Source organism: Oncorhynchus mykiss, chromosome 21, assembly GCF_057628025.1.
Source record: "Oncorhynchus mykiss isolate SJ-2025 chromosome 21, ASM5762802v1, whole genome shotgun sequence".
Classification (NCBI taxonomy): domain Eukaryota; kingdom Metazoa; phylum Chordata; class Actinopteri; order Salmoniformes; family Salmonidae; genus Oncorhynchus; species Oncorhynchus mykiss.
In genome coordinates this window covers 2,767,501-2,890,000 of record NC_143042.1, presented here as the reverse complement: position 1 = coordinate 2,890,000, position 122,500 = coordinate 2,767,501, and the positions used below count along the sequence as shown (strand labels likewise).

At 45.0% G+C, this 122,500-nt stretch overlaps 1 protein-coding gene across 1 annotated transcript; it reads right to left on the bottom strand.

The window, feature by feature from the left end:
* Window positions 1-3,056: 3,056 nt before the first annotated feature.
* Window positions 3,057-88,385, bottom strand: LOC110515322 (PDZ domain-containing RING finger protein 4-like). The gene is made up of 8 exons (XM_090215007.1): window positions 87,807-88,385; window positions 24,759-25,009; window positions 23,358-23,460; window positions 19,017-19,115; window positions 9,068-9,130; window positions 6,832-7,038; window positions 5,470-6,305; window positions 3,057-5,321 (listed from the first exon to the last, which is right to left on the bottom strand). Exons 1-8 carry the CDS (start codon window positions 87,873-87,875, stop codon window positions 4,478-4,480), a joined length of 2,472 nt encoding a protein of 823 aa, XP_090071133.1. The 5' UTR covers window positions 87,876-88,385; the 3' UTR covers window positions 3,057-4,477.
* Window positions 88,386-122,500: the final 34,115 nt, after the last annotated feature.

Below are 122,500 nucleotides of genomic sequence, written 5' to 3'. Positions count from 1 at the left end.
TGCATGCTGTTACTCTCCGTAGCGCAGCCATTAGTAAGTCAGTCTGATTCAGTGACAGTCAGTGGCAGTGGAAATGTGGAATTGTGGCACACAGTATTATTCATGATTCATCCCCAATGTGCTACCAAAGATAATTGAATACATTTGGTCTGTGGATCAGGATCTGTCACAGTCCAGAAGCAACGCCTAGCCAACCATTTACACAGACCAGAAGCAACGCCTAGCCAACCATTTACACAGACCAGAAGCAACGCCTAGCCAACCATTTACACAGACCAGAAGCAACGCCTAGCCAACCATTTACACAGACCAGAAGCAACGCCTAGCCAACCATTTACACAGACCAGAAGCAACGCCTAGCCAACCATTTACACAGACCAGAAGCAACGCCAAATGGTTGGACTGTGGCTACACAGTCCAGTAGCAACACCTAGCCAACCATTTACACAGACCAGAAGCAACGCCAAATGGTTGGACTGTGGCTACACAGTCCAGCAGCAACACCTAGCCAACCATTTACACAGACCAGTAGCAACACCTAGCCAACCATTTACACAGACTAGTAATATGACTGCTTCATTCAAATCCTTCTGCTGTCAGTAGATAGGGCCAAATGAATCAGGTGGAGAATTTCCAAATCCAATCTCCTTCAAATCTAAATTTGAAATAGAGAAATATATGAAATAAATACAAATTCATCCAAATGCAACAACAACAACAAAAACATTAAGCGCTTAAAATGTCAACGATAATGTGGTGAGAATACTTTGTGACATTTCTAAATGGAAGCAATCTGAGAACAAGAGGTTAAGAGCGTTGGGCTCAGTCGTTCTTTCTCCCAATCCTCAACCTCTCATAGAAAGACAGTTTCTATCTAATCTAACCAACATCCACTCCAAGGTGACTGACGGAATGACTCCTCTGTTGCTGACGTTCTCCCCTTCTGGCTCCAATATCTCTGTCAGAATCAGCTGAAGGATGCTGTGACCTGTAGAATCTCTTTAAAGGAGACCAACCACATCAGAAAACCAATGACCTTGTGTTGGACAGCCTGTGTACTCACAGTACGATGCGTCACAAGACAGAGTTCAGACTCTGAGCACTGACGTGAATAAGCATGCCGTTCAGAGCTGGGCGGCGAGTGGCTGTAGCACTACAGAGAAAGAGCGTTGCTCTATTTCAACCGTCAGTGTTCTGTCAACAGAGGATTCAATGAACCTCTTAGAAGCCTTTTACTTGATGCTCTTTCTGTCACGAATTGACTGTGACTTCTGAGTAGTCATTCATCTATAATTCTGTAGATTGTGCCAGAAAGTCTTGGTGTTTACTCTCTAAATGTGTATTTATATCCATGTGCAGTATGTATCATATACAGAATAACTCACTTCTAACAAATAATTGACTTGAATTGATTTGTATCTACGTGAATACAAGAAGCATACACAATGAGGTCACTTCCTGGCATCCTGATCATGAAAGCCATAATATTTTCCTCATGTTTTACTGAAAACCAAACACACACCACCAGAACTGATTCTGAATGCCTTCTATTCTTCCACATGATGTAGGTGTGTTTATCCTTCAGGTGATGTGAGACGCAGCTGCTGCGTTTCAACTGCATAATGAAACAGCTTCCTGGTGCAACAGGGACACTGAGCAGAGATGATAGGGTCATGATATTACTCTGACACTTCCTGGTGCAACAGGGACATTGAGCAGAGATGATAGGGTCATGATATTACTCGGACACTTCCTGGTGCAACAGGGACACTGAGCAGAGATGATAGGGTCATGATATTACTCTGACACGCATGTCAACCTCCATGTTTCAAACGTGACGAGAACGGGATACATGCCAGTGCTTTTGAGCCAGAGGCGTTTGCAGGGCTTGATGACTAGAGCTGGTGGAGTTTGTCCCAAAATGGCTGACTGACCTCTCATAGCAACGTTATGGATGAAGTAGGTGCTGAATGAGATGTGGGACGATGCTGATTGACCTCTCATAGCAACGTTATGGATGAAGTAGATGCTGAATGAGATGTGGGAGGATGCTGATTGACCTCTCATAGCAACGTTATGGATGAAGTAGATGCTGAATGAGATATGGGACGATGCTGATTGGAATATTATGACGTGTAACCAGGAAATGCATCCAACCAACCACAATACAATAATTTGTTTCATAAAGATAAACAATAATTTATTCACATTTCCTTTGCAAAAATCACAATTAGCACACATTGACCTGCCTATGAAGTTACCAACTACCGATTACTGGAAAGAAGACGATAAACACTGAGCAAAGATAGACGAGCCGTGTACAATGAAAAGCACCCGTTTGAAGCCCCACCAAATGCCAGAAAGGACTGTTAGGTGAAATATAATGCGTTAGAGACAATAACTTGTGTTATTTTTGACATACAAAGAGATCTTCAGACAGGTCCGAAAATATGCAGAATATACTAATAAATGTACACTAATTGAAAATAAGCAATACAAAATAATAAATATGTTTTGTATTTATAAATTACATTTAATGTATTCGGGGAACAATCAAATCACTTGAATTAATTATTTAATCAGTAAGAAATGCACTTTTTTCATTAGTGATACTGATTTACCATTGATGAGAAACATTGAGATCACTTTTGCAATGAGATGTTGGGGAAAAACTGTTGACTAGTGAACCCCTCCTTCAAGACTGTTTTAAACTGAGAAACTGTTGACTAGTGAACCCCTCCTTCAAGACTGTTTTAAACTGAGAAACTGTTGACTAGTGAACCCTTCCTTCAAGACTGTTTTAAACTGAGAAACTGTTGACTAGTGAACCCTTCCTTCAAGACTGTTTAAAACTGAGAAACTGTTGACTAGTGAACCTTCCCTTCAAGACTGTTTTAAACTGAGAAACTGTTGACTAGTGAACCCCTCCTTCAAGACTGTTTTAAATTGAGAAACTGTTGACTAGTGAACCCTTCCTTCAAGACTGTTTTAAACTGAGAAACTGTTGACTAGTGCAACTTCCCTTCAAGACTGTTTTAAACTGAGAAACTGTTGACTAGTGAACCCTCCTTCAAGACTGTTTTAAACTGAGAAACTGTTGACTAGTGAACCCTTCCTTCAAGACTGTTTTAAACTGAGAAACTGTTGACTAGTGAACCCTTCCTTCAATACTGTTTTAAACTGAGAAACTGTTGACTAGTGAACCCTTCCTTCAAGACTGTTTTAAACTGAGAAACCGTTGACTGGTGAACCCTTCCTTCAAGACTGTTTTAAACTGAGAAACTGTTGACTAGTGAACCCTTCCTTCAAGAAAGACTGTTATAAACTGAGAAACTGTTGACTAGTGAACCCTCCTTCAAGACTGTTTTAAACTGAGAAACTGTTGACTAGTGAACCCCTCCTTCAAGACTGTTTTAAACTGAGAAACTGTTGACTAGTGAACCCTTCCTTCAAGACTGTTTTAAACTGAGAAACTGTTGACTAGTGCAACTTCCCTTCAAGAAAGACTGTTATAAACTGAGAAACTGTTGACTAGTGAACCCTCCTTCAAGACTGTTTTAAACTGAGAAACTGTTGACTAGTGAACCCTCCTTCAAGACTGTTTTAAACTGAGAAACTGTTGACTAGTGAACCCTCCTTCAAGACTGTTTTAAATTGAGAAACTGTTGACTAGTGAACCCTTCCTTCAAGAAAGACTGTTATAAACTGAGAAACTGTTGACTAGTGAACCTTTCCTTCAAGACTGTTTTAAACTGGGAAACTGAAAGCCTCTGAGACACCACTGAATTATTGACATTCTCAGGACTTCAGAATTTTCCAAGAGAACTCTGAGTTGACATTTTCAGAAATGATGAAAGCTCCTTCAGAGATTTAGTGGTGTTTTGACTCGCAAGGCCAGCTTGGCATATTGAATGGGTCTTAGAGGGTTGTGCAGTTATATGGTCGATCCTCAGTAAAAGACAAGGAAGATTCTGCACAAAAGTCCAGTGTCTGTTCTCAGGTGTATGGTGCATTTCTGACCACTACAGTTAATCACTGCCTTGCTGGATAAACAATGCAAACATGATAACGTACCACGATGTCTTTGACTTGATGATGATGATGTGGTTTACAGAGAATTCTGGTTATGATAGAAACATGTTTCATGACATCATAAATGAGCAACTGCAGAAAACATTTCACAGTGCATCGACAACCAGTGTAAAAAAAAACATTTTACAAAATGTTACTGAGTTTACAAAGTGTGAAAAATATAGGATTTTCCCCATTATAAAAAATGCCACATTGAACGAGGCAAGTAAGGTCATACCGCATGGACGCGATGAGAGAGAGAGAGAGAGATGGGGCAAGGTTGTCCCTAGACACTGCTCTGAGGTCAGTTTTTCATTATCGTCCAAATGGTTAATGCCCGACCCGGGTAGTTTTAAATGATCCTAGATCTGTGTGTACAGGGAAACTTCTACCCGGAGCTGTGGTCCTATACTGTAGTAACAGACAGGAAGGCATTGTGTACTTGTTTAGTCCCCTGGTCCTCAGGTGCTCTGGCCCCGTGACTCATTAGTTCCTGGATGGTCATCCAGTTATCCAGGATCTTCTTGTTGCGTTTCTTCATCATCTTCTTGTGGCTGAGTTCCAGGATGTTGACCTCTTTACGGCCCTCGGCCCCGCTCCCAGGGCCCTCTCTGAGACACTCCAGCCGGCTCCTCTGCATGTACTCCCTCCTCCTCCTCTGCTCCCTGGCTCTGGCCAGCTGCTGCTTTCTCTCCTCTTTACTCCAGTACCGCCCCATCTTCATCTCGGACATAGTGTCGTCGTCCGTGGTCATCCCTCCACTACGCTCCTCCCTGATCCTCAGCGCCCGTTCTCGTAGAATCCGGTCCCTCGCCGGTCGCCGGGCTACATACTTCGTCCCGTCGGCTCGAACTTTGACCTTCCATTCGAGGCGTGGTTCCCCCGGGCGGGTGGAGCGGTCCCGGCAGACGCTGAGGAGGCTGAGCTGGGACTGGGAGTAGGTCTCCAGACTGGAGGTCTGCTGGAGGAGCTGCTGCATGTAGCTCTGAAGGTGTCTGGCGTGGGCTGGAGAGGCGCCCTGCTGGGGGGCTGTGTGGTAAGGGGACGGGTAGGGAGGGACCCTGCGTGGCCCCCGGTGGCTCCTGGTGCGGTCGCAGCGCTCGTCGTCTGCAGGCAGGGCCGGGTCTGACTCGGAAGGGGAAGGGTTGGACTGGTCGGGGCTGCTGGAGATGACCGTGGTTCCAGGGCTGGAGTTGGGATCCTGTCGGGTGTGTGTGGCGGGCCCGGTCGAGATCTCACTCTGGAGCTCTCTGAAAAGAAGATTAGAATAATACATTACTATCCATTTTCTAAAATAGAAACGTCAGACCCAGAATTGGAACCGGCAACCGGGCCACCTTTCTAAACTCAAGGCTAAAAAGGGCTTAATAAAACACATTTGATTGATTGTCTACATACCTGTCTGGGATGGGGATGGAGATGGACTGGCCGGAGGCTGCCATGGTGCTCCGGAGGTTCTTCTGGTTGGTGAGGCTGATGCGTCTCTGTAGAGAGTGGTCCGGGGATCTCTCCATGCCTAGAGGAGTGGACCTGGCACTCTCAGCCGTGTTATAGGCACTGGAGCTGTCCTTGTCCCCCCTTAGCTTGTCGCTGTCCCACTGCCTCTCCCCTGGATGCTCGTTGATATCGGCCAGCTTGGCATGCTGCTCACGCCCATGTTTGGGGCTTCGTCCTGGGGAGCACATAGGGGTGCAGGGGGGATCCCTTTGGTTCTTACGGAGCTGGTGGGCCTGCATGATGCTCTGACACTCCAGCTCGATACTCCTCAGCTCATCGTTCAACATCCTCAGCTCCTGTTCCATCCCTCCACCACCACTGACCCCCACCCCGCTCTGCTCCGTCAGGCTGCACTCGATGGTGCTTCTCCTGCTATAGTACACACCACACTCCCCGCTGTTACGGATCTGGCACTTGAGCTCCAGGAGCTGCTTGAAGCGGCTGTCACACTCCAGTCCTAACCCCACTCCACCCTCACCCTCCTGGGCTTGGATCAGACCCCTGGGTCCCTGGGTGTCCGAGGGTACCACCACCCTCCTGCCCAGCCCCTGGCCATGCTTGGCCCTCCATCGGTCTCTGAGGCCCTGGGCAGGCCTCCGGTGGACACGGGCTAGGAGGACTTCCTGTTCGGAGCTCTCCTCGTTGCGCCCCGTCCCCAAGCCGCTGTCTTTGTCCTGAGTATTGGATGAACACGTGGCCGTGTCTGTCATGACGTCATCCTCCTCCAGCTGCTTGGCCTGGAAAGAGAACAAAGAGTTGTGGTAGAGAAGATGGAAGATATTCTACAACACTAGAGCCTATCAACATGCATCAGCCCACATCATAGTACCAGCTCTTAAGCATTTAGAATAGCAATACCTGGACATGTGTACTGTCTAGAATTGCAATATCTGGACATGTGTATTGTCTAGAATAGCAATATCTGGACATCTGTACTGTTAGAATATCAATATCTGGACATGTGTATTGTCTAGAATAGCAATATCTGGACATCTGTACTGTTAGAATATCAATATCTGGACATCTGTACTGTTAGAATATCAATATCTGGACATGTGTATTGTCTAGAATAGCAATATCTGGACATGTGTATTGTCTAGAATAGCAATATCTGGACATCTATACTCTCAACATTGAAATATGATCTATTTGGGAGGGGTGCAACGCAATATTAGGAAAGTGTTCCTAATGTTTTGAACTCTTAAGTATATAATGGACAAATAATATGTCCATCTCATATTATATTCCCCAGGCTGTTCTCACCTGCTCCTCTCCTCCTCCTGTCTTCTGCACCTCCTCGTTCCTCCTCTCCTCAAGGATCTCCATCTTCAGCTCCTCTAGGAGTTCATTGTGCTCCTCATCCAGCCACGCCTCCTCTGGTCTGGTCACCAGGAGAACGATACTCCTGGACTCCTCATTGGACAGGAGAGTGAAAGCTTCCTGCCTGTCCTGTACGTCACAGCCATTGATCTGGTAACACGCACGTAAAGAGATGAGAAAATATATAGTCCACACATACTGATTAAGAAAGAGATCCTGTTACTGTCTGTTGCACTCACTGACAACTAAACTCCATCACGGAAGAAGAATTAATGAAGAAATTATGTAAAACATACATAAAGAGATTAGAAAGTACTGTATCTAGTACACAAAGATATTAGACATTACTGTATCTAGTACACAAAGAGATTAGAAAGTTCTGTATCTAGTACACAAAGAGATTAGAAAGTACTGTATCCAGTACACACTCACTCACATATTGTACATACAGCGATTAAATGACTCCCTTCCGCCTCTATACAGTGCACATCACAGTCATTCACTTAACTCCTCCATCACAGAAGATGGAGTGTTTGAGGAAACCATCCCCCTTTTAATCTCTCCCTCCACCTCTCCGTCTCTCTGAGAAAAGCACCTCCAGTCAATTATGAATTCACACTTTCACAGGCAGGCAGAGGATGTCTGGTCTGCTCTGTGTCCTGTCTCTTCTCTGCATTGATTAAAGATGGAGGGCAGTGGGGGCCAGCCACGGCCATGGGAGAGAGAGCGAGAGAGAGCGAGAGAGAGAGAGAGAGAGCTGCACGGTGTTCATGAAAGGCTGGTCTCAGCGGAGCACTGCGCCCATCCAGACATACAATTAACTGTACTGTGACAGGTGGCGTTCATCTTTCCCCTGCAGAGTAATGGGCTTGTCACAGAGAGATAATGGGACCCAGAGAACACCAGGGCTCAGCCCTCCAATCAGAATACAACCGGGGCTTAGCCCTCCAATCAGAAGAGACTGTGCAGTGTTTGGGTCCACCAGTCACCTAACATCATTACTGCTACTACTGGGAGAGTGTAGAAATCACTGACTACTACTTCTAATCTCTGTTCACACCTAACACAGCTAACACACATCGCACACACACACACACACACGTTTAATTTACTATCCAAGTGGGTACCAAACAATTGATTCCTATTCAAAATTATATTTTCCCTAAACCCTTTACCTAACCCTAAATGTAACCCTAACACTGACTCAAAGTCTAACCCTAATCTTAATTGTAACCCTAACCCTAAACCTAACCCCTAAAACCTAAAATAGCCGTTTTCCTTGTGGGGATCAACGAAATGTCCCTACTTGTCCACATGTTCCTTGATTTACTATCTTTGTGAGGACTTCTGGTCCCCACAAGGATAGTAAAACTAGAAACACACACACACACACACTCTCACACTCTCACACTCAAACCCACTTCCACACTCCTTTCTCTCCCTCTGATGTGACCCGCCAGGTGGCTCTACAGTTCTCAGAGAGAGAGAGAGACCCGCCAGCTGGCTCTACAGTTCTCAGAGAGAGAGAGAGACCCACCAGGTGGCTCTACAGTTCTAAGGGAGAGAGAGAGAGACCCGCCAGGTGGCTCTACCATTCTCAGAGAGAGAGAGAGACCCGCCAGGTGGCTCTACAGTTCTCAGAGAGAGAGAGAGAGACCCACCAGGTGGCACTACAGTTCTCAGAGAGAGAGTGAGAACTGACAGGTGGCTCTACCGTTCTCAGAGAGAGAGAGAGAGACCCGCCAGGTGGCTCTACAGTTCTCAGAGAGAGAGAGAGAGACCCACCAGGTGTCTCTACAGTTCTCAGAGAGAGAGAGAGAGAGAGACCCGCCAGGTGGCTCTACAGTTCTCAGAGAGAGAGAGACCCGCCAGGTGGCTCTACAGTTCTCAGAGAGAGAGAGACCCGCCAGGGAGGATGTGGTGCTGCTGTGTGAAAACAACACTAAGGACTTTCATTTTCCAGCTTAAGTGTAGCCATTAAATATGCATATGATCTGTAGCCCGAAGACAACAACAGCTCTGCTCCTAGAAGAGAGCTTACAGGGAGGGTGCCTTTGAGTGTGTGTGCTTGCGTGTGTGTATGTGTGTGTGAGTGTGTGTGTGTGAGTGTGTGTGTGCTTGCGTGTGTGTGTGTGTGTGGTTGCGCTCATGTAATTGTTCTTGAGATGAAAATACGTACCTGTAATATTCGATCTCCTTCCCTAATGCGCCCGTCCCTGGCAGCAATGCTGTTGGGTCCAACCTGAACAAATAAAACAACAAATCAATCCAGACGCCATACACACACGTTACTACTGTTACCATGTCACTGTCTGCTAGAACAGGCAGCTGGATGCCCAAACACTACTGTTGCCATGTCACTGTCTGCTAGAACAGGCAGCTGGATACCCAAACACTACTGTTACCATGTCACTGTCTGCTAGAACAGGCAGCTGGATACCCAAGTCACTACTGTTGCCATGTCACTGTCTGCTAGAACAGGCAGCTGGATACCCAAGTCACTACTGTTACCATGTCACTGTCTGCTAGAACAGGCAGCTGGATGCCCAAACACTACTGTTGCCATGTCACTGTCTGCTAGAACAGGCAGCTGGATGCCCAAACACTACTGTTGCCATGTCACTGTCTGCTAGAACAGGCAGCTGGATACCCAAGTCACTACTGTTACCATGTCACTGTCTGCTAGAACAGGCAGCTGGATGCCCAAACACTACTGTTGCCATGTCACTGTCTGCTAGAACAGGCAGCTGGATACCCAAGTCACTACTGTTGCCATGTCACTGTCTGCTAGAACAGGCAGCTGGATACCCAAGTCACTACTGTTACCATGTCACTGTCTGCTAGAACAGGCAGCTGGATACCCAAGTCACTACTGTTGCCATGTCACTGTCTGCTAGAACAGGCAGCTGGATACCCAAACACTACTGTTGCCATGTCACTGTCTGCTAGAACAGGCAGCTGGATACCCAAGTCACTACTGTTGCCATGTCACTGTCTGCTAGAACAGGCAGCTGGATGCCCAAACACTACTGTTGCCATGTCACTGTCTGCTAGAACAGGCAGCTGGATACCCAAGTCACTACTGTTGCCATGTCACTGTCTGGTAGAACAGGCAGCTGGATGCCCAAACACTACTGTTGCCATGTCACTGTCTGCTAGAACAGGCAGCTGGATACCCAAGTCACTACTGTTGCCATGTCACTGTCTGGTAGAACAGGCAGCTGGATGCCCAAACACTACTGTTGCCATGTCACTGTCTGCTAGAACAGGCAGCTGGATACCCAAACACTACTGTTGCCATGTCACTGTCTGCTAGAACAGGCAGCTGGATACCCAAACACTACTGTTACCATGTCACTGTCTGCTAGAACAGGCAGCTGGATGCCCAAACACTACTGTTACCATGTCACTGTCTGCTAGAACAGGCAGCTGGATACCCAAACACTACTGTTGCCATGTCACTGTCTGCTAGAACAGGCAGCTGGATACCCAAACACTACTGTTGCCATGTCACTGTCTGCTAGAACAGGCAGCTGGATACCCAAGTCACTACTGTTGCCATGTCACTGTCTGCTAGAACAGGCAGCTGGATACCCAAACACTACTGTTGCCATGTCACTGTCTGCTAGAACAGGCAGCTGGATACCCAAGTCACTACTGTTGCCATGTCACTGTCTGCTAGAACAGGCAGCTGGATACCCAAGTCACTACTGTTACCATGTCACTGTCTGCTAGAACAGGCAGCTGGATACCCAAGTCACTACTGTTGCCATGTCACTGTCTGCTAGAACAGGCAGCTGGATGCCCAAACACTACTGTTGCCATGTCACTGTCTGCTAGAACAGGCAGCTGGATGCCCAAACACTACTGTTGCCATGTCACTGTCTGCTAGAACAGGCAGCTGGATACCCAAGTCACTACTGTTGCCATGTCACTGTCTGCTAGAACAGGCAGCTGGATACCCAAACACTACTGTTGCCATGTCACTGTCTGCTAGAACAGGCAGCTGGATACCCAAGTCACTACTGTTGCCATGTCACTGTCTGCTAGAACAGGCAGCTGGATACCCAAACACTACTGTTACCATGTCACTGTCTGCTAGAACAGGCAGCTGGATACCCAAGTCACTACTGTTGCCATGTCACTGTCTGCTAGAACAGGCAGCTGGATACCCAAGTCACTACTGTTGCCATGTCACTGTCTGCTAGAACAGGCAGCTGGATGCCCAAGTCACTACTGTTGCCATGTCACTGTCTGCTAGAACAGGCAGCTGGATGCCCAAGTCACTACTGTTGCCATGTCACTGTCTGCTAGAACAGGCAGCTGGATGCCCAAACACTACTGTTGCCATGTCACTGTCTGCTAGAACAGGCAGCTGGATACCCAAACACTACTGTTACCATGTCACTGTCTGCTAGAACAGGCAGCTGGATACCCAAACACTACTGTTGCCATGTCACTGTCTGCTAGAACAGGCAGCTGGATACCCAAGTCACTACTGTTGCCATGTCACTGTCTGCTAGAACAGGCAGCTGGATACCCAAGTCACTACTGTTACCATGTCACTGTCTGCTAGAACAGGCAGCTGGATACCCAAGTCACTACTGTTACCATGTCACTGTCTGCTAGAACAGGCAGCTGGATACCCAAACACTACTGTTGCCATGTCACTGTCTGCTAGAACAGGCAGCTGGATACCCAAGTCACTACTGTTACCATGTCACTGTCTGCTAGAACAGGCAGCTGGATACCCAAACACTACTGTTGCCATGTCACTGTCTGCTAGAACAGGCAGCTGGATACCCAAACACTACTGTTGCCATGTCACTGTCTGCTAGAACAGGCAGCTGGATACCCAAGTCACTACTGTTGCCATGTCACTGTCTGCTAGAACAGGCAGCTGGATGCCCAAACACTACTGTTGCCATGTCACTGTCTGCTAGAACAGGCAGCTGGATACCCAAGTCACTACTGTTGCCATGTCACTGTCTGCTAGAACAGGCAGCTGGACACCCAAGTCACTACTGTTGCCATGTCACTGTCTGCTAGAACAGGCAGCTGGATGCCCAAACACTACTGTTGCCATGTCACTGTCTGCTAGAACAGGCAGCTGGATGCCCAAACACTACTGTTGCCATGTCACTGTCTGCTAGAACAGGCAGCTGGATACCCAAACACTACTGTTGCCATGTCACTGTCTGCTAGAACAGGCAGCTGGATGCCCAAACACTACTGTTGCCATGTCACTGTCTGCTAGAACAGGCAGCTGGATACCCAAACACTACTGTTACCATGTCACTGTCTGCTAGAACAGGCAGCTGGATACCCAAACACTACTGTTGCCATGTCACTGTCTGCTAGAACAGGCAGCTGGATACCCAAGTCACTACTGTTGCCATGTCACTGTCTGCTAGAACAGGCAGCTGGATACCCAAGTCACTACTGTTACCATGTCACTGTCTGCTAGAACAGGCAGCTGGATACCCAAGTCACTACTGTTACCATGTCACTGTCTGCTAGAACAGGCAGCTGGATACCCAAACACTACTGTTGCCATGTCACTGTCTGCTAGAACAGGCAGCTGGATACCCAAGTCACTACTGTTACCATGTCACTGTCTGCTAGAACAGGCAGCTGGATACCCAAACACTACTGTTGCCATGTCACTGTCTGCTAGAACAGGCAGCTGGATACCCAAACACTACTGTTGCCATGTCACTGTCTGCTAGAACAGGCAGCTGGATACCCAAGTCACTACTGTTGCCATGTCACTGTCTGCTAGAACAGGCAGCTGGATGCCCAAACACTACTGTTGCCATGTCACTGTCTGCTAGAACAGGCAGCTGGATACCCAAGTCACTACTGTTGCCATGTCACTGTCTGCTAGAACAGGCAGCTGGACACCCAAGTCACTACTGTTGCCATGTCACTGTCTGCTAGAACAGGCAGCTGGATGCCCAAACACTACTGTTGCCATGTCACTGTCTGCTAGAACAGGCAGCTGGATGCCCAAACACTACTGTTGCCATGTCACTGTCTGCTAGAACAGGCAGCTGGATACCCAAACACTACTGTTGCCATGTCACTGTCTGCTAGAACAGGCAGCTGGATGCCCAAACACTACTGTTGCCATGTCACTGTCTGCTAGAACAGGCAGCTGGATACCCAAGTCACTACTGTTGCCATGTCACTGTCTGCTAGAACAGGCAGCTGGATGCCCAAACACTACTGTTGCCATGTCACTGTCTGCTAGAACAGGCAGCTGGATACCCAAGTCACTACTGTTGCCATGTCACTGTCTGCTAGAACAGGCAGCTGGATGCCCAAACACTACTGTTGCCATGTCACTGTCTGCTAGAACAGGCAGCTGGATGCCCAAACACTACTGTTGCCATGTCACTGTCTGCTAGAACAGGCAGCTGGATGCCCAAACACTACTGTTGCCATGTCACTGTCTGCTAGAACAGGCAGCTGGATGCCCAAGTCACTACTGTTGCCATGTCACTGTCTGCTAGAACAGGCAGCTGGATACCCAAACACTACTGTTGCCATGTCACTGTCTGCTAGAACAGGCAGCTGGATGCCCAAACACTACTGTTGCCATGTCACTGTCTGCTAGAACAGGCAGCTGGATACCCAAGTCACTACTGTTACCATGTCACTGTCTGCTAGAACAGGCAGCTGGATGCCCAAACACTACTGTTGCCATGTCACTGTCTGCTAGAACAGGCAGCTGGATACCCAAGTCACTACTGTTACCATGTCACTGTCTGCTAGAACAGGCAGCTGGATACCCAAGTCACTACTGTTGCCATGTCACTGTCTGCTAGAACAGGCAGCTGGATGCCCAAACACTACTGTTGCCATGTCACTGTCTGCTAGAACAGGCAGCTGGATGCCCAAACACTACTGTTGCCATGTCACTGTCTGCTAGAACAGGCAGCTGGATACCCAAACACTACTGTTACCATGTCACTGTCTGCTAGAACAGGCAGCTGGATACCCAAGTCACTACTGTTGCCATTGCCACTGTCTGGTGGATCATTATCAAACACCTTCATTGCTTTCTCTTCTTGTGAAGATCCCCATCTGAATATATTAGTTCAACAATACAACGCCGAGCATCCAACCATTCCTCAAAACTTCCATTGAGCTCATCATCACATGGTAATAGGATGTGTGTCCCCAATGGCACCCTATTCCCTAAATAGTGCACTACTTTTGAGCATGGTCCATAGGGCTCTAGTAGTGTACTATATAGAGTATAGGGTGCCATTTGGGTCGCAATATATAGTTTGAAATATGACAGTATGGATTGTAGTTTATTAGTGTGGTAGCTGTCCACCAAGATAACACTGATGTTGGTGTCAACAACCATCTTCCCGCCTGGTTTAAGAAAAGGGAATGAATCTTCATGAGAAAACTCATTTCAACATTTATTGATTTTCTCATTATTTTGTTTTCAGTTTTTGGGGAGTGCTTGTATCAAATCTCAAATCGTTCCCTTGACGATATGTGTTCAGAGTTTTTTCTTCCTACCTTTGAATTTCAGTTACAAAAAACAAGCATTTCTTTCATCAAAGAACTGAACATCAAAATAAGGAGCTCGGCAAGAGAAAATTAACATTGGAAGTGTATTAATAAGTCAGGAATGATTCAGCTGAAAATGTGTAGACATTTCTAATTTCAATAATAACATTTCATATTTTTCACAGGCAATCCCTGTGGATACGTTTTTGAGGGAATCTAATCTACTTGGTATGATTTCAATACCGCTTCCATTTCTCTGCAATTACTTCAAACGCTTTGTAGTTCTCAGAGTCAAGATCAAGAGCTATACGTAGGTGTTCAAAACCAACCAGGAAAACAGACCTGTGCTTCCACAAGGAAAGTGACACCAACATTATACACAGAAATACATTTGATTGAGGCTCATTAGCATGTACTGGAATCAAAAAGATATACAGATATACTGTTTAGGTTTATAACATGATGTTAGAGGGGTATGAGGCAACTGCAGGTGCTGTTCCTACTTTACCTGAGGTAACGCTTCAGCTTATTGAAGAGGAAGCTGGTGTAAGAGTAAGGCAATACCGCACACACACACACACACACATACAAACACCCCCCCCCCCCCCAGTTTCCCCCCCCAGACACCACCAGAATGAGAGCTTTAGCTTTACTTTAGTCTGAGAGACATTATTTCCACTCAGCTGTCTCTCTGCTCTTTGTTTCAGTCTTTGGTATGCAGAGGCGGTGGTGGGAATATGTGTCATTTTACACTCTGCAGGAGGAGGAAGGAAGGGTGTCACTCACTGTGGACTAATTAAAATCCTCAATTAGAATATTGAACAGAACGAGGGGAGTATTTCAAACTTCTCTTGCTTTCCTCTCCTCTCTCTCCATGCATGGTTCATTCTCTTGCTTTCCTCTCCTCTCTCTCCATGCATGGTTCATTCTCTTGCTTTCCTCTCCTCTCTCTCCATGCATGGTTCATTCTCTTGCTTTCCTCTCCTCTCTCTCCATGCATGGTTCATTCTCTTGCTTTCCTCTCCTCTCTCTCCATGCATGGTTCATTCTCTTGCTTTCCTCTCCTCTCTCTCCATGCATGGTTCATTCTCTTGCTTTCCTCTCCTCTCTCCATGCATGGTTCATTCTCTTGCTTTCCTCTCCTCTCTCTCCATGCATGGTTCATTCTCTTGCTTTCCTCTCCTCTCTCTCCATGCATGGTTCATTCTCTTGCTTTCCTCTCCTCTCTCTCCATGCATGGTTCATTCTCTTGCTTTCCTCTCCTCTCTCTCCATGCATGGTTCATTTGGAGCGAAAGAGATATTATTGGCAAACATTCAAACACCTCCTCATTCCTTAACACCTTCTAATTCAGTTGAAGTCAGTCAATATTCCACAACATTATACGATATCAAATGGGAATTCACAGTTATCTTTTAATTGCTTCTGACTGTAAAAGGTAATTGATTATGTGGTGGGATTCCTTCTTTGATTTATTCTAACACACCGTGTCTCTTCCCTTCCTGTTAACCAAGCCCTTCCTGTTAACCAAGCCCTTCCTGTTAACCAAGCTCTTCCTGTTAACCAAGCTCTTCCTGTTAACCAAGCCCTTCCTGTTAACCAAGCTCTTCCTGTTAACCAAGCCCTTCCTGTTAACCAAGCCCTTCCTGTTAACCAAGCTCTTCCTGTTAACCAAGCCCTTCCTGTTAACCAAGCTCTTCCTGTTAACCAAGCCCTTCCTTGGGAGTGCAGTTTGTCATATGACCGTGTACCAGAGAACCAGACTCAGGAGGGGGGCATGGATAGATCTGTGTCCCACCAAACAGGACACTTCTCTGGGGAAGATCGAGTCTCCTAACGGGGAATTCCGACCAGAGTTAAGCGTGCATTCATGGAACATAATTCCCTTTTTTATGCACTTTTCTCTCCATGCGTATTCTGACCTTGAATTTAAGCATGAGGATAGCACGCTACTCATTCGCTATTTGTTCGTGTGTAAGATGAAAGAAATGAAGGTGTAGCGGAGGTGTGTCTACAGATACACCGTATTCTGACCTTGACATAATTCCCTCACAATTCCACCACCCTTATGCACCACGAAATGAATGAATGTGGTCGAGCAACTTGTCAGTTCCAAGTGTAAAAACATCTACTTTCTTTGTTCAGATAGAAATAACACCATTCCCCACGTACTGTCATGTACGAATTGATAAGACCTTTTGATAACACTTATTGAAAAGACCTATTGATAAGACCTATTGATAATATCTATTGATAAGACCTATTGATAAGACCTATTGATAATATCTATTGATAAGACCTATTGATAATATCTATTGATAAGACCTATTGATAAGACCTATTGATAATATCTATTGATAAGACCTATTGATAAGACCTATTGATAACACTTATTGAAAAGACCTATTGATAATATCTATTGATAATATCTATTGATAAGACCTATTGATAAGACCTATTGATAATATCTATTGATAAGACCTATTGATAATATCTATTGATAAGACCTATTGATAAGACCAATTGATAATATCTATTGATAAGACCTATTGATAAGACCAATTGATAAGACCTATTGATAAGACCAATTGATAAGACCTATTGATAATATCTATTGATGAGACCTATTGATAAGACCTATTGATAAGACCTATTGATACGACCTATTGCCGTTTGATGTTTCAGGCTGGGTTTCTGTGTAGCACTTTGTGACATCGGCTGATGTAAAAAGGGCTTCATAAATACATTTGATTGACGGGAATTTGATTGATATTTTAAAAAGTTAATTTATTTTATTTAACCTTTATTTAACCAGGTAGGCCAGTTGAGAACAAGTTCTCATTTACAGCTGTGACCTGGCCAAGGTAAAGCAAAGCACTGCGACAAAAACAACAACACAGAGTCACACATAAACAAACGTACAATCAATAACACAAAATAAAATAAAAATAGAAAAATCTATGTACAGTGTGTGGAAGTGTAGAAGAGTAGGGAGGTAGGCAATAAACAGGCCCTAGGGGAGAAAATAATTACAATTTAGCATTAATACTGGAGTGAAAGATGTGCAGATGATGATGTGCAAGTAGAGATACTGGGGTGCAAAGAGCAAGAGGGTAAGTAATAATATGGGGATGAGGTAGTTGGGTGGGCTATTTACAGATTGGCTGTGAACAGGTACAGTGATCGGTAAGCTGCTCTGACAGCTGATGCTTAAAGTTAGAGAGGGAGATATAAGACTCCAGCTTCAGAGATTTTTGCAATTCGTTCCAGTCATTGGCAGCAGAGACCTGGAAGAAAAGGTGGCCAAAGGAGGTGTTGGCTTTGGTGTATATAGTGAAATATATCTGCTGGAGCGCGTGCTACGGGTGGGTGTTGCTATGGTGACCAGTGAGCTGAGATAAGGTGGGGCTTTACCTAGCAAAGACTTATAGATGACCTGGAGCCAGTGGGTTTGGCGATGGATATGCAGTGAATGAATAAGCCATTTCAAATATAACATTGTTTTAGTTCCATTTCACCTTATGATCACTGGAGACAAATGTGAAACCAGTCATATGGCAGCAAACTGAAACATAGCTACCGAGTTGATTTAGGATTCCTAGAATGTTTTAATTATATGCCTGGACTGTTCACTGTGTTTTTTACAACTTATATCATGTTAAATATTAATAACTATCGGTAAACACCTTCAGGTAAACTCACATTCATTTATAACTGTCCCTTTAGTGTTTGTTTCCTTACATTTTGCATCATTCCACTACGTCGTTAGTTAAACCTTCCTCTGTCACGTTCGTGTGTTTGTTCCTGAGGATTGCTAGCAATAGTAGAGCATATTAGGCTAACGTATTACAAGCTGTGCAGTAATTTAGGACGTAGCCTATTTGAATCAATTCTGGAACTCAGAGCACACGTAGCGGGTTAAACCTGGACCCTGGTGCACGGTTCACCACGACTGGACCGCTGTCATCACGGTTCTATGATCAGTGAGGATTATTACAGTAGATTTATAGGACTACTGTTCCACCCCTGTTGTACACTTTTCTCACCTTTCAATATGTCATGAATTGAACAAGTGAATATGGAAACTTTAAGAATGAATCAAAGGCTCGCCAAACTTTTATGAAATTATTCATAAATACTTTCCTAACCCTAAATAATATACAAGATCAGAGTATTTTCAAATCAACCAATTGGTGGTGAACAGGACACGAATATGCATGTATTTACAATATATGGTTTTCTTTCATTGATTCCTAATATTCTGAACCGTTCTCTCCATCTATTCTAGTGAGCCTGTCGAGAAAATTATAATATAAGGTACACCAACTTTAAAGGAATGGTTGGTTATACATAAATGTACTGAAACCCCTATTAAACGAAAACTCCACAGGAAAATCTGATGGCCAGCAAGTGGGAGTTTTTTTCAGCAGTTGAATTAAATGTATTCAGCTAGGAAGCCACGCCTGCAAAGCCCGTTAACACACCTGCATGAAGTCTGATTATCAGCTACTGAGAAGTGCGTAGGAAAGCCGTACATTTCCTAAGTCTGAATTGGGCCCATGGCTCCTAAGGATGCTGATGGTGGTGGTGGTTCTTACGTGGCTGACGTAGATAGCTGTATCCTCTTCATCATCAGTCCGATAGCACAGCGTCAGACCCAACTTCTCCTGACTGTTGAGCCGACAGAGCTCTACCTGCTGTAGAGACAGAACAGAGACAGAATTCACAATGGAGAGGAGAGGAGGAGAGCAGAGAAGGAGGAGAGCAGAGAAGGAGGAGAGCAGAGAAGGAGGAGAGGAGAGAAGGATGAGAGGAGAAGGAGGAGAGGAGAGGGAGGAGAGGAGGAGGAGAGGAGGAGGAGAGTCCAACAGAGATGTGTTACCGGCACAGACTTCATAATGACCTTGTTCTTTTCAAGTTCAAGAGCTGATTCCAAAAACGTCTCAGCGTAGGAGTGCTGATCTAGGATCAGTTTAGGCTTTCAGTTTATAATGAATGGGCAGGGGGGATCTGATCCTAGATCAGCCCTCTCTGAAATGCTTTATGAATACTCTGAGCTTACTCTCTGAGAATTGTCACTGAGCTTGTTGCCATTCATCGTATAGGAAGTAGGTTAGTGACACAGAAGGGTGAATTATCCTTTTCAAAAGTGAGATAAGTATGAGATAATTATACAGAAGCACTGAAAATCGGACGCTTTCAACATTAAGGCCCTCTGGTCATTTTTACTGAGGATATTCAACTTGGAGCCAGTGTAGATCCCCGTTGCTGAGTAGGCTGTGTTTACCACAGTGATGAAATATTCACCATTCACTCTAGTGGGGTTCAGACTCCAGTCCCTTCAAGCCTTGTTCCAGTTGTTCATGAAAGGGGAATGTCACCCTGGACTTGCCATGGCATATAGCCATGACTATATTAACAACATGATGTTTTCATCATAAACATCACAATTATCCAAACCACAAGCTAGAACTCGGGCATTTTCATTTCACTGTTAATATCGGGAAGTTTTGACTTAATGTGTATTGTCTGCTCATAGCGAACTACAAAGTCCAGCATTCATAGCGAATGCTGATACCGCCTGCTAGGTAGAGGGGGCGTGCCCACAAACTTAAATAATGCCATTGTTTACCTCGAATGACCAACACAGAGTAATCTCAGAAGATTACTTTGTAAACTTTTGTTTTTCACTATTGTTTGTCATCATGCCCATGTGGCGTTCTGTGCCTGGCTGTGCTCATTACAACAAACGCAAAAATGTGTTACCTTCACTGTTCTACCTACCAGATATTCACCCTGATTCTCCTAGTGGCTTGCGGCTATCAAGAATGATGCGGTGACCAAAGATTACCAGAGGGATTATCAGACTGGACTGTTAGGAAATCCATTTTGACGCCAGCTGAGACGTGATGAGATACCATTGATTTTTTCCCTTCACAGCAAAACGGATTATTCTCAATTAGAAGTAAAAATAGAATTGTTGATATAGTATCTTTAAAAAAAAAACTTATTGGAGGAGGAACAGGAGCCAGACCACGAAGCACCACCCAACACAAGTTGTAGTCTTTACGAGACTGGAAACAATGCTTGTATATTTAGCAATGAATCGGACGATAGGAACATCGCTGAAAGATGTCCACTGGCCCTGTCCAACAAGGACAACCACATCTACATCCACAAAAACATACAGTGTGATCAGTTTAACATAGAGCCTTATAGTGTGATCAGTTTAACATAGAGCCTTATAGTGTGATCAGTTTAACATAAAGCCTTATAGTGTGATCAGTTTAACATAGAGCCTTATAGTGTGATCAGTTTAACATAGAGCCTTCATGAAACACCACAAAGTAGGATTACATTCATTTTCAGATTCAGATGTGTGTGTGTGTGTGTGTGTGTGTGTGTGTGTGTGTGTGTGTGTGTGTGTGTGTGTGTGTGTGTGTGTTTGTGTGTGTGTGTGTGTGCGCGTGTGTGTGTGTGTGTGTGTGTGTGTGTGTGTGTTTAAATGTAAACCAACTGTATCACTCAAACAAATTCAACAAGTAACCCAATATCACCATGACATGCTGTGACATTGGTACTAAAGCTGCACCATTCCACACCAGTTAAGACTGCAATTGATGTTGAATTATTGTCTGATAAATGACATTCCACCTCCTGTGGTCTTTGCTTATTCTTGTTGTGTGGTTCCTAATCTCCCCTCACCATGGTAACACATGTCCACTGCCCAGAGGGTGGTCTGTACATCAATAGCACTAAAACCTCATATCAAATAAAACACAGATGGGTGTCCCACTGGGGATGTCTTTGATGGTGGCACTGATGGCATTTACTACACAGCGTGTTCCCTTAATGTTGCAGGTGTATTAACCCCTGTCTGTTTGGTCACTGCTGTGTTGGGAAGAAACAGAAAGATATCATTTTACAGTTTGACATTTTGCTCTGCCAAAGTTATTTTACGTGTGGAGTTACAGTTGGATGGCAGGGGGTCAAAAGAAGGGACTACATCAGGGATACCCTAATTAAAGGGATAACCTCATTAAAGGGATAGCCTAATTAAAGGGATACCCTCATTAAAAAGAGAGGCTAATTAAAGGGATAGCCTAATTAAAGGGATAGGCTAATTAAAAGGATCGCCTAATTAAAGGGACAGCCTAATTAAAGGGATAGCCTAATTAAAGGGATAGGCTAATTAAAGGGATATCCTAATTAAAGGGATAGGCTAATTAAAGGGATAGGCTAATTAAAGGGATAGCCTAATTAAAGGGACAGCCTAATTAAAGGGATATCCTAATTAAAGGGATAGGCTAATTAAAGGGATAGGCTAATTAAAGGGATAGCCTAATTAAAGGGACAGCCTAATTAAAGGGATAGCCTAATTAAAGGGATAGCCTAATTAAAGGGACAGCCTAATTAAAGGGATAGCCTAATTAAAGGGATAGGCTAATTAAAGGGATAGCCTAATTAAAGGGATGGCCTAATTTCCAAAGGATTCTGGCTGGCAGTTGGGAAAGATTTTAAAACAAATATTAATTTATTTGACATCTAGCTACAACAAACAGAGGACAAACAGAGGAGGGAGGGCACTTTTGACTAGGACTCAGCTGTTATTGGCGAGTAGACTCCACACTTCCACACAGTTTAGAACAGGGTCAGAACGGTCGAGAAAAGTGGTTGACACGAACGCACCATCACTGTTGATTAACTACCATGTACTGAGAGATCAGAGAACACTAGCTCACTACTGCCAGAGGGCATTACTAGAGAGAACAATCCCACTGAGTAGTACAGGACACAACCTTGTAATCTGTAGACGTTTGAGCTTAGATTAGAGACTCCCTCCTAGAGTGACAAATCACAGTGTGTCGTGCAGACAGTACATTAACTCTTATAGGGCTACAGGACACAACCTTATACTCGTCAGCACGGGACCTAGTAATAATCTGTGGATGTACTGAGGTTAGAGAGACCACGCTAGTCTTGATTAGAAGATCATCTGTATCTGTGTGTTGTTTTTATAGCGAGCCACTGGGAAGAAAAACCTCCCACAGCTGCCCTGTAGCTGTCCTTAAGTTACACGGCAGTAGTGTGAAGTGTTAAACACATCCTAACATCCACAGGCTAAACACATCCTTCACAGCTAATGTTCCTGAGCTGCCGGGGCTACTGAGGAGCAAGGGCATTCAGGGTACAGTTAGATACACTTGACTGAACAAAGAGTAACTGAGGGCCAGCTGTGTGAGGGGAAGGAGTAGCCATAACAACAGTAATCAGGTCACGACCTGACACTGACCCTGCCTCAGTTGGGCTGGCCAGACTGTGTGTGTGTGTGTGTGTGTGCGTGTGTGTCCACCTGCCTGCGAGTGTGTGTGACTGTGTGTGCACTTGTGTGTGTGTGTCTGTGAGTGTGTGCTCGAACTTCACGCTGTCTCTCATCCCTCTCTCACACAGAGAGACATCCATCCATTTAGTCAGAAGTGGCCGTTAAACCACAGCTGACAGCAGAGGAACACTAATGACCAAGAATCCTGTGCAGCGAACCACGGGCACCCATTATACGAGCAGCACCACTGCACAAACACACACACTACCACGTCACCCATCACCTCACGTCTCCCACGGTCACTGCCTCTCTGACACAAATTAGAATCTCCACCCAGCCTCCCAGACAGGCTATTTTTCAACACTCCAACTGTATCTGAAAAGTGTCATTGTTTATAGGGAAAACATACCAACTTGAGGTAATAAGATTCATGCCGGTATTTTAATCTTTATCATTCCGATGACATAATGAGCTACGGGGGAGACGTGTTTGTAATTATCTTTGCAGTGAATAAGTAGGGAACACTGTATTTGACCAAGAGACAGATGACTTGTCAATATAACCGCTGTGGGAGAATTGTCATCGCAGGAACTTGTGTGGCTCCATATTGATTTACCTCATACTCAAACTCCTCTGGTCTGTCCACTTCAGCTGGGGTGTTGGAGAGGTACTCTGGACACTCGTAGAATTCATGCTCCATGGTGTGGATGGAGTGACAGCTGAGGAGAGACAGAATGAGAGGAAGAGAGAGGGGGAAGAGGAGATGTGTGAGTTGCAAGCTGGTTTCAACACCTTTCTCCCGGTGTTGTGCATATTGGTCGCTAACATAAAATCCATTTTACAACCTCCAGGAAAGCAACTAATGACAGGGATCTATACACACATCGTTTCATTTTAAACATGGACACATTTTAACAAGACAAAAAACCCATGTAAGTGACAGAAGCTGTGAAAAGACAGCTTTGTCTCCTCTGTAATTGATTGATTAACAGATGGTTACCTGGCACCTATACAGAGACATGTCAGCCCTGGTATAACCAGCCCACAGTAACATCTCTGTTGTTTAGAATCACAACAGCATCCATTCTGCCTCCCCCTTATCAGCCGTATCACAGACCAGGGAACGGATGATTTTTAGTTTATAGGACATAATGTATTTCATTTCTGGCCCAGTAAAGACCTATAAATAGACTGAGAATGAAAGGAGGTCTGTATAACAGTCACTCTGTTTGTTTTTAATCACCTTGTAAACTCTTAAAGGGAATGGATGCAGCAGTCTGGCTGCACTGCAGACGCAATGATTACATGCCAGTTGGAGAGCATCCTAATGACGTTAAAGGGATGTGATCAGCTGTACTGGGGAGGGGGCTGTAATGCTGCTGTCCTCCATGATACAGTAGAGGCTCTGATCAACCATATCAGGTTGATGTAACCCATAATAAAGCATCTCCATCTTGAGGAGAACTATCCAAGGGGACACTCATACAAATGTAGACATTCACCACAGTAAGTCACTTTGGATAAAAGTGTCTACTAATGGCACATATTATTACATTATCCACATGTTATTCATTCATATTCAAGGGGTAACCCACGTTCTCTCTGAATAAAGGGGTTATCTATTAGAAAGTTCCGGCAGAAAATTCAGGCCAAACCCATGAGTCACATACAGGACATGTATTACTCAGACAGAGTTCTACAACAATGGTTCTCAAATCCTGGCTCCCTGTATATTAACCACTAGTGAGGTTATCTCTATGGCAACATGACCGACAGCAGGAAGGGGCAGATAACAGGTTAGGGTTAGAGTTGAGGGTTAGGGTTGAGGCTAGGGTTACGGTACATTTTATGGTTAGGGTTAGGGTAAGGGATAAGGTTCATGTTAAGGTTAGGGTAAGTTTTAAGGCTAGGGTAAGGGATAAGGTTAATGTTAAGGTTAGGGTAAGTTTTAAGGCTAGGGTCAGGGTAAGGGATAAGGTTAATGTTAAGGTTAGGGTTAGGATTAGACGCCCCTCACCTGTCTGACAGCAGAAAGGGGCAGATGTCGGGTACAGGTGGAGTAGCAGGCCTCAGCTTAGCCAGGGCCATGATGTGTTCAAAAGTGATGTCCGTCTGCGTGCACACGTCCACCACGTGAACTTCCTGTAATGTCTGATGTGAGTGTGCGGGGTTGCCATGGCGACGGACGACCTGCACCACAATGGGGTCTCTTCTGATGACCTCCACCATCTCGTCATGGCTGGCCTTGGAGTAGTCCCTGCCATTCACCTGAACAGGGAAGAGATAGAAGAGTCTTAAACCTATGTACACAGTACAGGAATAACTAGGTGTCTATGGGGTGGGAGACAGAAGAGTCTTAAACCTATGTATACTGTACAGGAATAACTAGGTGTCTATGGGGTGGGAGACAGAAGAGTCTTAAACCTATGTATACTGTACAGTAATAACTAGGTGTCTATGGGGTGGGAGACAGAAGAGTCTTAAACCTATGCATACTGTACAGGAATAACTAGGTGTCTATGGGGTGGGAGACAGAAGAGTCTTAAACCTATGTATACTGTACAGTAATAACTAGGTGTCTATGGGGTGGGAGACAGAAGAGTCTTAAACCTATGCATACTGTACAGGAATAACTAGGTGTCTATGTGGTGAGTCAGTATCACAAAAGCTAGACTCTTCCCACAGCCAAGTCCCTACCATTCCCAAGTCCCTACCATTCCCAAGTCCCCACCATTCCCAAATTCCTACCATTCCCAAGTCCCCACCATTCTGAAGTTCCTACCATTCCTAAGTCCCTACCTTTCCGAAGTTCCTACCATTCCCAAGTCCCTACCATTCCCAAGCCCCTACCATTCCCAAGTCCCTACCATTCCCAAGCCCCTACCATTCCCAAGTCCCTACCTTTCAGAAGTCACTACCATTCCCAAGTCCCCACCATTCTCAAGTCCCTACCTTTCAGAAGTCCCTACCATTCCCAAGCCCCTACCATTCCCAAGTCCTTACCTTTCAGAAGTCACTACCATTCCCAAGTCCCTACCTTTCCGAAGTTCCTACCATTCCCAAGTCCCTACCATTCCCAAGCTCCTACCATTCCCAAGTCCCTACCTTTCAGAAGTTCCTACCATTCCCAAGTCCCTACCATTCCCAAGTCCCTACCTTTCAGAAGTCACTACCATTCCCAAGTCCCTACCTTTCCGAATTTCCTACCATTCCCAAGTTCCTACCATTCCCAAGTCCCTACCATTCCTAAGTCGCTACCATTCCCAAGTCCCTCCCATTCCCAAGTCCCTACCTTTCCGAAGTTCGTACCATTCCAAAGTCCCTCCCATTCCCAAGTCCCTACCATTCCGAAGTTTCTACCATTCCCAAGTCCCTACCATTCCTAAGTCCCTACCATTCCCAAGTCCCTCCCATTCCCAAGCCCCTACCTTTCCGAAGTTTCTACCATTCCCAAGTCCCTAGCATTCCCAAGTCCCTTGCATTCCCAAGTCCCTAGCATTTCCAAGTCCCTAGCATTCCCAAGTCCCTAGCATTCCCAAGTCCCTAGCATTCCCAAGTCCCTAGCATTCCCAAGTCCCACCAGATAGAGATGGAGGTGTTCTGTTAGTCGTATGTCGGGAGCACACAGAGAAGCAGCATATGTGATACTGTAGAGTGCACCTAGTGATCCAATTACAGCCTGCTGAGTACCAGTCTGTTTCTGCATCAGCCAACACCTTTGTCATTGTCTTGCCAAGGCAACAACATAAGCCATTTGAAAACCCTATTATATACTTGTATTTCAGAGAAGCATTACAATGCTACGATTTCACACACTGATCCTCCTTTCTTCTCCATTCTTATTCATATCCAGTACTGAACTGACTTACTGAGCCCTCCTACCCACCACCGAACAGAACAGTGGACCCCTGGGACTAACAGTTCAGTAATGATCCCTGAGAGCCTGGGTGAGACTGGAGAAGAAAAGCCTGTCAGTTTTAAAGGGCACCTGCTGTCTCTCCAGGGGAGGGGGAGGTGGAGAAGGCCAGGGTGGAGGCCTCTTCCCCTGGGTTGGACTGGTCTGAGCTCTGGGTCTCTGTCTCTGGGTCTGATCATCACAGCACTGTGGGGTTCAAACTAGATGTCTGGGTTTCAGTGGGAGGTACACTCATCATACCATACCATGCCAAGTAACACCTGAGCTGAGGCTAGGGTTAGGGTTGAGGCTAGGGTTGGGGTTGAGGCTAGGGTTAGGGTTAGGGTTGAGGCTTGTGTTAGAGTTGAGGTAAGGGTTGAGGGTTAGGGTTAGGGTTAGAGTTGAGGGTTAGGGTTAGAGTTGAGGGTTAGGGTTGAGAGGATTTCTGTTGGTGTCAAACCTTGGGTTGCACGGGCCTATTGCAACTTCCTTCTCTGTCTGTATATTGCAAGTCAGTCTGGTCTGAAGAGGGTAGAACATTGGGCCGGTTTCATTGGGAGGGATCGACGAAGGCAGAGAGCTGAGGCTAGGGTTAGGGTTGAGGTAAGGGTTGGATGTCCCTCATCTGTCTAATGGTCTGCAGTCATCTGTGACCTCAGATACACGGTTTATCCAATTACAGAGCCTCATTACAGTACAGATGTCAAATTCATGTTCAATCAATCACATCCTCAGATTTATTTTCAACACGGATTGTTGAAATGTGTCAGGATGCCAAACTGGGGCGCGCACACACACACACACACACACACACACACAAACATACGCACATGGATACACATGTACGCACCCACTGATACACACACACACACTTACTTACCTAACCCTAACCCAGAACTGAATGAATCTATCTATTATTAAATGAGATGCAGAAATAAAGAAATAGATGGTTGCTCTATTCAGCTCTGTAATGAGTTAGAAACCAGCTCCATTTATCTCTGTAATGAGATTGAAACCAGCTCCATTTAGCTCTGTAATGAGTTAGAAACTAGCTCCATTTATCTCTGTAATGAGATTGAAACCAGCTCTGTTTATCTCTGTAATGAGTTAGAAACCAGCTCCATGTATCTCTGTAATGAGATTGAAACCAGCTCCATTTAGCATTGTAATGAGATTGAAACCAGCTCCGTTTATCTCTGTAATGAGATTGAAACCAGCTCCATGTATCTCTGTAATGAGATTGAAACCGGCTCCATGTATCTCTGTAATGAGTTAGAAACCAGCTCCATGTATCTCGGTAATGACTTAAAAACCAGCTCCATGTATCTCTGTAATGAAATAGAAACCAGCTCCATGTATCTCTGTAATGAAATAGAAACCAGCCCCATGTATCTCTGTAATGAAATAGAAACCAGCTCCATTTATCTCTGTAATGAAATAGAAACCAGCTCCATGTATCTCTGTAATGAAATAGAAACCAGCTCCATTTATCTCTGTAATGAAATAGAAACCAGCTCAATGTAGGCAAGAGAAGCCATAAGGATGATAGACAGATACAGCACATGGTACATGTAAGGTACATGTAAGGTGTGTGTGTGTGTGTGTGTGTGTGTGTGTGTGTGTGTGTGTGTGTGTGTGTGTGTGTGTGTGTGTGTGTGTGTGTGTGTGAGTGTGTGTGTGTGTGTGTGTGTGTGTGTGTGTGTGTGTGTGTGTGTGTGTGTGTGTGTGTGTGTGTGTGTGTGTGTGTGTGTGTGTGTGTGTGTGTGTGTGATGCATGACAGAGTCTGCCCAGATGAAGCGGGAGCAGATCAGGATATCCCCTGAGTGTCCACAGCTGACCCAGAGGGAGAGGGAGCAGATCAGGATATCCCCTGAGTGTCCACAGCTGACCCAGAGGGAGAGGGAGCAGGTCAGGATATCCCCTGAGTGTCCACAGCTGACCCAGCACACAGCACAGAGACGACAAAACTAGCTAGCCACTGACTGATTAAGTACTGTAAAACCATGAAACCTTAGTTGACCTGAACTACCCTCACTGTCAGAGTTACTTCCTGGATCAGCACCCAGCAGACACCACACAATGTAGAGAACGTAACTGACAGAATAAAACAACTAGCTGTTAATTTACTGAATCTAAACCCAGAGACCTTGGTGGACCTGAGCTATCCTTACCTGACTGACTATTAGATCTCCTGACTGACTGTTAGATCTCCTGACTGAGTGTTAGATCTACTGACTGACTGTTAGATCTCCTGACTGACTGTTAGATCTCCTGACTGACTGTTAGATCTCCTGACTGAGTGTTAGATCTCCTGACTGACTGTTAGATCTCCTGACTGACTGTTAGATCTCCTGACTGACTGTTAGATCTCCTGACTGACTGTTAGATCTCCTGACTGACTGTTAGATCTCCTGACTGACTGTTAGATCTCATGACAGACTGTTAGATCTCCTGACTGACTGTTAGATCTCCTGACTGACTGTTAGATCTCCTGACTGACTGTTAGATCTCCTGACTGACTGTTAGATCTCCTGACTGACTGTTAGATCTCCTGACTGACTGTTAGATCTCCTGACTGACTGTTAGATCTCCTGATTGACTGTTAGATCTCCTGACTGACTGTTAGATCTCCTGACTGACTGTTAGATCTCCTGACTGAGTGTTAGATCTCCTGATTGACTGTTAGATCCCCTGACTGACTGTTAGATCTACTGACTGACTGTTAGATCTCCTGACTGACTGTTAGATCTCCTGACTGACTGTTAGATCTCCTGACTGACTGTTAGATCTACTGACTGACTGGTAGATCTCCTGACTGACTGTTAGATCTCCTGACTGACTGTTAGATCTCCTGACTGAGTGTTAGATCTCCTGATTAACTGTTAGATCTACTGACTGACTGGTAGATCTCCTGACTGACTGTTAGATCTCCTGATTGACTGTTAGATCTCCTGATTGACTGTTAGATCCCCTGACTGACTGTTAGATCTCCTGACTGACTGTTAGATCTCCTGACTGACTGTTAGATCTCCTGACTGACTGTTAGATCTACTGACTGACTGGTAGATCTCCTGACTGACTGTTAGATCTCCTGACTGACTGTTAGATCTCCTGATTGACTGTTAGATCTACTGACTGAGTGTTAGATCTCCTGACTGAGTGTTAGATCTCCTGACTGAGTGTTAGATCTCCTGAATGAGTGTTAGATCTCCTGACTGACTGTTAGATCTACTGACTGACTGTTAGATCTCCTGACTGAGTGTTAGATCTCCTGACTGACTGTTAGATCCCCTGACTGACTGTTAGATCTCCTGACTGACTGTTAGATCTCCTGACTGACTGTTAGATCTACTGACTGACTGTTAGATCTCCTGACTGACTGTTAGATCTCCTGACTGACTGTTAGATCTACTGACTGACTGTTAGATCTCCTGACTGACTGTTAGATCTCCTGACTGACTGTTAGATCTCCTGATTGACTGTTAGATCTCCTGACTGACTGTTAGATCTCCTGACTGACTGTTAGATCTCCTGACTGAGTGTTAGATCTCCTGACTGACTGTTAGATCTCCTGACTGACTGTTAGATCTCCTGACTGACTGTTAGATCTACTGACTCACTGTTAGATCTCCTGACTGACTATTAGATCTCCTGACTGACTGTTAGATCTACTGACTGAGTGTTATATCTCCTGACTGACTGTTAGATCTACTGACTGACTGTTAGATCTCCTGACTGACTGTTAGATCTACTGACTGACTGTTAGATCTACTGACTGAGTGTTATATCTCCTGACTGACTGTTAGATCTACTGACTGACTGTTAGATCTCCTGACTGACTGTTAGATCTCCTGACTGACTGTTAGATCCCCTGACTGACTGTTAGATCTCCTGACTGACTGTTAGATCTCCTGACTGACTGTTATATCTACTGACTGACTGTTAGATCTACTGACTGACTGTTAGAGCTCTTGCCAATATCAGCATACAGCAAAGACAGAATAAAACAACACCCTGTGGTTAACCACTAATAGAGAAATAACATGTATCTTATTTGACCTGAGCTAGACTCTCAGAGTTACTGCCTGGCTCAGCACACAGCAATACAGCAAAGACCATCTGTGAACTGTGATGTTTTAATCTCTGTGCTCTCTCTCAATTACATTTAAGGGGCTTTATTGGCATGGGAAACATGTTTACATTGCCAAAGCAAGTGAAATAGATAATAAACAATGGTTTATTTCACTTTTCCTCCATCATGCTTTTAGGCTGACTCTCTCTCTCTCTCTCTCTCTGAAGTCTGAAGTTGATATTGTATTAGTTATGTTTAGGCATGTGTTAGGCATTCTTCAATAGCCTGCTGGGTAACGTAGTCTAAATGTTATTAACACATAACACATCTTCTTTCCTTTAAAATAAAATAAAATTTATTTTCAATAACACACATTTCTTTCCACAATTTTTTTTATTATTTTTTTTTACATTATTTTTTCAACTAAATATAGTCTGTCCAACAATACTCTATTGTGGCTTTATTTAATAAAGGCATTTGACGCTTCAGCAGTATCCTCCAGGGTGAATGGGTGAATGGCTGAAGCCTTAGATCCACTCTGTTTCGTCTCAGTTGTGATCCATGCTCCGTTTGGATCTCATAGGATCGCGGTGCAACTTCTCTCTGCACACACCCTTGCTGCATCCAGGTTCCTGTAGTGGTGTCTCGGAGTCGTACATGATCTCCAGGTTTCAGTTCAGGTAAGTGTCTTGCACTCTTGTCGTGTCGCTGTTTTTGTTTGTCTTTCTGTTTTTCCTTCGCGAGTTTGACTTTGTGAGCACCTCTGGGTGTTAACAAGTCCTCATGGATGGGTAGGTTGGTTCTGATGCGACGTCCCATCAACATTCGTGCAGTTGAAAGTCCGTTCTGCAGCGGTGTGCTGCGGTAGATCATCAGATTTTTTAGGAAATCCTCCTTTCCATCGTGTGCCTTTTTCATCAGACCTCATCAGACAATTTTGACTGAACTCTCTGCTAAGCCGTTGGACCTTGGGTAGTTGGGGCTGGAGGTGTTGTGTCGGAATCCCCAGTCGTCAGCAAACGATCGGAATTCAGAACTTGAGAACTGTGGGCCATTGTCCGAGTACAGTTCAGATGCAACCCCATGTCTTGCAACGACTGATTTCAGGTAGGTGATTACAGCTTTGCTGGAGGTAGTTGGCAGTGTTGCTACTTCAGGGTAGTTTGAGTAGTAGTCGGTAACAACATTGTGACTTATGCCGTTGCAGTCAAAAAGGTCAACTCCAACTTTGTAGTAGGGTCTGTTGGGTACTGGATGAGGCATTAGCGGCTCTGCTTGCTGCTTTGGCCTGTAGGTCAAACATAGTTCACATGAAGCAGTGGTCTGCCTGTTTTCCTGGTTTATTCTTGGCCAGTACATTACTTCTCGTGCTTGTCATTTGCATTTTTTCTCACCCAAGTGGCCCTCGTGTATTTTCTGTAGCATTTCTTTGCATAGTGTCATGGGAATGACAATCTTGTTGCCTTTGAACTCTATGTCATCCACAATGGTGAGCTCTGCTCTGCACATCCAGTAATCCCGTATTCTCCTTGGACAGTTGTTTTTCTGTGCGGGCCATCCTATCAGTGTTGTTTCTTTCAACTCTGTCATTCTTTGGTCAGCTGCAGTCTCTCTTTTGATCTGCTCCATTCTCTCTGAAGACACAGGAAGTGATGCTACGATCATGTCGACGTAGGCCTGAATCTCAGTGTTTTTCTGTGTGCCGAAGCTCTCCTTCTTGTCGACTGCTGCTCGAGAAAGAGAGTCGGCGGCAAACATGAACTTTCCCGGGGTATAGATCATCTTCACATCATACTTTTGCAGTCTGATCAACATTCTCTGGATTCTCATTGGACAATCATTCAGTGGCTTAGACATGATTGACACCAATGGTTTGTGGTTTGTTTCTACTTCGAAGTCTTGTCCGTAGACGTATTGGTGAAACCTTTCGCAAGAGTTTGTGCTCGCCAGTAGTTCTTTCTCTATTTGTGCATACCTTGTCTCTGCACCTGTCAAGGATCTGGACGCATAAGCAACGGGTTGCCATGTGTCGTCATACTGTTGCAGAAGAACTGCTCCCAGGCCAAACTGTGATGCGTCTGCAGAAATGCTTGTGCTTTTCTCTGGATCATAGAACCTGAGCACTGGCTCTTCTGTGATTGTCTTCTTTAGGTTTTTGAAGCAGTTTTCCTGGTCATGGGACCATTCCCATTCATTTTTCTGTTCCAGAAGACATCTGAGTGGAGCGGACTGTGCTGACAGTTAGGGTATGAACTTTGCAAGGTAGGTGATCATGCCCATTAAGTGTCTCACATCGTCCTTGTTCTTCGGACGCTCCATGTTGTTGATGGCTGATGTTTTCCTCGGGTCTGGTTTGACTCCGTCCTCTGAAAGTACGTCTCCCACGAAGGTAAGTGTTTTCACACCAAACTCGCATTTGTCCTTGTTTAGTTTTAGGTTGACTTTCTGTGTCAGATCCAGCACTTGTCTCACTCTCGCATCGTGTTCTTCTTTTGTGGACCCCCAGATGATGATGTCATCCATCATAGTCTCCACTCCTGGAATGTGCTCGAAGATCATGTGGATTGTCTTGCGGTAGACCTCTGGCGCTGAAAGAATCCCATATGGTAGACAAAGAAATCTGTACCTGCCCTCAGGTGTGCCTCAGGACTACCTGACATGATGACTCCTTGCTGTCCCCAGTCCACCTGGCCGTGCTGCTGCTCCAGTTTCAACTGTTCTGCCTTATTATTATTGGACCATGCTGGTCATTTATGAACATTTGAACATCTTGGCCATGTTCTGTTATAATCTCCACCCAGCAGAGCCAGAAGAGGACTGGCCACCCCACATAGCCTGGTTCCTCTCTAGGTTTCTTCCTAGGTTTTGGCCTTTCTAGGGAGTTTTTCCTAGCCACGTGCTTCTACACCTGCATTGCTTGCTGTTTGGGGTTTTAGGCTGGGTTTCTGTACAGCACTTTGAGATATCAGCTGATGTACGAAAGGCTATATAAATACATTTGATTTGATGAATGTGCATAGCCTTGAGCTTGCATCATCTAGCTTCATTTGCCAGAATCCTAATGAGGCATCAAGCTTACTGAACCACATTGCTCCAGCAAACTGTGACATTATCTCTTCTCTGGTTGGCATCTTGAAATGCTCTCTCTTGATTGCTTTGTTGAGATCTCTCGGGTCTAGACATATCCTGAGATCGCTGTTCTTTTTCACCACAATAACCAGTGAGCTTACCCAGTCTGTAGGTTCATCCATTTTTGTGATGACTTCCATCTTTTCCACGTTCCTCTTTGAGCTTTTTCCTCAGTGCAAATGGAACTTTTCTGCATGCATGCACAACTGGAGTCATTTTGTCATTAGTACACAGTTGTGTTCTCCTGGTAAACATCCAAGACCCTCAAACACCTCCTCATACGCAGCCAGTAGCGATTCTTGGTCATTTTCAGTCTGTGATGTCACTACACACATTCTTTTCAACAAATTGAGCTTTTCACATGCATTGATTCCTAGAATAGGATGTACACTCTTTTCCACAACCAACAGCTGTGCTCTGAACTGCTTTCCTTTGTGCTGTGAAGTTACTATGCAGCTCCCTTTGACTGGTACGTTCTCCCCAGTATAACCAGTAACCTTCATTTCCACCGGGTGTATTTTGCTCTTCACCTTCAGTGTTTTGTAGTCATCCAGAGATAACAGGTTTACCTGTGCTCCAGTATCAAGCTTGAATGGTATTATAGTTTCATTCACCTTCAGTGTTTTGTAGTCATCCAGAGATAACAGGTTTACCTGTGCTCCAGTATCAAGCTTGAATGGTATTATAGTTTCATTCACCTTCAGTGTTTTGTAGTCATCCAGCGACAACAGGTTTACCTGAGCTCCAGTAACAAGCTTCAATGGTATTATAGATTCATTCACCTTCAGTGTTTTGTAGTCATCCAGCGACAACAGGTTTACCTGAGCTCCAGTAACAAGCTTCAATGGTATTATAGTTTCATTCACCTTCAGTGTTTTGTAGTCATCCAGAGATAACAGGTTTACCTGTGCTCCAGTATCAAGCTTGAATGGTATTATAGTTTAATTCACCTTCAGTGTTTTGTAGTCATCCAGAGATAACAGGTTTACCTGTGCTCCAGTATCAAGCTTGAATGGTATTATAGTTTCATTCACCTTCAGTGTTTTGTAGTCATCCAGAGATAACAGGTTTACCTGTGCTCCAGTATCAAGCTTGAATGGTATTATAGATTCATTCACCTTCAGTGTTTTGTAGTCATCCAGAGATAACAGGTTTACCTGTGCTCCAGTAACAAGCTTCAATGGTATTATAGATTCATTCACCTTCAGTGTTTTGTAGTCATCCAGAGATAACAGGTTTACCTGTGCTCCAGTATCAAGCTTCAATGGTATTATAGTTTCATTCACCTTCAGTGTTTTGTAGTCATCCAGCGATAACAGGTTTACCTGTGCTCCAGTATCAAGCTTGAATGGTATTATAGATTCATTCACAGTCAATGGCACAATCCATTCAGCATTTACTGCATTGCATATTTCCACAGAATCAACAAAGAATTCTTCAATATCCTCCTTGACTGTGTGAACCTTTTTCTTTGTAGCCTCAGCTTTGCAGCATTTTGAGAAATTACTATTTTTCCCACAGTTGTTACATGATTTGCCATATGCAGGGCATTTTTTGGGGCTTGTGGATAAATCCACATTTTCCACATGTAGTGTTTTGATTTCTCTCTTTTGCTTGTTTTTGTTTTGTAAGGCGTTGTGTGTGGTGCTCCTCTCTTGTTATTGGATACACTGACGTCTCTTCCCTGCACAGCTCTTTAGCGTGTGCTCTGGTGGTTTCAGCTGCTCAACACATATTCACTGCTTTATCCACAGTTAAATCTTGCTCACGCAGCGATCTCTCCTTGAGTCTATTATCAACTATGTCACAGACTATCCTGTCTTTCACTAGTGAGTCTTTCAGATTTTCAAATTCACACGTTTTGCTCAGTGTGTTCAGCTCAGCCAAATACTGGTCAAAACTGACTCCTTGTTTCTGATCATGAGAGAAAAACTTGTATCTCTCAAACTTGACTTTCTGGCTTGGTACAAAGGACTCCTCAAATTTAGCCATTAGCACAGTCAATGTCAAGTTTGCCTCTTCTTGCTGAAAGCTATTGTAAATGTCCAATGCATCCTCTCCAATAACATGCAGAAAAATGGATTCCTTTCAATTTGTCATCATCTCCCCCTGCACCACTGGCTGCTAGGTAGATATTGAATCTCTGCTTGAAACGTTTCCAATTGTCAGCTAAATTGCCTGTTAACTGCATAGGAGTAGGAGGACTAAGGCTATCCATGACGGAGAACAGGAACAGTGTCAATTTCCCTTACTTCAGTATGTCAACTTGCTCGTCAACAGATTCCAATGCAGCCTCACTCTAGCTGCTGTCACTCTCGCTGCTGTCACTCTCGCTGCTGTCATTCTCGCTGCCGTCGCTCTCGCTGCCGTCATTCTCGCTGCCGTCGCTCTCGCTGCCGTCGCTCTCGCTGCCGTCGCTCTCGCTGCCTTCGCTCTCGCTGCCGTCGCTCTCGCTGCCGTCACTCTCGCTGCCGTCACTCTAGCTGCTGTCACTCTCGCTGCTGTCACTCTAGCTGCTGTCACTCTAGCTGCTGTCACTCTCGCTGCTGTCAGTCTCTCTGCTGCGGCTCGTTGCCCTCACTCTTGCAAGCTAGCATCTTCGACTACTCACGTCACTTGACTTGTGGTAGAATGTTCAATTTTAGTCACGGAAATTTGCAGAGTTACTCCTTTCTTTTCTCTGTCTCGTCATAGCGACTACCAATCTGACACCATGTTCCTTATATAATGACAAACCGGGGCCTAGGTTTAACTACTTTTAATGAACATATACTTTAGCTAGAAAACTCCATGTTTAGCCATGCAAGGCATTCTTCAACCACCTGCCCCCGCATAGCCTGCTGGGTAACATAGTCTAAATGTTATTAACACATAACAACACAGTATCTATGGTATTGTCAGCGGTTTTACGACTGGATTGATGTCTGAGAGTAATGCTTTTTTGATCGAAGCTTGCTTTCTCATAACGTCAACACAGCTTCCTAACGTGTGCAACCTGAAACGTACACACAGACATACTGTATCTCGTCTCATACGGTAAGGAAACATACAGAGAACACCACATGAGGTACTTCCTGGTTCCCTCGAGGTAAAGGTTACTGATGTCAATACAACATGGCCCCCATGGACCTGTGTGTGTTTGAAGTGAGAGCTCTGTGAAGGTCAGTAGTTATTGTGGTCTACCACAGGGTGTGAGGGTCAGGAAGAGACCCTGACAGGAGACAGGGCTATCAGGGCAGTAGTCCTATATTGATTATAGACCTTAATAATATCAGGCTACTCAAGTAAAATGTCAAATGATTTCATCAATAGACCTGTTCTGTGTAGCTCTGGTTGAGAGCTAGCCTTGTCTCCAGCCTTTCCTGTTGAGGTCTGTTATCTCAAGATAAGAGCAGAATATGTTAGCCAGTGATGCTCCACTACAGTCTATGAGACTGTATCCTGTTTACAGACATTAAACACTTCATGTGTTACATAGACTGGTATCCAGTGATGTGGCCCTACAGACAGTAAACTCTTCACGTGTTACATAGACTGGTATCCTGTGATGTGGCCCTACAGACAGTAAACTCTTCACGTGTTACATAGACTACCCTGGAGCGCCAAGTGGACCAGATGATTGAGTAGAAATAGAAATATGTTTGTCAAAAAATGTCTACCCTCTTCAATGACATCACACTTGCAGCACACGATCTTATCAACTAAGATGGCTATAAATGGTGTTGCCTGTTGTCGATATGAACAGGTGAGATAAGTAGATAAGTGTGTGTGTGTGTGTGTGTGTGCGTGCGTGCGTGCGTGTGTGTGGGGCACATTGAGATAAGAGCTTGATGGAAACCTCTCAACCTCGCAGCTACGGCTGACAGATAGCATGCCTTTGTGAGCTAATGGAAACAATCACGCACACACACACACACACACACACAAACAAACACAGTTTAAACCTGCATTACGTCAACCCTAACAGCGTCAAACCGCGGCTGCTGGTTGTTTAGATAGAGACAGTTTCTCTGCATATTGAAAGAGATTACAATAGACTGCAACACAATGAGAACAGCAGGCTGTTTCCTCTAGAGAACCAGACAGTCTATTCAGCAGGGACCATATGCTTCTCCTCTCCTAAAGATACTGTGTTCCAAATGGCCCCCCTAGTCCCTATATAGTGCACTTCTTTTGACCAGGCTCTGATGAAATGTAGTGCACTGTAAAGTGAATAGGTTGCTGTTTGGGATGCTCAACAGCATTGGTAAGAGTACAACAATTACCTTGATCTTCGTACCCTCTGATTCAATTGAAGTTCAGATATTTTTTTCTAATAATGGATATCCAATGTTGCGATGACGACAGACACAGGATGATGGATTTTATTTCCATGATGATGAACGGAGAGACACTCAGCTGGCCAGGGCCAAACAATCTCCAAACCTAATTTAGTCAACAGCGTATTGAGAATGAGTCCTATCTCATCTGACTGGGGAAGTCTGGAATCTGACATGTCTCGTTTCAATAATAACAGTGTCTTGACACAATATGGCAACCGATTCCAATATGAGAGAGATGATGGTTTGATGATCAGTTGTTTTTAATCAACTGTGTAGTGCAAGGGCAAAAACCAGACTGATCCTAGTACTGCATGGGGAAAGGAGCCACTACCTAAAACAAACTGATCCTAGTACTGCATCCTCAACCAGACTCATCCTGGTACTGCATGGGGAAAGGAGCCACTACCTAACACAAACTGATCCTGGTACTGCATCCTCAATCAGACTGATCCTGGTACTGCATCCTCAACTAGACTGATCCTGGTACTGCATCCTCAACCAGACTGATCCTGGTACTGCATCCTCAATCCTCAACCAGACTGATCTTAGTACTGCATCCACAACCAGACTGATCCTAGTACTACATCCTCAACCAGACTGATCTTAGTACTGCATCCTCAACCAGACTGATCCTGGTACTGTATCCTCAACCAGACTGATCCTGGTACTGCATCCTCAACCAGACTGATCCTGGTACTGCATGGGGAAAGTAGCCACTATGCAGATCTGACACTGCTTCTACATATACAAGAATTCAGTCAAAAGTGAAAATGGGCTAAAGTAATTTTGAAAAATATTTTATTTGAAAACTCTTACATTAGCACCCAACAACTTGCAGCTATGTAATGTCTGGGTGAAACTGCTTTAAAAGGTCTGGTATTTGGGCAGTAATACATTCTTCAAAGTTAATGCTGCTTCTCGTTAGCGTCATTAGAGCGAAATGGATGAAGCAGAGAGCAGAGAGATCCGAGGTGGTTCATATCATTCAGAGTCACTACATCCATGTCAGCAGAGTAGCGTTACTCTGTCCACCTTTCTGAAATCACTATATTTAGCCCCAGTCTCTTCTGCTACATCAGGGATCATCAACTAGGATCAGTTACGGGATGATTTTTGTAGACTGCAAACTGACCACAAGAAGCCAAAACAGAGATAATATTTGATTAAAACATCATAATTTACATTTTTATACAATCACGTCTCTCTATTATACGAGGGAACCCTGATCTGTTTCACCTGTCCTTGTGATTGTCTCCACCCCCTCCAGGTGTTGCTTTTTCCCCCAGTGTATATATCCCTGTGTTTCCTGTCTCTCTGTGCCAGTGTATTTATCCCTGTGTTTCCTGTCTCTCTGTGGCTGTTCGTCTTGTATGTTTAGTCAAGTCAACCAGCGTGTTTTCCCCTGTACTCCTTTTCAATTCTCTTTTGCTAGTCCTCCCGGTTTTGACCACTGCCTGACTCTGGACTACTTTCCCACCTGCCTGATCAGCCTGCCTGCCCTGACCTTGAATCTGCCTGCCCGTAGGTACCTACTGGACTCTGAGCTGGTTTTGATTTTGCCTGTACACGACCATTCTCTTGCCTACCCCGTTTTGTATGAATAAACATTGTAAGACTCCAACCATCTGCCTCCTGTGTCTGCATCTGGGTCTTGCCTTGTGCCTTGTGCCTTGATCAGCCGTTACCAACAGCAACCCTGGAGCAATTAGGGTTAAGTGCCTTGCTCAGGGCACATCAACAGATTTTTCACCTTGTCAGCTCGGGGATTCGAACTAGGGACCCAAAACTGCCTGTGGCTTACTTGGAAAGTTGTGTTTTGAGGGAGGATACAGTGTAGTGTTTAATAACTCATGCATCGATTGCATTTCCTGTTACACTTGAAAACATTATTAGTGGGAGACTGCTAAAATCTCCATCAGGAGGCTGAAAAGATCCTACAGTTGCACCATTGAGAGCATTTTGACTGGCTTCATCACCGCCTGATATGGCAAATGCACTGCCCTTGACCGCAAAGTGCTACAGAGGTTTGTGAGGACAGACCAGTACATCACCGGGGACAAGCTACCTGCCATCTAGGACCTCTATATCAGGCGGTGTTAGAGGAAGGCCCGAACAATTGCCAAAGATGCCAGCCACCAAAGCCATAGACTGTTCAAATCAAATCAAATTTCATTGGTCACATACCCTTGCAATAACATCTGCTAAATATGTGTATCGAAATGCTTGTGTTTCTAGCTCCAACAGTGCAGTAGTATCGAACAATTCACAACAATACACACAAATCTAAAAGGAAAATAATGAAATTAAGAACTATATAAATATTGGGACGAGCCATGTCGGAGTGGCGTTGACTAAAATACAGTAGAATACAGTATATACATATAAAGCAGTATGTAAACATTATTAAAGTGACCAGTGATTCCATGTCTATGTATATAGTGCAGCAGCCTCTAAGGTGCAGGGTTGAGTAACCGGGTGGTAGCCGGTTAGTGATGGCTATTTAACAGTCTGATGGCCTTGAGATAAAAGCTGTTTTTCAGTCTCTCTGTCCCAGCTTTGATGCACCTGTACTGACCTCACCTCCTGGATGGCAACGTGGTGAAGAGGCCGTGGCTCGGGTGGTTGATCTTTTTGGTCTTCCTGTGACATCGGGTTCTGTAGGTGTCCTGGAGGGTAGGCAGTGTGCCCCCAGTGATGCGTTGGGCAAATCGCACCACCCTCTGGAGAGCCCTGCAGTTGTGGACGGTGCAGTTGCCGTACCAGGCGGTGATAAAGCCCGACAGGATGCTCTCAATTGTGCATCTGTAAAAGTTTGTGAGGGGCCAAAGCAAATTGAGGTTGAAGAGGCCCTGTTACACCTTCTTCACCACACTGTCTGTGTGGGTGGACCATTTCAGATTGTCAGTGACCTGTACGCCGAGGAACTTGAAGCTTTTCACCTTCTCCACCGCGGAGAAGGTGCCCCACCCGTCGATGTGGGGCATGCTCCGTCTTCTGTCCATGATCAGCTCCTTCATTTTGTTGACGTTGAAGGAGGGGTTATTTTCCTGTCACCACTCCTTCAGGGCCCTCATTTCCTCCCTGTAGGCTGTCTCGTCATTGTTGGTAATCAGGCCTACTACTGTTGTGTCGTCTGCAAACTTGATGTTTAAGTTGCGTGACCACGCAATCATGGGTGAACAGGGAGTACAGGAGGGGGCTGAGCACACACGCTTGTGGGGCTCCTGTGTTGATGATCAGCGAAGTGAAGGTGTTGTTTCCTACCTTCACGACCTGGGGGTGGCCCGTAAGGAAGTCCAGGATCCAGTTGCACAGGGCGGGGTTCCGACCCGTGGCCCCAAGCTTAATGATGAGCTTGGAAGGTGCTATGGTGTTGAAGGTTGAGCTATAGTCAATGAACAGCATTTTTACATAGGTACAGTGCCTTGCGAAAGTATTCGGCCCCTTTGAACTTTGCGACCTTTTGCCACATTTCAGGCTTCAAACATAAAGATATAAAACTGTATTTTTTTGTGAAGAATCAACAACAAGTGGGACAAAATCATGAAGTGGAACGACATTTATTGGATATTTCAAACTTTTTTAACAAATCAAAAACTGAAAAATTGGGCATGCAAAATTATTCAGCCCCTTTACTTTCAGTGCAGCAAACTCTCTCCAGAAGTTCAGTGAGGATCTCTGAATGATCCAATGTTGACCTAAATGACTAATGATGATAAATACAATCCACCTGTGTGTAATCAAGTCTCCGTATAAATGCACCTGCACTGTGATAGTCTCAGAGGTCCGTTAAAAGCGCAGAGAGCATCATGAAGAACAAGGAACACACCAGGCAGGTCCGAGATACTGTTGTGAAGAAGTTTAAAGCCGGATTTGGATACAAAAAGATTTCCCAAGCTTTAAACATCCCAAGGAGCACTGTGCAAGCGATAATATTGAAATGGAAGGAGTATCAGACCACTGCAAATCTACCAAGACCTGGCCGTCCCTCTAAACTTTCAGCTCATACAAGGAGAAGACTGATCAGAGATGCAGCCAAGAGGCCCATGATCACTCTGGATGAACTGCAGAGATCTACAGCTGAGGTGGGAGACTCTGTCCATAGGACAACAATCAGTCGTATATTGCACAAATCTGGCCTTTATGGAAGAGTGGCAAGAAGAAAGCCATTTCTTAAAGATATCCATAAAAAGTGTCGTTTAAAGTTTGCCACAAGCCACCTGGGAGACACACCAAACATGTGGAAGAAGGTGCTCTGGTCATATGAAACCAAAATTGAACTTTTTGGCAACAATGCAAAACGTTATGTTTGGCGTAAAAGCAACACAGCTGAACACACCATCCCCACTGTCAAACATGGTGGTGGCAGCATCATGGTTTGGGCCTGCTTTTCTTTAGCAGGGACAGGGAAGATGGTTAAAATTGATGGGAAGATGGATGGAGCCAAATACAGGACCATTCTGGAAGAAAACCTGATGGAGTCTGCAAAAGACCTGAGACTGGGACGGAGATTTGTCTTCCAACAAGACAATGATCCAAAACATAAAGCAAAATCTACAATGGAATGGTTCAAAAATAAACATATCCAGGTGTTAGAATGGCCAAGTCAAAGTCCAGACCTGAATCCAATCGAGAATCTGTGGAAAGAACTGAAAACTGCTGTTCACAAATGCTCTCCATCCAACCTCACTGAGCTCGAGCTGTTTTGCAAGGAGGAATGGGAAAAATGTTCAGTCTCTCGATGTGCAAAACTGATAGAGACATACCCCAAGCGACTTACAGCTGTTATCGCAGCAAAAGGTGGCGTTACAAAATATTAACTTGAGGGGGCTGAATAATTTAGCACGCCCAATTTTTCAGTTTTTGATTTGTTAAAAAAGTTAGAAATATCCAATAAATGTCGTTCCACTTCATGATTTTGTCCCACTTGTTGTTGATTCTTCACAAAAAAATAAAGTTTTATATCTTTATGTTTGAAGCCTGAAATGTGGCAAAAGGTCGCAAAGTTCAAGGGGGCCGAATACTTTCGCAAGGCACTGTATTCCTCTTGTCCATATGGGCTAGGGCAGTGTGCAGTGTGATGGCAATTGCATCATTGGGGCGGTATGCAAATTAAAGTGGGTCTAGGACGTCAGGTAAGGTATAGGTGATATGATCCTTAACTAGCCTCTCAAAGCACTTCATGATGACAGAAGTGCTACGCGACGAGATTCATTTAGTTCAGTTACCTTTGCTTTCTTGTGTACAGGAACAATGGTGGACATCTTGAAGCAAGTGAGGACAGCAGACTGGGATAGGGAGATATTGAATATGTCCGTAAACACTCCAGCCAGCTGGTCTGCGCAAGCTTTAAGGACGCGGCTAGGGATGCCGTCTGACCGGCAGCCTTGCTAGTGTTAACAGCCTTAAATGTCTTACTCTTGTTGTCCACGGAGGATGAGAGCCCACAGTCCTTGGGAGCGGGCCGCGTTGGTGTCACTGTGTTATACTCAAAGCGGGCGAATAATGTGTTTAGCTTGTCTGGGAGCAAGACATCGGTGTCTGCAACGTGGCTGGTTGCCCCTTTGTAATCCGTGATTGTCTGTTGACCCTGCCACATACGTCTCGTGTCTGAGCCCGTGAATTGCGACTACTCTTTGTCTCTGTACTGACGTTTTGCCTGTTTGATTTCCTTAAGGAGGGAATAACTACACTGTTTGTATTCGATCATATTCCCAGTCACCTTGCCCTGGTTAAATGTGGTGGTTCCCGCTTTCAGTTTTGTGCGAATGCTGCCATCTATCCACGGTTTCTGGTTTGGGTAGGTTTTAATAGTCACAGTGGGAGCAACATCCCCGATACACTTCCTGATGAACTCAGTCACTGTGTCTTTGTGTCTGTGTATGTGTCAATGTTATTCTCAGAGGCAACCCAGAACATATCCCAGTCCGTGTGATCAAAACAATCTTCAAGCATGGATTCCGATTGGTCAGACCAGCGTGGAATAGTACCTTCCGGCAAACGATTCTTGACCATCGGCTCTACCCCCAAGCCAGACTGCTAAATAGTCAATTAATGGTACCCAAAACTATCTACACTGACTCTATCTTGCACTGACCCTATGCACACTGACCCTATGCACACTGACCCTATGCACACTGACCCTATGCTATCCTACACTCGCTAGATTATATACATTATACAAACTACATACACACTCCCTCACACACTACATTAATACTCCCACACTCCCTCACACACTACATTAATACTCCCACATTCACTCACACACTACATTGACACTCCACACTGGTACTGCTACTGCTACTGGTACTGGTACAGGTACTGCTACTGGTACTGGTACTCCCTGTATATAGCTCCACATTGATCTGGTACTGGTACTCCCTGTATATAGCTCCACATTGATCTGGTACTGGTACTGGTACTCCCTGTATATAGCTCCACATTGATCTGGTACTGGTACTCCCTGTATATAGCTCCACATTGATCTGGTACAGGTACTGGTACTCCCTGTATATAGCTCCACATTGATCTGGTACTGGTACTCCCTGTATATAGCTCCACACTGATATGGTACTGGTACTGGTACTGGTACTCCCTGTATATAGCTCCACATTGATCTGGTACTGGTACTCCCTGTATATAGCTCCACATTGATCTGGTACTGTTACTGGTACTGGTACTGCTACTGGTACTGCTACTGGTACTGGTACTCCCTGTATATAGCTCCACATTGATCTGGTACTGTTACTGGTACTGGTACTGCTACTGGTACTGGTACTCCCTGTATATAGCTCCACATTGATCTGGTACTGTTACTGGTACTGGTACTGCTACTGGTACTGGTACTCCCTGTATATAGCTCCACATTGATCTGGTACTGCTACTGGTACTGGTACTCCCTGTATATAGCTCCACATTGATCTGGTACTGGTACTGGTACTCCCTGTATATAGCTCCACATTGATCTGGTACTGCTACTGGTACTGGTACTCCCTGTATATAGCTCCACATTGATCTGGTACTGGTACTGGTACTCCCTGTATATAGCTCCACATTGATCTGGTACTGGTACTGGTACTCCCTGTATATAGCTCCACATTGATCTGGTACTGTTACTGGTACTGGAACTGCTACTGGTACTGGTACTCCCTGTATATAGCTCCACATTAATCTGGTACTGCTACTGGTACTGGTACTCCCTGTATATAGCTCCACATTGATCTGGTACTGGTACTGGTACTCCCTGTATATAGCTCCACATTGATCTGGTACTGCTACTGGTACTGGTACTCCCTGTATATAGCTCCACATTGATCTGGTACTGGTACTGGTACTCCCTGTATATAGCTCCACATTGATCTGGTACTGGTACTGGTACTCCCTGTATATAGCTCCACATTGATCTGGTACTGGTACTGGTACTCCCTGTATATAGCTCCACATTGATCTGGTACTGCTACTGGTACTGGTACTCCCTGTATATAGCTCCACATTGATCTGGTACAGGTACTCCCTGTATATAGCTCCACATTGATCTGGTACTGGTACTGGTACTCCCTGTATATAGCTCCACATTGATCTGGTACTGGTACTCCCTGTATATAGCTCCACATTGATCTGGTACAGGTACTGGTACTGGTACTCCCTGTATATAGCTCCACATTGATCTGGTACTGGTACTCCCTGTATATAGCTCCACATTGATCTGGTACTGGTACTGGTACTCCCTGTATATAGCTCCACATTGATCTGGTACTGGTACTCCCTGTATATAGCTCCACATTGATCTGGTACTGGTACTCCCTGTATATAGCTCCACATTGATCTGGTACTGGTACTCCCTGTATATAGCTCCACATTGATCTGGTACTGGTACTCCCTGTATATAGCTCCACATTGATCTGGTACTGGTACTGGTACTCCCTGTATATAGCTCCACATTGATCTGCTACTGGTACTGGTACTCCCTGTATATAGCTCCACATTGATCTGGTACTGGTACTCCCTGTATATAGCTCCACATTGATCTGGTACTGGTACTGGTACTGGTACTCCCTGTATATAGCTCCACATTGATCTGGTACTGGTACTGGTACTCCCTGTATATAGCTCCACATTGATCTGGTACTGGTACTGGTACTCCCTGTATATAGCTCCACATTGATCTGGTACTGGTACTGGTACTCCCTGTATATAGCTCCACATTGATCTGGTACTGGTACTGGTACTGGTACTGGTACTCCCTGTATATAGCTCCACATTGATCTGGTACTGGTACTGGTACTCCCTGTATATAGCTCCACATTGATCTGGTACTGGTACTGGTACTCCCTGTATATAGCTCCACATTGATCTGGTACTGGTACTGGTACTCCCTGTATATAGCTCCACATTGATCTGGTACTGGTACTGGTACTGGTACTGGTACTCCCTGTATGTACTGTTGCTCCATTCTTGTGTATTTTATTTTATTCGTCTTGTGTTGCTTTTTTATTTTTAAAGTCTGCGTTGTTGGGAAGGGCTCGTAAGCATTTTAGGGTAAAGTCTACACCAGTTGTATTTTAGGGTAAAGTCTACACCAGTTGTATTTTAGGGTAAAGTCTACACCAGTTGTATTTTAGGGTAAAGTCTACACCAGTTGTATTCGGCGCATGTGACAAATACAATTTGATTTGATTTGACTGTTAATTATTTCCATGATATGCTGTTTTGCACCAATTAATCACAGTGACAAGGTATGCTAATCAGACAGAGGGGGGTAAACTGAGACTGGAGAACCCTAGAGGTGTGTCCAAAATGACAACCTATTCCAGAAATAGTGGGGGCCCTAGTCAAAAGTAGTGTGCTATATAGGGAATAGGGTGCGATTTTAGACACTTGTCCAAGTGGAGGGTTTACACTCCATAGAGCTCTGTGGAAAACCTTAAAACACAGCCATCGCTATTCATAGCAATGGTGGTGTGTGTGTGTGTGTGTGTGTGTGTGTGTGTGTGTGTGTGTGTGTGTGTGTGTGTGTGTGTGTGTGTGTGTGTGTGTGTGTGTCTACGCAAATCTACGCACACACACACACGCGTGTGTCCTTGATGATGAGTGTACCATGTCATGAGTGTCCTTCACGGTAACACAGATACAGACCTCTACTACACCACAGCTGAATATAATCAATTAGTTCTGCATTAAAAAAAAACACATGAAAACATGAAAAAGACAATCTATGTAATTCCTGGACTGATGTAAAAACCCTCTGGTCAATCCAGCCAACATCACACACTACAATATGTATGGATTAGAGAGGCAGTGTGACCTGGGAAACACACTGATAACACTCTCTCGCTAACCACTTCATCACTCACTCCCTCTCTCACTGGTCTCTCTAGATTGGTCTCTCCCTCTTCTCTTGTTTGCTGTTAGCGAATTTCTCTCTCTCACACACACACACTCGCGCTCTCTCTCTCTTAACAACCCAAACTCCTCAACCCAGTTCCAGGAGCAGCATAGGAGACATCCGGGGAGAAGAGAGGCAGGGTGAGTGAGAGGGAACCAGACAGTCTGATCAGCCTAGTCACCATCACCTCCACCGACCAGGCCTTCTGATGTAACAACAGGAAATCAAAGGTTAGCGTCTGTTGTTGCAGAACACACTACAGATGTCGGCTCTTAATTTGAACGCCCTGTTGTTGCGGGAAGTGTCAATTTTAAAAGGCTTCTAAAGTTTGTAATTTCCACTTTAAAATGTATCATCCCTTTTAAAAAATTCCATTCATTATAATCCACACAATAATTCACATTTCCTGTTGCTGCAGGATCATTTTCTTGCTGTGAGAAACTGGTCAAATTAAGATCCTACATCTGTATGGGTCTCATCATCAAATTGTCTCTCTCATTATGCCTCTGTGAATAGTGGACAGGAAGGTTTTTTCCTTCACTATAGAAGAAAAGGGTCCTTCTTTCCTTCATTATACACTTCAGAAACCCTCCACGCTCCTGATTCAAGGTAGAATAGGCAACGAGAATCATCTGGGATTTCTCTTCTATTGTGCTTTTCAAGGTGCCATGACTGGAGGCTGTGTTTATGCCTGAGAATCTCCATGTTGCCCGCTACACGCTTAGCACCAATACCGTAATCAAGGAGCACACACACACACACACACACACACACACACACACACACACACACACACACACACACACACACACACACACACACACACACACACACACACACACACACACACACACACACACACACACACACACACACCCTACAGTAGTAGAAGTGACAGTAATTCAGCATTCACATTAGCATGTTCCTACAAACGAATGCAAACTTCACAGTTTTCTTCATGTTTCTATCATGGTGTGAAAAATGTGTTTGGGTTGTGTAGCATCGTAAATCATGGCAGGGCAATGTGTCTGTCTGCTGTATAACTAATGGGGTTATCAGAGCTACAGGATCACCCGAAGCAGCCACGGATGGTGTGGGTTATGACAAACTGCATCAACAAACCATTAACCAGGCGCCATAGCAACCACAATACAATCACACTAGACGCATACACCCGCACATGTATACACACACACACACACACACACACACACACACACACCCGTTATCCACCCAAACAACCATTCACACATCACACCGCCCTGGCGATGCATAAATTACTAGGCTTTTGTCTCAGTGGGGTGTAAAATGTGTTGTTTTTTGGACGAGGTATGTGGTCGTGTGGATACTGGCAACTGGATAGTAGTATCTCTCCACCACACTACTCTGTTGGCAAGTGAACTCATCAGGGTTTATGTCTCTCTCTCTCTCTCTCTCTCTCTCTCTCTCTCAATATTGGCTAGCAGAAGAGCGGACACATTCCTTGCTTTACACTAAATCCCTCTGGCTGGTGTCAGTCGTGGTGAAACAAACAAACAGGGTCCGTGAAAAGCCTCTGCATCCATTTCCAGTATGTCTGTTGTATTATTTCTCTAGTGCTTACAACCACATTGAACAGGTCTTGTGTTAACACATCTAGCTCTGTTTACCTCATGAAAGACCCCATGTTGGGACTTACATCCAGGAAGTGTGTCACTTCTGTGTCTTTTATACACCCCTCCCTCCCTCCCTCCCTCCCTCCGGCTGGGTTTTATCCCCTCTTTAGATTTATATCCTGATAGAGTAATGAATGTGGTCTGGTCAGTGCCAGGATCTCCGTTGTGTCCTGATCCTCCCACCATCATTACTCCTCCATTCATCTCCCTGCTGCCATTAAAACAACAGCCACACAATATCCCTCCCTGCCAGCCGAAGCCACCACATAACACATGCAATGTGTTTGAATTAGATCTCAGAGGGTCAGCGATTAGGCCCACATTAATCACCCAGCCTGGGGTTCAGACAGAGGGTAGCTACCCCTCTACCATACTCCTCTGTGATGGAGGGATTGGTGGAGGAGGAGAGGATTTTGGAACTAGTCCATTAGTTCCTTTGTGCCTGGTAAGCTAAATGAAGAGCAGACAAAGGAGAATTAATCGTAATACTGGTTGAACTCAGGTCTGGCTGGACAGTGCAGGGATAGTAATACTGGTTGAACTCAGGTCTGGCTGGACGGTGCAGGGATAGTAATACTGGTTGAACTCAGGTCTGGCTGGACGGTGCAGGGATAGTAATACTGGTTGAACTCAGGTCTGGCTGGACGGTGCAGGGATAGTAATACTGGTTGAACTCAGGTCTGGCTGGACGGTGCAGGGGTAGTAATACTGGTTGAACTCAGGTCTGGCTGGACGGTGCAGGGATAGTAATACTGGTTGAACTCAGGTCTGGCTGGACGGTGCAGGGATATTAATACTGGTTGAACTCAGGTCTGGCTGGACGGTGCAGGGTGGATGGGGGCACCCTGCTGTTTTATTAGCGAACCATCGTACCGAACGGACACACACTAGCTGGAAAGCCAGGGGAGAGTTTTTAAGTTCAGCTTCTTTTTGTCAGCCATCTTGTGTTATTTGGTGGGGAACGGGGTGGAAGGGGGGGGGGGGTTCTCAAATTTGGTTGGGAGCAAAATAGCTTTGTGTACAAGGGGTGGGGGCATAATTAGAGAACATGCCAAAAGCTTATAAAGTGAAACATTTTGCTGCTGAGAAAGAGACAAATGTATGCGCATAAAATGATGAAGGTGGAATTCACCTAATAAGGCTGGCTGCCTCAACTATCACATTTCTCCCCACCTCTTTTTATTTTAATGTCATGCATATTTCTACTGGAAGCACCTCTCTCATTAGCATATTCATAACTACTGCTTCCTCCCTTCCTTTAACCACACCCGATAGTTTCCTGGGAAAAGAAACCACTTCACACTTCAGCGAGCCTGAACGGAAGAGGGGATATACCCGGAGAGAAAATACCACCGGAAAAGAGCAGTTATTCAACAGCAAAGAAAAAAACTTGTAGAAGACGAATTGAAACTGTAATTTCCGCTCCGTTCAACCACCTCAATCATCACTTAACATTACATTCATAGTGCTTTCTTTACTATGGATGAATGTGTGAATGGAGTGAGATAATAAAAATGATTATTATGTGATGATAAATTATGATAAACGTTGCTTAGGATAGCTTAAACAAAGAACAACACACGCACATATACGCACATACACACACACACACACACACACACACACACACACACACACACACACACACACACACACACACACACACACACACACAGCTACAGTAACGTGTGTCCTGACTTCCTATAATAACCCATAATAATAACTGTAGCGGGTCTCTGGTTCCAGCAGAGTGAAACCTCTGTTAGTGGATAGAACAGATGGTGGGATGATATTCTATCTGTAAGGCGACACAGAGCCCTGGCCTGAGAGGGACTAAAATCTACTGCACACACACACAAACACACACACACACGCACCAACATGAAAAAAAACAACAGTTTACTATAGAATACTACAGTACTTACTACATAATTCTGTAGTAAACTGTAGTATACTGTAGAATACTATACTACACACTGTAGAATCCCTCGAGTATCCCAACTATAGAATGTTGTAGTATACTGTAAAATATTATAGTAGATACTTCAATATTATTCCCCAAAATACTACAGTCTGCAAAAACACTACACTTTTAACTATAGCAAATACTACTGTATTTATCTTGCGTATACCCTAACCATTCCCCTCCCCCATCTCCCAATTTGTGCCACACATAAGTGAGAAACCGACATGCCAAGTATAGACCATATATTGTGTTCCCTATAAGTAGAACAGAGCAGAAGCGCCAACCTACAGTATGTGTTCACACTCCAGTCCTGTCTACCTACAGGCTATGGAAAATGAGCTCCTTTAGTATTTCTCCAGTTTCCTCAAGGAGAAAACCTTCACTTCTATGTGGAAGATTATAAAACAAGAAAAACTGCAGTAAATACTACAGTATACTACAGTCTGCAAACACACTACACTACTACAGTATACTACAGTCTGCAAACACACTACACTACTACAGTATACTACAGTCTGCAAACACACTACACTACTACAGTATACTACAGTCTGCAAACACACTACACTACTACAGTATACTACAGTCTGCAAACACACTACACTACTACAGTATACTACAGTCTGCAAACACACTACACTACTACAGTATACTACAGTCTGCAAACACACTACACTACTACAGTATACTACAGTCTGCAAACACACTACACTACTACAGTATACTACAGTCTGCAAACACACTACACTACTACAGTATACTACAGTCTGCAAACACACTACACTACTACAGTATACTACAGTCTGCAAACACACTACACTACTACAGTATACTACAGTCTGCAAACACACTACACTACTACAGTATACTACAGTCTGCAAACACACTACACTACTACAGTATACTACAGTCTGCAAACACACTACACTACTACAGTATACTACAGTCTGCAAACACACTACACTACTACAGTATACTGCAGTCTGCAAACACACTACACTACTACAGTATACTACAGTCTGCAAACACACTACACTACTACAGTATACTACAGTCTGCAAACACACTACACTACTACAGTATACTACAGTCTGCAAACACACTACACTACTACAGTATACTACAGTCTGCAAACACACTACACTACTACAGTATACTACAGTCTGCAAACACACTACACTACTACAGTATACTACAGTCTGCAAACACACTACACTACTACAGTATACTACAGTCTGCAAACACACTACACTACTACAGTATACTACAGTCTGCAAACACACTACACTACTACAGTATACTACAGTCTGCAAACACACTACACTACTACAGTATACTACAGTCTGCAAACACACTACACTACTACAGTATACTACAGTCTGCAAACACACTACACTACTACAGTATATTCTACACCTTTATTTTAATAGAGTATTTATAATATAGTTAACTCTCTTTAATGAGTCGGACGAGAGGGATTTACTCCAGACACCCGAACAGGCCCTCATCCCCGTCATTCGTAGGAGAATATAATGCAAGAGGTATTGCGGAAAGAGATCGGGATGCCTTGTGAGGATCCCCCGACGAGTGGCTAATCTGCCCTTGCCATCCGTACTACTGGCCAATGTACAATCGTTGGATAATAAATTGGATGAACTAAAAGCACGTATATCCTACCAACGGGACATTAATATATTCTGGGATATCCTACCAACGGGACATTAATATATTCCGGTATATCCTACCAACGGGACATTAATATATTCCAGGATATCCTACCAACGGGACATTAATATATTCCGGGATATCCTACCAACGGGACATTAATATATTCCGGGATATCCTACCAACGGGACATTAATATATTCCGGGATATCCTACCAACGGGACATTAATATATTCCGGGATATCCTACCAACGGGACATTAATATATTCCGGGATATACTACCAACGGGACATTAATATATTCCGAGATATCCTACCAACGGGACATTAATATATTCCGGGATATCCTACCAACGGGACATTAATATATTCCGGGATATCCTACCAACGGGACATTAATATATTCCGGGATATCCTACCAACGGGACATTAATATATTCCGGGATATCCTACCAACGGGACATTAATATATTCCGGGATATCCTACCAACGGGACATTAATATATTCCGGGATATCCTACCAACGGGACATTAATATATTCCGGGATATCCTACCAACGGGACATTAATATATTCCGGGATATCCTACCAACGGGACATTAATATATTCCGGGATATCCTACCAACGGGACATTAATATATTCCGGGATATCCTACCAACGGGACATTAATATATTCCAGGATATCCTACCAACGGGACATTAATATATTCCGGGATATCCTACCAACGGGACATTAATATATTCCGGGATATCCTACCAACGGGACATTAATATATTCCGGGATATCCTACCAACGGGACATTAATATATTCTGGGATATCCTACCAACGGGACATTAATATATTCCAGGATATCCTACCAACGGGACATTAATATATTCCGGGATATCCTACCAACGGGACATTAATATATTCTGGGATATCCTACCAACGGGACATTAATATATTCCAGGATATCCTACCAACGGGACATTAATATATTCCGGGATATCCTACCAACGGGACATTAATATATTCCGGGATATCCTACCAACGGGACATTAATATATTCCGGGATATCCTACCAATGGGACATTAATATATTCCGGGATATCCTACCAATGGGACACGGCTGAACAACGACATGAATAACATACAGGTGGTGGGTTATACACTGGATCGGCAGGATAGAACAGCTTCCTCTGGTAAGACAATGTATATTTGTAAACAACAGCTTGTGCACAGTATCTAAGGAAGCCTCAAGGTTTTGCTCGCCTGAGGTAGAGTATCTCATGATAAGCTGTAGACCACACTATCTACCTTGAGAGTTTTCATCTGTATTTTTCATAGCTGTCTACATACCACCACAGACCGATGCTGGCACTAAGACCACACTCAATGAGCTGTATACGGCCATAAGCAAACAGGAAAATGCTCATCCAGAGGCGGCACTCCTAGTGGCCGGCGACTTTAATGCAGGAAAACTTAAATCTGTTTTACCTCATTTCTACCAGCATGTTAAATGTGCAACCAGAGGGGAAAAAAACTCTAGACCACCTTTACTCCGCACACAGAGACGCGTACAAACCTCTCACTCGCCCTCCATTTGGCAAATCTGACCATAATTCTATCCTCCTGATTCCTGCTTACAAGCAAAAAAAATTAAGCAGGAAGCACCAGTGACTCAGTCAATAAAGAAGTGTTCAGGTGAAGCAGATCCTAAACTACAGGACTGTTTTGCTATCTCAGACTGGAATATGTTCCAGGATTCTTCCGAGTACACCACATCAGTCACTGGCTTTATCAATAAGTGCATCGATGACGTTGTCCCCACACTGACCGTACGTACATACCCCAACCAGAAGTCATGGATTACAGGCAACATCCACACTGAGCTAAAGGGTATAGGTGCCATTTTCAAGGAGCGGGACTCTAACTCGGAAGCGTATAAGAAATCCCGCTATGCCCTCCAATGAACCATCAAACAGGCAAAGCATTAATACAGGGATAAGATTGAATCGTACTACACCGGTTCTGACACTCAACGGATGTGGCAAAGCTTGCAGTCTAAATACTACAGTGTTCACTGTAGTGAATACTACAGCAAGGTCTGCAAAAACAATACACTGAATACTATAGTAGTTTACCATAGTATACAATAGTAGTTTACCATAAATACACGCTTACGCAAACACACACACACACACACACACACACACACACACACACACACTAAAGCGCAGTTGGTTAAGTGGGAACCCAACACCAGACTGTACTGTCATGTAATACCTCATTAGTACACTTGGTTAAGCCTCAACTTCACGTGAGCATGTGGACAGGCACGCCTGGGCATGAAGTGGGACGTGGTTCGGGTGGTAGAGGCACACACACAGAAACACACACACACGTGATGGAAAAGTGACATATGAGGAACCTGCTACCTCTTAATGGAGCATCTGTCCATTTCAACAGACGGAGCCCAGAAGACCAGAAGTGTATCCATGAGCTACAGTATATTATGAGGTTATAGTAGCACAAGGTTAGCTTCAAACTGAATCAGAGACAGACGCCACAGACAGAGGAAGGGGAAATTAGCCCTGTCCTGAGAGGGACTAATATCTATCAGACAGGGGAAGGGGAAAAACTATGACACACACACACACACACACACACACACACACACACACACACACACACACACACACACACACACACACACACACACACACACACACACACACAGGTGCCATCTCCAAGGGTGGCTTGTGTAAATCTGCGTTATTTTGGCACTGACAGGCAGACGGACAGACGGACAGACGGGGGCACCAGAGGGGAACGGACACGAGACGTGGAGTCTGGTTACTGATAAGTGAGGAGCCACACTTCGGGATGTGGGGGTGGTGGGGCTGAAGGGTGAGATGGTAGTAACGGCCTACTGTTGGTCACATCACATCCAGAATAACACAGCAAAGCTTTTGGGTTACATACTATATCAAATAAAGAGGGGATGTAGTTCAGACGACCTTACAGCACAAAGGCCTTTTTCAGGACCGTAAGCAACACCTGTCTAATTCCCATCACATCCAGTCACTGTGAACAGAAGCACACAGCCACCTCCAACCCCCACAGACTCCACACGGAACAGAGTCAGAAATATCAGTCCCGGGCCGGGATTCGTAAAGCGTCTCAGAATAGGAGTGGTGATTCAGGGCAGGATAATGTTGTCTTTTTACATTATGAATGGACAGGGAAAGACATGATCCGAGATCAGCACTCCTTCTCTGAGATACTTTACAAATACTGTCCCTGCAGTCATTCTGACCAGTCATAACAGTCCAGCAGTTAGTTAGTTAGTTAGTTAGTTAGTTAGTTAGTTAGTTAGTTAGTTAGTTAGTTAGTTAGTTAGTTAGTCAGTCAGTCAGTCAGTCAGTCAGTCACATCTCATGGCAGCCGATTTGGCCCTGAGTGACTATGGTAACCACAGAGGTTCTGATAAAGCCTGATAGGACCTCTTCTGTCTGCTGCCTTCGTGTAGGAGTGACAGTTTTACACTGCTGTTAAAAGACGTACGGTGTCATGCTAATGCCTTTCCAATTTCCAGAGGCTGGCTTTGTTGCTTCTACATTCAGAATCCTTATCGTCTCCTCCTCCACTCATAGTCTGTCTAGATGGAGGGATGGAGGGAGGGGAAGGACTGTCCCCATCGTGGCCTTTAAGCTTGGTCTTATCAGGACAGGAGCAGGGGGTCTCTGTAACCGGTGGAGCGAAACGACTTGTGCCCTATCCTGCCCTGACTTCACGACCCCCCTCATACACACACACACACACACACACACACACACACACACACACACACACACACACACACACACACACACACACACACACACACACACACACACACACACACACACACACACACACACACACACACGTCTTACAACCTCTTTGTGTGTGACCTTTCCCCTATTCTCACTCAAACCTCCCCCTCCTCTAACTCAGTCCTCACACACTCCAGCAGGTCACACCTCAGTGACAGTGTTAGTGTGGGGGTTGAGGTGTGTGTGTAGTTTCATGTGTGTGTGGCAGGCTTGTGACTTCACGTCTCAGGTGTCATCTGGGGATCAACAACATTCAACCCTGCTTTATATTATTCATACTGACGCCTGTATGTTCCAGACTCCCCAGTCTGTCTATTCCCCACGGTCACAACGAAGAAGAAATCAAATAGGCCTTTATGCTGTAACTGGAAGATTCATGTCAGAGGTAGACAAACACACTGACACGTTGAACTAACAAGCTGAAGAGTTGCTCTACAGTGTGTCTAGCTGGTTCTCATTTCCAACAGCCATCCTTAGAATCTAGGTTCTACAACATTTCACAATGCAACAAGACTTCACCTGATAAACAATATACCAACACTGTGTCATGTGTGTGTCTGAATACATCACAGTGGGAGCATGTTCGAGTTGTGCAGACATTATCTTTGTATATATATATATATATATATATATATATATATATATATATATATAAATATATATATATATATATATATATATATATATAAATATATATATAAATATATATATATATATATATATATATATATATATATATATATATATATATATATATAAATATAACTGAATTCAGCTTATACACACTACACTACTTGGTGTTTAACCCCTGTGTAGTACATTAACCTTGTGTTAACACTGAATAAATGTTCTAGATTCCCCATTTGGCTCCAGCCCAGAGAAGGTGTTACCCCTTGTCGATTGGGCCATATGCACCTCTAAATCCTATGATAATCACCCTGCCGCGCTCCGCTGATCCATCTAACTCTGATGAAACACACTGGAACAGACACACAATGTATGCTGATAAAACCATGTACTTGGAGAGAATTATCCTAGCAGCAAAGCATTATAGTAGTTATATATAACCCACCAGTTAAAATCATCTCAATAACTGGAGTGACGGATTGGATTGATTGAATTGACGTATTAGACAATCACAATACACATCCACGCACCATTTCAAAGGCAATGGCATTAAACACATTACACACTAATTATATCCTTAACAAAAGAGCATAGGTAAATACCACCAGTTCACATAATAATGGTCAATCTTGTCCTAAAACAGAAGTTATAATTACAACCATATTACAACCATATTACAACCATATCACAACCATATTACAACCATATTACAACATATTACAACCATATTACAACCATATTGAAATCATATTACAACCATATTGCAACATATTACAACCATATTACAACCATATTACAACCATATTACAACATATTACAACCATATTACAACCATATTACAATCATATTATAATAATATTAGAACCATGTAATAAATATATATAAACCACATTACAACCATATTATAATCATATTGAAACCACATGATTTGACACATGGACTGTTTTTCCCATTGATTTCACACCTCGTCTCCAGAGGAGACCACAGGAGAGAAAAGGAGTCACCTCATCTTCCTCTGCTTACATACAGTAGTCGATTTAAACCTGCACTGCTGTTGTCTGTTTAGGACCATAATGATGTGTTAATGAGAAGCTTCTTCTGTTTGTCTGTGGATGTGGGACTAGTATAGGGAATAGGGATAGGGTTAGTACAGGGTTAGGGTTAGTACAGGGTTAGGGTTAGTACAGGGTTAGGGTTAGTACAGGGTTAGGGTTAGTACAGGGATAGGGTTAGTACAGGGTTAGGGTTAGTACAGGGTTAGGGTTAGTACAGGGTTAGGGTTAGTATAGGGTTAGGGTTAGTACAGGGTTAGGGTTAGTACAGGGTTAGGGTTAGTACAGGGATAGTGTTAGTACAGGGTTAGGGTTAGTACCGCCTGGTCCCAGATGGATGGACAGACAGCTACATATGCTTCCTTGTCCCTGTGTTTTTGCTCAATGTTCAAAGTCCCCAATTCAAGCTGTTCCAAGTCAAGGCGTCATTTGTGTGCATACAATGCCATGCATTTACTATCTAACTACCCCCCAACACTCACATTCACACACACACACACACACACACTGAGACACACACACAGCTGCATGCATGCATGCGTGCACATGCACACACACAACTTACACACACGCACACACACACACACACACACAAAGACACACACACACACACACACACATACACACACACACACACATATACAGTCACAACACACTTCAGTTGTTATTAGTGTAAAGATGTGGGCTAGAACAGCCAGAGAGGATGTGTTAACAACAGTTTCTCCCTTCACCACCTCTCTTTCTGTCCTTTTCCCACTAAGACGTCATCAGAACTACAGCTAGTATTTGCAGTGAGATGACAGAGATAGATAAAGGTGGCTGATAAAAACATATTTGGTGAGTACCTCACCATGGGTCAAGTCTGAGAGGGTTTGGCACAGATTAAAAGGTCATACACACACACACACACACACACACACACACACACACACACACACACACTCAGTCCTCCAGAGTGTATGGAGATAAAAACAGAGGAAAAGAAAACGTAATTTCATCATCAACTCTCTCAGACAGAGGAGGATGGAGAGGAGAGATGGAGGATGGAGAGGACAGATGGGTGATGAAGAGGAGAGATGAAGGATGAAGAGGAGAGATGGGTGATGAAGGATGAAGAGGGGAGATGGAGGATGGAGAGGAGAGATGGAGGATGGAGAGGAGATATGGGAGATGGAGAGGAGAGATGGGTGATGAAGAGGAGAGATGGGAGATGGAGAGGAGAGATGGGAGATGGAGAGGAGAGATGGGAGATGGAGAGGAGAGATGGGTGATGAAGAGGAGAGATGGGAGATGGAGAGGAGAGATGGGAGATGGAGAGGAGAGATGAAGGATGAAGAGGAGAGATGGGTCATGAAGAGGAGAGATGAAGGATGAAGAGGAGAGATGGGTGATGAAGGATGAAGAGGGGAGATGGAGGATGGAGAGGAGAGATGGGGGATGAAGAGGAGAGATGGAGGATGGAGAGGAGAGATGAAGGATGAAGAGGAGAGATGAAGGATGAAGAGGAGAGATGAAGGATGAAGAGGAGAGATGGGTGATGAAGGATGAAGAGGGGAGATGGAGGATGGAGAGGAGAGATGGGGGATGAAGAGGAGAGATGGAGGATGGAGAGGAGAGATGAAGGATGAAGAGGAGAGATGAAGGATGAAGAGGAGAGATGGGAGATGGAGAGGAGAGATGAAGGATGAAGAGGAGAGATGAAGGATGAAGAGGAGAGATGAAGGATGAAGAGGAGAGATGAAGGATGAAGAGGAGAGATGGGAGATGGAGAGGAGAGATGGGAGATGGAGAGGAGAGATGAAGGATGAAGAGGAGAGATGAAGCATGAAGAGGAGAGATGGGAGATGGAGAGGAGAGATGAAGGATGAAGAGGAGAGATGAAGGATGAAGAGGAGAGATGGAGGGTGGAGAGGAGAGATGAAGGATGAAGAGGAGAGATGGGAGATGGAGAGGAGAGATGAAGGATGAAGAGGAGAGATGAAGGATGAAGAGGAGAGATGAAGCATGAAGAGGAGAGATGGGAGATGGAGAGGAGAGATGAAGGATGAAGAGGAGAGATGAAGGATGAAGAGGAGAGATGGAGGGTGGAGAGGAGAGATGAAGGATGAAGAGGAGAGATGGGTGATGAAGAGGAGAGATGGAGGATGAAGAGGAGAGATGGGTGATGAAGAGGAGAGATGGAGGATGAAGAGGAGAAATGGGTGAGGAAGAGGAGAGATGGAGGATGAAGAGGAGAGATGGAGGATGAAGAGGAGAGATGAAGGATGAAGAGGAGAGATGGGAGATGGAGAGGAGAGATGGGAGATGGAGAGGAGAGATGAAGGATGAAGAGGAGAGATGAAGGATGAAGAGGAGAGATGAAGCATGAAGAGGAGAGATGGGAGATGGAGAGGAGAGATGAAGGATGAAGAGGAGAGATGGGAGATGAAGAGGAGAGATGGAGGGTGGAGAGGAGAGATGAAGGATGAAGAGGAGAGATGGGTGATGAAGAGGAGAGATGGAGGATGAAGAGGAGAGATGGGTGATGAAGAGGAGAGATGGAGGATGAAGAGGAGAGATGGGTGAGGAAGAGGAGAGATGGAGGATGAAGAGGAGAGATGGAGGATGAAGAGGAGAGATGGGTGATGAAGAGGAGAGATGGAGGATGAAGAGGAGAGATGGGTGATGAAGAGGAGAGATGAAGGATGAAGAGGAGAGATGGGTGATGAAGAGGAAAGATGGAGGATGAAGAGGAGAGATGGGGGATGAAAAGGAGAGATGGGGAGATGAGAAGTCAATAAAACTCATCCTCTGTCTCTCTTGTTTTCCTGCACCACTTGAGACTGAGACTAATAACATTAACACAACACGTCAAAAAGAGTGAACCTATGTTATCTTCTCAGTACCAGACCACTCCTAACTTATGGTCTTCTCAGTACCAGACCACTACTAACTTAGGGTCTTCTCAGTACCAGACCACTCCTAACTTAGGGTCTTCTCAGTACCAGACCACTCCTAACTTAGGGTCTTCTCAGTACCAGACCACTACTAAAGTAGGGTCTTCTCAGTACCAGACCACTCCTAACTTAGGGTCTTCTCAGTACCAGACCACTCCTAACTTAGGGTCTTCTCAGTACCAGACCACTACTAACGTAGGGTCTTCTCAGTACCAGACCACTACTAACGTAGGGTCTTCTCAGTACCAGACCACTACTAACTTAGGGTCTTCTCAGTACCAGACCACTCCTAACTTAGGGTCTTCTCAGTACCAGACCACTACTAACTTAGGGTCTTCTCAGTACCAGACCACTACTAACTTAGGGTCTTCTCAGTACCAGACCACTACTAACGTAGGGTCTTCTCAGTATCAGACCACTACTAACTTAGGGTCTTCTCAGTACCAGACCACTACTAACGTAGGGTCTTCTCAGTACCAGCCCACTACTAACTTAGGGTCTTCTCAGTACCAGACCACTCCAAACGTAGGGTCTTCTCAGTACCAGACCACTCCTAACTTAGGGTCTTCTCAGTATCAGACCACTACTAACTTAGGGTCTTCTCAGTACCAGACCACTCCTAACTTAGGGTCTTCTCAGTATCAGACCACTACTAACTTAGGGTCTTCTCAGTACCAGACCACTACTAACTTAGGGTCTTCTCAGTACCAGACCACTACTAACGTAGGGTCTTCTCAGTACCAGACCACTACTAACTTAGGGTCTTCTCAGTACCAGACCACTCCTAACTTAGGGTCTTCTCAGTACCAGACCACTCCTAACTTAGGGTCTTCTCAGTACCAGACCACTCCTAACTTATGGTCTTCTCAGTACCAGACCACTACTAACTTGGGGTCTTCTCAGTACCAGACCACTACTAACGTAGGGTCTTCTCAGTACCAGACCACTCCTAACTTAGGGTCTTCTCAGTACCAGACCACTACTAACTTAGGGTCTTCTCAGTACCAGACCACTCCTAACTTAGGGTCTTCTCAGTACCAGACCACTACTAACTTAGGGTCTTCTCAGTACCAGACCACTCCTAACGTAAGGTCTTCTCAGTACCAGACCACTCCTAACTTAGGGTCTTCTCAGTACCAGACCACTCCTAACTTAGGGTCTTCTCAGTACCAGACCACTCCTAACTTAGGGTCTTCTCAGTACCAGACCACTCCTAACTTAGGGTCTTCTCAGTACCAGACCACTACTAAAGTAGGGTCTTCTCAGTACCAGACCACTCCTAACTTAGGGTCTTCTCAGTACCAGACCACTCCTAACTTAGGGTCTTCTCAGTACCAGACCACTACTAACGTAGAGTCTTCTCAGTACCAGACCACTACTAACGTAGGGTCTTCTCAGTACCAGACCACTACTAACGTAGGGTCTTCTCAGTACCAGACCACTACTAACTTAGGGTCTTCTCAGTACCAGACCACTCCTAACTTAGGGTCTTCTCAGTACCAGACCACTACTAACTTAGGGTCTTCTCAGTACCAGACCACTACTAACTTAGGGTCTTCTCAGTACCAGACCACTACTAACGTAGGGTCTTCTCAGTACCAGACCACTACTAACTTAGGGTCTTCTCAGTACCAGACCACTACTAACGTAGGGTCTTCTCAGTATCAGACCACTACTAACTTAGGGTCTTCTCAGTACCAGACCACTACTAACGTAGGGTCTTCTCAGTACCAGCCCACTACTAACTTAGGGTCTTCTCAGTACCAGACCACTCCAAACGTAGGGTCTTCTCAGTACCAGACCACTCCTAACTTAGGGTCTTCTCAGTATCAGACCACTACTAACTTAGGGTCTTCTCAGTACCAGACCACTCCTAACTTAGGGTCTTCTCAGTATCAGACCACTACTAACTTAGGGTCTTCTCAGTACCAGACCACTCCTAACTTAGGGTCTTCTCAGTACCAGACCACTACTAACTTAGGGTCTTCTCAGTACCAGACCACTCCTAACTTAGGGTCTTCTCAGTACCAGACCACTACTAACTTAGGGTCTTCTCAGTACCAGACCACTCCTAACGTAAGGTCTTCTCAGTACCAGACCACTCCTAACTTAGGGTCTTCTCAGTACCAGACCACTCCTAACTTAGGGTCTTCTCAGTACCAGACCACTCCTAACTTAGGGTCTTCTCAGTACCAGACCACTCCTAACTTAGGGTCTTCTCAGTACCAGACCACTACTAAAGTAGGGTCTTCTCAGTACCAGACCACTCCTAACTTAGGGTCTTCTCAGTACCAGACCACTCCTAACTTAGGGTCTTCTCAGTACCAGACCACTACTAACGTAGAGTCTTCTCAGTACCAGACCACTAGTAACGTAGGGTCTTCTCAGTACCAGACCACTACTAACGTAGGGTCTTCTCAGTACCAGACCACTACTAACTTAGGGTCTTCTCAGTACCAGACCACTCCTAACTTAGGGTCTTCTCAGTACCAGACCACTACTAACTTAGGGTCTTCTCAGTACCAGACCACTACTAACTTAGGGTCTTCTCAGTACCAGACCACTACTAACGTAGGGTCTTCTCAGTATCAGACCACTACTAACTTAGGGTCTTCTCAGTACCAGACCACTACTAACTTAGGGTCTTCTCAGTACCAGCCCACTACTGACTTAGGGTCTTCTCAGTACCAGACCACTCCTAACGTAGGGTCTTCTCAGTACCAGACCACTCCTAACTTAGGGTCTTCTCAGTATCAGACCACTACTAACTTAGGGTCTTCTCAGTACCAGACCACTACTAACTTAGGGTCTTCTCAGTACCAGACCACTACTAACGTAGGGTCTTCTCAGTACCAGACCACTACTAACGTAGGGTATTCTCAGTACCAGACCACTCCTAACTTAGGGTCTTCTCAGTATCAGACCACTACTAACTTAGGGTCTTCTCAGTACCAGACCACTACTAACTTAGGGTCTTCTCAGTATCAGACCACTCCTAACTTAGGGTCTTCTCAGTACCAGACCACTCCTAACTTATGGTCTTCTCAGTACCAGACCACTACTAACTTGGGGTCTTCTCAGTACCAGACCACTACTAACGTAGGGTCTTCTCAGTACCAGACCACTCCTAACTTAGGGTCTTCTCAGTACCAGATCACTACTAACTTAGGGTCTTCTCAGTATCAGACTACTCCTAACTTAGGGTCTTCTCAGTACCAGACCACTACTAACTTAGGGTCTTCTCAGTACCAGACCACTCCTAACTTAGGGTCTTCTCAGTACCAGACCACTCCTAACTTATGGTCTTCTCAGTACCAGACCACTACTAACTTGGGGTCTTCTCAGTACCAGACCACTACTAACATAGGGTCTTCTCAGTACCAGACCACTCCTAACTTAGGGTCTTCTCAGTACCAGACCACTACTAACTTAAGGTCTTCTCAGTACCAGACCACTCCTAACTTAGGGTCTTCTCTGTACCAGACCACTACTAACTTAGGGTCTTCTCAGTACCAGACCACTCCTAACGTAAGGTCTTCTCAGTACCAGACCACTCCTAACTTAGGGTCTTCTCAGTACCAGACCACTACTAAAGTAGGGTCTTCTCAGTACCAGACCACTCCTAACTTAGGGTCTTCTCAGTACCAGACCACTCCTAACTTAGGGTCTTCTCAGTACCAGACCACTACTAACTTAGGGTCTTCTCAGTACCAGACCACTACTAACGTAGGGTCTTCTCAGTACCAGACCACTACTAACGTAGGGTCTTCTCAGTACCAGACCACTCCTAACTTAGGGTCTTCTCAGTACCAGACCACTACTAACTTAGGGTCTTCTCAGTACCAGACCACTCCTAACTTAGGGACTTCTCAGTACCAGACCACTACTAACTTAGGGTCTTCTCAGTACCAGACCACTCCTAACGTAAGGTCTTCTCAGTACCAGACCACTCCTAACTTAGGGTCTTCTCAGTACCAGACCACTCCTAACTTAGGGTCTTCTCAGTACCAGACCACTCCTAACTTAGGGTCTTCTCAGTACCAGACCACTCCTAACTTAGGGTCTTCTCAGTACCAGACCACTACTAAAGTAGGGTCTTCTCAGTACCAGACCACTCCTAACTTAGGGTCTTCTCAGTACCAGACCACTCCTAACTTAGGGTCTTCTCAGTACCAGACCACTACTAACGTAGGGTCTTCTCAGTACCAGACCACTACTAACGTAGGGTCTTCTCAGTACCAGACCACTACTAACTTAGGGTCTTCTCAGTACCAGACCACTCCTAACTTAGGGTCTTCTCAGTACCAGACCACTACTAACTTAGGGTCTTCTCAGTACCAGACCACTACTAACTTAGGGTCTTCTCAGTACAAGACCACTACTAACGTAGGGTCTTCTCAGTATCAGACCACTACTAACTTAGGGTCTTCTCAGTACCAGACCACTACTAACTTAGGGTCTTCTCAGTACCAGCCCACTACTAACTTAGGGTCTTCTCAGTACCAGACCACTCCTAACGTAGGGTCTTCTCAGTACCAGACCACTCCTAACTTAGGGTCTTCTCAGTATCAGACCACTACTAACTTAGGGTCTTCTCAGTACCAGACCACTACTAACTTAGGGTCTTCTCAGTACCAGACCACTACTAACGTAGGGTCTTCTCAGTACCAGACCACTACTAACGTAGGGTCTTCTCAGTACCAGACCACTCCTAACTTAGGGTCTTCTCAGTATCAGACCACTACTAACTTAGGGTCTTCTCAGTACCAGACCACTACTAACTTAGGGTCTTCTCAGTATCAGCCCACTCCTAACTTAGGGTCTTCTCAGTACCAGACCACTACTAACTTAGGGTCTTCTCAGTATCAGACTACTTCTAACTTAGGGTCTTCTCAGTACCAGACCACTACTAACTTAGGGTCTTCTCAGTACCAGACCACTCCTAACTTAGGGTCTTCTCAGTACCAGACCACTCCTAACTTATGGTCTTCTCAGTACCAGACCACTACTAACTTGGGGTCTTCTCAGTACCAGACCACTACTAACATAGGGTCTTCTCAGTACCAGACCACTCCTAACTTAGGGTCTTCTCAGTACCAGACCACTACTAACTTAAGGTCTTCTCAGTACCAGACCACTCCTAACTTAGGGTCTTCTCAGTACCAGACCACTACTAACTTAGGGTCTTCTCAGTACCAGACCACTCCTAACGTAAGGTCTTCTCAGTACCAGACCACTCCTAACTTAGGGTCTTCTCAGTACCAGACCACTACTAAAGTAGGGTCTTCTCAGTACCAGACCACTCCTAACTTAGGGTCTTCTCAGTACCAGACCACTCCTAACTTAGAGTCTTCTCAGTACCAGACCACTACTAACTTAGGGTCTTCTCAGTACCAGACCACTACTAACGTAGGGTCTTCTCAGTACCAGACCACTACTAACTTAGGGTCTTCTCAGTACCAGACCACTCCTAACTTAGGGTCTTCTCAGTACCAGACCACTACTAACTTAGGGTCTTCTCAGTACCAGACCACTACTAACTTAGGGTCTTCTCAGTACCAGACCACTACTAACGTAGGGTCTTCTCAGTATCAGACCACTACTAACTTAGGGTCTTCTCAGTACCAGACCACTACTAACTTAGGGTCTTCTCAGTACCAGACCACTACTAACTTAGGGTCTTCTCAGTACCAGACCACTACTAACGTAGGGTCTTCTCAGTACCAGACAGCTACTAACGTAGGGTCTTCTCAGTACCAGACCACTCCTAACTTAGGGTCTTCTCAGTATCAGACCACTACTAACTTAGGGTCTTCTCAGTACCAGACCACTCCTAACTTAGGGTCTTCTCAGTATCAGACCACTCCTAACTTAGGGTCTTCTCAGTACCAGACCACTCCTAACTTATGGTCTTCTCAGTACCAGACCACTACTAACTTGGGGTCTTCTCAGTACCAGACCACTACTAACTTAGGGTCTTCTCAGTACCAGACCACTCCTAACTTAGGGTCTTCTCAGTACCAGACCACTACTAACTTAGGGTCTTCTCAGTACCAGACCACTCCTAACTTAGGGTCTTCTCAGTACCAGACCACTACTAACTTAGGGTCTTCTCAGTACCAGACCACTCCTAACGTAAGGTCTTCTCAGTACCAGACCACTCCTAACTTAGGGTCTTCTCAGTACCAGACCACTCCTAACTTAGGGTCTTCTCAGTACCAGACCACTACTAACTTAGGGTCTTCTCAGTACCAGACCACTCCTAACTTAGGGTCTTCTCAGTACCAGACCACTACTAACGTAGGGTCTTCTCAGTACCAGACCACTCCTAACTTAGGATCTTCTCAGTACCAGACCACTACTAACTTAGGGTCTTCTCAGTACCAGACCACTCCTAACGTAAGGTCTTCTCAGTACCAGACCACTCCTAACTTAGGGTCTTCTCAGTACCAGACCACTCCTAACTTAGGGTCTTCTCAGTACCAGACCACTACTAACTTAGGTTCTTCTCAGTACCAGACCACTCCTAACTTAGGGTCTTCTCAGTACCAGACCACTACTAACGTAGGGTCTTCTCAGTACCAGACCACTCCTAACTTAGGGTCTTCTCAGTATCAGACCACTACTAACTTAGGGTCTTCTCAGTACCAGACCACTACTAACGTAGGGTCTTCTCAGTACCAGACCACTCCTAACTTAGGGTCTTCTCAGTATCAGACCACTACTAACTTAGGGTCTTCTCAGTACCAGACCACTACTAACTTAGGGTCTTCTCAGTATCAGACCACTCCTAACTTAGGGACTTCTCAGTACCAGACCACTACTAACGTAGGGTCTTCTCAGTACCAGACCACTACTAACTTAGGGTCTTCTCAGTACCAGACCACTACTAACTTAGGGTCTTCTCAGTATCAGACCACTACTAACGTAGGGTCTTCTCAGTACCAGACCACTCCTAACTTAGGGTCTTCTCAGTATCAGACCACTACTAACGTAGGGTCTTCTCAGTACCAGACCAGTCCTAACTTAGGGTCTTAACAGTATCAGACCACTACTAACTTAGGGTCTTCTCAGTACCAGACCACTACTAACTTAGGGTCTTCTCAGTACCAGACACCTACTAACTTAGGGTCTTCTCAGTACCAGACCACTACTGACGTAGGGTCTTCTCAGTACCAGACCACTCCTAACTTAGGGTCTTCTCAGTACCAGACCACTCCTAACGTAGGGTCTTCTCAGTACCAGATCACTACTAACGTAGGGTCTTCTCAGTACCAGACCACTCCTAACTTAGGGTATTCTCAGTACCAGACCACTACTAACTTAGGGTCTTCTCAGTGCCAGACCACTACTAACGTAGGGTCTTCTCAGTACCAGACCACTACTAACGTAGGGTCTTCTCAGTACCAGACCACTCCTAACTTAGGGTCTTATCAGTATCAGACCACTACTAACTTAGGGTCTTCTCAGTACCAGACCCTTACTAACTTAGGGTCTTCTCAGTATCAGACCACTCCTAACTTAGGGTCTTCTCAGTACCAGACCACTACTAACGTAGGGTCTTCTCAGTACCAGACCACTACTAACTTAGGGTATTCTCAGTACCAGACCACTACTAACTTAGGGTCTTCTCAGTATCAGACCACTACTAATGTAGGGTCTTCTCAGTACCAGACCACTCCTAACTTAGGGTCTTCTCAGTATCAGACCACTACTAACGTAGGGTCTTCTCAGTACCAGACCACTCCTAACTTAGGGTCTTCTCAGTATCAGACCACTACTAACTTAGGATCTTCTCAGTACCAGACCACTCCTAACTTAGGGTCTTCTCAGTACCAGACCACTACTAACGTAGGGTCTTCTCAGTACCAGACCACTCCTAACTTAGGGTCTTCTCAGTACCAGACCACTACTAACTTAGGGTCTTCTCAGTACCAGACCACTACTAACTTAGGGTCTTCTCAGTACCAGACCACTACTAACGTAGGGTCTTCTCAGTATCAGACCACTACTAACTTAGGGTCTTCTCAGTACCAGACCACTACTAACTTAGGGTCTTCTCAGTACCAGCCCACTACTAACTTAGGGTCTTCTCTGTACCAGACCACTCCTAACGTACGGTCTTCTCAGTACCAGACCACTCCTAACTTAGGGACTTCTCAGTATCAGACCACTACTAACTTAGGGTCTTCTCAGTACCAGACCACTACTAACTTAGGGTCTTCTCAGTACCAGACCACTACTAACGTAGGGTCTTCTCAGTACCAGACAGCTACTAACGTAGGGTCTTCTCAGTACCAGACCACTCCTAACTTAGGGTCTTCTCAGTATCAGACCACTACTAACTTAGGGTCTTCTCAGTACCAGACCACTCCTAACTTAGGGTCTTCTCAGTATCAGACCACTCCTAACTTAGGGTCTTCTCAGTACCAGACCACTCCTAACTTATGGTCTTCTCAGTACCAGACCACTACTAACTTGGGGTCTTCTCAGTACCAGACCACTACTAACGTAGGGTCTTCTCAGTACCAGACCACTCCTAACTTAGGGTCTTCTCAGTACCAGACCACTACTAACTTAGGGTCTTCTCAGTACCAGACCACTCCTAACTTAGGGTCTTCTCAGTACCAGACCACTACTAACTTAGGGTCTTCTCAGTACCAGACCACTCCTAACGTAAGGTCTTCTCAGTACCAGACCACTCCTAACTTAGGGTCTTCTCAGTACCAGACCACTCCTAACTTAGGGTCTTCTCAGTACCAGACCACTACTAACTTAGGGTCTTCTCAGTACCAGACCACTCCTAACTTAGGGTCTTCTCAGTACCAGACCACTACTAACGTAGGGTCTTCTCAGTACCAGACCACTCCTAACTTAGGATCTTCTCAGTACCAGACCACTACTAACTTAGGGTCTTCTCAGTACCAGACCACTCCTAACGTAAGGTCTTCTCAGTACCAGACCACTCCTAACTTAGGGTCTTCTCAGTACCAGACCACTCCTAACTTAGGGTCTTCTCAGTACCAGACCACTACTAACTTAGGTTCTTCTCAGTACCAGACCACTCCTAACTTAGGGTCTTCTCAGTACCAGACCACTACTAACGTAGGGTCTTCTCAGTACCAGACCACTCCTAACTTAGGGTCTTCTCAGTATCAGACCACTACTAACTTAGGGTCTTCTCAGTACCAGACCACTACTAACGTAGGGTCTTCTCAGTACCAGACCACTCCTAACTTAGGGTCTTCTCAGTATCAGACCACTACTAACTTAGGGTCTTCTCAGTACCAGACCACTACTAACTTAGGGTCTTCTCAGTATCAGACCACTCCTAACTTAGGGACTTCTCAGTACCAGACCACTACTAACGTAGGGTCTTCTCAGTACCAGACCACTACTAACTTAGGGTCTTCTCAGTACCAGACCACTACTAACTTAGGGTCTTCTCAGTATCAGACCACTACTAACGTAGGGTCTTCTCAGTACCAGACCACTCCTAACTTAGGGTCTTCTCAGTATCAGACCACTACTAACGTAGGGTCTTCTCAGTACCATACCAGTCCTAACTTAGGGTCTTAACAGTATCAGACCACTACTAACTTAGGGTCTTCTCAGTACCAGACCACTACTAACTTAGGGTCTTCTCAGTACCAGACACCTACTAACTTAGGGTCTTCTCAGTACCAGACCACTACTGACGTAGGGTCTTCTCAGTACCAGACCACTCCTAACTTAGGGTCTTCTCAGTACCAGACCACTCCTAACGTAGGGTCTTCTCAGTACCAGATCACTACTAACGTAGGGTCTTCTCAGTACCAGACCACTCCTAACTTAGGGTATTCTCAGTACCAGACCACTACTAACTTAGGGTCTTCTCAGTACCAGACCACTACTAACGTAGGGTCTTCTCAGTACCAGACCACTACTAACGTAGGGTCTTCTCAGTACCAGACCACTCCTAACTTAGGGTCTTCTCAGTATCAGACCACTACTAACTTAGGGTCTTCTCAGTACCAGACCCTTACTAACTTAGGGTCTTCTCAGTATCAGACCACTCCTAACTTAGGGTCTTCTCAGTACCAGACCACTACTAACGTAGGGTCTTCTCAGTACCAGACCACTACTAACTTAGGGTATTCTCAGTACCAGACCACTACTAACTTAGGGTCTTCTCAGTATCAGACCACTACTAATGTAGGGTCTTCTCAGTACCAGACCACTCCTAACTTAGGGTCTTCTCAGTATCAGACCACTACTAACGTAGGGTCTTCTCAGTACCAGACCACTCCTAACTTAGGGTCTTCTCAGTATCAGACCACTACTAACTTAGGATCTTCTCAGTACCAGACCACTCCTAACTTAGGGTCTTCTCAGTACCAGACCACTACTAACGTAGGGTCTTCTCAGTACCAGACCACTCCTAACTTAGGGTCTTCTCAGTACCAGACCACTACTAACGTAGGGTCTTCTCAGTATCAGATCACTACTAACTTAGGGTCTTCTCAGTACCAGACCACTACTAACGTAGGGTCTTCTCAGTACCAGACCACTCCTAACGTAGGGTCTTCTCAGTACCAGATCACTACTAACGTAGGGTCTTCTCAGTACCAGACCACTCCTAACTTAGGGTCTTCTCAGTACCAGACCACTACTAACTTAGGGTCTTCTCAGTACCAGACCACTACTAACGTAGGGTCTTCTCAGTACCAGACCACTACTAACGTAGGGTCTTCTCAGTACCAGACCACTCCTAACTTAGAGTCTTCTCAGTATCAGACCACTACTAACTTAGGTTCTTCTCAGTACCAGACCACTACTAACTTAGGGTCTTCTCAGTATCAGACCACTCCTAACTTAGGGTCTTCTCAGTACCAGACCACTACTAACGTAGGGTCTTCTCAGTACCAGACCACTACTAACTTAGGGTCTTCTCAGTACCAGACCACTACTAACTTAGGGTCTTCTCAGTATCAGACCACTACTAACGTAGGGTCTTCTCAGTACCAGACCACTCCTAACTTAGGATCTTCTCAGTATCAGACCACTACTAACGTAGGGTCTTCTCAGTACCATACCACTCCTAACTTAGGGTCTTCTCAGTATCAGACCACTACTAACTTAGGGTCTTCTCAGTACCAGACCACTCCTAACTTAGGGTCTTCTCAGTACCAGACCACTACTAACTTAGGGTCTTCTCAGTACCAGACCACTACTAACGTAGGGTCTTCTCAGTATCAGATCACTACTAACTTAGGGTCTTCTCAGTACCAGACCACTACTAACGTAGGTTCTTCTCAGTACCAGACCACTCCTAACGTAGGGTCTTCTCAGTACCAGATCACTACTAACGTAGGGTCTTCTCAGTACCAGACCACTACTAACTTAGGGTCTTCTCAGTACCAGACCACTACTAACTTAGGGTCTTCTCAGTATCAGACCACTACTAACGTAGGGTCTTCTCAGTACCAGACCACTCCTAACTTAGGATCTTCTCAGTATCAGACCACTACTAACGTAGGGTCTTCTCAGTACCATACCACTCCTAACTTAGGGTCTTCTCAGTATCAGACCACTACTAACTTAGGGTCTTCTCAGTACCAGACCACTCCTAACTTAGGGTCTTCTCAGTACCAGACCACTACTAACTTAGGGTCTTCTCAGTACCAGACCACTACTAACGTAGGGTCTTCTCAGTATCAGATCACTACTAACTTAGGGTCTTCTCAGTACCAGACCACTACTAACGTAGGTTCTTCTCAGTACCAGACCACTCCTAACGTAGGGTCTTCTCAGTACCAGATCACTACTAACGTAGGGTCTTCTCAGTACCAGACCACTACTAACGTAGGGTCTTCTCAGTACCAGACCACTCCTAACTTAGAGTCTTCTCAGTATCAGACCACTACTAACTTAGGTTCTTCTCAGTACCAGACCACTACTAACTTAGGGTCTTCTCAGTATCAGACCACTCCTAACTTAGGGTCTTCTCAGTACCAGACCACTACTAACGTAGGGTCTTCTCAGTACCAGACCACTACTAACTTAGGGTCTTCTCAGTACCAGACCACTACTAACTTAGGGTCTTCTCAGTACCAGACCACTACTAACTTAGGGTCTTCTCAGTATCAGACCACTCCTAACGTAGGGTCTTCTCAGTACCAGATCACTACTAACGTAGGGTCTTCTCAGTACCAGACCACTCCTAACTTAGGGTCTTCTCAGTACCAGACCACTCCTAACTTAGGGTCTTAACAGTATCAGACCACTACTAACTTAGGGTCTTCTCAGTACCAGACCACTACTAACTTAGGGTCTTCTCAGTACCAGACCACTCCTAACTTAGGGTCTTCTCAGTACCAGACCACTACTAACGTAGGGTCTTCTCAGTACCAGACCACTCCTAACTTAGGGTCTTCTCAGTACCAGACCACTACTAACGTAGGGTCTTCTCAGTATCAGATCACTACTAAGTTAGGGTCTTCTCAGTACCAGACCACTACTAACGTAGGGTCTTCTCAGTACCAGACCACTCCTAACGTAGGGTCTTCTCAGTACCAGATCACTACTAACGTAGGGTCTTCTCAGTACCAGACCACTCCTAACTTAGGGTCTTCTCAGTACCAGACCACTACTAACTTAGGGTCTTCTCAGTACCAGACCACTACTAACGTAGGGTCTTCTCAGTACCAGACCACTACTAACGTAGGGTCTTCTCAGTACCAGACCACTCCTAACTTAGAGTCTTCTCAGTATCAGACCACTACTAACTTAGGTTCTTCTCAGTACCAGACCACTACTAACTTAGGGTCTTCTCAGTATCAGACCACTCCTAACTTAGGGTCTTCTCAGTACCAGACCACTACTAACGTAGGGTCTTCTCAGTACCAGACCACTACTAACTTAGGGTCTTCTCAGTACCAGACCACTACTAACTTAGGGTCTTCTCAGTATCAGACCACTACTAACGTAGGGTCTTCTCAGTACCAGACCACTCCTAACTTAGGATCTTCTCAGTATCAGACCACTACTAACGTAGGGTCTTCTCAGTACCATACCACTCCTAACTTAGGGTCTTCTCAGTATCAGACCACTACTAACTTAGGGTCTTCTCAGTACCAGACCACTCCTAACTTAGGGTCTTCTCAGTACCAGACCACTACTAACTTAGGGTCTTCTCAGTACCAGACCACTACTAACGTAGGGTCTTCTCAGTATCAGATCACTACTAACTTAGGGTCTTCTCAGTACCAGACCACTACTAACGTAGGTTCTTCTCAGTACCAGACCACTCCTAACGTAGGGTCTTCTCAGTACCAGATCACTACTAACGTAGGGTCTTCTCAGTACCAGACCACTCCTAACTTAGGGTCTTCTCAGTACCAGACCACTACTAACTTAGGGTCTTCTCAGTACCAGACCACTACTAACGTAGGGTCTTCTCAGTACCAGACCACTACTAACGTAGGGTCTTCTCAGTACCAGACCACTCCTAACTTAGGGTCTTCTCAGTATCAGACCACTACTAACTTAGGGTCTTCTCAGTACCAGACCACTACTAACTTAGGGTCTTCTCAGTATCAGACCACTCCTAACTTAGGGTCTTCTCAGTACCAGACCACTACTAACGTAGGGTCTTCTCAGTACCAGACCACTACTAACTTAGGGTATTCTCAGTACCAGACCACTACTAACTTAGGGTCTTCTCAGTATCAGACCACTACTAACGTAGGGTCTTCTCAGTACCAGACCACTCCTAACTTAGAGTCTTCTCAGTATCACACCACTACTAACGTAGGGTCTTCTCAGTACCAGACCACTCCTAACTTAGGGTCTTCTCAGTATCAGACCACTACTAACTTAGGGTCTTCTCAGTACCAGACCACTCCTAACTTAGGGTCTTCTCAGTACCAGACCACTCCTAACTTAGGGTCTTCTCAGTACCAGACTACTACTAACGTAGGGTCTTCTCAGTACCAGACCACTCCTAACTTAGGGTCTTCTCAGTACCAGACCACTACTCACGTAGGGTCTTCTCAGTATCAGATCTCTACTAACTTAGGGTCTTCTCAGTTCCAGACCACTACTAACGTAGGGTCTTCTCAGTACCAGACCACTCCTAACGTAGGGTCTTCTCAGTACCAGATCACTACTAACGTAGGGTCTTCTCAGTACCAGACCACTCCTAACTTAGGGTCTTCTCAGTACCAGACCACTACTAACTTAGGGTCTTCTCAGTACCAGACCACTACTAACTTAGGGTCTTCTCAGTACCAGACCACTACTAACGTAGGGTCTTCTCAGTACCAGACCACTCCGAACTTAGGGTCTTCTCAGTACCAGACCACTACTAACTTAGGGTCTTCTCAGTACCAGACCACTCCTAACTTAGGGTCTTCTCAGTACCAGACCACTACTAACTTAGAGTCTTACCGTAACTTGCCATTTCAATGTAAATCTCCCATTAAAATCAATATTTAGTATTGTCTATGTCAAGTTAGCAGAAAAACATTTAATTGGGCCTTTTCAAATAAAGTGTTACCATGGAAACATATCCAATATGCTCCACGGGTCCTTCACGCACACTGCAGTGTGCAGTCTTGTATAACATATCAACATGGGAAGGATATATGACAAGGGCTCTGCAGAGGTCAGCTGTTCTCTCTCATTCCCTGGTCTGGCTAGGAGGTAAAACGATCAAATCAGCAGCTACAGGTCAGCTGTTCTCTCTCATTCCCTGGTCTGGCTAGGAGGTAAAACGATCAAATCAGCAGCTACAGGTCAGCTGTTCTCTCTCATTCCCTGGTCTGGCTACGAGGTAAAAATATGAAATCAGCAGCTACAGGCCAGCTGTTCTCTCTCATTCCCTGGTCTGGCTAGGAGGTAAAACGATCAAATCAGCAGCTACAGGTCAGCTGTTCTCTCTCATTCCCTGGTCTGGCTACGAGGTAAAAATATGAAATCAGCAGCTACAGGCCAGCTGTTCTCTCATTCCCTGGTCTGGCTACGAGTTAAACATATCAAATCAGCAGCTACAGGTCAGCTGTTCTCTCTCATTCCCTGGTCTGGCTACGAGGTAAAAAGATCAAATCAGCAGCTACAGGCCAGCTGTATTCCAGCAGAGCAGAACATTGCAACCGTCCACACGGGAGACATGGGGTGCCTCCCAAACGGCAACCGCGTCTCTACTTCCTAAAGTGGCTGAAGAAATGTGGCATGCCGCCCGGGTCCTCTTTACATACTAACGCTGCACCATCAAGAGCGTCTTGACCTGCATCATGGCCTGGTACGGGATATTGCTCCGACCAACGACCCAAGGCCCTCTAGCGGGTGGTAGAGACGGCCCAGTACATCACTGGGGCTGTGTTCCCACCCATCCAGGACAGGTACTTGAAACAGTGCCTGAGGAGCGCCCGCAACATCATCATACATTGCCATCGGGCTGACGGTATCGGAGCATGAGGTCTGATACCAACAGGCTCAGAGACAGTTTCTATCTATAAGCCATCAGACTGCTGAACACTTGAACTGGACTGACCACCTGCACTGACTCTCTGCACTTTAGCACACATCTGCTGCTACCAGACACTTACTATACTGCTACATTTATACACTTGTGTATGTGTACCTGCGCGTGTGTCGCTGCATGTGTATGTGTGTCCCTGCATGTGTGTGTGTGTTCAAAGCCAGTGGTTACACTCAAGCCAGCAGACAGACAAGTGTTGCCTGTCATGTACCCGTCCCAGTAAATGTGCTTGTCTCTCCGTTTCAGAAATCACTGCTGTGTTTGTCAGGCTGATCTAGCTGCTGGTGGACACCAGATCAATCAAACGGCATGTTTTCCATTCCTCACCTTTCTTCTTGGGCGTCACATTTATTGAGCCAGGGACATCATTCACAGAACTGCTCTGGCAGGGGAAGATGGATGATTACATTTGTGGCTGACAGTTTTGGAGATGGAGAACGCACCAGGGTTCCCAGGTAGAAGAAGAATAGGTTTAGGTGTAGATTAGTACACACACACATGCAGACAGGGAGGGAGGGAGGCAGAAAGGGAGGGAGACAGTGAGACAGAAAGGGAGTGAGACAGTGAGACAGGGAGGCAGAAAGGGAGGGAGACAGTGAGACAGGGAGGGAGACAGGGAGGGAGACAGGGAGGCAGTGAGACAGGGAGGGAGGCAATGAGATAGGGAGGGAGACAGGGAGGCAGTGAGGAGGCAGTAAGGCAGGGAGGGAGACAGGGAGGCAGTGAGACAGGGAGGGAGGCAGGGAGGGAGACAGGGAGGCAGTGAGACAGGGAGGGTGACAGGGAGGGAGACAGGGAGGCAGTGAGGAGACAGGGAGACAGTGAGACAGGGAGGGAGGCAGGGAGGGAGACAGGGAGGCAGTTAGACAGGGAGGGTGATAGGGAGGGAGACAGGGAGGCAGTGAGGAGGCAGTAAGGCAGGGAGGGAGGCAGTGAGGAGGCAGGGAGGCAGGGAGGCAGGAGGAGGCAGTGATGAGGCAGGGAGGCAGGGAGGGAGACAGGGAGGCAGTGAGGAGGCAGTGAGGAGGCTGTGAGGAGGCAGGGAGGGAGACAGGGAGGCAGTGAGGAGGCAGTGAGGAGGCAGGGAGGCAGTGAGGAGGCAGTGAGGAAGCAGTGAGGAGGCAGTGAGGAGGCAGGGAGGGTGACAGGGAGGCAGTGAGGAGGCAGGGAGGGAGACAGGGAGGCAGTGAGGAGGCAGGGAGGGAGACAGGGAGGCAGTGAGGAGGCAGGGAGGGAGACAGGGAGGCAGTGAGGGAGACAGAGAGGCAGTGCCTATTTAACAAGGCAAAGTCAGTTAAGAACAAATTCTCATTTTACAATGACGACCTATCCCGGCCAAACCCTTCCCCTAACCTGGACGACGCTGGGCCAATTGTTCACCGCCCTATGGAAATGTGCATGCACATATATATTTTCTCTCTCTCTCTCTCTCTCTCTCTCTCTCTCTCTCTCTCTCTCTCTCTCTCTCTCTCTCTCTCTTCTCTCTCTCTCTCTCTCTCTCTCTCTCTCTCTCTCTCTCTCTCTCTCTCTCTCTCTCTCTCTCTCTCTCTCTCTCTCTCTCTCTCTCTCTCTCTCTCTCTCTCTCTCTCTCTCTCTCTCTCTCTCTCCTCTCTCTCTCTCTCTCTCTCTCTCTCTCTCTCTCTCTCTCTCTCTCTCTCTCTCTCTCTCTCTCTCTCTCTCTCTCCTCTCTCTCTCTCTCTCTCTCTCTCTCTCTCTCTCTCTCTCTCTCTCTCTCTCTCTCTCTCTCTCTCTCTCTCTCTCTCTCTCTGAAACCCACTGTTGATTGTGATGAGGTAATGCTCCAGCCAGGTTGTGTGACCATATGTGACTGTCTGACCACAGCTTCCCCTGCTCTGTTTGATCCTCTGTGAGCACCGTAGGAGGTGCAGAGGTAGAGTGGCCCCTCCATGCTGTTGACCAGACTAGGCATGTGGCAGAGCATCTGTCTCTATATGGTGACAATATCGATGGACTGGCCTGAAGACGCTGGGAGATAGTTGGTCCCTTGCGCTATTCGGTCATTTACTGTCAGTTCGTCAGTCAGTTACTGTCAGTTCCCCTCAGTTACTATCAGTCAGTCATTTAGTCAGTCAGTTACTGTCAGTTCCCCTCAGTTACTATCAGTCAGTCAGTTACTGTCAGTTCGTCAGTCAGTTACTGTCAGTTCCCCTCAGTTACTATCAGTCATTCAGTTAGTCAGTCAGTTACTGTCAGTTCCCCTCAGTTACTATCAGTCAGTCAGTTACTGTCAGTTCATCAGTCAGTTACTGTCAGTTCATCAGGCAGTTACTGTCAGTCAGTCAGTCAGTTACTGTCAGTTCATCAGGCAGTTACTGTCAGTTCATCAGTCAGTTACTGTCAGTCAGTCAGTTACTGTCAGTTCATCAGTCAGTTACTGTCAGTTCATCAGGCAGTTACTGTCAGTTCATCAGTCAGTTACTGTCAGTTCCCCTCAGTTACTATCAGTCAGTCAGTTACTGTCAGTTCATCAGTCAGTTACTGTCAGTTTGTCAGTCAGTTAATGTCAGTCAGTCAGTTACTGTCAGTTCATCAGGCAGATACTGTCAGTTCATCAGTCAGTTACTGTCAGTCAGTCAGTCAGTTAATGTCAGTTCCCCTCAGTTAATATCAGTCAGTCAGTTACTGTCAGTTCATCAGTCAGTTACTGTCAGTTCATCAGTCGGTTACTATCAGTCAGTCAGTTACTGTCAGTTCATCAGTCAGTTACTGTCAGTTTGTCAGTCAGTTAATGTCAGTCAGTCAGTTACTGTCAGTTCATCAGGCAGATACTGTCAGTTCATCAGTCAGTTACTGTCAGTCAGTCAGTCAGTTAATGTCAGTTCCCCTCAGTTAATATCAGTCAGTCAGTTACTGTCAGTTCATCAGTCAGTTACTGTCAGTTCATCAGTCGGTTACTATCAGTCAGTCAGTTACTATCAGTCAGACGATTACTATCAGTCAGTCAAAGAGAGCCTAGATAAACAGCTGAAAACACACCTACAACTATCCCAGTGACTCTGCCAGGTCCTCCTGGAGAAGAAGACTGGGATGGTTTTCTCTAGAGAGGAAGACATGCCAGGCTGGTGGGACAAAAGACAAGGAATACATTTCCAATGCCGGTCCCAGTAGGGAGAACCAACAATAAACATTCACACCTCAGTCATGAATCGTCTAGGGCTGGTGAGGCTAGCAGGGTCAGCCAGACAGGAATTGTGTTAAAATGGTTAGAATGTGTGAAAATAACAGAGGGGGGTGGGTGGAGGGTGGACAGTTGAATTAGTCGGTAAAGGACGATTATTCATGTAACATGAAAGATATAGAATAGTGGCAAAAGTCTGGTGGTATGAGATTCACACCAGTGTATTATCGGAAACAAAGGATGGAGTGGAAAGAGAGAGAGACAGAGCGAGAGAGATAGAGACAAAGATAGAGACAGAGAGAGCGTGAAAGAGAGAGAGAGAGAGAATGAGAAAAGAGAGTGAGAGGGGGAGGGGGAGAGAGGGAGGAGTGGGACAGGGAGATAGAGACTGAAGGAGTGGGACAGGGAGATAGAGACTGAAGGAGTGGACAGGGAGATAGAGACTGAAGGAGTGGGACAGTGAGATAGAGACTGAAGGAGTGGGACAGGGGATAGAGACTGAAGGAGTGGGACAGGGAGATAGAGACTGAAGGAGTGGGACAGGGAGATAGAGACTGAAGGAGTATGACAGGGAGATAGAGACTGAAGGAGTGTGACAGGGAGATAGAGACTGAAGGAGTGGGACAGGGAGATAGAGACTGAAGGAGTGGGACAGGGAGATAGAGACTGAAGGAGTGTGACAGGGAGATAGAGACTGAAGGAGTGTAACAGGGAGATAGATACTGAAGGAGTGTGACAGGGAGATAGAGACTGAAGGAGTGGGACAGGGAGATAGAGACTGAAGAAGTGTGACAGGGAGATAGAGACTGAAGGAGTGTGACAGGGAGATAGAGACTGAAGGAGTGGGACAGGGAGATAGAGACTGAAGGAGTGTGACAGGGAGATAGAGACTGAAGGAGTGGGACAGGGTGATAGAGACTGAAGGAGTGGGACAGGGAGATAGAGACTGAAGGAGTGTGAGAGAATATGTGAGGGAGAGGGAGGCCTATAAAGAGAGAGATTAACAGAAGCCCTCCCTTTCACTGCTGTGCTCTACCTAACACACAGTAACACTGACCACACTTTCAGCCTACTGTGCTAGGAGCGCTCTCCTCCTGTTCTCTTTCCCTCCTCTCCCTCCATCCCCCGTCTCCTCGTTCCTTATCTCCCTGAGGTACCTCTGTATAATATCTGAACCCATCTCCTCCTCTAAACAGTGTGAGTAGTAGCACGTTTCTCTATCGCTCTCTCTTCTCTCAGTAAGATGCCTGGTGCTGATGCTCAGAGAACTACAGGTGATGTTGTGTCTGGATTATAGGTGCTGGGTATTACCTGGTACTGGATAAACTGTACATACAGAAATACACACACACACAAACACACACACACACACACACACACACACACACACACACACACACACACACACAGAGCATTTTCTAATAAAAGTCGATCTTGTCACTCTAGCTATCAGCACCAGAATTCCTCCAGTCCTACATCTGTACTCTTCATCTGAGAACAGGTGGAGAGGGACTTCACTGTCATTTCTCAGACAGATGCTGCCAGTTTCCTGGGTCGTACTATAGCCTAGAGATGCCCCAAAGGACCCACCGTGGGCCTGGCCTGCCTGAGTTTGACAAGGCCAATCTTCCTGTTACCCGACGAGGCAGACAAAAGAGACATTCTCGTCCCAATTAAAGCACAGGAGCGTTTAGTAAAATAGCTTAATGAGCTCGCCGATCAGCGTAGCGTGAAAACAGTCATTAGCAACAGCTTTTAGGTAGCGGGGCTAGCCTAGTGTCTGCCGCACACACTCACTCACACACGCGCATGCGCAAGCTGCTCTCCTGGTGTAATTATCTTTGATAGAGAGGGGGGGGGGGGACAGACAGAGAGAGCGAGAGAAAGAGAGAGTGAGAGAGAGAAACAGGGAGAGAGAGAAACAGAGAGAAGAGAGAGAGAGAGAGAGAGAAAGAGAGAGAGAGAGAGAGAGTGAGCAAGCGAGTGAGCAAGAGAGACAGAGAGAGGCATCTTCCCCTATATTTGGAACAAAGGACTGATAACCCATCCACAAAAGTGGAGACAAATTTGACCCCAATAACTACCGTGGATTGCGTCAACAGCAACCTTGGGAAAATCCTCTGGATTAACAGCAGACCTGGTCATTTCCTCAGTGAAAACAATGTACTGAGCAAATGTCAAATGGGCTTTTTACCAAATTACCGTACGACAGACCACGTATTCACCCTGCACACCCTAATTGACAAACAAACAATCCAAAACAAAGGCAAAGTCTTCTCATGTTTTGTTGACTTCAAAAAAGCTTTTGACTGAATTTGGCACTCTGGTCAGATGAGACTAAAATTGAGCTTTTGACCATCAAGAAAAACGCTATGTCTGGCACAAATCCAACACCTCTCATCACCCCGAGAACACCATGTTTTCATCGGCAGGGACTGCGAAACTGGTCAGAATTGAAGGAATGGATGGATGACGCTAAATACAGGGAAATTCTTGAGGGACACCTGTTTGTCTTCCAGAGATTTGAGACTGGGACGGAGGTTCACCTTCCAGCAGCACAATGACCCTAAGCATACTGCTAAAGCAACACTTGAGTGGTTTAAGGCGAAGAGAGAGAGAGAGAGAGAGAGAGAGAGAGAGAGAGAGAGAGAGAGACAGAGAGAGAGAGAGAGAGTGAGAGAGTGAGAGAGAAATAGAGAGAGAGACATTACTGTTACATTTGATTGTTTATTTGTTAACATGTGTTTCCCATGCCAATAAAGTCATTGAATTGAAATGTAATGTAATTGAAATTGAATTGAAATGGAATTGAAATAGAAATGTAATTTAATTGAAATGTTATTGAAATAGAAATGTAATTTAATTGAAATGTTATTGAAATAGAAATGTAATTTAATTGAGAGTGTCACACCTTGATCTGTTTCACCTGTCTTGAGATTGTCTCCACCCCCTCCAGGTGTCGCTTATTATCCCTGGTGTGTGTTTCCTGTCACTCTGTGCCAGTTCGTCTTGTATGCTTTTCAAATCAACCAGAGGTTTTCCCATACTCATGCGGTTTTTGACCCTTGCCTGTTTCCGTACCCGCCTGCCTGACTTTCTGCCTGCCCTGACCTCGAGCCTGCCTGCCACTCTGTACCCTCCTGGACTCTGAACTGGTTTTGACCTTTTGCCTGTCCACAATCATTCTCTTGCCTACCCCTTTTGGATTGTTTAATAAATATCAAGACCCAAACCATCTGCCTCCCGTGTCTGCATCTGGGTTTCACCTTGTGCCCTGAGAGAGAGAGAGAGAGAGAGAGAGAGAGAGAGAGAGAGAGAGGAGAGGAGAGAGAGAGAGAGAGAGAGAGGAGAGAGAGAGAGAGAGAGAGAGAGAGAGAGAGGTGAGAGAGAGAGAGAGAGAGAGAGAGAGGGAGAGGAGAGAGAGAGAGAGAGAGAGAGAGAGAGAGAGAGAGAGAGGTGAGGAGAGAGAGAGAGAGAGAGAGAGGAGAGAGAGAGAGAGAGAGAGAGGAGAGGAGAGAGAGAGAGAGAGAGAGAGAGGAGAGGAGAGAGAGAGAGAGAGAGAGAGAGAGAGAGAGAGAGAGAGGTGCAGGGAAGAGACAACACCAGGAGCAGCAGACAGTCCATGTCTCAATTGTCTCAAGGCTTAAACATCCTTCTTTAACCCGTCTCCTCCCCTTCATCTACACTGATTGAAGTGGATTTAACAAGTGACATCAATAAGGGATCATAGCTTTCACCTGGATTCACCTGGACAGTCTATGTCATGGAAATAGCAGGTGTTCATAATGGTTTGTATACTTAGTGTATGTCCATGACATAGCTAAGTTTGTCGCTGGTATGGGCTAGTAAATATCCTAAACCAAGCTAAAACCTGGGGAGAGAGGAGGAGAGAATTCACTTTCTGTTTCTTCTGCTGCTGGCTGGCTTGCTAATGTTCACTCAAATACGTTTTTCCACATGTAATTTATGAAATGAGATTTTCCTTCCATAAAGATTGGAATTGTGTCAATATGTTGTGAATATTGTCGAAAAATCCTCACAGCCGGGGGAGTGTAACTTGGTGCACACCAGCTCATCGTGTACAGTGGCTTACAGCCATGTTCCTCCACCATGTACAGTAGCCTACAGCCATGTTCCTCCACCATGTACAGTAGCCTACAGCCATGTTCCTCCACCATGTGCAGTAGCCTACAGCCATGTTCCTCCACCATGTACAGTAGCCTACAGCCATGTTCCTCCACCATGTGCAGTAGCCTACAGCCATGTTCCTCCACCATGTACAGTAGCCTACAGCCATGTTCCTCCACCATGTACAGTGGCCTACAGCCATGTTCCTCCCCCATGTACAGTGGCCTACAGCCATGTTCCTCCACCATGTACAGTAGCCTACAGCCATGTTCCTCCACCATGTACAGTGGCCTACAGCCATGTTCCTCCCCCATGTACAGTAGCCTACAGCCATGTTCCTCCACCATGTACAGTAGCCTACAGCCATGTTCCTCCACCATGTGCAGTAGCCTACAGCCATGTTCCTCCACCATGTACAGTAGCCTACAGCCATGTTCCTCCACCATGTACAGTAGCCTACAGCCATGTTCCTCCACCATGTACAGTAGCCTACAGCCATGTTCCTCCACCATGTACAGTGGCCTACAGCCATGTTCCTCCACCATGTACAGTGGCCTACAGCCATGTTCCTCCACCATGTACAGTGGCCTACAGCCATGTTCCTCCACCATGTACAGTAGCCTACAGCCATGTTCCTCCACCATGTACAGTAGCCTACAGCCATGTTCCTCCACCATGTACAGTAGCCTACAGCCATGTTCCTCCACCATGTGCAGTAGCCTACAGCCATGTTCCTCCACCATGTACAGTAGCCTACAGCCATGTTCCTCCACCATGTACAGTAGCCTACAGCCATGTTCCCTCCACCATGTACAGTGGCCTACAGCCATGTTCCTCCCCCATGTACAGTGGCCTACAGCCATGTTCCTCCCCCATGTACAGTAACCTACAGCCACGTTCCTCCGCCATGTACAGTAGCCTACATCCATGTTCCTCCACCTGTACAGTGGCCTACAGCCATGTTCCTCCACCATGTGCAGTAGCCTACAGCCATGTTCCTCCACATGTACAGTAGCCTACAGCCATGTTCCTCCACCATGTACAGTAGCCTACAGCCATGTTCCTCCACCATGTACAGTAGCCTACAGCCGTACGAGTTATAGAAATTGCCATCTTGTGTTCGGGGCTTTTCGGCAGTCTTCGTGTTTTTTATATGCAGGGAGCATAAATTGTACATTTGTAAACTTACAAAGAATTGTTGAAGTTAGAACCCATGTATATTTAGTTGATATACAGTCATGGCTAAAATGTTTGAGAATGACACAAATATTAATTTTCGCAAAGTTTGCTGCTTCAGTGTCTTTAGATATTTTTGTCAGATGTTATTATAGGAATACTGAAGTATAACTACAAGCATTTCATAAGTGTCAAAGGCTTTTATTGACAATTACCTTAATTTGATGCAAAGACTCAATATTTGCAGTGTTGGCCCTTCTTTTTCAAGGCCTCTGCAATCTGCCCTGGCATGCTGTCTATTAACTTCTGGGCCACATCCTGACTGATGGCAGCACATTCTTGCATAATCAATGCTTGGAGTTTGTCAGAATTTGTGGGTTTTTGTTTGTCCATCCGCCTCTTGAGGATTGACCACAAGTTCTCAATGGGATTAAGGTCTGAAAAATTGGCTGACAAGGCTGGAAATTCTCCAGCCTTGTCCTCGTCAACACTCACACCTGTGTTAATGAGAGAATCACTGACATGATGTCAGCTGGGCCTTTTGTGGCAGGGCTGAAATGCATTGGAAATGTTTTTGGTGGATTCAGTTCATTTGCATGGCAAAGAGGGACTTTGCAAATAATTTCAATTCATCTGATCACTCTTCATAACAATCTGGAGTATGTGCAAATTGCCATCATACAAACTGAGGCAGCAGACTTTGTGAAAATTAATATTTGTGTCATTCTCAAAACTTTTGGCCACGACTGTACAGTACAGCAACAACTACATAAATATCTACTAAGGTCCATTATCTGCTACCTGCATTTTAAAACTACAACATTTTCTCTCAGCCTCATCGCAAAGTGTGTAGAATAGCAGGACATTAGATTTAAAACTACAACATTTTCTCTCAGCCTCATCGCAAAGTGTATAGAATAGCAGGAAATTAGATTCAAAACTACAACATTTTCTCTCAGCCTCATCGCAAAGTGTATAGAATAGCAGGAAATTAGATTTAAAACTACAACATTTTCTCTCAGCCTCATGGCAGAATGTGAACAAAAGCATGAGATGAGCTATAATTATTTTTCTTTTTTAAATCACTGCCTCATGGAGAAAAAAAGTGTAGAATTGCAGAAAAGTAGCTTTAAAACTGCAACATTTTCTCTTAGCCTCATGACAAAATGTGTAGAATGACACTGGGGCAGTCCGGCCCTGGGAAAGAATAGGTTTGGACACCTGGTAACCCAAGGTTACTCTTTCTATCAATTAGTGGTTTTGTCTCATGTGCTGTTCTGGGTCTCTGCTGACACAAGCAGACATGAAAACTGAACGAGGAGGGTGGAGTCAAATGCTTCCTCTGGCAGACAGTATCAAACTTAGAGGACAAAAACACTGGATACCTGCTACTCAACAATAACATGCACACCCAGGTGGTACCTTCCGTTCCTATTTTATCAACCCATCGAGAGCTTGGAACAACACAGTTCTATGAGGTTATAACAATTCTTACAGAATTGACTCTACAGTCCCAACTTTCATTGGTTTGAATGAAGTCAGTTATTTTTATATTGAATTATTTTGAACTTAACAGCATGCGTTGGGGTATTTAATGTACGGTATAGGTAGAGAACATTGAACAGAACAAGACTGGGTCAATAACTCCATTTTGTAAACAAATGACGATAGAACCGTAGCAGTAGTTCCAAACTCTTGACATTCCATTCAAGCGCAATCAAATAAATTTATCATGCATTCACTAAATTGCTCATTTCCCATTAAAACAATAAACCAGATGTAAAAATAATACAAGCCATTAGACATTTTGTGTTGTTGTGAAAAGGAAAAGGGCTCAACTCTTAATGCTCCGACACTCATTAGTGGTGCCTAAAAGAGACTCTGTTTGATTATAAAGGTTTTATAAATGAAAGAGAAACCACACTGCCACAAACAGGCAGCGATATTTCATATGTTGTGCTTTGATGTACTCAGTATCCCATCCTCCCATGGAAACAGCACGCAGGGAAAGATGAGCAGAAGTGAGAGCATCATGAACCCCTCTGAAGCCAGCAGAGGACAATTACTGAACTTGTTCCTTACATCTTCTGCTGAGGAGAAATAACTAACTGTCCCTTCTGTGTCTCTTCTCTCTCTCCCTTCTCTGTTCTCTCTCTCCCTTCTCTCCCTTCTCTCTTCTCTCTCTCCCTTCTCTCTTCTCTCTCCCTTCTCTCTCTCCCTTCTCTCTTCTCTCTCTCCCTTCTCTCTTCTCTCTCCCTTCTCTATTCTCTCTCTCCCTTCTCTCTTCTCTCTCCCTTTTCTCTTTGAAGAGAATACTGCATATTCTGCCTGCCTGACTAACTGTCTCCCTGCTTAGAATAAATTGTCTCATTTTCTCTCTCATTTGCTTGCCTTCTAATCTAAAAGTATCCTCTTTCTCTTTCTGAAAACACCCTCACACGTTCCCACCAAATCGCAAAGATAGGAACCCTTCCAATCTTCCAGTGTGAAAAACGTGTCACATCTAGCACAGTGTCAAGTCTCACTTACCTGTGAAATCTCATACAGCAGCTTGTAGTGTTCCTCCCGTTTCTGTAAAGAGCACAAATTGCAGCCCATTCTAGTTGTCGTGGAGATGACAGGCGGCGGCGGTGCGCGGTGGGTCCCCCAGGGTAGATATGCAGAGGATCACACAGGGGGCTCTGCCTGAAAACCCGGCTCCGTTTTTCATCAGGGTGTCCTTAGAAAGACACTCTTCTCTCACCCTCACACACACAGCGGTACCACAGTACACACACACTCCGATACACCAATACTAAGCTCCAAGCTCCAGGATCCAGCAAAGTGTCTTGTGTTGGGAGTCCTCTCAGAGTGTGTGTGTTGTGTGTTGTGTTGGGAGTCCTCTCAGAGTGTGTGTGTTGTGTGTTGTGTTGGGAGTCCTCTCAGAGTGTGTGTGTGTGTGTTGTGTTGGGAGTCCTCTCAGAGTGTGTGTGTTGCATTTGTCAATAGAAGAAGCAATCAGCTCCTCTCTCTCCTCTTTATTTCTCTCTCTCTCTTACACACACTCTCTCTCATTCCCCCTCGTCTCCCTCTCTCTCTCCTCTCTCTTTCTCTCTCTCTCTCGCTCTCTCTGTCTGTCACTATGAGCACACATTCATACACACGCTGGGCTTGTAGAGACACACCCCTCTCTCTGTCAGGCTTGCTGCACATCACCACACCTACTGTGGTTCATGAATAATAATCAAGCTCATTGGCTGTTCTGTTAGGGGGAGGAGTAAGGGGGAGGGGGAGGATTCTCAAAGCTCTGATACAATACTGAGCTGGTACTGTGCTTAATGTGTGTGTGAGTGGGGAGTGGGGGGGATCTCTGGGTGTGTGTGTGTCTGCATTTGTGTGTATGTGTGTACGCGTTCCCTTGCATATACAGTATAGTACCTCTAAACAAAGCCATGAAAAGCCTCAACCTTCTTTATTGGACATTCAATGTATTTTACACAATTGAACTGTTACAAAACACAATACATTGACATCTAGATTTCAAACACGGATCAATCTAATTCTAATTCAATCAGATAGCCTTTTCAAAGTGAAAAGTGATAGAAGAGAAGTGGCATTTTGTGAAGTGAAATAGATTTCCAGTCGGCCAGTGATTGTAACTAAACAGATCCTCTCAGAGCTAGTAGACAAGGGCACCCTGATTGACACAGGAAGAGACACAGACGGAGGGTATTGATTGGATCAAATTAGCTTCCACTCCAACTGCCCTCACACTGCAGGAGGGAGGGAGGGAGGGAGGGAGGGAGGGAGGGAGGGAGGGAGGGAGGGAGGGAGGGAGGGAGGGAGGGAGGGAGAAAGTGGGGAGAGAGAGAGCGAGAGAGAGGGAGGAAGTGGGGAGAGGGAGGGAGAGAGGGGGGGGGGGGGAAGTGGGGAGAGAAAGGGACAGAGACAAAGAAAGTGGGGAGAGAGAGATAGAGAGAGAGAGAGATAGGTAGGGAGGTAGAGTGATAGAGACTAATCCGATGTTCAGTTATACCCCCCAGTCTGGAGAGAGACCAACCATCTGTCTTCACACCATGTTCAGTAAAGGCAGCAGCATCACAGTGACTTTTAAAATGCCCCAGTCCCACCCTTATCCCCCAGAGTGGACGCAGTCAAGGGCATCAGATCACAGGACAGCTCCTATACAGATAACACTGTCCCCATCCGGTGAGGTCACCAACTGACTGACCAACTGTCTCCACTGACCTCTGAAGGTGACTCCTCACTCCTCCCGGGTAACATCACTCTCACTAACTAACGACCTTCAGGGCCAGTTTCCTGGACACAGATTAAGCCTATCTCTGGCCATAAAGCCAATGTCAATGAAGATGATCCATTGAGCGTGCTTTTTAGTCTGGGACGATAGGCTTCATCTGAGTCCGGTAAACAGGCCTCTAGGGTCCACCCCTCCTGAATGGCACTGGATCTGGATTGGATACACATGGGACAGGACAGATGCCTCGGCGAGAGTAAATCAAATCAATCAAATCAAATAGTATTTGTCACATGCTTGGTAAACAACAGGTGGAGGCTAACAGTGAAAAGCTTACAGGCCTTCCCAACAATGCAGAGAAGAAAATATAGTAACAAGAGGATTAAATCCACAATGAGTAACGATAACTTGGCTATATACACAGGGCACCAGTACTGAGATGATGTGCTGCCAGCCAGAGGTGTAAAAAGTACTGAATCGTCATACTGGAGTAAAGGTAAATGCTATGCATCAAATTCCTCTATAGTAAGCAAACCAGACGGCACAATTTATATCATTATTTGACAGCTAGGGGCACATTCCAAAACTCAGACATCATTTACAAACAAAGCATTTATGTTTAGTGAGTCTGTCAGATCAGAGGCAGTAGGGATGACCAGGGACGTTCTCTTGATAAGTGTGTGAATTGGACCATTTTCCTGTACTGGTAAGCATTCATGTAACGACTTCCTTTGGGTGTCAGAGAAAATTAATGGAGTAAAATATACATTATTTTCTTTAAAAATGTAGTGAAGAAAAAGTAAAAGTTGTCAAAAATATAAATAGTAAAGTACAGATACCCAAAAAAAGAACATAAGTAGAACTTTAAAGTATTCTACTTAAGTACTTGACACCACTGTGTGCTGGGGTATGAGGTAATTCACTTAGCCATGTACAGTACCAGTCAAAAGTTTGGACACACCTACTCATTCAAGGGTTTTTCTTTATTTTTTACTATTTTCTACACTAGAATAATAGTGAAGACATCAAAACTATCCAATAACACATATGGAATCATGTATTAACCAAAAAAGTGATACATTAATAAAAATATATTTAATATTTTAGATCCTTCAAAGTAGCCACCCTTTGCCTTGATGACAGCTTTGCACACTCTTGGCATTCTCTCAACCAGCTTCATAAGGTAGTCACCTGGAATGCATTTCAATGAACTTGTGTGCCTTGTTAAAAGTTCATTTGTGGAATTTATTTCTTTTTTAATTAATTCGAGCAAATCAATTGTGTTGTGACAAGGTAGGGGTGGTATACAGAATATAGCCCTATTTGTTAAAAGACCAAGTCTATATTATGTCAAGAACAGCTCAAATAAACAAAGACAAACAACAGTCCATCATTACTTTAAGACATGAAGGTCAGTCCATGCGAGACATTTCAAGGACTTTAAAGTTTCTTCAAGTGCAGTCGCAAAAACCATCAACACTATGATGAAACTGTCTGTCATGAGGACCGCCACAGGAAAGGCTGACCCATAGTTACCTCTGCTGCAGGGGATAAGTTCATTAGAGTTACAGCCTCAGATTGCAGCCCAAATGAAAGCTTCACAGAGTTCAAGTAACGTCTCAACATCAACTGTTCAGAGGAGATTACGTGAATCAGGCCTTCATGGTGAAATTGCTGCAAAGAAACCATTACTAAAGGACACAAATAATAAGAAGAGACTTGCTTGGGCCAAAAAAACACAAGCAATGGACATTAGACTGGTGGAAATCTGTCCTTTGGTCTGATGAGTCCAAATTTGAGATTTTTGGTTCCAAACGCTGTATCTTTGTGAGACGCAGAGTAGGTGAACGGATGATCTCTGCATGTGTGGTTCCCACCGTGAAGCATGGAGGAGGAGGTGTGATGGAGTTGGGTTGCTTTTCTGGTGACACTGTCTGTGATTTATTTACATTCAAGGCACACTTAACCAGCATGGCTACTACAGCATTCTGCAGCGATATGCCATCCCATCTGGTTTGCTCTTAGTGGGATTATCATTTGTTTTATCAACAGTAGGTACTGGTTAGAGTAGATACAGGTTAGAAACAGGTTATAGTAGGTACAGGTTAGAGTAGATACAGGTTAGAGACAGGTTAGAGCAGGTACAGGTTAGAGACAGATTAGAGTAGATACAGGTTAGAGTAGGTACAGGTTAAAGCAGGAACAGGTGAGTTGGACACAGTCTGCTCAGGTGTGACAGAAAGGTATTTGTGTTTGGAGCTAGAGGTTACAGGTTGAAGGTTAACCAGAAATGACCAAGCTGCAGGGGACATGTGTGTGACTTCAAAGGAAAGCTGACACATTAGAATTACCATAATGTCCTACATAATGCGGTTCACATAAATGGGTCACTTTGTTGGCGAGAAATGACACTGGAGAGGAAAAACGTAGTTGTCTTAAATTTCAGAACATCACAAGTCTGAGGTGTGTGGTGGAATTGTAGGTTGGCAAAACAGAGGCTCAATGGTTCAAAGCCTCCGGTAACCTTGACTACAGACATACCGGTGTGAGAGATGGAGAGAGTGCAACTAATCATGAACAATGATCACGCATCCGGCCTGAAGCAAGCTGCACACTGCTCTGAAGAATATCAAGTACCACCTCACCTTAAATAAGTTACCAATCAAAAGTTGATAAAGTCTCTCTCTCTTTCTATCAATGTTGCCTTGAAGCTGAACACTACAGTATATCACACTTGGCCTCAGCAGAAAAGACCCATCTCTCTGTCATGTGCGTTACTGAAACACCTTGATGACTCACAGCCCAGCCTTTATGAATGAGACGTGTGTGAAGATCTGAGAATGTTTTTCACATGACCACCAGAATGTCATTCATGAGTTGGACTGTCACAGCGGTTCAGAACAACACAATGACATGAGTTGGACTGTCACAGCGGTTCAGAACAACACAATGACATGAGTTGGACTGTCACAGCGGTTCAGAACAACACAATGACATGAGTTGGACTGTCACAGCGGTTCAGAACAACACAATGACATGAGTTGGACTGTCACAGCGGTTCAGAACAACACAATGACATGAGTTGGACTGTCACAGCGGTTCAGAACAACACGATGACATGAGTTGGACTGTCACAGCGGTTCAGAACAACACAATGACATGAGTTGGACTGTCACAGCGGTTCAGAACAACACAATGACATGAGTTGGACTGTCACAGCGGTTCAGAACAACACAATGACATGAGTTGGACTGTCACAGCGGTTCAGAACAACACGATGACATGAGTTGGACTGTCACAGCGGTTCAGAACAACACAATGACATGAGTTGGACTGTCACAGCGGTTCAGAACAACACAATGACATGAGTTGGACTGTCACAGCGGTTCAGAACAACACCATGACATGAGTTGGACTGTCACAGCGGTTCAGAACAACACAATGACATGAGTTGGACTGTCACAGTGGTTCAGAACAACACAATGACATGAGTTGGACTGTCACAGCGGTTCAGAACAACACAATGACATGAGTTGGACTGTCACAGCGGTTCAGAACAGAACAACACAATGACATGAGTTGGACTGTCACAGTGGTTCAGAACAACACAATGACATGAGTTGGACTGTCACAGCGGTTCAGAACAACACAATGGCTTCACGTCACCGTCTGCCCTTCAGAAGAGGATGCTGCTTCGTGCTGCTTCGTGCTGCTTCGTGCTGCTTCGTGCTGCTTCGTGCTGCTTCGTGCTGCGGTGCGATCGTTATGATTATGCTTATTATTGGCTGTGAGTGGTGTGTGAACAACGCACCTTTCACACACCCTTCATTCAGCCGCCATGGTTGTCATACCTACGGTAACAGTATCCATGGTTATGGTCTCCAGGGCATGTACGACGATATAGACAGCTGGGCGTCCCAAAGCCAATGACATTAGAATGGCTGGAGGCTACCGTCTCATTCTCTCTCTCTCTCTCACACACACACACGCACACGCACACGCACACACACACACACACACACACACACACACACACACACACACACACACACACACACCTCTCAATGGCCTTGAATGATACATAATTGAACGGTATTGAATGATTAATGTGAGTAAAACATGATTAGGGTCTATTTCTAGTGCAGAGGTAAGTCAGGGGGCGGAGTAATGACAGTCATCATATCACATCTCCATTTTCTTATTCTGGTAATGATGTAACAATCCTTTCTTCTGTAATTACGTTGTAGCCTGGCAATTCATTGTTGTATAATTGCATTGTAAGGCCACATTGTCAAAGCGTCACAATGGCCCTCTATCTGTCTGTCTCTCAATCCTCCGCAGTAGAAAACAAAGCGGTTGAACGAGGTAAAAAAAATGTCAGGGTGACTTTTTACTGATGTAATTATCACATGATGAGCAGAGTGATGTGTGGAACAAAAGACAAGGAGAATGGAACCACAGGAGACAGAAGACTCACATGAGATCCATTCAACTGTGGACATTTTGTCTGTTCTGCCCCGTAATGAGCGGACTGCAGCGTGTGAGTTAAGCTCATTCATTACGGAAGCTGTTATGGAAGAGGGGAGCGTTGGTTTATCTGCCTCCACACTCGGTTAAACCTTTTGAGCGGTGGAGCGAGGCACACACACACACACACACACACACACACACACACACACACTCCCACACACACACACACACACGCACGCACTCACACACACACACACACACACACACACACACACACACACACACACACACACACACACACACACACGCACACACACACACACACACACACACACACACACAATGCAAACCTCCGGTGGTGACTAGCTGGCTGACGACATTCTGGAACGCAACTCAGCTGCCCCGCCACGGGCAGTAGAGTGGCTTTAGTCTACAGCCTGAGGCTGAAAGAGCCAGACCAGCCTCATCACAGGTCCAGAAGTCAACCTAATAGGTGTCACACTGACCACAGATCTGACACGTGGTGTTTGAAGCTAAACTATCATAACAACTAACTGTTTACTACCAGACACTAACACGAGGAAGCCCAACGTTACATTCTGGTCATATTGTTTGAGGCAAGAATGATTAAATCATCATTTACAGTATTGAGTAAGGTTGGCCCTTCATTTCTACATAGTCTGACACTAGACTCTGTAAACTGACTCTGGACCAGTTTAACCAAACCGCCACAATCAGAGAGACAGGAGCTCATCTGCCGTGCAGCTGAGTCTCACGTTTCACCCAGACCATGTGTGAGTGTTACAGATGATGTGTGTGTGTAGTGTGTGTCCCAAGACTGTCTGCGTCGCGGCCCGAGGGGGTGCGTGCACACACACACACACACACACACACACACACACAGCTGGCCCCTGTCCTGTCCCTGATGTGTTAACCCAGTACTACTGCTCTAATAAAACTGATTAGAGGGCAATCCCCTGCTGCTGCTGGACCTCCTTGACCCTGCTGCTCCTGGACCCTGCTACTCCTGGACCCCGCTGCTCCTGGACCCCGCTGCTCCTGAACCCCGCTGCTCCTGGACCCTGCTGCTCCTGAACCCCGCTGCTCCTGGACCCTGCTGCTGCTCCTGGACCCTGCTGCTGCTCCTGGACCCTGCTGCTGCTTCTGGTCCCTGCTGCTCCTGAACGCTGCTGCTGCTTAACCCTGCTGCTCCTGAACCCTGCTGCTCCTGGACCCTGATGCTCCTGGACCCTGCTGCTGCTTCTGGACCCTGCTGCTGCTTCTGGACCCTGCTGCTCCTGGACCCTGCTGCTGCTTCTGGACCCTGCTGCTCCTGGACCCTGCTGCTGCTTCTGGACCCTGCTGCTCCTGGACCCTGCTGCTGCTTCTGGACCCTGATGCTCCTGAACCCTGCTGCTCCTGGACCCTGCTGCTCCTGGACCCTGCTGCTCCTGGACCCTGCTGCTGCTGGACCCTGCTGTTCCTGGACCCTGCTGCTCCTGAACCCTGCTGCTCCTGGACCCTGCTGCTGCTTCTGGACCCTGCTGCTCCTGGACCCTGCTGCTGCTGCTGGGGAAATGGCACAAGTAGTCCTCTTCAACATTCAGCAGCATCTGTGCCAGGACAGCCATTACATAGGCAGGGGTAAGTTCCTCTGATGGTTACCAATCTGTACCACAGCAGGGGGTTGCTGCCTCTCTTTACACCTCTCACTGTTATTCTGTCTGCTTGACCTGCTCTTTCTGTAGTTGGATCATTCTCTTTCTGTAGTTGGATCATTCTCTTTCTGTAGTTGGATCATTCTCTCTCTCTCTCTCTCTCTCTCTCTCTCTCTCTCTCTCTCTCTCTCTCTCTCTCTCTCTCTCTCTCTCTCTCTCTCTCTCTCTCTCTCTCTCTCTCTCTCTCTCTCTCTCTCTCTCTCTCTCTCTCTCTCTCTCTCTCTCTCTCTCTCTCTCTCTCTCTCTCCCTCCCTCCCTCCCTCCCTCCCTCCCTCTCTCTCTCTCTCCCCCTTCTTCCCTCCCTCCCTCCATATATCCCTCCCTTCTCCACTCCTGTGAGTCTAGCAGGTGTCCAGTTGCTCTCTGTGAGCTGTTCATGTTCTGCTGTTGCAGCTTTTTCAGTTCTGTAACGTTGACACTGACCTCGCTCCCATTGTCTAATATGGATTGTGTGTGTGTGCATGCGCGAGTGTATGCGCTTGAGTGTGTCCGTGTATGTGCATATGTATGTTTGCGTGTGTGTGAGCACTGTCAGTGCTGTGCAGAGGAAGGTAACACCAGGCCAGCTGTTGGTCCATTATGCAGGTATCTAACAGGTCCTATATCAGCTATCGGTCCATTATGCAGGTGTCTAACAGGTGTATAACAGGTCCTATATCAGCTATCGGTCCATTATGCTGGTGTCTAACAGGTCCTATATCAGCTATCGGTCCATTATGCAGGTGTCTAACAGGTGTATAACAGGTCCTATATCAGCTATCGGTCCATTATGCAGGTGTCTAACAGGTGTATAACAGGTCCTATATCAGCTATTGGTCCATTATGCAGGTCTCTAACAGGTCTTATATCAGCTATCGGTCCATTATGCAGGTGTCTAACAGGTCCTATATCAGTTATTGGTCCATTATGCAGGTGTCTAACAGGTGTATAACAGGTCCTATATCAGCTATTGGTCCATTATGCAGGTGTCTAACAGGTCCTATAGCAGCTATCGGTCCATTATGCAGGTATCTAACAGGTGTATAACAGGTCCTATATCAGCTATCGGTCCATTATGCAGGTGTCTAACAGGTGTATAACAGGTCCTATATCAGCTATCGGTCCATTATGCAGGTGTCTAACAGGTGTATAACAGGTCCTATATCAGCTATTGGTCCATTATGCAGGTGTCTAACAGGTCCTATATCAGTTATTGGTCCATTATGCAGGTGTCTAACAGGTGTATAACAGGTCCTATATCAGCTATTGGTCCATTATGCAGGTGTCTAACAGGTCCTATAGCAGCTATCGGTCCATTATGCAGGTGTCTAACAGGTCCTATATCAGTTATTGGTCCATTATGCAGGTGTCTAACAGGTGTCTAACATGTCCTATATCAGCTATTGGTCCATTATGCAGGTGTCTAACAGGTCCTATATCAGTTATCGGTCCATTATGCAGGTGTCTAACAGGTGTATAACAGGTCCATTATGCAGGTCTCTAACAGGTGCTATATCAGATATCGGTCCATTATGCAGGTGGATTATAAAATCCTATAGAAGCCTCTAGTAGACCTCGTAGAGGAACTTAACCTGACAGATGAAATTTAGAGACACATGGACACATTAGAGCCTCTACCTGAGGTATGTTCAGATGGATTCATTAGAGCCTCTACCTGAGGTATGTTCAGATGGATTCATTAGAGCCTCTACCTGAGGTATGTTCAGATGGATTCATTAGAGCCTCTACCTGAGGTATGTTCAGATGGATTCATTAGAGCCTCTACCTGAGGTATGTTCAGATGGATTCATTAGAGCCTCTACCTGAGGTATGTTCAGATGGATTCATTAGAGCCTCTACCTGAGGTATGTTCAGATGGATTCATTAGAGCCTCTACCTGAGGTATGTTCAGATGGATTCATTAGAGCCTCTAACTGAGGTATGATCAGATGGATTCATTAGAGCCTCTACCTGAGGTATGTTCAGATGGATTCATTAGAGCCTCTACCTTAGGTATGTTCAGATGGATTCGCACTAAGAGATATTAGACCCTTCTATGTTTTATTTATTTAACTAGGCAAATCAGTTAAGAACACATTTTTATTTACAATGACGGCCTACTCCGGCCAAACCCAGACGTTGCTGGGCCAATTGTGTGCCGCCCTATGAGACTCCCAATCACGGTCGGATGTGATACAGCCTGGATTCGAACCAGGTACTATAGTGACACCACTTGTACTGAGATGTAGAACCTTAGACCGCTGCGCCACTCAGGAGCCCATAGATGGATACGGAGTAAGAGATACTGGACCCTCCACCTTATGGATGGATAGATGGATTCGGAGTAAGAGACACTGGAACCTCCACCTTATGGATGGATAGATGGATACGGAGTAATAGATACTGGAACCTCCACCTTATGGAATGATAGATGGATACGGAGTAAGAGATACTGGAACCTCCACCTTATGGATGGATAGATGGATACGGAGTAAGAGATACTGGAACCTCCACCTTATGGATGGATAGATGGATACGGAGTAAGAGATACTGGAACCTCCACCTTATGGATGGATAGATGGATACGGAGTAAGAGATACTGGAACCTCCACCTTATGGATGGATAGATGGATACGGAGTAAGAGATACTGGAACCTCCACCTTATGGATGGATAGATGGATACGGAGTAAGAGATACTGGAACCTCCACCTTATGGATGGATTGATGGATACGGAGTAAGAGATACTGGAACCTCCACCTTATGGATGGATAGATGGATACGGAGTAAGAGATACTGGAACCTCCACCTTATGGATGGATAGATGGATACGGAGTAAGAGATACTGGAACCTCCACCTTATGGATGGATAGATGGATACGGAGTAAGAGATACTGGAACCTCCACCTTATGGATGGATAGATGGATACGGAGTAAGAGATACTGGAACCTCCACCTTATGGATGGATAGATGGATACGGAGTAAGAGATACTGGAACCTCCACCTTATGGATGGATTGATGGATACGGAGTAAGAGATACTGGAACCTCCACCTTATGGATGGATAGATGGATACGGAGTAAGAGATACTGGAACCTCCACCTTATGGATGGATAGATGGATACGGAGTAAGAGATACTGGAACCTCCACCTTATGGATGGATAGATGGATACGGAGTAAGAGATACTGGAACCTCCACCTTATGGATGGATAGATGGATACGGAGTAAGAGATACTGGAACCTCCACCTTATGGATGGATAGATGGATACGGAGTAAGAGATGCTGGAACCACCACCTTATGGATGGATACGGAGTAAGAGATGCTGGAACCTCCACCTTATGGATGGATACGGAGTAAGAGATACTGGAACCTCCACCTTATGGATGGATAGATGGATACGGAGTAAGAGATACTGGAACCTCCACCTTATGGATGGATACGGAGTAAGAGATACTGGAACCTCCAACTTATGGATGGATAGATGGATACGGAGTAAGAGATACTGGAACCTCCACCTTATGGATGGATAGATGGATACGGAGTAAGAGATACTGGAACCTCCACCTTATGGATGGATCGATGGATACGGGGGAAGAGATGAATGGATCTCTCTTCATTCTGTCTCCTTCCGGCTCCGTTCCTGCTCCTTCTGTCTCCTTCTGTCTCCTTCTGTCTCCTTCTGTCTCCTTCTGTCTCTCCCTGACTTCCTTCTTTTACCTTTGTCTTTCACGTCCAGCCTTAACCTTATGGATGGACACAGAGCAGCACCTCTCCTTCTGTCCTCCTCTCCTTCAGTTTCTATCTGTTTGTCATTGCTTTGTATTTTCACTAGTGTCTGTACTTCAACCCAGCCCTGTGTGATCTCTGTTAGCCTCACTAACACCTTCTGTCCCTTTCTTCCTGTTTATCCCTGGTTTACACTTTTCACTTGTTTTCTGCTTCACTTACTCCGGCCTTGGTTAAGCACAGCCACAGCCTTGGTTAAGCACAGCCACAGCATTGGTTAAGCACAGCCACAGCCTTGGTTAAGAACAGCCACAGCCTTGGTTAAGAACAGCCACAGCCTTGGTTAAGCACAGCCACAGCCTTGGTTAAGCACAGCCACAGCCTTGGTTGAGCACAGCCACAGCCTTGGTTAAACACAGCCACAGCCTTGGTTAAGCACAGCCACAGCCTTGGTTAAGCACAGCCACAGCCTTGGTTAAGCACAGCCACAGCCTTGGTTAAGCACAGCCACAGCCTTGGTTAAACACAGCCACAGCCTTGGTTAAACACAGCCACAGCCTTGGTTAAGCACAGCCACAGCCTTGGTTAAGCACAGCCACATGCTTGGTTAAGCACAGCCACAGCCTTGGTTAAGCACAGCCACAGCCTTGGTTAAGCACAGCCACTGCCTTGGTTAAGCACAGCCACAGCCTTGGTTAAGCACAGCCACAGCCTTGGTTAAGCACAGCCACAGCCAATTCAGGTTTATCTCCCCACATCTGTTCTTAGTTATTTAAGCAGCGCGGCCTTAATTGATCTCTATCAGTGTGTCGGCTGGGTTGAAAGGCCTCCTGTGGTGGATTAATGTGTCCTAATCTGGCCCCCCACACACTGTGGAAGCCGGTGCTAGAGGGGGAGCGTTGTGCCGGAGAGGCCGGATTTGTCACACCCCTCAGAGCCCGGCGCCAGACTCAGAGAAGCAGCGTGAGGTCTCGCTGCTTGGCTCCAGCTGGAGGTTGTTGTAGCATCCTCTACCCTCTTTAACTCCTCATTAGCTTGGTTGTTAATGAATAAGTATTTCCTGTCTGCCATAAGGGTGTCTGTTTTACTCCTGATATAAGCCCGGGAGACCTAAGCTCCATCACTTACTCTGACAATAGCCCTATCTGTCACGACAGGGATGAGATACGTGTTCTGTGCTCTAAAATAGTCTCAACATCTGCTCATGTCTGACCGACAGAGAGCTAATGTTGACTAAGAGTTAACATCTAAAAGGTGACTGAGTTGGCCTCCCGGGTGGCGCAGTGGCGAACCCTGGGTTCGCGCCCAGGCTCTGTCGTAACCGGCCGCGACCGGGAGGTCCGTGGGGCGACGCACAATTGGCCTAGCGTCGCCCGGGTTAGGGAGGGCTTGGTCGGTAGGGGTGTCCTTGTCTCATCGCGCACCAGCGACTCCTGTGGCGGGCTGGGCGCAGTGTGCGCTAACCAAGGTGGCCAGGTGCACGGTGTTTCCTCCGGCGCATTGGTGCGGCTGGCTTCCGGGTTGGACGTGCGCTGTGTTAAAGAAGCAGCGGCTTGGTTGGTTGTGTATCGGAGGACGCATGACTTTCAACCTTCGTCTCTCCCGAGCCCGTACGGGAGTTGTAGCGATGAGACAAGATAGTAGCTACTACAACAATTGGATACTACGAAATTGGGGAGAAAAAAGGGGTAAAATTCTAAAAAAATACATTTAAAAAAATACAAATAAAAGGTGACTGAGTTAACTTTACAACTCCCCATCCCTGCTACTAGCGGGGGAGACCAGGCAGAAGACAGACCAGAGGAGGGAGAGCAGACGCCATGGGAGACACGCGGGCAGCATTGATTCTAGCCTGTGTCTGTGTCCAACTGGCTAGGCAGAGGCTGTCTACAACCCAGTCAATGTAGAACAGAGCTGGGCTCCACTAGACCAAGCAAAAACAGATCTACTGGACCCATCTGAACATAGGGCAGAAGGGGCAACCCCTATGGTTTCACACACACACACACAGTGGATCCCCATGGTCCCGTCAGTAGGTCAGAACACAGTGGATCCCCATAGTCTCGTCAGTAGGTCAGAGCACAGTGGGTTATGAGGGCACTGCTGTCTACTAGTCCCCCAATGACCCATAAAAACTTTACAGTTCCCACAAAGACCATCCTGTATTACGGGGACACATCTTAACAAAGGCTATATGACCTATTCAATATCACTCTGAATCCATTTCACAACAGGTACAGTGGTTACTATATAGGAGCACCGATGGACACGAGCTGGACATGAGCAATGCAGCTAACTTTGGTTCAATCAATAGAAATCAAATAGATGAATGATCAAGACATACTGTATATTCAGAGATACAGGCCATGAGATAGAGAAAGAGAGAGAGGCACAGAGAGAGAGAGAGAGGCACAGAGAGAGAGAGAGAGAGAGAGAGAGAGAGAGAGAGAGGCAGAGAGAGAGAGAGAGAGAGGCACAGAGAGAGAGAGAGAGAGAGAGAGGCAGAGAGAGAGAGAGGCACAGAGAGAGAGAGGCACAGAGAGAGAGAGAGGCACAGAGAGAGAGAGAGAGAGAGAGAGAGAGAGAGAGAGGCAGAGAGAGAGAGAGGCACAGAGAGAGAGAGGCACAGAGAGAGAGAGAGAGGCACAGAGAGAGGCAGAGCGAGAGAGAGAGAGAGAGAGAGAGAGGCAGAGAGAGAGAGAGAGAGAGAGAGAGGCAGAGAGAGAGAGGCACAGAGAGAGAGAAGCACAGAGAGAGAGAGAGAGAGGGGGGGGGGGAGAGAGAGAGAGGCAGAGAGAGAGAGAGAGAGGCAGAGAGATAATAGTGTGTAGTCTGCTTTCCAGCCGAGTCTGAGCATCGGGTGAAGGTAACGTGATTATGAGAAACACAAATACAATCAGTGTGTGTTAGTTTGAGTTTACATGAAGCCCATAAAACAATGAGCGGATATTTTTGCTGAAATTGAATTGAGGGATTGTATAACAAGATTTACAGAATACGCTCACACCTAGCCAGGTGGAACTGCTATGCCTCCAGTGTACTGCATCCCTGTCATCTACACAATATAGTGAACCAGAATAATTAATCATTTTCTCATTGTGTGTGTGTGCATGTGTGTGTAGGTGTTTACGGTTCATTATATTCTTTCCCTCTTTTCCAAATTCCATATGTTCTGTTCATCACCTCTCCTTGAGCCTGGGGATTAACCAAAACCTCAAACCTAGCTATCTCCAACAGGGAGATATCAGAAACCTCCACCTCAGCTATCTCCAACAGGGAGAGAACATAAACCTCCACCTCAGCTATCTCCAACAGGGAGAGAACAGAAACCTCCACCTCAGCTATCTCCAACAGGGAGAGAACAGAAACCTCCACCTCAGCTATCTCCAACAGGGAGATATCAGAAACGTCCACCTCAGCTATCTCCAACAGGGAGAGAACAGAAACCTCCACCTCAGCTATCTTCAACAGGGAGAGAACATAAACTTCCCCCTCAGCTATCTCCAACAGGGAGAGAACCGAAACCTCCACCTCAGCTATCTCCAACAGGGAGTCAACAGAAACCTCCACCTCAGCTATCTTCAACAGGGAGAGAACAGAAACCTCCACCTCAGCTCTCTTCAACAGGGAGAGAACAGAAACCTCGACCTCAGCTATCTTCAACAGGGAGAGAACAAAAACCTCCACCTCAGCTCTCTTCAACAGGTAGAGAACAAAAACCTCCACCTCAGCTCTCTTCAACAGGGAGAGAACAAAAACCTCCACCTCAGCTCTCTTCAACAGGGAGAGACAGAAACCTCCACCTCAGCTCTCTTCAACAGGGAGAGAACAGAAACCTCCACCTCAGCTATCTTCAACAGGGAGAGAACAAAAACCTCCACCTCAGCTCTCTTCAACAGGGAGAGAACAAAAACCTCCACCTCAGCTCTCTTCAACAGGGAGAGACAGAAACCTCCACCTCAGCTCTCTTCAACAGGGAGAGAACAGAAACCTCCACCTCAGCTCTCTTCAACAGGGAGAGAACAGAAACCTCCACCTCAGCTCTCTTCAACAGGGAGAGAACAGAAACCTCCACCTCAGCTATCTTCAACAGGGAGAGAACAAAATCCTCCACCTCAGCTATCTCCAACAGGGAGAGAACAGAAACCTCCACCTCAGCTATCTCCAACACGGAGTCAACAGAAACACAGCAGCTGTCTCCAACAGGGAGAGAACAGAAACCTCCACCTCAGCTATCTCCAACAGGGAGTCAACAGAAACCCAGCAGCTATCTCCTCCCCAGTGTACCACAGAGAGATCCGGCTCTTTTTTCTCTCTCTTCTCTCTTTTTCATTTCTCACCAGTGTTAATAAAGGGATTATATTGGCTTAGAAACAAGCTGATATCCCTCAGGTGAGGATTGTCATTTAATTTCCTCACCTGATATGATAAAGCAATAGCTGAAACGTTATATGAGTCGCTTATACAGTGCCTTGCGAAAGTATTCGGCCCCCTTGAACTTTGCGACCTTTTGCCACATTTCAGGCTTCAAACATAAAGATATAAAACTGTATTTTTTTGTGAAGAATCAACAACAAGTGGGACACAATCATGAAGTGGAACGACATTTATTGGATATTTCAAACTTTTTTAACAAATCAAAAACTGAAAAATTGGGCGTGCAAAATTATTCTGGAAGGAAAGGTGGCCAAAGAGGTGTTGGCTTTGGGGATGACCAGGGAAATATACCTGCTGGTGCGCGTGCTGTTATGGTGACCAGTGAGCTGAGATAAGGCGGAGCTTAACCTAGCAAAGACTTATAGATGACCTGGAGCCAGGGGTTTGGCGACAAATATGTAGTGAGGACCAGCCAATGAGAGCGTACAGGTCGCAGTGGTGAGTAGTATATGGGGCTTTGGTGACAAAACGGATGGCACTGTGATAGGCCGGGTATGGTTCGGGTATTGCCGGGTATGGTTCACATCCAATTTGCTGAGTAGAGTGTTGGAGGCTATTTTGTAAATTACATCGCCGAAGTCGAGGATCGGTAGGATAGTCGGTTTTAAAAGGGTATGTTCGGCAGCATGAGTGAAGGTGGCTTTGTTGCGATATAAGAAGCCGATTGTAGATTTAACTTTCGATTAGAGATGCTTAATGTGAGTCTGGAAGGAAAGTTTACAGTCTAGCCAGACACCTAGATATTTATATGAACCTCTTGGTTCATGTGATTTCTATCATCCTGCTACACCACCATGTCTGTATCAATTATCAGTTCATTTGACTATTCTCTCATCATTGATTTGATTACTTATTTAGTAAATGTTTGTTAATCACTATAAATCACTATAATAAATAAAATATTTTTTTCTTGTGAACTAGGAGGTTGTGAGTTCAAACCCCAGGTGAGGACACGTTGAATACTAATTACTGCATAAGTAAACATGCATGTAATCATGGTTGTTAAATATGCAAGTATTGTAACTGGTAACTGTAACATGTAACTGGTCTGTCACGCCCTGATCTTAGAGAGCTTGTATTGTCTCTATTTTGGTTTGGTCAGGGTGTGATTTGGGTGGGCATTCCAAGTTCTTTTTTCCATGTTTTGTATTTCTTTGTTTTGGCCGGGTATGGTTCTCATTCAGGGACAGCTGACTATCGTTGTCTCTAATTGGGAACCATATTTAGGTAGCTTTTTCCCACATGTTTTTTTGTGGGCAGTTGTTTTCTGTTTAGTGTTTTGCACCTGACAGGACTGTTTCGGTTTCGTTTATTCACTTTGTTATTTTTGTTTAGTGTTCAGTTCAAATAAAAAGTAATGAACATTTACCACGCTGCGCTTTGGTCCGATTCCTCTTCTTCAGACGACGACTCCCGTTACTTAGTCCCACATTCGCTGTCTTTTGTTGTCAAAATGCCCAAATAATATTTTCTCTTTGAATTAACATATTAGACAAATGAAGCAAACATCATTTTAAGTTCACAAGTTTTTTCCTACGTTTTCTTATGTTGAGCTAAGTTCAGGCCACCAAAAAAGGCTTTCCAACCAGTTACTTAATAATATTTAGCTGAAATAAGATTTTTTGTACAGTGTATTTGTGTATTTGTAAATATTGTATTGTTGAACATTTCTTAAATGTTAAGTAAATGCTTGTTTTACTTGTGGTAAAATCATTAAGTAAAAATAAAAAGATCCATTGCATTTAAAAAGTCCCCACTGTAAAATATAGCTTCTGTATCTACTAATGTGGCTGCAAATCTTGGCTGCTCTGTTCAGTGTCAACCAATAGGGCACTTTGTATAGATTGACCTTGTAAATGCGTTAAACAACAACAAACGAACGTAAGGTTGTGACATTGGATGTAGCTTGACCTTTAACCCTGGAGCCAGGGGGCAAGAGGGGTCGGGTGACCCTACTCTTTACTATGCTAATGAAATGGAAGGTATCTGCTCACTTACAGAACTCTATACACACACACACACACACACACACACACACACACACACACACACACACACACACACACACACACACACACACACACACACACACACACACAGCTGGCCCCTGTCCTCCCTGTCCTCACACACAACTCACTGTTATTCACTAAGCCCTACACACTGTGATCCATTCAATTACAACACAACACATCCTCTCAGTGGAATACCTTTGTGAGTATTTTCTTTGCCGCACAAAATGAGCCTAAAGGACTTTAGTTCACCGGTGAGCGAGCAAAGAAAGACCAGAAGATTTTGAAGAGTTAGCAGGAATGTTATTTTAAAGACCTTCAAGAGCAACTCCACCCCTTGTCATCCTCATGTTCATTATCTCCAGCACCATCCCGGTGTCCATGTGACAACGACGTGTTTCTATGATCTGTGGTTAAAAATAAAAGAAGGTGCTAGTTGCCATGGTGCCATAGTAGCAGCCTAAGCAGAGAGCTCCTGTAAGTGTAAATATGTACACATTGAGTCGTTTTTAAGTGTTTTTAATTGCTTTTTAATCACCTGTTTTGTTTTTGATAACGTTGAGCTCTTATTGCATATGTTGGTTTTGACCCACAGATATTCAGATTGACTAGCAGGTCTGTTTTTAGCTAGCTAGCTAGCTGGCTAATGTTTTTGTTTACATGATGCATCGAGACACTGTTCCAGCTTTTTGTTTCACCTGGTTGCTGGTTCCTGATCTTCTGGACACATCATTTGAGGAGTCACCTGGAGCTTGAGAGGAATGGGAGATGCAGTAGTGGAATGCAGTGCTGAGGCAGAGGGCTCATAGTGAGGACGACTTGGTACTACTTTGAACTGTGTGTGGTGAGCTTTCTGGTGCCCAGAGCTGCTGAGGCATCACCCAAGTGGGTGCCACACATTGTGAAGGAGGAGAAGTCCCGCGGCTACACGATTCAAATCAAATCAAATGTTATTGGTCACATACACATGGTTAGCAGATGTTAATGTGAGTGTAGCGAAATGCTTCTACTTCTAGTTCCGACAGTGCACTATGATCTAACAAGTAATCTAACAAATTCACAATGACTACCTTATATACACAAATGTAAAGGGATGAATGAGAAAATGTACATACGGAATAAATATATGGAAGAGAGGTGGCCATAGGCAAGAAGCAGTAGACGGTATAGAAAACAATATATACAGTTGAAGCTTACATACAGCTTAGCCAAATACATTTAAACTCAGTTTTTCACAATTCCTGACATTAAATCACAGTAAAAATTCCCTGCCTTAGGTCAGTTAGGATCACCACTTTATTTTAAGATTGTGAAATGTCAGAATAATAGTAGAGAATGATTTATTTCAGCTTTTATTTATTTCATCACATTCCCAGTGGGTCAGAATTTGTATGGTAGCATTGCCTTTAAATTGTTTATTGTTCAATTGTTTCAGGTAGCTTTCCACAAGCTTCCCACAATAAGTTGGGTGAATTTTGTCCCATTCCTCCTGACAGAGCTGGTGTAACTGAGTCAGGTTTGTAGGCCTCCTTGCTAGCCCACGCTTTTTCAGTTCTGCCCACAAATTGTCTGTAGGATTAAGGTCAGGGTTTGTGATGGCCACTCCAATACCTTGACTTTGTTGTTCTTATGCATTTTGCTACAACTTTGGAAGTATGCTTGGGGTCATTGTCCATTTGGAAGACCCATTTGCGACCAAGCTTTAACTTCCTGACTGATGTCTTGAGATGTTGCTTCAATATATCCACATAATTTTCCTCCCTCATGATGCCATCTATTTTGTGAAGTGCACCAGTCCCTCCTGCAGCAAAGCACCCACACAACATAATGCTGCCACCCCCGTGCCTCACGGTTGGGATGGTGTTCTTCGGCTTGCAAGCCTCCCCCTCCAAACATAACGATGGTCATTATGGTCAAACAGTTCTATTTTTGTTTCATCAGACCAGAGGACATTTCTCCAAAAAAGTACAATCTTTGTCCTCATGTGCAGTTGCAAACAAAAGTCTTGCTTTTTTATGCCGGTTTTGAAGTAGTGGCTTCTTCCTTGCTGTACGGCCTTTCAGGTTATGTCGATATAGGACTCATTTTTAATGTGGACATAGATACTTTTGTACCTGTTTCCTCCAGCATCTTCACAAGGCCCTTTGCTGTTGTTCTGGGATTGATTTGCACTTTTCTCAACAAAGTATGTTCATCTCTAGGAGACAGAACGCATCTCCTTCCTGAGCGGTATGACGACTGCGTGGTCCCATGGTGTTTATACTTGCGTACTATTGTTTGTACAGATGAACATGGTACCTTCAACCATTTGGAAATTGCTCCCAAGGATGAACCAGACTTGTGGAGGTCTGCAATTTTTTTCTGAGGTCTTGGCTGATTTCTTTTGATTTTCCCATGATGTCAAGTAATGAGGCACAAAGTTTGAAGGTAGGCCTTGAAATACATCCACAGGTACAACTCCAATTGACTTAAATGATGTCAGAACTTCTAAAGCCATGACATCATTTTCTGGAATTTTCCAAACTGCTTAAAAGCACAGTCAACTTAGTGTATGTAAACTTCTGACCCACTGGAATTGTGATACAGTGAATTATAAGTGAAATAATCTGTCTGTAAACAATTGCTGGAAAAATTACTTGTGTCATGCACGAAGTAGATGTCCTAACCGACTTGCCAAAACTATAGTTTGTTAACAAGAAATTTGTGGAGTGGTTGAAATGTAAATGTAATGATATGTAAACATTATTAAAGTGGCGTTATTTAAAGTGACTAGTGATACCTTTATTAAATCCATTTATTGAAGTGGCTAGAGATTTGAGTCTGTATGTTGGCAGCAGCCACTCTAAGTTAGTGATGGCTGTTTAACAGTCTGATGGCCTTGAGATAGAAGCTGTTTTTCAGTCTCTTGGTCCCTGCTTTGATGCACCTGTACTGACCTCTGCTCTCCCTCTGCTGTTTCCTGAAGTCCACGATCATCCCCTTTGTTTTGTTGACATTGAGTGAGAGGTTATTTTCCTGACACCACACTCAGAGGGCCCTCATCTCCTCCCTGTAGGCTGTCTCGTCGTTGTTGGTAATCAAGCCTACCACTGTAGTGTCGTCTGCAAACTTGATGATTGAGTTGTGGCATGGCATGTGGCATGGCATGTGGCATGGCCACAGTCATGGGTGAACAGGGAGTACAGGAGAGGGCTGAGAATGCAGCCTTATGGGGCCCCAGTGTTGAGGATCAGCGGGGGGAGATGTTGTTTCCTACCTTCACCACCTGGGGGCAGCCCGTAAAAAGGTAGAGGACCCAGTTGGGGGGGTACTATGGTGTTAAACGCTGAGCTGTAGTCAATAAACAGCATTCTTACATAGGTATTCCTCTTGTCCAGATGGGCTCAGGCTGATTCCCAGAGTAGCCCTCTGCAAGATCGTCACCAGACTCTTCATCAATAATCTCCCTGACCACCTTCCTCTGATCAAGCCATGAACTGTCCCTCTCCATCTTTGGAGGATGCATGCACTCAAAGACTTGGCCACTAATGGTTAACCTAGCTAGCTACAGCTAGGCTACTCATGATGATGTATTGGTTAACCTAGCTAGCTACAGCTAGGCTACTCATGATGATGTATTGGTTAACCTAGCTAGCTACAGCTAGGCTACTCATGATGATGTATTGGTTAACCTAGCTAGCTACAGCTAGGCTACTCATGATGATGTATTGGTTAACCTAGCTAGATACAGCTAGGCTACTCATGAGGATGTATTGGTTAACCTAGCTAGCTACAGCTAGGCTATTCATGATGATGTATTGGTTGAGCTAGCTAGCTACAGCTAGGCTACTCATGATGATGTATGATGATTCTCTGTGACATCACAACGTAAGATTAAACGTAATAAAAATGGTGATTTTCAAAACCTGCAATGAGTTTCTAGCCAGAGGAGGGTATTTTCTTGTTCCCCACATCACCGCGAATCTCAGAGTGTTTGAAAATCACTGTTTTTAAAATGTTTTCACTTTTGACGATGTTTTAATGTTTATAACTTTATAACTTTATATATTTTTTTCTACAAAATGTAGAAATGCATCGCTGTCACACATCACACTAGTATTGTGCTGGAGATAATGAAAATGAGTTTGAAAAGTGGTGGACTTTCCCTTTAAGAAATTCTGTTTTATTTGTCCTCCCACAGGATATGGTTTGGAAAACAGTTTATAGTCACACACAAATCACCTGGTTTACTGTTTACTGCTCTCTATGGAACTCCTCAAATTATGATTTAATGTTTTATATTTAACCATCCTGGTCTGTTGAGTTTATGGCCCAAAACCAGCCATGGTTTAATATGCTGCTTTACAGCCAGACTGACTGTAAAATAAGGTGAGTTCAGCCTATAGGTTTTATCTGTACAGGCTGATGTCAACAGAGACACAACAACAGTCCTATATACCATAAACCATAAACGCTGCCTGCACTGGCAGTTAGCCAGGTCGTCAACCTGATGGGACGCAAATATCAATCAAGTCAAAATGTATTGGTCACATACACATATTTAGCAGATGTTATTGTGGGTGTAGCAAAATGCTTGTGTTCCTAGCTCCAATAGTGCAGCAGTATCTAACAGTGCAGCAGTATCTAACAGTGCAGTAGTATCTAACAGTGCAGTAGTATCTAACAGTGCAGTAGTATCTAACAGTGCAGTAGTATCTAACAGTGCAGTAGTATCTAACAGTGCAGTAGTATCTAACAGTGCAGTAGTATCTAACAGTGCAGTAGTATCTAACAGTGCAGTAGTATCTAACAGTGCAGTAGTATCTAACAGTGCAGTAGTATCTAACAGTGCAGTAGTATCTAACAGTGCAGTAGTATCTAACAGTGCAGTAGTATCTAACAGTGCAGTAGTATCTAACAGTGCAGTAGTATCTAACAGTGCAGTAGTATCTAACAGTGCAGTAGTATCTAACAGTGCAGTAGTATCTAACAGTGCAGTAGTATCTAACAGTGCAGTAGTATCTAACAGTGCAGCAGTATCTAACAGTGCAGTAGTATCTAACAGTGCAGTAGTATCTAACAGTGCAGTAGTATCTAACAGTGCAGTAGTATCTAACAGTGCAGTAGTATCTAACAGTGCAGTAGTATCTAACAGTGCAGTAGTATCTAACAGTGCAGCAGTATCTAACAGTGCAGTAGTATCTAACAGTGCAGTAGTATCTAACAGTGCAGTAGTATCTAACAGTGCAGTAGTATCTAACAGTGCAGTAGTATCTAACAGTGCAGCAGTATCTAACAGTGCAGTAGTATCTAACAGTGCAGTAGTATCTAACAGTGCAGCAGTATCTAACAGTGCAGTAGTATCTAACAGTGCAGTAGTATCTAACAGTGCAGTAGTATCTAACAGTGCAGTAGTATCTAACAGTGCAGTAGTATCTAACAGTGCAGTAGTATCTAACAGTGCAGTAGTATCTAACAGTGCAGTAGTATCTAACAGTGCAGCAGTATCTAACAGTGCAGTAGTATCTAACAGTGCAGTAGTATCTAACAGTGCAGTAGTATCTAACAGTGCAGTAGTATCTAACAGTGCAGCAGTATCTAACAGTGCAGTAGTATCTAACAGTGCAGTAGTATCTAACAGTGCAGCAGTATCTAACAGTGCAGTAGTATCTAACAGTGCAGTAGTATCTAACAGTGCAGTAGTATCTAACAGTGCAGTAGTATCTAACAGTGCAGTAGTATCTAACAGTGCAGTAGTATCTAACAGTGCAGTAGTATCTAACAGTGCAGTAGTATCTAACAGTGCAGTAGTATCTAAAATAATTCACAACAATACATACAAATCTAAAAGTAAAAGAATGCAATTAAGAAATATATAAATATTAGGATGAGCAATGTCGGAGTGGCATAGACTAAAATACAGTAGAATAGAATACAGTATATACTGTACATGATGAGTAAAGCCATATGTAAACATTATTTAAACATGATTAAAGTGACTAGTGTTCCATTATTAAAGTGGCCAGTGATTCCAAGTCTATGTATAGTCGGACGGGGCCACAGTGTCTCCCGACCCCTCCTGTCTCAGCCTCCAGTAATTATGCTGCAATAGTTTATGTGTCGGGGGGCTAGGGTCAGTCTGTTATATCTGGAGTATTTCTCATGTCTTATCCGGTGTCCTGTGTGAATTTAAGTAGACTCCCTCTAATTCTTTCTCTTTCTCTCTCTCGGAGGACCTGAGTCCTAGGACCATGCCGCAGGACTACCTGGCCTGATGACTCCTTGCTGTCCCCAGTCCACCTGGTCGTGCTGTTGCTCCAGTTTCAACTGTTCTGCCTGCGGCTATGGAAACCTTACCTGTTCACCGGACGTGCTACCTTGTCCCGGACCTGCTGTTTTCGACTCTGTCTCTCTCTCTCTCTCTCTACCGCACCTGCTCTCTCTAACGCTGAATGATCAGCTATGAAAAGCCAACTGACATTTACTCCTGAGATGCTAACTTGTTGCACCCTCTACAACCAGTGTGATTATTATTATTTGACCCTGCTGGTCATCTACGAACGTTTGAACATCTTGGCCATGTACTGTTATAATCTCCACCCGGCACAGCCAGAAGAGGACTGGCCACCCCTCAGAGCCCTCTAGATTTCTTCCTGTGTTCCTGCCTCTCTAGGGAGTTTTTCCTAGCCACCGTGCTTCTACATCTGCATTGCTTGCTGTTTGGGGTTTTAGGCTGGGTTTCTATATAGCACTTTGTGACATCAGCTGATGTAAGAAGGGCTTTATAAATACATTTGATTGATTGATTGATATGCATATAGGGCAGCAGCCCTATAAGGTGCAGGGTTGTGTAACCGGGTGGAAGCCTAGTGGCTAGTGGCTACCATGGTGTGATGTGTTTTTAGAAGCCCACTAAGTCCTGACTCTCACCAACCATCTATCTGGGGAAGCCTAAATATTGGTTTTCTAGTTAAAAAGAGAACCCCATACTCTACACTAGATGATAGAGTGTTTGGGTGCTACCATCGCACTCTCACTCTCTCCCCTTCTCTGGAGGACTCATCGCCGTTGCCGTGGAAACCAGAAAATGATGACAGAGACCTCCTCTGCACTAGATTCATCTCTGGAATGGCTGCAGTGGCGACAGTGGTGTTACAGCTACTCACAGAGCAGGCATGTGTAGCAGCATAACTCACTGTTCTGCCGGTTACGCAGAAAGACAGAAACGTGTTTATTTAAATAGGTGCTTCTTCACCCACTCAACCAACTGCCAACATGACACAGGACGTGTTTCAGTATCTTCAGATCTAGTGTCACAATCAGGGTTGGAAGGGAAAGAAAGGACAACGGTTGGTTTCAAGCACTTTTAACAATGAGTAGAAAAGGAAAGACAGGTGACTGGCAGGAAGCTTGTTGTGCTAAACAAGAACCCTTGGAAAGATCAGCGCAATTTGGTCTTGGCTATTGCTGCATTGACTTCGACCACCTTTTCCACCTTTGCGGTCAGCTTATTCCCAAACTGATTTGTCCGAAGAGAACAACTTGAATCAACTCCAACTAACACTACAATGCAAGTGATGAAGTGACTCTGAAAAGGAGCCAACAGGTCATAGCTTCTTCATTGTTGCCCCCCTCCCTGGTCCAACACAACCTCTGAGATACAAAGAGAGTCATTCCTCTGATGTTGGCATTGGTGGTGACCCCACCAGGCTATCCATCAGTGTACTCCTTGAGGCCATTTTGGGGTCAAAGTATGTCCCTGTGGGGGTCCCCCGGTCAGAGGGAAAAAAACTTGAAAACTGAATAACCTAAACATGTTCCCGAGCACCCAGCGTGTGACAGGGTCAGTTAGGGGTTAGCTAATGGTCAGAGTTCACCTCTCAGCCAATGAGAGCATACCGTGAAGCCTCCAGGCGGGACAAGGTTATTGGACAGCAGGGCAATAGATGGATACTCATGGGAGTGTAGTCTCGGAGGATGTGTTCTAGCCCAGTGCACACTGGAGATTAACCTGGAGGAGACCCAGAGGAAAGGGGCAGTGGTCACAAATCAGACATGGTTAGAGAACCACGGACAGACTACAGCTCTCCTCAGAACAGCACCTTGCTGAAAGGGAGCCAGAGACATGTTTCAGCTCCTTCATCCAACAACAATCGTATCACAGCCCTCTACAGCCATTGAGAAGTACAAGAAAACCGATTTCTCTTCACTGAAAAAGAGAAAAACTACAAACTTTTTGCCCCCAACAATCTCTATTCCTCACTCCTAAACTCACATCAACATCAGCCTCCAGATGTAACCCTGGAGGCGTCCTGAGACAGTAAAGCTCTGGGCTTTGGCTAAAGCCATCAGCCAACAGACAGCAGCCAGGAGAAAGGTTAATACCTGTTGCTTAGTGCTTCATCGCAGGGTCTGATGCTGGGCTCACCCAGGCTCACCCTGCCCACTCTACCCATGATTTAGTGTCTGTCTCTGGGCTGGTGGTTGGAGGTTGGCTAGGGCGCGGGGCGCGGGGGGCTGGAGCTGGGGGTCACTGGAAGTTGTAGGAGTACTGAGCCTACTGGCTTAGAGCCAAAGCAGGGAGAAGTTTATCAAACGAATAGCGGTGGGCACTCACTCACATCTCAATGGGAGACGGTCTGGCAGCTGATGCAGGTATCCAGCATCATAGTACTATGTATTAGGAGGGGGTTCTCAATGGCAAACAATACTCATAGTTCTGCAGATATCCTGTTCATAAATAAGTCAATTATCTGATATTAGGCCTCAAGGCAATTATCCCATATACAGAATGCCATTAGAACATCTCTGTTCTTCTCTAATACTAGATACTAGAAGGGATAATATAAACCTAGACCCTCTTGGCAGTAAAAGTCATCCATTTCTCCATTTAACATAAACCTGCAATGAAGCTCATCCAAAACTATTACAACATGTTGAAGCATCAAAAACGTGCCTTTAAAGGTTTTGGACTTCCGACTACAGCAAGCCTAACACGGCTTCAGTCTTTTCTACTACTGGCAGTCCCTTAATGACAGCCCATTATGACCTGTTAACAGACCACTCTAGACATCCGAGCAGGTCTCTGTCCTGATCATCAGTCCCACTCTTCCATCTCTCCTCGCTCTCCTCCATCTTTCCATTGCTCCAAATACCCGTCCGTGTAAAACCATCAACCATCACTCCATCCCTCTACCACTACCTCGCTCTAACCCAACCACGGCTGTAATGACAGCCATTGTTCTCATTAAATAGAGAGTGGGGGATGGAGGGAGAAAAAGAGAGTGACAGAGACAGCGACAGAGAGGGAGAGGGAGAGAGAGAGAGCGCAAAAGGAAGAACATAAGTGTCAGACATGAAATGTGTGACGCTTCCGGAACATACAAGTGCTCTAACCTCTTATGTAAATAATGATGTCACATCTTTGCTGATCTCTGAATACTGACAGGTGTTCCCACTTTAGCTGCTTCATCTACCATCAACAACACTGGGTATTCACATCCTATATGAGAACGATTTGAATTCTTTATAAGTAAGATTTTAATGGGCCAGGCATTCTTTATAAGTAAGATTTTAATGGGCTATGCATTCTTTATAAGTAAGATTTTAATGGGCCGGGCATTCTTTATAAGTAAGATTTTAATGGGCCGGGCATTCTTTATAAGTAAGATTTTAATGGGCCGGGCATTCTTTATAAATACGATTTTAATGGGCCGGGCATTCTTTATAAGTAAGATTTTAATGGGCCAAGCATTCTTTATAAGTAAGATTTTAATGGGCCGGGCATTCTTTATAAATACGATTTTAATGGGCCGGGCATTCTTTATAAGTAAGATTTTAATGGGCCAGGCATTCTTTATAAGTAAGATTTGAATGGGCCAGGCATTCTTTATAAGTAAGATTTTAATGGGCCGGGCAATCAACATAAGTCAGATTTTAATGGGCCAGGCATTCTTTATAAATACGATTTTAATGGGCCGGGCATTCTTTATAAACACGATTTTAATGGGCCAGGCATTCTTTATAAGTAAGATTTTAATGGGCCGGGCAATCAACATAAGTCCGATTTTAATGGGCCAGGCATTCTTTATAAATGCGATTTTAATGGGCCGGGCAATCAACATAAGTCAGATTTTAATGGGCCAGGCATTCTTTATAAATACGATTTTAATGGGCCGGGCATTCTTTATAAATACGATTTTAATGGGCCAGGCATGAATGCAAGTGAGCCTTCCATGGTGTCTTTACCAAGCATGCTATTACCATATTCTAAGAATGTTATATTCCACACGGAAGCTAATTGCTTTATCTGAACCGTGGACACCAGCTGTGCACTCATATACAATCACAGCAAGGTATGGAAAAATAATCAATTTCACCAGTTATTTAATCTAGCACATTTTACCCCATGTTTCTCTATTAGCTGTAAGTACTCTCACATTTAGATACATTATTGCACAGAGTGAGTGCATTCTACCTTCACGACAAGTGTCGTGGGGAGGGCTCTGTGGCTAAGGAAACGGCTTTGACCGCCGGCTGTGAGCCCATGTGTATAACTATACATCCGTTTCTATAGACCATGAACAAAACGCTCCATGTTTGGTAGATTTCTTATTCATGCTGAATCTTTATGAAAACATGAATGTATCGAAGACATGTGGTTTAGAAATGTAGTACATTGAGTCTATCATATAAGTACAACGAGTCTATCAATGTGCAGTAGATAGGAGCTTAGCTAGCACATACTGTATGGAAAACTCCCCCATCTGAAAACAGCTGTACTGTCTGTCTGCCAGAGACACAGTGAGACAAATGATAGCAGGTCCGGACAGCATGTGAAGTATACACCATGTTTATCTCCCTCTGTCATGGTCCCCTGCTTCCAATGTATGACAATATCCTGGTGGTGGTGTCCTACAACAGCTGTACTATCAGCCCTAGAATATGAGGGTTTCACTATACCAGTAAGGGATCCTTACAGACATGAAACACATGCTATCAGTCATACTGGTCGAGGTCCCCAGTCAACCAAAACAATGTATTCCATCTCTAGCACGTTTAGAGTCAGGGAGCAGCTTTTTAGCGGCTCAGCAATGGAATTCATTGACAACTCTCATTATAAAAAAGACAACCTATGATTTGTAGAGATCTTTGGAATGAGACTTTTTTCTATTATGTCCTAGACAGGTTCTAATTGGTGGATTTCTAGCCCATGGTGGCCTGATGGTTGACCCTGTGTCTCTGAACAGCATCATGCCGTGGCTCATAAAGTGGGAGTCAATGGAGATCAGCAGAGGACTACTATAAGAACACTGCTGTGGCCCTGAGAGAAGTAGATTCCTGTCTCTCCAGCAGACCTGGATTCAAATACTATTTGAAATCATTCCATTCCTTGGTCTGCCTAGATTGCTACATGGCCGATGTTTGTACTGCTGCCACTATTCAAATGGTTCTCAATCAAACCCAGCTAAAGTTTCTGAAATGATTTCAAATAGTATTTCATCCCAGGTCTGCTCTCCAACCAATCCCTCTTCTCTGATTACAGTGATCAGGCCATATCAACCCCTCTCCTCTGATTACAGTGATCAGACCATATCAACCCCTCTCCTCTGATTACAGTGATCAGACCATATCAACCCCTCTCCTCTGATTACAGTGATCAGACCATATCAACCCCTCTCCTCTGATTACAGTGATCAGACCATATCAACCCCTCTCTTCTGATTACAGTGATCAGACCATATCAACCCCTCTCCTCTGATTACAGTGATCAGACCATATCAACCCCTCTCCTCTGATTACAGTGATCAGACCATATCAATCCGTCCCCTCCTCTGTGATCCAACTAGCCGAGGATGTTGGTGGTAAAGATCCATAATGAACCAACACATGTCCTGTCATCACACACACACACACACACACACACACACACACACACACACACACACACACACACACGCACACACACAACTCACTGTCATTCACTAAGCCCTACACACTGTGATCCATTCAATTACAACACAACACATCCTCTCAGTGGAATTCCTTTGTGAGTATTTTCTTTGCCGCAAAAAATGAACCTTAAGGACTTTAGTTCACCGGTGAGCGAGCAAGCAAAGGTCACACAGGTCCTGTCCCATCACCTCATTGTCACAGAGTCCCATCAGAGTCCCATAGCAGCCATTTGCTCATTGGCCTGTTACGGCCAATAGACCCAGCAGTAATTGACTATTTCACACCAGTGAGGCTGAAGGTGGTCGATGGGGAAAGGGCCGAGAGTGAGTCCATCAGTGTCTTGTACCGAGCACATCCATCAATTAAACAGTGCAGAAGGGGAGTTCCTGGCTCTACGTCAAACACCCCCACCTCTCCACTCCACCAACCCTAACTCTACTCACACTGCCCCCTTCAGCAGTACCTTTTCAATGTGTGTGTGTGTGTGTGTGTGTGTGTGTGTGTGTGTGTGTGTGTGTGTGTGTGTGTGTGTGTGTGTGTGTGTGTGTGTGTGTGTGTGTGTGTGTGTGTGTTGGGGATTGACTGTATCATATGGCATAACAGACAAAGTTGCCAGCTCACACACTATTTTTGTGTGGCAAAAGATTGATCAATGAATCAATGTACATGCAAAACACAGATATTTGCAAATATTTTTTTTAATCTACCTGCAGTAGAGCATGCTGGGAAATATGTTGAATATAATGATTGTATACATTTTCCATTTTAGGGTACCACCTCAGTGACAAAGCCCTTACATCCTTTTAGGAGGTAATTCCTCATTGTACCTTACAGTGGATATTAAGGGTTGGTTTTTATCCTAAGAAACAGAAACACACCTTCACATTGTACCTTACAGTGGATATTAAGGGTTGGTTTGTATCCTGGGAAACAGAAACACACCTTCACATTGTACCCCTTTCTTAGAGAGTGAATATATATTCAATATAGAGGGTACACAAATGAACCATCATACTCATTATCCACACATGTACCCTACAAGGTACCAAACAATACCCTGTGACATCATGTGCTCTCTAGAAGGTACCAAACAATACCCCGTGACATCATCATGTGTATCTCTAAAAGGTACCAAACAATACCCCGTGACATCATCATGTGTATCTCTAGAAGGTACCAAACAAAACCCGGTGACATCATCATGTGTATCTCTAGAAGGTACCGGACATGGATTCTGATCTTTTTGTAACCCAGGGAACAATACCATACCCTCATTACTGTGTAACAGAGAACAATACCGTACCTTCATTACTGTGTAACAGAGAACAATACCATACCCTCATTACTGTGTAACAGAGAACAATACCGTACCCTCATTACTGTGTAACAGAGAACAATACCGTACCCTTATTACTGTGTAACAGAGAACAATACCGTACCCTTATTACTGTGTAACAGAGAACAATACCATACCCTCATTACTGTGTAACAGAGAACAATACCGTACCCTCATTACTGTGTAACAGAGAACAATACCGTACCCTCATTACTGTGTAACAGAGAACAATACCGTACCCTCATTACTGTGTAACAGAGAACAATACCATACCCTTATTACTGTGTAACAGAGAACAATACTGTACCCTCATTACTGTGTAACAGAGAACAATACCATACCCTCATTACTGTGTAACAGAGAACAATACTGTACCCTCATTACTGTGTAACAGAGAACAATACCGTACCCTCATTACTGTGTAACAGAGAACAATACCGTACCCTCATTACTGTGTAACAGAGAACAATACTGTACCCTCATTACTGTGTAACAGAGAACAATACCGTACCCTTATTACTGTGTAACAGAGAACAATACTGTACCCTCATTACTGTGTAACAGAGAACAATACCGTACCCTTATTACTGTGTAACAGAGAACAATACCATACCCTTATTACTGTGTAACAGAGAACAATACCGTACCCTCATTACTGTGTAACAGAGAACAATACCGTACCCTTATTACTGTGTAACAGAGAACAATACCGTACCCTCATTACTGTGTAACAGAGAACAATACCATACCCTCATTACTGTGTAACAGAGAACAATACCATACCCTCATTACTGTGTAACAGAGAACAATACCGTACCCTCATTACTGTGTAACAGAGAACAATACCATACCCTCATTACTGTGTAACCCAGGGAACAATACCGTACCCTCATTACTGTGTAACAGAGAACAATACCGTACCCTCATTACTGTGTAACAGAGAACAATACCGTACCCTCATTACTGTGTAACAGAGGACAATACCGCACCCTCATTACTGTGTAACCCAGGGAACAATACCGTACCCTCATTACTGTGTAACAGAGAACAATACCGTACCCTCATTACTGTGTAACCCAGGGAACAATACCATACCCTCATTACTGTGTAACAGAGAACAATACCATACCCTTATTACTGTGTAACAGAGAACAATACCGTACCCTCATTACTGTGTAACCCAGGGAACAATACCGTACCCTCATTACTGTGTAACAGAGAACAATACTGTACCCTCATTACTGTGTAACAGAGAACAATACCATACCCTTATTACTGTGTAACAGAGAACAATACCGTACCCTCATTACTGTGTAACAGAGAACAATACCGTACCCTCATTACTGTGTAACAGAGAACAATACCATACCCTTATTACTGTGTAACAGAGAACAATACCGTACCCTCATTACTGTGTAACAGAGAACAATACCATACCCTCATTACTGTGTAACAGAGAACAATACCATACCCTCATTACTGTGTAACAGAGAACAATACCGTACCCTCATTACTGTGTAACAGAGAACAATACCATACCCTCATTACTGTGTAACAGAGAACAATACCATACCCTTATTACTGTGTAACAGAGAACAATACCGTACCCTCATTACTGTGTAACAGAGAACAATACCGTACCCTCATTACTGTGTAACAGAGAACAATACCATACCCTTATTACTGTGTAACAGAGAACAATACCGTACCCTCATTACTGTGTAACAGAGAACAATACCATACCCTTATTACTGTGTAACAGAGAACAATACCATACCCTTATTACTGTGTAACAGAGAACAATACCGTACCCTCATTACTGTGTAACAGAGAACAATACCATACCCTCATTACTGTGTAACAGAGAACAATACCATACCCTTATTACTGTGTAACAGAGAACAATACCGTACCCTCATTACTGTGTAACAGAGAACAATACCGTACCCTCATTACTGTGTAACAGAGAACAATACCATACCCTTATTACTGTGTAACAGAGAACAATACCGTACCCTCATTACTGTGTAACAGAGAACAATACCATACCCTCATTACTGTGTAACAGAGAACAATACCATACCCTCATTACTGTGTAACAGAGAACAATACCATACCCTCATTACTGTGTAACAGAGAACAATACCGTACCCTCATTACTGTGTAACAGAGAACAATACCATACCCTCATTACTGTGTAACAGAGAACAATACCGTACCCTCATTACTGTGTAACAGAGAACAATACCATACCCTCATTACTGTGTAACAGAGAACAATACCGTACCCTCATTACTGTGTAACAGAGAACAATACCATACCCTTATTACTGTGTAACAGAGAACAATACCGTACCCTTATTACTGTGTAACAGGGAACAATACCATACCCTCATTACTGTGTAACCCAGGGAACAATACCGTACCCTCATTACTGTGTAACCCAGGGAACAATACCATACCCTCATTACTGTGTAACAGAGAACAATACCGTACCCTCATTACTGTGTAACCCAGGGAACAATACCGTACCCTCATTACTGTGTAACCCAGGGAACAATACCATACCCTCATTACTGTGTAACAGAGAACAATACCATACCCTTATTACTGTGTAACAGAGAACAATACCGTACCCTCATTACTGTGTAACCCAGGGAACAATACTGTACCTTCATTACTGTGTAACAGAGAACAATACCGTACCCTCATTACTGTGTAACCCAGGGAACAATACCATACCCTCATTACTGTGTAACCCAGGGAACAATACTGTACCTTCATTACTGTGTAACAGAGAACAATACCATACCCTCATTACTGTGTAACCCAGGGAACAATACCATACCCTTATTACTGTGTAACAGAGAACAATACCATACCCTCATTACTGTGTAACCCAGGGAACAATACCATACCCTTATTACTGTGTAACAGAGAACAATACCATACCCTTATTACTGTGTAACAGAGAACAATACCGTACCCTCATTACTGTGTAACCCAGGGAACAATACCGCACCCTCATTAAATCAAATCTAATTTTATTGGTCCGATACACATGGTTAGCAGATGTTAATGCGAGTGTAGCGAAATGCTTGTGCTTCTAGTTCCGACCATGCAGTAATATCTAACAAGTAGTCTAACCTAACAATTTCACAACTACCTTATACACACAAGTGTAAAGGAATGAATAAGAATATGTACATAAAAAAATAGGAATTAGCGATGGCCGAACGCCATAGACAAGATGCAGTAGATGGTATAGAGTAGATGGTATTGTTCCCATTACTGTGTAACAGGGAAGCCATCCACAACTATCCAGCCTCCTGAATAAATGTTTCATCCCATTCACAGACTATAGAACCTGAATCCAC

What these genes read in the sequence shown, in the direction of transcription:
- LOC110515322 (XM_090215007.1), bottom strand. Translation starts at nt 87,875, where the DNA reads ATGGGCTGCAATTTGTGCTCTTTACAGAAACGGGAGGAACACTACAAG. An exon ending in TGCTGTATGAGATTTCACAG is followed by an intron (nt 25,010 to 87,806) that starts GTAAGTGAGACT and finishes TTCCCTGTTCAG; the next exon opens with GTGAATGGCAGGGACTACTC. An exon ending in CAGCTATCTACGTCAGCCAC is followed by an intron (nt 9,131 to 19,016) that starts GTAAGAACCACC and finishes TTATTTGTTCAG; the next exon opens with GTTGGACCCAACAGCATTGC.